The sequence below is a fragment of the Papio anubis genome, chromosome 3 (genome assembly GCF_008728515.1).
Source record: "Papio anubis isolate 15944 chromosome 3, Panubis1.0, whole genome shotgun sequence".
Lineage (NCBI taxonomy): Eukaryota > Metazoa > Chordata > Mammalia > Primates > Cercopithecidae > Papio > Papio anubis.
The window spans coordinates 91,672,930-91,817,108 of NC_044978.1; the positions used below are offsets into that span (position 1 = coordinate 91,672,930).

At 35.6% G+C, this 144,179-nt stretch overlaps 1 long non-coding RNA gene and 1 pseudogene across 1 annotated transcript; both read right to left on the minus strand.

The window, feature by feature from the left end:
* Positions 1 to 44,263: 44,263 nt before the first annotated feature.
* LOC101023146 lies at positions 44,264 to 48,054 on the minus strand (annotated as a pseudogene).
* An 11,415-nt stretch (positions 48,055 to 59,469) lies between these two features.
* Positions 59,470 to 101,794, minus strand: LOC110743297. The gene is made up of 4 exons (XR_002522124.2): positions 101,177 to 101,794; positions 64,259 to 64,322; positions 61,260 to 61,362; positions 59,470 to 60,729 (listed from the first exon to the last, which is right to left on the minus strand). It is a non-coding gene; the product is annotated as an uncharacterized LOC110743297 (long non-coding RNA).
* Between the last annotated feature and the right edge of the window lie 42,385 nt (positions 101,795 to 144,179).

Below are 144,179 nucleotides of genomic sequence, written 5' to 3' on the forward strand. Positions count from 1 at the left end.
TCTTTATTCAGAAAAAAAGTAGGTGAGAATAACAAAAATTAGTAAGTTTGTCTCGACTTTCTGAATGTTAAGCTAAAAAAAATAATTCTCAACTCTACTGATTTGTCAAATTGAGCAAGGCTATGCCACTTAAACAAGAAAAGTAAGAATTTTGAAGTTATTACTAAAACATAAATACTCAAATTCTTTATTATTATTATTATTGCAAATAATTGGTTATGGTGGGTATATAGAACTATGAGTGATTTATAAAGTTATAAGAAAGGTTAAACCTTGGAGATAAAATCAGCATGAATCAGATATACTCATATGTGTTAAAACGTGGTGCTTTAGAGAAAGACTAGTTCTGTATGGGTAGGTCTGGAAAGTTTACCTGAATGAGACATCCTTTGAGCAAAAATGTGAAAATATGTATGGATTTTCCTAGTAGCTATATATTAGCCATCTTTTAGTAACCTCATACAGATTAATGGAAATTTATGTTTAAAAATATACAGTAAAACATCTGAACATAGATTAGAATACAAAGATTTCAAAAACAGAAAACTATGTTTTTTAGTTCCAGTGCTCCTAGCTATGCCTGGTGGAATAATCAAATATTTTTTCAAGCCTTCATTGTTTTTCCTTTTGTAAAATAAAGAGGCAAATAATGCCATCCTGACTTACATTGCTTGTGCTATACAGACATTACCTTGTACTATGGTGTTGCTGTAAGACACAAAGTGCAAGACATCCAAATGATAATTGTTTAGAACAACACAAACATTTTCACAGCTTTTAAATAAAAAATAAATAGAGTAAGGCAATCAGAGTCAAAAATATTAATATAAAATCTGGATATCTTCAGGCTTTATGAATAACCACAAAAAATGTTCTAATTCATATGTGAATAAGTTATATTACATTACAAATGGGAATTGAAATTGCAGATGCAATTAAAGTTTCTAATCGGCTGACCTTAAAATAGGAAAATTATTGTGTACCATATGGGTGGCCCCAATGAAATCACAAACATACTTTTTTTTTTTTTTTTTTTTTTTTTAGATAGAGTTTCACGGTGTCATACAGGCTGGAGCACAGTAATGCAATCATAGCTCACTGCAGCTTTGAACTCCTGGGATTATAGGAGCATGCTACCCAGCTAGGGTCCTTAAACGTAAATTGGGGAGGTCAAGGAGGAGTCAGTGTCAGAGTGATTGGATGTGAGAAAGACTCAACTAGCCATCCCAGACTTTCAAGATTAAAGAGGGGCATGAACCAAAGAAAGTGGGTGGCCTCTAGAAAGCAGAAAGGGCAAAAAAAAGTGATTGCCCCTTACAGCCTTCAGAAATGAACATAATCTTACCCTCTGCTGACACCTTGACTTTAACCCAGTAAGACCTATTTCAGACTTCTGACCTTCAGAATTGTAAAACAATAAATCTGTGTTGTTTTCAATCACTAATTTATGGAAATTGTTATAATGACTATAATGACCATGAAGACAAATCTAATAAAAATATTATGTCCATCTTTTCTACCATTGCATTCCCAGTGTCTAGCAAATGATAAGTTCCATTAACACCAAGAACGCTTAGCGAACCATCCCAACATCAAATTCACATTATTTCCAAACTCATTCCTTGCCTTGCCAAATAATGCCTTAGACGTTATAATTTATGGGTCTAACAGGTAATCCCACAGCTACCACCAATCATTTTCACCACGAATCTTTAAATGTCAAAGCAGACACCGGTGACAGATCACTTTCAGCTCAAAACTTTAATAATGATTTAAACAGTGAAGGTAGGCACCAGTGTCACAGTATCCTTAGGGTGTCACTTTTCAGCCAGAAGCCTCTATGGCCAGTGGCACCTTTGCCCAAGGTTTGCTTGGGCCCACTGGGCTCGTTCCACCCACTCAGCCTGGCAGGCTGCACGTGGCTCGTGCTACCGGCCGAGATCCCATGCCTGCTGAGGGCAAGCAAGGCACGGAGTGGTGAAGGTTGTGTGAGCAAGCGAGTGTGGGGTCTGGCCATTGTGCACACCCAGGTACACTGGCTGCTGTGGTGGGGCAGGAAGTTCCATGCACTGGCACAGGTGCTGGCTCCATGCAAGCCTGTGGCTGGATCAGATGTAACGTAAGTAGCTCCTGCTGTGGGCACCTATGTCTGGACGAGGGGAACGCAGTGGCACCCAGAAGCTTGGAGATGGAGATGTCAGAAACCACAGAGCCCCACAGAAGATGTCACAGCCCTGGGTCAGGGAGCTCCTAGGTCTGGGATCCTGGAAAGACCACAACTCTTCTCTCCTCACCACCCGCAACATGGAGAGCAAGGGATAGGGGACATGTTTCAGCTCTGTTTGTATCACAGTTCTTCCAGCTTTGTCATTCTGCAAGTCCCAAGCTCTTGTCCTATGTCCAGGAAGAATGAGGTGACACAGACAACTGGAGGGTGAGTAAGGTGAAAAGATGCTTTACTGAGTGACAGTACAGTTCTCAGGGGACCTGAAGTGGGTGACTCCTTTCCACAGGCAGTTCATCCCAAGGAATGCAGCACTCAGCAGAGAGGAGACCTGGAGTGGGTAGCGTCTATCCAGAGGCAAGTCTTCCCGATATCTGTACAGCCCTCAGCAGAGAGGAGACACAGAGTGGGCAGCTCCTATCTGCAGGCAGGTTGTCCCATTGAGTCTGCAGCCTTCAGCAGAGAGAAGACCTGGAATGAGTAGCTCCTAACCACAGGAAGGTCATCCCAACATCTCTGTGAGTCTGAGTCTGGGGTTTTTCTGGGGTTTAGAAGAGAGGAAGTACCTGCTGATTCGTCCATGGACAGCCATGGCAGGGCCAGGATAAAGCATAAGTTCTCATTCTAGGCCAGAAGACTCCACCTGGAACTGACATCCTGGCCCTTATGCTTCAGCCCATCCCTGGCTTGAAGGTGGGGCATCACCAGGAACTAACCTTTTTCCACCCAGGAGTCTATCTGCCCCCTGCTACCATCTACATATAATCTATGGCCTCCAGGCTGTTCGTGCTGAGGGGCTCCTGCAGGCCCATAACCAGCTGCCCTCAGCAGCCCCCATCAGCTTCCCTCCCATGCTCATTGACACCCAAAGTCCGGGGGGGTGCTGAGGCAGCACGGGGCTGATGTGTCAGTGCTGCCCCAAGTGCATGTACACCCAGCCAGGTCACAACAGTGCCCAGGTGCGGTTTCAACTTTGCTCTGAAGTTAGAGCAGGTGCCAGGGGCCAGGAGAGGCCAGGTAGCAAGAGCAGGCATTCCCAAGCCTGCAGGGGCAAGGGGACTTCTTGGGCCCCTGTAAGCACAGGGATGCCCAAGTCCACAGCTGAGCCAACTCAGAAGAGGGTAGGGTTCCTGCCTTTTCCCAGCTCCTGCTAGTTCCATGGAGCATGCAGCCCCAGCCATGCCTCCTCTGCTGCAGCCACTGTCTTCACAGCAGCTGCTCCAGATTTACCATCACCAGAAACAAACTAAACAATCCATTCCTGAAGAAACTTCAAACTCTCAGATGTACCTTCCAAGATTCTCTTTTCTTCTTCCTCATTAGTCAATGTTTTGGTTTCAGGTTAAAGGACAAGTTTCAAGCAGTACGTGTAGAAATACTATTCATAAGCAAAGCCATTTTTGTTGTGTAGCTCTTTTATAAGTTGCTAATTACATAGGTAGGAAAATGGTTATGTGACACTCCCCCACCCATTTTCCAGCCAGCCATGTTCCATAAATGCATACATTCCTCTTTGAAATGCACTAAGAAATCTAGAAAGACTATATACATCTGGCTAAAAATATTTTATAGTTAGAGATTTCCTGGTAAACTTCTAATTAACACTATTAACTTTACAGGGAGGTCTGGTCATAAGTACCTACTTACAAAGTGATGTCCTTTAGAGATTCCTTCCTCTGGGTACCTGGTATGATCAGAGTAAGTTATTGTCCCGCTGTTAATTTTTGTTAGCTCAACAGGGCACATCCTGGTTGGCCATCATAGCAGAGAGATGTAATGGACAAGACAATTTGCCAATCAAAATGATTAAATTATTTTTCAGGATTCACCCATACCTGTTTCTAGAACATCAGTTTTTTTAAAGTATAACTGAAAGATAATCAGTTATTCTCTATAGGGAGTATTTAATGGAGATATGACTTACAAAACTGACAGAAATCAACATTATGTAATCAAGAAAACAATATTTTAGGCCTGTTTCTTTTTGGAACATACAAATCAGAATTTTAGGTGAAATGGTTTGCATATTTGAAAAAAATGCTACAAAAATGTAAGACATTTAGAAATATTCCTTAGTCATTTTTGATGTGTTAATTAGTGTCGATAGCCAAGTATTCTGAATATTAAGAATAAATGCTTTAAAAATCGGTTGCTCAAACTCATTTGAGTATTTATTAAGTATTTATTTATTAAGGTCTAAGTAAATAGTGAAAATCCTTATGCTTGTGCATGGCTCTCTAATCTCCAGAGAGTCAGATGATACAAACTGATCTCATACATTTTTATTTAAGATAATTGAACATCCCAATCTAACATCTAAAAAATACATCATCTAAAAATACATTGTTTATGATGCTTTTAGAAAATTATTGAAATCTGATTACTCAATATATTATTTTATCTATTTATTAAATAATAGTTAAGACATCCAAGAGACATTAAAAATAACTTCTGATACTAATCTCTAAAAGGAAAATAAAGTACATTTCAAATGTTGATCATTCCAAGAAGATTTTCCATTTCAATTATTTCATTAGCATATGCATCTTTTTGTTTGTTTTGCCATTAGTCAAAAAAAATTAGAACTTTTCGATAAATTACTGTTATTACGCTGAGCAATTAAGACAGCCCTTAAAGGATAAATTGGAAAATAATGAAAACTCCCCAAATATAATGCTTTATCTTCATTAATATTATAAACATTTAACTTTCATAACTTTTTATAACAAGACTTTATAAATTAAAGTATACTTCAGAATAGGTCAATGAATCTAAAATGTGTTTTAGAGCATACTTATATATATTCTTTAGTAGTAAGAGCAGGGTAGATCAATAACAAAGACACAAGCACACACATCTATACACACAAATGCCTCTATTTCTCTCTCATATGTGTGGTTTCTGCCTCAATATCACTTGTTCTCTCTTGCTCTCTATCACACACACAATGAAGTAGACTTTATACACACTCTGAATAATACTAGCATAGTGAGTAGATTAAATTATTTCCAATAATGCTAGTTGGTTGAATAATTGTGATACTTGGGAGAAAATTGAGTTGAAAACTGCATATTAGATGGGGAAGCAGCAAAATATATTGATGTATACTATGTAGAAAGTTCATTTAATTTAGAATTTTTCTTTTTGCATTTTGCATGCCACAGAATGGATAAAACATTTTGTTTCCTTCAACCGCTTTCTACTTCATTTTATCTTAAATTTCTATTTTAAATTCAGGGATACATGTCTCAGGGGTTTGTTGTACAGATTATTTTGTCACTTAGGTATTAAGCTTAGTATATATTAGTTATTTTTCTTGATCCCTCCTTCCCTCTTCCCACACTGTACCCTCCGGTAGGCCTCAGTGTCTCTTACTTTCCTCTATGTGTGGGAGTTCTCATGTTTTAACTCCCAGGTATAAGTGAGAACATGTGATATTTGGTTTTCTGTACCTGCATTACTTTGCTAAAGATAATGACCTCCAGCTTCATCCATATTTCTACAAAGGGCATGATCTTCTTTTTTATTGCTGCTTAGTATTTCATGATATGTTTCTACCACATTTTCTTTATCCAGTCTACCAATGGTGGGCACCTATGTTGATTCCATTTCTTTGCTATAGTAAACAGTGCTGCAATGAACATACATGTGCACATGTCTTTATGATAAAATGATTTCTATTCCTTTGCATATATATACCCAGTAATGAAACTGCTGGGTCAAATGGTAGTTCTGTTTTTAGGTCTTTGAGGTATCACCACGCTGTTTTCCACAAAGACTGAACTAATTTACACTCCCACCAACAGTGGATGTGTTCCTTTTTCTCCACAACCTTGCCAACATCTGTTAGTTTTTTAATCATAGTCATTCTGACTGGTGTGACATAGTATCTCATCATGGTTTTGACTTTCATTTCCCTAACAATTAGTGATATTGTGCTTTTTTTTCATATACTTGTTGGCTGCATGTGTGTCTTCTTTTGGAAAGTGTCTATTTATGCCATTTGCCCACTTTCTAAAGGGTGTTTTTTTTTTTTTTTTTCTCATGAACTTAAAAGTTCCTTATAGATGTTGGATATTAGACCTTTATCAGATGCATAGTTTGCAAAACATTTCTCCCATTATGTAGGTTGTCTGTTTACTTGGCTGATACTTTCTTTTTGTGTGTGTGCAGAAGCTCTTTAGTTTAATTAGACCCCATTTGTCAACTTTTGCTTTTGTTGCAATTGCTTTTGGCGACTTTGTCATTGTGATGATTAATACTGACTGTCGTCTACTTGATTGGATTGAAGGATACAAAGTATTGATCCTGAGTGTGTCTGTGAGGGTGTTGCCAACAGAGATTAACATTTGAGTCATTGGTCTAGGGAAGGCAGATCTACCCTTAATCTGGCAGGCACAATCTAATCAGCTGCCATTGGGTATAAAGCAGGCAGAAAATCATGAAAAGGAGAGACTAGCCTAGCCTCTCAGCCTAAAACTTTGTCCCGTGCTGGATGCTTCCTGTCCTTGAACATCGGACTCCAAGTTCTTCAGTTTTGGGACTGTGATTGGCTCCCCTTGCTCCTCAGCTTGCAGACAGCCTACCATGGGACCATGTGATCATGTAAGTTAATACTTAACAAACTCCCCTATATATATATAGGGGAGTTTATATATTAGGAGACACACACACACATATATATATCTCCTATTAGTTCTTAAATATACAGTCATGAAATCTTTGCCTGTGCCTGTGTTCTGAATGGTATTGTCAAGTTGTCTTTCAGGGTTTGTATAGTTTGGGGTTTTAGATTTAAGCCTTTCATCCATCATTAGTTTATTTTTGTATGTAGTATAAGGAATGGGCCCAGTTTCAATCTTATGCATGTGGCCAGCCAATTCCCAGCACCATTTATTAAATAGGTAGTCCTTTGCCCATTGCTCGTTTTTGTCAGCTTTGTTGAAGATCAGATAGTTTTAGGTATGTGACCTTATTTCTGGCCTCTCTATGGAGTATAGTTTGAAGTCAGGTAGCACAATGCCTCCAGCTATGTTCTTGCTTAGAATTGGCTTGGTTTTGGGGGGCTCTTTTTTTGGTTCTATATGAATTTTTCAATTATTTTTCTAGTTTTGTGAAGAATGTCATTGTTAGTTTGATAGGAATATCATTGAATCTATAAATTGCTTTAGGTATTATGGTCATTTTAATGATACTGATTCTTCTTATCCATGAGCATGAAATATTTTTCCAGTTTTTTATGTCATCTCTGATTTCTTTGAGCAGTGTTTTATAGTTCTCCTTATAGAGATTTTTGTACCTATATTCCTAGGTATATTCCTATGTATTTTATATTCCTATATTCCTAGGTATTTTATTCTTTGTGTGGCAATTGTGAATAGGATTAAGTTCCTGATTTGGCTCTTGGGTTGGCTGTTGTCAGTGCATTGGAATGCTAGTGACTTTTCCACATTGAATTTGTATTATGAAACTTTACTGAAGTTGTTTATCAGTGAAAGGAGCTTTGGGGCTGAGACTGGGGTTTTCTAGGTATAGGATCATGTCATCTTCACACAGGGATAGTTTGATTTCCTGTCTTCCCATTTAGATGACCTTTATTTGTTTGCTCTGGCCAGTTGTTCCAATACTATGTCGAACAGTAGTCATAAAAAAGGGCATCCTTGTCTTGTGCTGGTTTTTTAGGTGACTGCTTCCAGCATTTGTTCATTCAGTATGATGTTGGCTGTGGTTTTGTCATAGATGGCTCTTAATATTTTGAGGTATTTTCCTTCAATATCTAGATTATTGAGAGTTTTTAACATAAAATGGTGTTGAATTTATTGAAAACCTTTTTTGCATCTATTGAGATAATCGTGTGGTCTTTGTCTCTAGTTCTGTTTACGTGATGTCTCACATTTATTGATTTCTGTATACTGAACCAACCTTGCATCCCAGGGATAAAGGATACCTGGTTGTAAACCTTTTGGTGTGCTGTTGAATTCAATTTGGCAGTATTTTGTGTGAGGATATTTGCACCTATGTTCATAAAGAATATTTTCCTGAAATTTCCTTTTTTTTCTTATTGTGTCTCTGCTAGGTTTTATTGTCAGGATAATGATGGCCTCATAGGTAGAATAAGGGAGGAGTCCCTTCTCAATATTTTGGAATAGTTTTAGTAGAAAACTAGAAACAGTTTTATTGTCAGGATAATGATGGCCTCATAGGAGTCCCTTCTCAATATTTTGGAATAGTTTTAGTAGAAATGGTACCAGCTCTTCCTGGCAGAATTCAGCTGTGGATCTGTCTGGTCCTGGGCTTTTTCTGGTTGGTAGGCTATCTATTACTGGCTCAATTTCAGATCTCCCTATTGATCTGTTTAATATTTCAATGTTTTTCTGGCACAATCTTGGGAGGGTTTATGTGTCCAGGAATTTCTATGCTTCTTCTAGATTTTCTAGTTTATCTACATAGTGATGTTCATTATATTCTCTGATGGTTATTTGCATTTCTATGGGGTCAGTGGTAATATCTCCTTTATCATTCCTAAAATGTGTTTACTTAGAAATTCTCTCTTTTCTTCTGTATTAGTCTAGCTAGTAGTCTATTTTATTTTATTTTTTTTCAAAAGAAACTCCTGAATTTATTGATCTTTCACTTGTTATTTTTGTATCTCATTCTCCTTCAGTTCAGCTCTAATTTTGGTTATTTCTTGTCTTCTGCTAGCTTTGGGATTTGTTTGTTATTGGTTCTCTAGATATTTTAGTTGTGATATTAGGTTATTAACTTGAGATCTTGCTAACTTTTTCATGTGGGCACTTAGTGCTATAAATTTACCTCTTAACACTGCCTTCACTGTGTTCCAGAGATTCTGGTGTGTCGTATTTTTTTTTTTTTTTTTTTTTTTGTCTCTCATTAGTTTCAAAGAACTTCTTGATTTCTGCTTTAATTTTACTGTTTACTTGAAAGTCATTCAGAAGCAGGTTATTCAATTTTTATGTAATTTATGGTTTTGAGCAAATTTCTTAGTCTTGATTTCTAATTCGGTTGCACTGTTTTCCAAGAGGGTGGTCGTTATGATTTCATTTATTATGCATTTGTTAAGGAGTGTTTGATTTCTGATTGTATGGTCAATTTTAGAATATGTGCTATTTGGCAATAAGAATATATATTCTGTTGCTTTTGAGTAGAGAGTTTTGTAGATATCTATCAGTTACATTTGATCCTGTGCTCAGGTCAGGTCCTGAATATCTTTGTTAATTTTCTGCCTCCATGATCTGTCTAATACTGTTAGTGGGATGTTGAAGTCTCCTACTACTAATGTGTGGGAGTCTAAGTCTTTTTGAAAGTCTCTTAGAACTTTCTTTATGAATCTGGGTGCTCCTGTATTAGGTGCATATATATTAAGGATAGGTAGGTCTTTGTGTTGAATTGAACCCTTTTTTCATCTGTTAGTATTTAGTTTGTTGTGTCTGAAATTAGGATTGCAACACCTCCTTTTTTCTGTTTTTTTGTTTTTGTTTTTGTTTTTGTTTTTTAAATTGTGATTATTGTTGTTTGTTTGGTAGATTTTTCTCTGTCCTTTCATTTTGAGTCTATTGTGTCATGTATGTGAAATGAGTCTCTTGAAGACAGCATACCAATGGGTTTTGAGTCTTTATCTAGCTTTCCACTCTGTACCTTTTAATTGGGGCATTTAACCCATACTAACATTCAATGTTAGTATGGATATGTGTGCATTTGATGTTAGCTGGCTATTACGCAAAATTATTCGTGTGGGTGCTTTATAATGTAATGGTTCTGTGTACTTCAGTGTGTTTTTGTAGTGGCTGGTAATGGTCTTTCTTTTCCATATTTAGTGCTACCTTCAGAAGCTCTTGTAAGACAGGTATGGTGATAATGAATTCTTTCAGCATTTGCTTATGTGAAAAAGATCTTATTTCTCCTTTGCTTAGGAAGTTTAGTTTGGTCAGATATGCAATTCTGGGTTGAAATTTATTTTTCTTAAGAATGTTAAGTAGTGGCCTCCAAATCTCTTCTGGCTTGTTGGGTTTCAGCTGAGAGGTCTGCTGCTAGTCTAATGGGCTTCCCTTTGTAGATAACCTGACCTTTCTCTCTAGCTGCTTTTAACACTTTTTTTTTTTTTTTTTTTTTGCATTTTGACATTGAATAATCTGATTACTATGTCTTGGGAATGATCTTCTTGATCTATCATACTGGGATTCTCTGAATTTCCTGAATTTAAATGTTGGTCTCTCTAGCTAGGTTAGGGAAGTTCTCATGGATGATAGCCTAAAATATGCTTTCCAAGTTGCTTACCCTCTCCCCATCTTTCAAGAACACCAGTGAGTCACAGTTCCGATCTCTTTATACAAATCTGCATTTCTTGGAGGTTTTGTTCATTCCTTTTCATTCTTTTTTTCTCTATTCTTATGTGACTGTCTTGTTCAGAAAGTCAATCTTCAAGCTCTGAGATTATTTTTTCAGCTTGGTCTACTCTATTAATACTTATGATTGCATTGTGAAATTCTTGTAGTGTGCTTTCAGCTCTATCTGGTAAGTTCCATTCTTTTCTACACTATTGTCTGTGAGCTCCCATATTGTTTTGTGTGATTCTTAGCTTTCTTAAATTGAGTTTCAAGGTACTGCATCTCAATGATCTTCATTCTTATCGTATTCTGAATTCATTTCTGTCATTTCAGCCATTTCAGCCTGGTTTAGGACCCTTGCTGGAGAGGTGGTGTGATTGAGTGGAGGAAATAAGGCACTCTAGCTTTTTTAAGTTACCAGAGTTCTAGTGTTGGTTCTTTTTCATCTTTGTGGACTGATGTTTCTTCAATCTTTGAAGCTGCTGACCTTTCGATTTTTTTTTTCTTTCACCCTATTTTATGACCTTGAGTGTTTGATTGTGGTATAAGATGAATTCAACCAACTGGCTTCATTTCTGGAAGATTTTGGTGGGCCAATGCTTGACTCTCAACTCCTGGACTTCATGCTGTAACTCTCAGGGACTTGAATGGTGCCCTGACTTTGTTCCGTGGCTCCTCCTGGTTGCGAATCCACTGTGCTGCGGCAGCAAAGGTGCTCCTGGACTACTAGTCACTACACTTCAATGGGTGGTGTCAGTCAACGTGATTCATAGTGCTGTGGCAACAGGATCCATCCTCCTCACATGTGCCAGCAGCAGCAGGGGCACTGCAGCAAGGTGCATATTCATCAGCTTCTAATGGGTGCAAGGTGCCTGCCTCTGTGCAGGCATTCACCGCAGTGGTAGAGGTAGTGTGGCTAGGTGTAGGGGTGAAGGGCCTCTGTTGGTGACTGTGCATGTGGTCATATAGGTGATGGTGTTAGCACAGGGGCAGGATTCTTGCAGGCATGGGTCTGTGTGCGCTGTGAGCTAGAGGTAGAGTTGGTTGCTCTGGGTGGGGGAGGGTCCACTGTTCTCTGTGCCTAGTTTCACTCCTATGGGCAGTGTTGGTGCAAGATCAAGTCATGGCGAGAGTGGGCCTGGCTTGCTCTGTTCCCACCAAGGCTCTGACTCCAATGGCTGTCTGGTGGGGAGAGGGAAAGGTGGAGTGCACTTCGTAGCAGTGGCAGAGGAGGGTGAATGCATACATGTACTCTGGTGGGTCAAGGAAAACAAAACCTTCCCATGCACACATGCACCAGCAAAGCGATGTGGGGGTTACCATGGGCCTAGGGGAAACTGCAGTGTGGGGAGGAAGTGGGTGGGTAGGTAGGCTGGTGGGTGACTATGGGGGCCACTCCGCTGAAGCTCTCCCCTGGTCAGGGATGGTCCGCTAACACAAGAGCTATGATGCTGGCATTCAGGGCACCCAAGGCTGCCCTGCAGGCAGGTGTGACCAGGCTGGGGTCCCAGAAAGTATAGCAGAACAAGGAGTGCTCAGGTAAGCCCAGTCCCACCTGATGGCTGAGAACAGTCTGCAGAGTTCAGATCCAACAGTTTCTCTAGGGCTAAAGACTCCTATGGGAGCAAGTCAAGCCTAGGCATATGGGCTTCCCTGGCTGTGTTCCACTACAAATGCTCTTGTACCAAACCCTCTGGACTCCATCTCATCTGGCATGCTTCCCCTACCATTTCTTTAGGCAGCTCCCTGCCAACTCTAGTGTTCATGGTGGTTGAAGGGTCTCCTAATGCTGGTTTTCTGGAAGCCCATGGCAAGAGCAGGTTACTCCGTGCTAGTTCAACTCACCCATTCCACCAGCATTGTTGGGGGCCAGGAACGAGTCCTGGTGTGCATAGCCCTGTGTAGTGTTCCCAGCATCCTCCCCCTTTACCCTAGTTTCTGCTACTTCCTGCATCCACTTTCTGTGCCTTCCCTCTGAAGATCTGCTAGGAGTGTGCTAGTCCTCTAGGTTCCTCAGTGGCAGCTGTTCCACATGGCTGCATCTAATCTGCTATCTCCAGGTGTCCTACTTTCAATAATCATCAGCAATAATAACTGCTAACTTTTATGGAGAAGTGTTATATGTTAGACACTATACTAAGCCCTTGGTAAACATAATTTTATTATTTATTATGGCAACTCAATGGCATTAATATTGGTCCCCTCATTCATGTTTTTCAGATGAGGAAGTTTAATCCAAAAGTGATGGAAGAAGACAGCTCTGTGCCAAGGAGAGAAGGCCCCAAGTGGTTGCCCACTATCAGGCTGGGGTCCGGGATTTTTATGGACTGGGAAGGTAAGGAATGTACTGACTGGTCTTGGACAAAGTGCTATTCAGCTTGGCCTGGCACCTTGGCCTGGGACCAATCAGGAGCTGAAGTGATGATTCACAGTGGCTCAACTCACAGTCCAAAGCCTGTCCAGAAAAGGAAAGTGTTCACTGGAACCCACCAGAGCCCACCCTGTGCATGACTACAAAAGGAGAAGAGACTATTTACTGGAAGCCCACTGGTTATATATATATGATTGGGTCTTCTTCCCTTATCACTGTAGTTGTGAGCATGTCATTAGGCACAAAGAACAAAGCTGTTTCTATGTTGGGCCGTTTCTTTATTCGAGTGAGTCAGAGGTTTGTGCAAGTTTCCTTATCTGAGTCTGCAGCCTGATTTTTCAGCTGTTTCTCTGTTAAAAGTAATTTTACCAAGGACCCACCCTAACTAGCTAACTTTTCTCTCTCACTAGGATGTGAATACAATACTTAAACCCATATATTATATTGCCTTTTATATAGAAAGAAGGTGCTAATCTGTAAAATAGTTTTCAAAAAAGTCTTATTTTAGCTAATGAATTAAACATTCAAAATTCAATGTTACAGTGAACCCATCAACACATAAGTACATGTGTAATACACATATGATTTTTATCACAAAACATAAAATTTTAAGCTCCACCACAGATATTTTTATATAATCTTCCTCCATTCACTTGAAATGCACATGTTTTGTAATTAATGTCTACTCTAGTGAAACCATAGAGCCAATTGATGAGTACCTTATTCACCATCCCATTGCAAATACTATCTTCAGGGTAGCATGCATTAGGATGTCCTAAATTCAGTGAATACTACTTATACTTTACTGTGAGAGCTTTTCATACGGCAGATGAGGCTAATAATCACTGTGATTATTAAAATAATATTTTCTTCTGTTTTCCATAGGTTTTCTTTAAGTCCGTATTGGTATTTCTTTAATACTGTATTGGTTTCCCTCCATTCTTTGTCTTCTTTAGTCTTCCTTTATAATTCCTGCTTCTGATTCAGAGAAAGATTAATGTTTCTCCTAGGCATTTACTGAGGCCTGTTGATATAATGCAGGGGCTGGCAAACTTTTTCGATACTCAGCCAAATGTTAAATATTTTAGCGTTTGCTAGTCATAAATGGTCTCTGTTATGACTACAATACTCTGCCATTGTAGTGTGAAAGAGGTCACAGATGATACATAAATAAATGGGTGTGGTTGTGTTCCAGTAAATTCTATTTACAAAACCACGTGGGGAGCTAGATTAGGCCAACAGGTTGTAGTTTGCCAACTCCTTTTCTAGCTCTAAATTTTGCAGAGTAATTTCAAACACTGTCATAGCTTCAGTTGCAATCTGCTGTCTGTGTGTTAGTGTTCAGTAACTCTATGCTAAATTACAGTTTGCGTTTAACTATTTATACTTAAATTCTTCCTTCCTTTGTGTTTTATGTTAATATTTTTATTTGTTTTCTATAATTTATTGAGCACTGTGATAGGTCCAAATATTTATAGGTGAGCTAAAATCAGCACGTGCCTGATTTCAAGGACATTATAATTTAATGAGAGGGCAGAGGATCAACCATTAATCAAGAAACTGAACCAATAATTACGTTATTATAAATTGTGACATTCAGGTCACAATTAAGCTGATGCATGCTTTGTTATTATTATTTCATTGATCAGTATGTTAAGGGCAACGAAGCTATGTGGATGAACAATATGGCTTTGAAGGGAGTATAAGTTAAAAATATAAGGGTACATATAACTAATATTTAAAGATTGATTAGAAAAGGACAAACAAGCTAGAGATTATACAAAGAAACAAGTAAGAAGAAAATGAGAAGAATGAGGTATTAATGGATACCAGGGAAAAGAAGCTTTCAGTATGGAGAGAGAGAAGTCAACTGGGCCAAAGTGGTCTTGAGAAACAAATGTTTCAACATGACATTCTCTGCTAAAAGCCTTTAGTGTTTCAAAAAACACTATTGGCTGCCTCCTGACCTCTCTGACCTCACTTCAGGCACTCTATTGGGAGTAGGGGGTTCTGCATTCTAATCTTACTGTTCTTGACTGAGTCTTCTGAATTGTCTGCCTATTCATTTGCTAGTACTATATTATTTAAATTGATATAAGTTGCTTTTATATTTGTATTGAAAGCAGCCCAGTATTATTTTTGCACACAATCTCTCAGATATTTTCAACAGTTGTAAATCTAGATGAACTATGAAATAACTCTAAAATTTCAAAAGTTACATAATACTATTATTTAAATTTTCATTAAATCTAAACATACTTTCAGAGCTACTTGTTATCTTCAATTTATTCTCTTCAAGAACATGTTGTTTTCTATTCATTCGTATCTAGTTTGTTTCTTGGTAAACACATATATTTTTGTGTATGTAAAAATTTATAGTGTTTTAAAAATGTATGTGTATAATATATTTATTCTACTGTGAACCAATATTCTTAAATTTTAATCTTATTTTAAACTGTATGAATGGTATGCAGTAAATCTCTTAATATTTTTGAAATACTTATTTTTCATTTACATATCCTAAGTAAACCAACAAAAATTTGAATCAACATTTCTAGTTGATTTTCTTTATTGCATAAGTTGGGTATTTCTATATGTATGTGATTGTGAGATATATAATATCTTCTGAAATTAATGATTATTTTGTCTTCTTTTACATCATAGTTAGACCACCACTGCTTTACATCTTATTTTAATGATTTGACATCCTAATATGAGACTGAAAATTTTATAGTTGGCATTTTATGTCATTTTAATTCTGATCTATATTATTCCACAAATCTTAACTTGCTATCATGTCACCTCCCTAAAATATATACAAAGTACTATCTCCTTTTGCCTTATATTTTAATGCTTGAAAACTACATTCTATTATAATTGTTTCTTGTTTCCCTGAAAAATACTATTAACAATGCAAAATGATTTACATATACTGAATATTTTAATATTACTTTATTTTTTCATTGCTTTCTTATTCTAGCTTAACAGTTTAATCAAATTACAAGAAATGCAACTATTCATGGAAAAATCAGTTTAATTACAAGTAGCAATACTGTAATACTTTTAATAGTTTTTTAATAGACCAAAGCCAAATTTAGTAAAATCTATTTTAATTCTCAGAGTTCATTAATACATTCATTGCTCTAGATCATTTATCTTACAGTCTCTATTCCATTTTGTAACAACTATAGTACTATTTTTATGTAAGTATTGAGAGACTTTCTAATAATATTACCTTTGAAATTATTCAACTATAATGATGTGATTTAATTTACCATTTATTATGACTTCTCAGCAATCATCATGTGAAAATGGGAACGATTACAAAGGGAAAAAATATTCAACAAATTTCTTCACATAAATTAAATTTAATTATATGAAAATCAGCAACATAAAGTTGAGGAAATTTCTCATTCTTATTTTCTAGGACTTTTTGTCACAAATTTTTGATGAATTTTATCAGATGCTTTTTCAATGCTAGAATTGATTGACAAATGTGGTTTTTCTTCTTTTGCCTATTAATATGTTAGATTACACAGACTGATTTTCAAATACAGTTATGCACTCTATAATGGTGTTTTGATCAAGGATGGACTATGTAGAAGATGGTGGTTCTGTAAGATTATAATGGAGCTAAAAAGTTCCTATCCCATAAATAATTATCACTGTGTTAATATTTCCTTATACTATTCAATAAACTAACACGCTGTACAGGTTTGTAGTCTAAGAGCAATATGCTATACCACTTAGCCTAGGTATGCAGGAGGCTGTACCAGCTAGGTTTGCACAAAGATGAAACTGCCTAACAATGCATTTCCCAGAACATGTAACCATTGTTAAGAGATGAGTGACTGTATTAAACTAACTTTGCAAATTTTACTTGGTCAAGCCATATAACCAGCCTTTCTGTTTTCTAGAAAGTATTGTATAGAATTGGTGATAATTCTTTCTTAAAATTTTGCTCATTCAGTGGAATGATCTAGGATTAAAGATTTCTGCTTTAGGAATTTTTAATTTATAAACTCAATGTGTTTAGTAATTATAAATTTATTTAAATGACCTTTTTTATATTGGGTAAGTTGTGATGTTTTATATTATTCAAAGAGTTGGTTCATTTCATCTAAATTGACCAATTTATTTGTATAGATTTATATACAGTAACCCTTTATTATTTTACTGTGTGCATGATCTTTAGCAATATTCCATGCTTCTTTGCTGATACAGGAAATTTGTGTTTTCTCTTCCTTCTTTATCAGTCTGGTTAGAGGTCTGTCAATTTTATAGATGTTAGTTAATACATTTCCTATACTATTTTTCTGGATTAGGTTTTTTTCTGCTCATCCTTCTGCTTGTTTTGTGTTTATTTTTCTCTTATATTACCAGATTCTTGAGGTGATACTTTTGATATTTGAAATGTTTTCTCTTGAATGTATACTCTGCTTTTGTTGAGTGTTCTATAAGATCCTGTTGGTTAATGGTATTGTTTAGTTCTTTCAGATAAGCGTGAATTCTCTCTCTAGCTCTTCTACCAAATATTAAATGAGGGATGTTGATGTCCCAATTATAATTGTGAGTTTGTCTATTTATCATTTCAATTCTTTAAGTTTTGACTTCACATATATTATACCTCTGTTCTATTGTGCATGCATATTTAGGATTGCTGTGTTTTCTGGGTAGATTGCACCCTTTATTATATAAAGTATATATTTTCATATGATAATTCTCTTTGTTCTGAAATTCATTTTATGTGACATTACTATAGCAATTTGATTTATTTTGATTAACATTTTACAATATGTCTTTTTATTTTCAACCTGCCCATATCATTATATTCGAAATGAGTTTTTGTAGATAGCAGATAGTTGAATTAGTCTCTTAATTCACTCTACACATCTCTGGTTTTAAAAATTAGTATAGTTTGTTCATTTACACTTAATGTAATTGTTGATATATCAGGGTTTACATCTGGCATTTGAGTATTTGTTTTCTGTTTGATTTTTCTGTTTTAATTTCTCTCTTTTTCTTTTACTGCTTTCCTCTTGGTTACATGAATATTTGTGAGTATTAGTATGGATTTATCAACATTATTTTTAGTTTATGTAATTCTATGATTTTTTTCGTGGTTTCTAAATATTATATTATATATACACCTTATCACAGTCTACTGAAATTGTCATTTTAACCACGCAAGTAAGGTGTAAAAATCTTACTATTGCATCTCTTCTAGCCTCCTTTATTTATCATATAATTGCCTTATATATTTCCTTTAAATTCATTTAGAACCACATCACAGAATGTAATAATTATCACTTCTACATTCAAACAATTTTTTAAAACTTAAGAGTAAAAGGAAAGTCTGTATGTAACATTTACCCATAAGTTTTGCTTACTTTGTCTTTTCTTACTTCCTGATGTTCCAAGTTCCCTTCCTTAATGTTTTCTGTTTAGAAAACTTATTTTTTACATTGTTTTAGGGTAGATCTACTAAAAAAAGATTATCTGGGTTTTCCTTTGTATGAGAAAAATTTTATTTTACCTTTATAACTGAAGGTGATTTTCACTGGATATAGAAATCCGGATTGAAAGAATTACTTGAATTCTTTCAAGAATTGTTGAAAATTGTTTTGTCACTTTGTTCAACCTTCATAGTTTCCAATGAGAAATCTGCTGTAGTTCAAATTGTTTAATATCTATACATAAGGTTTGCTTTCTCTAAGACTACTTTCAAGATTTTTTTTTTTTTTTTTTCAGTTTTCAGAAGATTGACTATGATGAGTCTTTGCATGTATTTATTTGGACTTTCAAAAAGGTTTATTCACTTTCTTGAAGCTAGGGCTTTATGTATTTTGCCTAATGCATGAAAGTTTCAGCCATTGCATTTTCTTCCATTAATGTTTTGGCCCCACCCTCTTTCTTCATTCCTGTAGGACTTTAGTGACATTAGTGCCAAATAATTGGGTATAGACCCACGTGTCTATGAAGCCTTGTTGATTCTTATGTGTGTGATATGGTATGGATCTCTGTCCCTGCCTGAATCTTATGTTCAATTGTAGTCCCCAGTGTTGGAAATGGGGCCTGGTAGAAGGTGATTGGATCATGGGGATGAATCCTTCAGGAGTGATTTAGCACGGGATTGTGCTAAACCATTCATAAAGGATCCACCCTCGTGGTTTCCCTGGGCCATATTGGAAGAAGAAAAATTGCCTTTGGCTATACATAAAATATACTAACACTAATGATAGCTGATGAGCTAAAAAAAAAAAAAAAAAATTCATAATGTTGTTTTTTTTTTGTTTTTTTTTTTTTTTTTTTTTTTGAGACGGAGTCTTACTCTGTCGCCCAGGCTGCAGTGCAGTGGCCGGATCTCAGCTCACTGCAAGCTCCGCCTCCCAGGTTTACGCCATTCTCCTGCCTCAGCCTCCCGAGTAGCTGGGACTACAGGCGCCCACCACCTCGCCCGGCTAGTTTTTTGTATTTTTTAGTAGAGACGGGGTTTCACTGTGTTAGCCAGGATGGTCTTGATCTCCTGACCTCGTGATCCGCCCGTCTCGGCCTCCCAAAGTGCTGGGATTACAGGCTTGAGCCACCGCGCCCGGCCCATAATGTTTTAAGAAAGTTTATAGATTGTGTTGAGCCCTTTTCAAAGCTGTCCTGGGCTGTACACAGTCCACGGGCTGCAGGTTGGACAAGCTTGGTTTAGCACCATCCTCTTGGTGCTGTTCTTGTGAAAGAGTTCTCGTAATACCTGATTATTTTTTTTTTTATTTTTTTTTTTATTTTTTTATTTTTTTATTTTTTTTATTTTTTTTTTTTTATTATTATTATACTGTAAGTTGTAGGGTACATGTGCATAACGTGCAGGTTTGTTACATATGTATACTTGTGCCTTGTTGGTGTGCTGCACCCATCAACTCGTCATTTACATCAGGTATAACTCCCAGTGCAATCCCTCCCCCCCCCCCCCTCCCCCTCATAGGCCCCCGTGTGTGATGTTCCCCTTCCCGAGTCCAAGTGATCTCATTGTTCAGTTCCCACCTATGAGTGAAAACCAAACACCGCATGTAATACCTGATTATTAAAAGTGTGTAGCACCTCCCCTGCCTCCCTGTTGCTCCTACTCCAGCCATGTGATGTGTGTGCTTCCCCTTGGTCTTCCACTATAATCGGAAGCTTTCTGAGACCTCCACAGAGGCCAAGCAGATGCCAGCATCATGCTTCCTGTACATCCTGTGGAACTGTGAGCCAATTAAACCTCTTTACTTTATAAATTACCTAGTCTCAGGTATCTTTTTCATAGCAATTTGAGAATGGCTTACTACAATGTGTGCGTGTGTGTGCGCGCGCGTGTGTGTGTGTAAAATTTCTTTATTTTTCATATTGGGTAATTTCTTTTTAATCTTAAAATTCAATGATACTTTCCACTTTCTTTTCAATTCTGTTGTTGAGGCCACCCATTCAGTATTTTATTTGTTGTTGTATTTTTAGTTTTATGTGGCTCTTCTTTTGGATCTTGTATTTCTTTGCTAAATTTTCAAAAATGTTACTTAAAAGGTGTTCATGACTGTTCACTGAAGGATTTTTATGATGGCTACTTTAAAATTAATGTTAGGTAATGCTGTCATCTGTATTATCTAAGTGCTGGCATCTGTTGATTGTCTCTTCTCTGAGATTTTGATATTTTTCTTGTTCTTGCCGTGAGAAATATTCTATTTGAAACTATAATAATAAGATTTTCAGATTAAAAAAAGAGAAAGAAATAAATGGGGAGAGATTTGTTCAAACAAATGAACAATACATGAAATCAAGAATACTAAAGTGTAATAACATCAGATTGAAACTTGTATCTAAGGAAAGAAATGAAAAACAATAAATATGAAAATTTTGTGTTTAATATAAACATATTATTTATCCTTTCTTAAATTATTTTAAAGTTAGTTGTTCATCAAATAAAAAGTAATATAATATATCCTGAGTTGCATGACATTAGTAGAATTAAAACATGTGAAAACAATATAGCAAAGGCTAGGTGGAATATAAATTGACTCAAATTATTGCAGAGGTCTTTTATATGAAGATGTACATTATATTAAAAATGGTGTACTGATTATAGATATATCTATTTTATTAAAGTCTGTCATCTTTTACTGTGTACATTTTGATGCTCTTGGTTACATTCCAATTTAGAATTATCTATCTATCAATCATCTATCTATATCAACTTCATTTTAAATGGATTCTATTATAATTAGACAATATCTCTGTTTAGCTCAAAAAATATTTTATGACTTAAATTTTATTTTTGTTAATATTAATATAGCCTCATCAACTTTGTCCTTATTAGTATTTCTAATATATACACATATATTCTTTTTTAAGAATTTTAAATTATTAGTATCTTTATTATCATGGTGATTTTATCATACAGTCATTTTGAAAAGAAGCAAGCCAGAGGCATCACATTACCTGACTTTGACTATACTACATGGCTACAGTGACGAAAACAGTAGAGTACTGGTATAAAATAGAAACATAGACCAATGGAACAGGATAGAGAACCCAGAAATAAAACTTCACACCTATTGCCAACAGATCTTTGACAAAGTTGACAAAAATAAGCAATGGGGAAAGAACTCCCCATTCATTACGTAGTGCTTAGAAAACTGCCAAACCATACACGGAAGATTGAAACTGGACTCTTACCTAGCACCACATGCAAAACACTAACTGAAGATGAGTTACAGATTTAAATGTAAGACTTCAAACTATAAAAATCTTAGAAGAACACCTAGGAAATTCCCTCTGTACCTCAGCATCGGCAAATAATTTATAACAAAGTCCTCAAAAGCAATTGCAGCAAAAATGAAAATTGACAAGCGCAACCTAATTAAACTAAAGAGCTTTTGCCAGGCAAACAAAACTATCAACACAGTAAACAGACAACGTACAGAATGGAAGAAAATATTCACAAATTCTCCACCTGATAAAGGTCTAATATCCGGAATCAATAAGGAACTTAAACAGTTGAACAAGTAAAAAGTAAATAACCCTGTTAAAAAGTGGGCAAAGGATGTGAACAGATACTTCTCAAAATAAGACATCCAAGTGACCAACAAACATATGAAAAATGCTCAATATCACTAATCACCAGAGATATGAAAATCAAAACCACAATGAAAAATATTGATGCTGAATATAAATCCTTTAAATTGGATTATTTGCTCTATTTACATTTACCGGTAAACTTAGGTTGTTTATTCTTGTTTGCATGATGATGAGTTACCATTTATCAATTCTGGTGATTTTAGATAATACAGTATAGGGCCTTGAACTTGTATTTTAGTAAGCCTCTTCTAATACTACTCAAGTCAGGAGATTGGAAGGTGCCTTGTTACATGTGGGTAAGGGTCAAAGTCCAGAATTGCCATGTGGCTCCACAGTCTCCCATAAGGAAGAATAACTTTTTATTGCCCATTGAGTATATAAATCTTTGGTCTCCATTGGGCCTTCTCTGATGCCACCCCAGGGAGGGTACCTCATCATAGTCTGGAAAAACTGGAGGTCTAGCCTCTCCAATTAGTGTTTTCTGGGAGAGAGAGAGTGTGGTGAGTTTTATTCTGTGAATTGTGGCTGGAGCAAAGCAGTTATTATCTAAGTGTTTTCTGCTTTGTTTACATGTCCTGTCCCTGATCTTTTGGTTAGAAGGAGTAGGTTTTCCTTGGAGCCTTTGCTGTTTGCACCAATTGGCTTTATATTTTTGTCACCAGCTTCTCCAGTATCTAATCTTGGCTATATGAGACAAAAATAATACCAAGGTAATTAACATTCCTTTCATTCCTCAATTTCTGAGGTCCCTATATCTGTTCTTTATATTTCAAATATTTTTTATGCTTGTTTTTAATATCCAGGATTTGAATTGTAGTTTTAGTACGATTTTAGAGTAATTAATATTTTATATCTGTTCCACCCGTATTTAATAAGGAACATTCATCTTGGGCATACAAGAACCTGAAAATTAAAACATGATCTTTGCCTTTTAAGTACATAAAGTTCATAGAAATTAAACATGTGCATATTAAACTGAAATAACAGTACGGTCTAGTTTATTCCAAGGAGAATATATGCATGCCGCATTACTCTTCACTTTACATCTCATATCATTAATCATTTATGACTCCATCCTACCCTAAATGGATTATGACTCATCACAATGCCCTAAATATCCACTATCAATTTGACAGAGAAGGCCATGAGTTAAAACCCATTTTTCATTTAATATTAGTAGTAAATAACATAGGATACTGAAGAAAGCATTCACTTTGGGCTATATAATTAGATAAGAGCTCATAAAGTGTCACATTTAAACTGTATTTTATTGCATATCCTTCATTTACTGGCTCTGTGACCTGAAGCAAGTTTTATAAAGTATGTGATTATGTCTTCTTATTTATAAAAACAAGATGATAAAAGTTTTTTTCCAGGTTTATTTCTTCTTGTGTCAGTTTGGGGAAGATGTGTTTCAATAATTTATCTATTTTGTTTTAATTATCAAGTGTATTTGGATTAAGTGTTTCTTGGTAATTTTTAATTATCTTTTTTAAATTCCTGAAACGTAAGTGATTGTTGTTCTCACTTTTTTGAAGAGTTAATAAATGAATAGGGTAATTGTACAGAGCAGTTGCATAACCTTTTGCTCCAGAGCTATTTTGCAAAAGACATACTTCGATTCATTGTTATTTTTTTTTTTTTCAATGACAACCCGGAGTGCATATAAGAAGGATGGTTAAGTTTACTCTCTGGGTGAATGTCTAAAGCAATACTGGGGCTTGTCGCGATAGCTAAGATAGCTGAGAGAGAAAAATGCACTGACCCCAGGACTCTCCGTAGAAAGCTAAAGTGATGGTGGATGATGAACACTGACTTTCAGCAGAAGCAGAAAATATTCCTCAGTGGAGGAAAGCTCAATTTCACAAAGATACAGTTCTCAAGATTAGTATGGATGAAATGAAAACCCCGAACAACTTTTTAATAGAATTTACCAAGCTTTTTCTAAAATAGATGTGAAAGAACAAAGGGCCAAAAATAGTCAACATACTTCTGAAGATGTAGAATAAGGGGTGTGTCCTATATGGGCAGGAGAGGAATTTTTACTAAAAAGTATATATCCTCATTAAGAAACACTTAAAATACATGGACCAGTGGAGGAAAAACATTAGTCCAGAAGCATGTCAATCAATGCAAAAAGGAGGGACAATCCATAAAATAGAGGTGAAGGCCTGGCTCGGTGGCTCACGCCTGTAATCCCAGCACTTTGGGAGGCCGAGGCGGGCGGATCAAGAGGTCAGGAAGTGGAGACCATCCTGGCTAACACTGAAACCCCGTCTCTACTAAAAATACAAAAAAAATTAGCCGGGCGTGGTGGTGGGCACCTGTAGTCCCAGCTACTCGGGAGGCTGAGGCAGGAGAATGGCGTGAACCTGGGAGGCGGAGCTTGCAGTGAGCTGAGATCGCGCCACTGCATGCCAGCTTGGGAGACAGCGAGACTCCGTCTCAAAAAAAAAAAAAAAAAAAAAAAAAAAAAAAGATAGAGGTGAAAAAAACGTATACCCCACATGGAAAACAATAAAAATTAATCACTGTATATCAATTACAAAATTTGATTCCAAAAGTAAGTATTTAAATGTGAAAATTAAACTTTGAAGCATTTTAAATTAAATGTAAGAGTATTTTATTAACGCTGGTGATTGAAATGATAATTCAATTATACCAGAATTAAGCTCCCACTCTAAATACATGTTTTTACTCAATTCTCTTTGAATAATTTTTTTGAGCAAGGAGCTTAACCAATAGCAATAGTTAAATTTCCTATTTAATTAATATAACATCAATTAAATTATGAAATCAAGATGCAAGAAATTAAGAGGCTAATCAATTAAGTCAGTTGTTAAATAATAAAGAATAATTTAGAAAAATGACAGGACATATCTTGATATTTGCCTTATTTGGAGACTATATATGAGGGAAAGAGATGTACAACTAACTTTATTGTATTATGTCTGAATTCATAAGTGTCACATTTATTCAACATTTAACAAGTAGTTATTGATAATTTCAAAAGTAAAATTTTGTGTTTGATGTATATTGTAAGGAGAAGAGAAAATTTAAGAATTTCTCAAAAATGTTTGTCTTGAGCTCAAAATAAAAATAGAAGTTGGCATGTTTTGATATGAGTAAGACTGGAAGATGAGCAGGTTCAAAGAAACTAACCATTAGGAGCACATTTTTGGATATGTCATGTTTGAAACATCTGTAGTATTCATGGATATATAGATATTTGAAATCACTGCTCAAAATAGGAATGCCAGAATTGTCAAGTGATTGTTGCAACAATGTTTTTTTTGAAATGTAACATAGATATAATAAAATTTACAGATTTCAAGTGTCAGACTCATTGTATCCAAGCAGCAGACACCAGGATGAAACAAATATCAAAATTTCAAAGCTTTTTGTAATATCATATTAGGGTTCATTTAATCTAAAAATAAAAATACAATAACTATATGAAGGCGTGGAACAACAAAAGCAGGCATAAATTAAATGGTAACCTCACACACATTTGGCTTTGAAATAAAAGAAAAAAGAAAAATGTGAACACATCTTTTAGGGGCCACCATTTAACAAGTAAAATTTCAGAACTATCAAAAGTAATTATAACAAACTGAAATGCTAGATTTGGAAACTACAATATTGGTAATAAAACTTTAACTGCATGAGGTTAATAGCAGATTACACACTGTTCCCCTGACAACCCCGCAAAATGAAAAGCATCCATGAACTTGAAGATAGATCCACTATCTATTTAAGTATTTTTCCCTTCTGTGAAGTACACAGAGATACCTCCTCAAAGGTACGCAGAAGAGAAAAATACTTAAAAATAGAACAGTGCAACAATGGCCTATGACAGGATGTTTAAAAGCCACATAAGCATTTCACATTCATCTAAACCTAGAAGACAACGGAAGCTCAGAAAACGCCTACCAGGGAAATTACAGAAAACCATGTTCAGAAACATCATAATCTAACCACTGAACATCAAAAATAAAAACAGTCTTAAAAGAAGCTGAAGGTAAATGAAACAAAACAAAACAGAAAAAAAAAAAAAGACACCCACATACTGCATTCAGGGGAACAATGATAATATTGACTACCAATTTGTTATTAGAAAAAAATAGAGGCTAGGAAATCATGGAACAAGAAAACAAATGGAAAACCAAACAAAACAACAAAAACAAAAACCCACTCTCTCAACTTAGAAATGTATACCCAGCAAAGATATGTTTTTAATATACAGCTGTAACAAACACACTTTTAGAATTAAAAACCAAACAAAAAATGTGAAGAACATTTGTTCACAATAGACAAAAACATAGAAAATCCTAAAGAGATATGATACTAGATTTAACTTGGAGCTAAGGAAAGAACACTAGATATGAAAAATGTTTTAAATATAAAAATGTAATTTTCTTCATCTTTTCTTAAACTTTCTGAAAGTGATCATCAAATAAAAAATGTAATACATACTGGTATATCTAATATTTGTAGTAGTAACTCGCTGTTATTTTAATGTGCAATTCATTCCCTAATGATAAATGATGTTGAACATCTTTTCACATACATTATGTGCCATCTGTATTTCTTCTTTGGTGAAGTGTCTGTTTAGATCCTTTGCCTGTTTTCTAATTAGGTTATTTCTTTTCTTAATGTTGAATCTTAACGGATCTTCAAATATTTTGAATAAAAGTCATTATTGGATATATATTTTGCAATTATTTTTCCCAGTGTGTAATTCAATTTTTGTTGTTGTTGTTGTTGTTTTCTTAAGGTTTCCCTTGCAGAATGAGGTTTTTAATGCTAATGAAGTTCAACTTCATTTTTTTTGTCTCACAGACTATGCTACTGTTATATCTAAAAGGTCATCATCAATTCCAAGGTCATATAAATTTTATGTATTTTATGTTTTCTTTTAGAAGTTTTACAGTTTCACATTTTATATTTAGATCTATGTTTCATTTTAAGTTAAATTTTATGAAGGATATATGGCGTGTGCTCAGGTTCCCCCCGTTCTTTTTTTCTTTACACATGGATGTCCTATCTTTTCAGCACTATTTGTTGAAAAGACTATTATTTCTTCATATAAGTCCTTTCGTGTCTTTGCTAAAGGTCATTTGAGTACGTGTGGGTCTATTAGGGGCCTCTCTATTTTATTCCATCGATTTACGTGTCTAATTTTTCCCCAATACCACACTTGTATACTACAGCCTTAGAGAAAGTTTTGAAATCAAGTTATATGAGTCCTTCAACTTTTTTTTTTCTTCTTCTTCTTAAGTATTGTGTTGGCCATTCCAGGTCCTTGACTTTTTGCATAAACTTTAGAATGAGTATTTCAATAGCTTGCTGGGTTATTGTTTGGGATTGAACTGAATATATAAATCAAGTTGGGAAGAAGTAACATCATAACAATATAGAGTTTTCCAATACATAAACATGGAACATATCTTTTTTGAATTCCTTCATCAGAGATCTGTTCTTTTCTACATATACATTGTGTAAACATTATTTTACAATTTTACCTAACAATTTCCCTTATTGGTGGTATAGTAAATTATATTGTTTTTAAATTTCAGATTCTAATTTTGTCCTTGATGAGGACAATATAGATTCTTCTTAAAAGACTTTAAAGTAGCCTTTTCATTCTCTGATAGAATCTTCTCGTTAACTCTTAAACCTCACAATGCTAAAACTCTCTAGTAGTTTAATCTCAGGTTAAATGTCATCTCCCCGGAGAGTTCTTCTCTGATCACCCGATCCAAAGTAGCACTTGTCCCCTCTTCATTTGCATTGCAGTCATATTTGTTTATTGTAATTCTCCAAAAGGCACATTTCACTATTGGTTTTGTTGTTGTTGTTTTGGCCTATTTGCTAAAGTTATGTATATGTTTATTGCTTATGTTTCCATGAGAATATAAACCCTGAAAGTTTAGGGACTTTATAAGTTTTGTTCTCCATTCTACTACCCCCAGCAGTTTGAATAATTCCTCATTAAATGTTTGTTGGCTGAATAATTAATAACTTAATTATTCAATAATATTTGTTTCAAGTTAGTTTCTCTCATAAGCAGATGCTCAGACTAGAGTTTAAGTTAAATCCTAAAAAACACATTTAGGAAATGGGGGATTCAGAAAAGGAAAGGAAAATAACAGTATAGGTCATGGTTAGGTAAATAATAATCCTCTAAAGTGCCCATACACTAATCCCTGAAACCTGTGAATATGCTACCTTACAAGAAAAGAGGGAATTTGCAGACATGATTAAGTTACGGATATTGAAATGGAATGATCCTGGACCATCTCAGCAGATTCGATGTATCAAAAGAGTTCTTATAAGAGAGTGGCAGGAATATTAGAGTAAGGTAGATATTTGAGGATGCTATTCTGCTGGCTTTGAAGATTGAGGAAGAAAACACATGTCAAGAAATAAAGGTGGCCTCTAGAAGCAGGCAACGGCAAGGAAATGGATTCTGTCCTAGAGCCTTGAGAAGGAATGCAGCCCACACCTCTGCTGATACCTTGACTTTCGGCCATTGAGGAATATTTTGAGCTTCCAACCTCCACAACAAGAGCATAGTAAATGTGTATTGTTTTAAGCCACTGTTGGTTTGTAACTGCTCACGGCAACAATAGGAAATGAAAGTAGACGCATTAAATAACGTATTATCCCTGTTGGCTAATGAATCTGAATCATGTAGAGGACTGGAAATAGTATAGAATTTGCTTCAGAATCATACCACTTGAGGGATGAGAAAAATAGTACATTTGTCCAACTCCAGTTAGTCTTTGGTTGTTCTCCTGGCATTGACAGTCTGAAGCCCCACTTACCTGTCTTGCACACGGACTGAACATATTATCAAGAATAAAAAGGTAAGCAAGGTGGCTGACTAGAAGTCTCAGCACTCATCCCCCCCAACAAAGGCAGCCAGAACAATGAAAAAACCACTCTATTTTGATTTTAAAAAATAACTACAGCAGAGTGCTAAAGTATATCATAGAAGTAACAGAAACCCTATAGAGCACAGAAACTCAATACGGCCGCATAGAGCATGTAAGAAAATACCTTGCCTCTGCCAATTCACCCCTTAGTTAGGATCAGTTTGGAACCAAATGGGCCTTTCCTTGCTGAAAAAGGTAAGCGGTTAGGGTTGGTGGCTCACACCTGTAAGCCCGGCACTTTGGGAGGCCGAGGCGGGTGGATCACGAGGTCGGGAGATGGATACCATCCTGTCTAACGTGGTGAAACCCCGTCTCTAAAAATACAAAATATTAACCGGGCGTGGTGGCGGGCGCCTGTAATCTCTGCTACTCAGGAGTCTGACACAGGAGAATGGCATGAACCTGGTAGGCGTAGCTTGCAGTGAGTCGAGATCGTGCCACTGCACTCCAGTCTGGGCGACACAGCGAGACCCCATCTCAAAAAATGAAATAAAATAAAATAAGGTAAGCAACAGGACCTCAGTAGTTTCCACCAACCTGTTTTTTTTCTCAGTACTGGTACCTCCTGCAATTCTCACAGGCACTAAGCTCAGCTGAGAGAGCTGCCTGAATTCCACTCTGCTGCTCTCCTGGGAGAAGGAGACAACACTGTGCTCCTCCTTCTGTAGCCCTAAGGCTGCTACATGACACCATCTTGGAATGGGATCAACTGTTGGAGTAGCCATGGTAACCTTCTATCTGTGAGACCTTGTTGCACCTGAACCACCCTTACCCAGTGGCCTGCCACCCTGGAGCTACGATGTTACTACACCCTCCCTGTGAGGCCAAGCTGTTGTTGAGGTGTTCCATCTACTCTTTCCAGTCACTGCTGTACTCTGTACCTCAGGGACTGAGTTGAAGCAGAGCTTCGCCTCCCAGGAAAATGTTGCCATGGCCATCAGAGCAGCCACAACCCCAGGGCCTAAGTTGAAGCAGCGCATTACCTACTAGGCCTAGCTGAGCAGTTGTGCATCCCAGAGCTGACCTGACATAATAACTCATGTCCTAGGGAAACAGAGCATTCGCTGAGTTAAGACAATAATGCTCCTTTCTATAGGCTGCATAACTGTGGTACCATCTTTCATTGAAACTGGACTAGCCCCCTAGAGTCTGAGCTGCTGAGATACTTCCTGTCCCAAGGGAAAGAGTTATTTTTCTGCTTCTCTTTGCAAGTCAGAACCTAAGCAACAGCTGTTCTCTGCCATTTTCAGTTCCTTACTGCTACTGCACCTAACCTTACAGTCTGGTATGCTGCCATATCCCACTATCCAAGGGTCCAGAGTCAACACTGTGCAGTACCTTATCTCCTAAGGTCCTAGTTGCAACTGTGTCCTATGATCAATTTAAACAGATAACATTCTCCAGTCAAAATGCATGAAGTGTCAAAATGAATTAATAAAACAAGATCCAACTATATTCTGTCTACAGACACACTTTGGCCTTAAGAATATGTAGACTGAAAGTGAAGGGATAGAAGAAGGTATTTCAAGCAAATGTTAACCAAAAGAAGGCAAAGAAAGCAGAGATGGCTGTACTTATATCAGAGGAAATATGCCCCAAGTAGAAAACTGTCAGAAGAGACAAAATAGATAATTATTTAATGATAAAGAGCTTGATTTATCAAGAAGACGTAACAAGTATTAATATATATGTACCCAATATTGGAACTCAGATGAAGCTGAGAATCAAATCAAGAATTCAATCTCTTTAAAATAGTTGCAGAAAAAGTAAAATATCTGGGCCAGGCACAGTGGCTCATGCCTGTAATCTTATGACTTTGTGAGACTGAGGCAGGTAGATAACTTGATGCCAGGAGTTCAAGACCAGCCTGGCCAACATGACAAAACCCCATCTCTACTAAAAATACAAAAACAAGCCAGTCATATGATGGTGTGTGCCTATAATCCCAGTTACTTGGGAGTCTGAGGCAGGAGAATTGCTTGAACCTGGGAGGTAGAGGTTTCTGTGAGCCAAGATCGTGCCACTCCACTCCAGTCTGGGTAACAGAGAAAGACTCTGTCCAGAAAAATAAATAAATAAATAAATAATTCTGGGAATACACCTAACCAAGGATGTGAAAGATCTCTACGAGGAAAACTACAAAACACTGCCTAAAGAAATTATAGTTGACACAAACAAATGGAAAAACATCCCATGCTTATGGAAGGTTGGAACCAATATAGTTAGAAAATGACCACACTGAGAAAAGCAATCTACAAATTCAATGCAAGTCCCATCAAAATACTATCATCAATCTTCACAGACTAGAAGAAAAAAAATCCTAAAATTAATATGGAACCAAAAAGGAGTCTGCATTGTTAAAGCAAGACTAAGCAAGAAGAACAATTCTGGAGGCATCCTATTACCTAACTTCAAACTATGCTACAAGGCCATCATTACCAGAACAGTATGGTATTGGTTAAAAAACAACAACAACAAAAAAACAGGCATGTAGACCAATGTAATAGATTAGAGAATCCAGAAATAAAGCCAGATACAGCCAACTGATCTTTGACAAAGCAAACAAAAACATTTTAATGGGGAAAGGACACTCTATTCAACCAATGGTCCTGGGATAATTGGCCAGTCACATATAGAAGAATGAAACTGGATCCTCATCTCTCACCTTATAAAAAAAATTAACCCAAGATGAGTCAAATACTAAAATTGAAGACCTGATACCATAACAGTTCTAGAAGATAATATTGGAAAAACTCTTTTATCCCTCAGCATAGGAACAGATCTTAAGCCAATAACAGTAAAAGAGGATGAAAAATGGCATTAAATAACAATAAAGGGTACAATTCAACAAGATGTCTTAACTATCCTAAATATATATGCACCCAACTGTGGTGCACTGAGAGTAATAAAACAAGTACTTCTAGACCTAAGAAAAGTCTTACACAGCCACAGTATCACAGTGGCTCATGCCTGTAATCCTAGAACATCGGGGCTGAAGTGGGAGAATTGCCAGAGGCCATAAGTTTGAGACTTGCTTGAGCAACACAGTGAAACCCCGTCTCTACAAAAACTGAAAAAAGTTAGCCAGGTATGATGATGTGCATCTGTATTCCCAGATACTCTGGAGGCTGAGGCGGGAGAATTGCTTGAGCTTAAGAGCTCATTGCTACAGTGAGCTGTGATCATTCCAGTGTACTCCAGTCTTTCAAAGAGTGAGACCCCATCTCAAAAACAAAACAAAAATGGACAAAGAACTTAAATAGGCATTTCTCTGAATATAACATAAAAATGGGCAACAGGTATGTGAAAATGTGTTCAACATCACTAATAGTCAGAAAAATGCAAATCAAAACTACTATCAGATACTGCCTCACACCTGTCAAGGTACTTACTATCAAAAAGACAAGAGACAACTAATGTTAATGATAACTCTCTATATAAGACTATGGAGAAAACAGAACCCTTGTGTGCCATTGGTGGGAATGTAGGTTGATGCGACCATTGTAGATAACAGTATGGAGGTTCCTAAAGAAATTAAAAGTAGAACTACCATATGACCCAGCATTCTCTCTTCTTGGTATATACCCAAAGGAAATGAAATCACTACCTCATAAAAATATCTGCACACTTAAGTTCATTGCAGCATTAGTCACAATAGCCGATACATAGAAACAACCTACGTGTTCATTGATGAATGAATGGATAAAGAAAAGGTTTTATATATGTAGGACTACTATTTAGCCTTAAAAAGGAGGCAAATTTGCCATGTCCACAGATGGACCTAGAGAGGACATTTTACTAAGTGAAATAAGCCAGACACAGAAAGAAAAAAGTAATGAATAGACTCACTTTTATGTGGAACTTATAAAGTAAGTGGTTAGGGGGAGGCTCAAATATATGGAAACAGAATAAAACAAGGTCTGGGTTGGGGGAAGGAAATGAGAAAATATAGATCAAAGGATAAAAAGCAGCAGATATGAGGGCTGCACAAGCCTAGAGCTCTAATGTACAACACTAAGACCATGGTTAATAGTAGTGTATTGTATTAAGGATTTTTGTCAAATGAATAATTTATAGTTGTTCTTACCAAGGGGCAGTTGGAGATGGATAACTACGAGAGATGATGAACTTGTTATTTGTTCCATTATAGTGACTATATATATATATGTGTATATATATATATATATAAACATATAATATGTATTATACCTTAAATATGCATAATAAAATATTCAAAAAATACCCATAAAATTATCACACACAGAAAAGAAGAAACAGAGAAGCCTTGAGCTCAGTTGTAGGTACAGTACATGCATCACAAGGGTTATTGCAGAGAAAATACCAACAGTATTTGCTAAAATTATCTTGACCACTTTCTATGCACTTTTTTCCTGAATTTCCTGAATATTCATTATAATAACTTAGATTTAATTACTGGCTCTTTTTGTACAGGAACTATACTAGGTTAAGACAATGTAAAGCCTTAATCTCACTCATCGTGAAATTTCCTCTTAGTAAGAATCAAAAACAATTTCTGGACTCCAATATGCATGTTAAAAAAGATTTAGATACAAGATGACTTCATAGCACATTGGAGAGTTATTGGGTCCAGTTAATGTTGTAAGAAAGAGGCCATGACTAGATATCAAGATTCCAAAAGTGAATATAGAAACAAAGTAGAAGTGGTAGAAGATGTATTCTAAGCATAAGGTATTGTATTTCTGAATGTATGCCTCAATAAAGAGCTTTGTAAGTTTGGTTTAGCTACAGAAAGAAAATTTTGGTGAGGAGTTAGCTTAGAACTTCAATGATGTTGGTAAGTTGAATGAGGTACTATTTTACTCCCCAATATATCCTCTGAAATTCAAGTTTGGATATTACTAGCTAATGACCTATCTTCCACTTATATCTGACATGCCCATTTGGCAAAGGGTTACTTTACATGAAACAAACATGTACTTCAGCTACCGAACTCTGAGTTTCCAAAATAAATTCGTCAATGGCCAATATTGGCTAAAGTGAGACAAATTTCTGGGAAAATGGTGGTTTTTCTCCTGATATTTATGGGTAATATTTGAAGGACTTATCTTCAACTCTTCTCATTTCTAACATTTCTACATCTAATCCATCATCAACAGTGTTGACTCTAATTTCAAAATATTTAGGCATCTAAATACTTTCAACACATCCAATGCTAGCACTGCACCATTAACCAGGCAGCCATTTTCTCTCTCTTTGTGTATTCTAATTGCCTTCTAAGCTGTACTCTTATTTTCCTGATTGTGTCTCCTGACTATTATCAACTAAGTAGACAGAGTGATCTTTGAAAAATGTTAAGTCAGGTCGCAACATCCCTCTGTTTAAGATATTTTGAGTGAACGTCATCTCAGTCAAAGTCAAACTTTAAAAAATTTTCTGCAAGGCCCTCATTCATCTACACTCCTTTTACTTATCTGTCCTTCTTTCCGACTAATCGCACTCATTCATTCTGCTGTGGCATCACTTTTCCATTTTGGGGATTTTGCATTTACTATTTTCTCTACCTGGAATGCTTTCCCCCAACATATGTATGTGACTTCCTTATTTAAATTTTAATTTTAAGTTATTTGACAAAGCTAATAAATGACAAAGTCAAAATTTGGACGTAAGTAATCTGGCTCCAGAATCGACATTTAAACAGGGACACGACCTTTATGTGTAAATTTGATTAAATCTCCTAGTTCCATGATGTCCTAATGTTCAAAACCTTCCCCATAATTTCCTCAAACATTTGAAGATTTCTATGTTATACTCTTCCCTTTTCTCTGCATCTTGAGCCATTACATATTAACCTTCTCTCTCTTAAATGTTTTGGTTGTTGTTTGTTTGTTTGTTTGTTTGTTTTTGAGACGGAGTTTCGCTCTTTTTGGCCAGGCTGGAGTGCAATGGCCCGATCTCGGCTCACCGCAACCTCCGCCTCCCGGGTTCAAGTGATTCTCCTGCCTCAGCATCCCGAGTAGCTGGGATTACAGGCATGCGCCACCACCCTGGCTAATTTTGTATTTTTAGTAGAGATGGGGTTTCTCCATGCTGGTCAGGCTGATCTTGAACTCCTGACCTCAGGTGATCCACCCGCCTCAGCCTCCTAAAGTGCTGGGATTACAGGCGTGAGCCACTGCACACGGCCTCATTAAATGTTTTATGACCTGATTGGTTTATTGGATATGAGATTAAGGGAAACTTTCATGTCTTATAACGTTCCCTCTTCTATTTATCCTCTACCCTACTACCCACTCACTAAAATGTTTCTTTTCCTTAAGACAAATTTCTCTTCCTGTGTCGGGCATGGGATAGTAGAATGGCCATTGCATTTTGAAGCCTGAGCATGCGCTTGAGGTCTTTTCCACCGTCGTTAGTAGTTAGTGTAGCTTTAGTAGCTAATGAAAGTGTTTCTTCTTTATTAAAAAGTGTAGCCCCTGACAGAAATTCTGGTGAAGACATTTTTCTACACCTAGTTATATGTCTGTCCTCTGAACTCAAGTATGAAGATTCTCATTTGTAGTGTGGGCTCTGCCAAAACACATATATTTATAAAAAGATTTCTGGTAACACTCTGATCATATATTTTGAGACTTATTGAGTTTGAGACCATTATCAAGAGTCTTTAGGAAAAGATAATGACATAAAAGCAAACTGCTCTGCTCTCTCATCTAGCCTTTCCAAAATTGAATAAATTGTCAAAGATAATAAACTAAAACAGGAAAATGAAGTTATCACCATTGAGCCTAGAAATAGTGAAAAATGTATGCTAAAACGATTGAAAAAAAATTACTAAATTCATTACAAAGGTGGGCAAATAGAACTTCATTAAGTGGAATTGGAGCTGCCCTCCTAATGAATAAACTCTGTGGTACAGGAAGAAGAAAAGCATAGGGACGTCCTGCTAACATTAATTTAAGCAGAAAAGCAACCGCTCAGAGGCCAGCAAAGGGAAAAACACAGGTAATAGCTTGTTTTGAAAACTTTTTGTCATTTTGGAAAACAAAAACATAAGAATATGAAAACCAGTATTTGTGACTATGTGCTTTGTAAGGGAATTATTCTGATACAAGTTATTTTTTTTTTTTTTTTCTGAAATACAGAGGAATTCATTATCTGGAAGTATGATGGACAGAGTGAGCATATATGGAAATAACACACTGAAGCTTCTTTGGACACTGGGAACTAACTGCTGTCAGAGGTTGAACATGCTCTTGAAATAAAACTACCCCAGGCAACACAAACAAGTTTTAAAGAATATCTGTTGAACACTAACAGAAACATAAGTTATGTGAAATAAAAAATGAGCTATGATATGATAAGAGAGAATCTGAATGTAAGAAGGAAATACACTGGCACATTTTAAAACAATAACAGAAGAAGAAAACAGCACAACAATTCTGTTTGAATAAATTAAAAAATTAGATGAGAGAATATATGCTGGAAAGGGTGTCTTTTGAACAAAGAGAAAAAAAAGAAATTATTAAAAGCATTAAGAAGAGAGATAATAGACACAAAGGCTAAAGAGAAAATATATATAATATGGTTAATTGATATACTGAAGGGAAAAATCAGTTAAAGGTATAATATTTAAAAGTACTGAATTTTAAAAAGTAAAACAGGTTCTGCAGTTTCAAATGATACCCGATAACAGTGGAAAGCAATGAGCCATTCAAGTAGAATATAAGACAAAAATATTAATCATTAACATTTATTGAGCACTGTCTTAGCTCGAGCTATAATACAAATCACCATGGACTAAGTGGCTTAAATGACAAACAATTACTTCTAGTATTTCTGGAGGACGGGGAGTTCAAGATTAAGGTATTTGTAGATTCAGTATCTGGTGAAGGCCCTCTTCTTGGTTTGCAGATGGCTACGTTCTTACTGTATTTTAACCTGGTGGAGACAGAAGTCGAGTGTCTTCTTTGTCTTACAAGGAAATGAGTCTCATCATCGGGGCTCCAGTCTCATGACCTCATCTAAATCTAATGACCTCCAAAAGTTCTACCTTCAAATAGCACCACAATGGAGGTCAGAATTTTAGCATCTGAAAATTGGGAGAACTCTAACATTCAGTCCATAACAAGCACTCATGCCATGACTGAACTAAGTTCTTTACCAGTATCACTGATTGAATATGCTTAGTAGCCCTTTAAAGTCAGCACTATTATAATTATTCTCTTTTTATTTAGAAGAAAGGGCATACAGAAAAACTTGACAAAGTAAAATATCTAGAATGTTGGAACTGGGGTTTACATCCAGGCATTCTAGCTGGGAATAGAGATAAAATAGAGATAAAATTTGAAACATTAATAAAAGAGAATAGAAATAGTTGACTTTGAAGATTTGGTTTATTTTTTAAATGAAACAGATTTACAAATCACTAGTTGTTTTAGGTGACTTTATTTGTAAGGAGAAAATACAAATACAGATAATTAAGAAATAAGGCTAATATAGCTGTTAATATAGAAGAAATCCACAGTTTAGAAAAGTATAGCTTATTGAAAGGACTCTTGTTTTTTCTTCCTCCTTCCATCCCTCTCTCTCTCTCTCTCTCTCTCTCCCTGTCTTATTTTTACCTACCTAAGGAAGGAATTATAATCACCTAAGTTGGATAATAGTTCCCTAATATGAACATGAGGGTCCAATGTCAAATTAAAAAATGACACACACACAAAAAAGGCATTTATGTAAACTTTCCCAATTTTTGAATATTAGCTTAAAAAATTCAAAACAATGTGTAATTTAAAACAAACAAAATATGTGTTGGTGAAACTCAACCCACATTCTGAGCTTTCGTCCTGTGATAAAAGGCAAGATCACAACCTATATTTAGATGTCATTTTAGAAACATTGAGGTTTATACCTGAATTTTTGTAATTGTTGGGCATTAGTGAAATCCTACCTTTTGGCAAGATGTAGGGTACAAATGTTCAATGTTTTATTTAAATAAAAAATAATGTTCTTTAAAAATAAGCTGAGTTAGACGTAGGCTTTATATATATATATTAAAAAAACCTTCTGAAATTTGAAAGATCCAATAATTACATACCCCTAAAAAAAATGTATTTTTCCCACATAAAAGTGAGCTGAAACCATATTGATAAGCAGTCTAAAGCTTTTGTTTGTTTGTTTGTTTGTATGTTTGTTTTTAAAAATACCCACAGAGAAGTAGGTGGTAGGTTCTTCACTCACTCAGCAAATATGTGTTCATTACCTACTTTGTGTGCCAAGAGTTGAATGCAAACTGTTATGTAAAACATGTTCAGTACCTTCATGGATAATTTGGTCATTTCTAATCTCTAATAGTGAAATAAAGAAATAAAGAGAGATGGAGAGAGAGAGGAAAGATGGGAGGGTGGAAGGGTGGAAGGGTGATGGGGCTGGAGAGTAAGAGTGTAAAGGGGGAATGTCCACAAAATTTGAACTACGTGGTATCTTGTCAAAACTTCCAAGATGAAACAGTTATAAAATATATTCCTAGATTCATTAATTAGTAGGTTTGTTTTGTTGTTAAATTAGGTAAAAACTGAATGAAATCTACCCAAAATGATAATATTTTTGGTGGTACTGGTGGAAAGAATTACTAGTCTAAGCCATTCTGTCTGGCCATGATTATAGATCTGTGCCAGTTGTTCATCAAAATCTCTTTAGTTTATTGCAATAAAAGTAAGTAAACTGTATCATCTACATAATATCTATAGTTTTTATTTTTTCTAATTTCTATACAATTTTATATAATGCATGGTTCATGATAAAGGACTATCTAGTTATACTTTTATCTTACTATACTTTGAATAACTGGAAGTTGGACTGAATTCTCACTCCACAACTTTAACAATAAAAAGCCATAGACTTAAAGAATATTAATACTAGAAGGAATTTAACGGATTATCATTTGTCCACATTTCATAGGTGTAAAGACTGAGATCTAATGAAATATTTTGTCAAGAGTTTATAGGAACATATAGAGGTGGCCTACATAGAAAGTGGTTGAGTACTTTGAATGAAAATACCAAAATGTCTGTTTATGAGATATGTTTAAAATTCATCTGTATTTTTAAGATGAAGCACATGCTGTGCAATCAGTTTAGTTCATAGGTAAAGAGTATTATTTCTAATCTTGATTGCAGCAATTTCCTGCAAGTTTTGGCTGGTACTATTTTTGACTTTTGAGGCTCTGAGCTCTGCTGTGCTTGGCTCACTGTTGGAATTTCATCAGTAGTGTTTATGAGTCATGTGAGCTGATAGCCATAAAGCTTAGCCTGAGTAAGCTATAAAGTTCTGCCAATGGTGGTAGGGGTCAGAATGTGAGAGAGGAGTAGGGATTTGAAATCAGCTGCTAGAATTGGTGTTATTGCTGGGGAACATGATGATACTAGCAGAACCAAGTAGCTCAACATAAAGCAAAGAACAGGGATTAAAATTGTTCATTAACCAACACAGATAATCATTCTTCTGGTCTTTTTCCTAAGGGTCTTAGGAGTGTTTTGCTTCTAATATTTTCAAGTGACGTTACAGAACAAATGACTTTAAGTGATTTGTTTGGGATTTGTTCCTTGTGAATTGTATGCTTTCTATAATCTCTAAACTGGGTGATTTTGATCTTTAATAAAGAAAGCATAATTGACTAATATGACAGGTATTATAAATATTAGTTGGTTATTTCATGTTGATGGATGATTCTTATTTTAGTAGAAATACGCCATGGTGCCAGCAGATAAACAACAGTAAAGCAAAACATTGTCTGGGACTGTTAAGAAATTGATTTTCCATAAGATCTTATTTAAAGTTTTATTTTGGGGACAGGAGAGCAACATTTTACAAAGCAAATACTGCCATACTCTGAGAAATAAATCTTGCAGAGAATAAAAAGACACAAAAGAAACATTTGATGCAAAGCTATGTTTTGCTATTGTGTTTCAGGTCAGTAGTTTTATATAGTACTTGAAAAAACTCATCATCCCTTGTTGTCCAGTGCAATTACATGGTGTTGGTATGTACAAAGAAAGACTTTTGTAAATTTTCTGTAAAGCTAGTTTGTTCAAAGCCTACAGGGAAATCACTTTTTAAATGTTTTATTTGTGTGTGAGATTTAACAAGAAAATTAAATTCTGTAAAAAAAGGTTTTATAAATTTTTGTGATCTTTTTCAATTGTTACTTCCAAAGGACAAGAAATTCTATGATATGCATGTTTCTCCCACATCTCTTTGTAATCTCTCAATTGCATTTACTACAAAATTATTTATAAAACCACAAGGCATTAGAATAGGAAAGAGGAAAGGGAGTTGACTCCTTTTTTAGATTACAGATATTAAATACTATTATTCTGGAGCCAAAGATAGCTAATTGGTAAATATCAATGGAAAATGAATATGCATTATCACAAAGAGAATTTTATTATGTCCAATTGAAAAGATATTTCTTTAAGGCTATCATGGAAGCTTTAGACAGGCTTAGGAGTTGAAATCTTCAAAAATATTGTTTTAAAATAATCTAATGTTTTCTACTTATAAATAAAAATATGTTTATTATTATGAATTTATATAGATAAAACTACTTATAACTTTTCAAGCACCATTTGTTTTACAATTTAGTCATCATAATTATGTGATAATATAAAATTCAGATTAACCTCCATAACTGAATATTTAATTTTTTCTAATTATTTTCACTTTTATTATATCAGTAGTTCTGATATACTACTGATGCAGAATACTCATTTTTAGTTCATAAAAGAGGAGATTTTATGGCTGGGCTGAGATTGTTCCTATCCCAGACCAATGATTATTTTAATGTCATTGTGGGCCATGACCAAACATTTCCTTTTCATCCTGAAGTACCAGTTCTGCTTACAAATAGTATTAATGTGTATTTGCATTCCGGCAAATGGCCAGATATATCTGCATTACCATTTCCAAATAGAGTCAAAGTAAAGGAAATACATTTTGGGGAATAATTGAGTGCAATAGAATATCCATCCGCCTTTAGTCCTTCCACTAAGGATTTTATTAACTATTTAGCAAGCATAGTCATGATTAATGCTGTTAATAATCCAGCTTTTCTCTCAGTTACAAGATTATATTATACCTCCCAACACCTCAGAGCTAGATATGGCTATGTGAGATTTTTCTTAAGAACAAATAAGCAGAAATGACATGTATACCATTCTGGCTGAAGCATTAAATAATGGTTCATTTTTTTTTTCTGCCTGTTTTTTTGAATCTCTTCCTTCACATGGGAACTGGAAATGTTTAGAGATGGTGACTACTCTTTCTAAAAGTACTGACTGAGGAATATGACAAGCAGAGCATCTTAATGTCCTCATGTATGTGAAACATACATTTTTTATTAGCATACAGTAAAATTATCTGATTTTCAGTGTGTGTTTTTGTGGATTTGTCTAGATTTATTGATTGGGTTTAATAATACCAACATGGTCAGTATAAGGAATAGTTCCCTCATCTCCAAAAATTCTTTCTTGCTGTAATTTGGTAGTCAATGACTCTCTTCTGAGTTAATCTTTGGCAACTATCAATATTTTCTCTGTTCTTATAGTTTCTTATTTATTTATTTATTTATTATTATACTTTAAGTTCTAGGGTACATGTGCATAACGTGCAGGTTTGTTATATATGTATACTTGTGCCATGTTGGTGTGCTGCACCCATCAACTCGTCAGCACCCATCAACTCGTCAGCACCCATCAACTCGCCATTTACATCAGGTATAACTCCCAATGCAATCCCTCCCCCCTCACCCCCCATTGGCAACTATCAATATTTTCTCAGTTCTTATAGTTTCTTTCTTTCTTTTTTTTAATTTATTTAGTTTCATCTTCTTCAGAATGTTATTTGAAATGGAACTACACAGAACATAACATTTTAATATTGGCTTTAGTCACTCAGCATAATGCCTTTCAGATTCATTCATGTGTTATGTGCTATCCAAAACTTTTCATTTTTGAGCATCCATTGCTTTTCATTTTTGAGTAGTCTTCCAGTATATGAATGAACCAGTTTATGTATCCTTTCACCTTTAAAGGGCATTTTGATGGTTTCCAGTTTTACGATGAGTACGAATAAAGGTGGTAGAAACCTTGTTTACAGGCTGTTTTTGGAACATGTATTCGGATTCTCTGGAGGAACAGAACTAATAGGATATATGTATGTATGAAAGGGAGTTTATTAAGGAGATTTGACCCATAGGATCCAAGGGGAATTCACACAATAAGCCATCTACAAGTTGAAGAGCAAGGAAGCAAGTAGTGACTCAGTCTGAGTCCCAAAACCTCAAAAGCAGGGAAGCCTACAGTACAGCCTTCAGTCTGTGACAGAAAGCCTCAGAGCCACTGATGTGAGTCCAAGAGTCCAAAAGCCAAAGAACTTGGAGTGAGATGTTCGAGGGCAGAAAGCATCCAGCACAGGAGAAAGACAAAGGTCTCCCCTCTTCTTCTGCTTGCTTTATTCTAGTGGTGCTGGCAGTTGATTGTATGGTGCCCACCCACGCTGAGGGTGGGTCTGCCTCTCCCAGTCCACTGACTCAAATGTTAATCTCTTTTGACAACACCCTCACGGACACACCCATGAACAATACTTTGCATCCTTCAATGCAATCAAGTTGACACTTAATATTAACCAACACAACTTCTATATTTAGAAGTAGAATTGCTAGGCCATATGGTAAATGTATGCGTAATTTTGCAAGAAATCCTCAAACTTTCAGTGCAGCTATGCAATTTTGCACTCCCATCAGCAATGTATGAGAGTTGTGGTTGCTCTGCATCCTCTACAGCACTTGATATTGTAAGCTTTCATAAATTTATTTTAACAATTGTGTAATAAGATTTTATTATAGTGTTAATTTGCATTTTTCAAATGGATGATGTTAAACATATTTTCATGTACTTATTTTCCATCTGCATCTTTCCTGTGCTTATCATTTACATCTTTTTGGTCAAGTCTCTGCTAAAATCTTGTCCATTCTTTTAACTGAATTGTTTATGTTCTTCATATTGAGTTTTGGGAATGTTTTGTATATTCTGGATATAAGATATGCAATTGCAAATATTTTCTCCCAGTCTGTAGCTTGTCTATTTATTCTCTTGCTAGTGTCTTTCACTGAGCAAAAATTTTCATTGTGATAAAGTCCAGTTATCAATATTTTCCTTTTATATATTTATTTTTTGTTGCCGTGTCTAAGACTTTTTTTTGCCTAATCTAAGATTGTAAAGATTTTCTCCTAGGTTTTCTTCTAAAATTTTATAGCTTCACTTTTATATCTGTGACTTATTTATGCAAATTCTATTTCTCATTTTTTCTTAGTCTTGATTTTTTAAATTATGTAATTGAGGTATGATTGACATAATTAAAACTATGTATTTAAAGTATGCAACTTGACGAGTTTGGTTCATTTAGGTCGTTTTTTGAGGGAATTCGATTTTTTTTTTAATTTGGATGTACACTTGTTCTGATACTATTTGACAAAAAAAAAATGCATTCTCTATTGAATTGCCTTTGCACCACTTACAAACCTCAGTTGACTAAAGCTAGGTGCGATGATACATGCCTATAGTCCCAGCTCCTCAGGAGACTGAGGCAGGAGACTTGTTGAGCCCAGGAGTTTGAAGCTAGTCTGGGAAACATTCCAAGACTCCCTGTCTATAATATAAAGTCAGAGATTTATGTATTTGAGATTTTTTAGGAGAAAATTATTTTGATTACTGTACCTTTATACTTATTCCTAAAGTTGGTTAATGTATATCCTCCAACTTTTGTCTTTTTTTTCAGAATTGTTTTTGTTACTCTAGTTTATTTGACTTTCAATATAAATTTTAGGATCAGCTTGTTGATACCTCCAATAAGGCTTTCTGAAACTTGGTTAGAATTGCAGTGAAGATATAAGTTTTATAAATTAGGAAAATTGATTGTAGCTATGCTTTTGCAATATGCAAACATGATATATCTCCACTTATTTTGTTTTTCCTTGGTATTTTTCATTAACATTTTACGGTTTTAAAGATATTGTGAATAAGGACATTTTATTCCTTCTTTTACAGTTGGCTAGACTTTTTTTTACTTTTGTTAATGGGATTGCTGACAGTAGACTTCCTTGCCTTGTTCCCAGTCTTAGGTAGAAAGCATTCAATCTTTCACCATCAAATACAATGTTTGCTTTAGGGTTTGTTCATTTTTATAGAGACCTTTTATCAGTTTTGTTAAACATTTTTTGACAAAATTTACATTTTATTTAGATTAAAATAAATAGTACAAAATTTATTTATTTATTTATTTATTTACCAAAAATAACAAGTATTTTCTGTGTTTATTTCCAGATAAAACATAAAACACCTAGTTTTGTAGGTTTTCCAGGTTTGGCTTATAAATCAAGATGAAGCAGTAGATATAGTTATGACAAAAAATGAAAGAAAACGGACATGTCAGATGTCTGTATCCATCGCCTCTGATTCTGCCTTGACCTTGAAACCTATATTTTCAATATATACTGACTAAAAAGTTTATGATATGGGCTTGACAAAAGATGTAAATAGCAACAACAAGTTTATAACTGAAGTTTGAATGGAAGCGCCTGCCATTGTTTTCCCACATCTTCTTGTTGTTGTTTACATTCCTTGTTGAGTCTGCATCTCCATAAGCTGTTTTAGCCCGTACATGTTGAAAACTTAGCAATGGTGGAGTCTTCCATTCAAACCTTAATTGTAAACTTGTTCCCTTAAGTTCATTTGATAAAGACAAAAACCACACTGAAATCCTGGTTTGGTGAGCTTTGTAAGTGTCTTTCTCTGGTAATTTCTTTAACTGTTTATTATAGATTATGAACAATATATTTAAAACTTCTACTAGTCAAAAGTCAATTGTGGGTTTCACTATAATATTTTATGAGATGTATTTTGTCTTGCCACAACTCCTCAAAATTTGTTTCTTCAAAGAATTGATAATTCAATACTCACTGACTAGATCCATAGTGGAAATAAATGTTATGTCTAAAATGGATTAACTTAAACAATTCCAGAATGACACTAGCAGGGATCACACAGAAGTGAAATGCAGCACTTTCCATACTATATTCTGGAAGAACAAATGGGCCTTGAAACATGAGAGTTAAAATATGAGCCTTTTAAATACTTAGATCATTAATGGGTAACGAATTTAATGGAAGGCCTACAGGCAAAGATATGCCTTACAGCTTTTCTTCCAAATATCAAATATAAAAGAAGATATATTTTAAAAGTCTTTTAGACAATTTCACTGGTTTTGGAATTATTCACAGGAAGCTCTTTGTTGTATAGAGTTTGATATATGTACTCCCCATTAAATCTGTTGTGTTTTACATCAAAAGTTTTGTTAAGAAAAGCTGAGTTACTTAACCTTTCTTCCACCAAAGTGTTTAAGTATGCTTTGAGACACTTTCATAGATTTTCATAGCACTTATTCTCAATCTTCATCACAGGAAGAATACACAGGTTCTTTAACAATGCATACACATTAGGAAAAAATGATGTCAGGCAGGTGGAATGCTTCATACATGGGGGACAGAAGTCCTATATCTTTAACTCTATGTTTCCATTTGACTCTTCAACAAGGAAGCTCAGCTGAGAGCATGTCTGTTCTGGGTAAGTGATTTCTGTACTTGTCAGCATGGTGTTTCTCAGATGTATTGAATTTAAGCTGTCTTATGACTGAAGGCACCAGAAATAAGCATATCATAGATTTGAGATACTTCTCTGAGAACATATCTTTGAGGAACTGTTCTGAGAATATATCTTTCAGTTTCTGAAAAATGTGCTCCACTGTTGGAACACTTAGGGTTTCTTTATAAAAACTCTCAGAGGTCAGTTGAGATGCCATGTTACCTTGGTAAGCTCTATGGAATTTCCCAGGGAGTTTTATTTGACTATCAATTTTGATTGCCAAATCTGTGGCTTCCTCAAGCTAAAAATAATGATAGACTTCAATATCTTCCATCACTTCATTGAATGAATGTAGTACTGTAGTCAAACTACTGCCTACAAAGATAATATCAGAGGTGTGACCCTGGAGATTTCTTCAAGGGGTTCTTTTAAAGGACATTTTTAATAACAACAATGGTAACAACAAAATCAAAATCTGTTGCTGCACTACAGAGGACAAATTCTTGGCTGGGTACTCAGTTGTCCCATCTAATATTGCATCATCTTTTATATCATTTAAACCCAAATAAGTGCTAGGATGAGGTCCACTAAAATTTCAAAAGAATCATGCCTGCCTGTTCAATGAAAAAATCAAATATCCTTTAGTCATTTACTCTTTTCTCCACTGTTTTGAAAAACAGCAGAAATGACACTGTCACTCCTAACAGCAGTTGTGATTGATGGAAAAAATAAAGAAACTTCTGCAGTTGTTCCTAATGCAACAGATACACTCATAATAGGCACTGATTTTGCCAATCACAGACTAAGGCACAGGAAAGGCAGGGTGGGTAGATACCTTGGGGATATTTTTTTAAAAGTCTAGGAGAAACAACTTTCATTTTGGAAGAGAATCCATTGCACACAATGTAAACTTGGCCATGACAATAATACTCCATATTTAGTCCCCATTTCTCAGTTATGGTAGTGTGAAATTTCACAGCCAAAATTTCTGCTTCAGCTTCAAAAGGCAGGAAGCCCACAGATTCCTCTCTCAGGTTATGAGATTCCTCACCAACACAAGTGGGTGCTCTTCCCCTGATATGTCCACTACATTGTCAGTGATGGCTGTGGTTTAGATATTTGACCCTCCAAATGTCATGTTAAAATTTGATGTTAAAGGTGGGGATGAACAGGGGATGTTTGGGTCATGGGGTAAATCCTCATGAAGCACGTAGTGCCATCCTTGTAGTAATGTGTGAGTTCTTGCTGTCTTAGTTTCTACAACAGCTGCTTGTTGAAAGGAACCTGGCATCTCCCTCCCCTCTCTTTTTCCAGTCATGTTATCTATGCATGCACCAGCTCCCCTTTACCTTCCACCCTGAGTGGAAGCAGCCTGAATCCCTCACCAGATGCAGATGGTGATGCCATGCTTCTTGTACAGCCTACAGAACCATAGGCCAAATAACCCTGTTTTCTTTATAAGTTACCCAGCCTCAGGTATTCCTTTATAGCAACACAAACTGACAAAGAGTGATAATGACAAGGAAGTGTGAGATTCTCACTTTCCTTAGAGTTTCTTCCCTAATACAGCTCTCACAGATATCTAGCATATGATTCTACTGTGTTTCCAAACAGAACAGTGTGTTGTGTTAGCCACTGTTGTCTCAGAGTGCTTTCTTAGGACCTCTTCACCAGAATTTATCCGGCACTCCAGCAGTGCTTGACAGTTATCAGTAGTAAAATTTCAAATAAAGACTTTATGTTTAGCTTTCTCATGAGAATCAAAACTTCAAATAGAGACTTTGTGTATTTTTTTGTTTTCCTTCTTGTCAAAGATTAGCAGTAAAATGTTCTAATCCTGTTCTTCATCCCCTTCTCTGCACTGGGGTTCTGAGCATTGCTGTTATTGGTTTCTGTGTGTGTGTGTGTGTGTGTGTGTATGTGTGTATGTGTGTATGTGTGTGTGTGCATGTGTGTATGTGTGTATTTGTGTGTGTGCATTTTCCTCTTCAGTGTTGTAAATATTTTCTGCTTTGTGTGTTCTGATTTCATCGTCACTCAATTCTTCTATTCATTTTCCCTATCATGTAGATTGTTTAAATGGCTGCTAAGATCAACTATTATTGGTATTACATCATCTTAAATAACTATCCTATAAACACTAGTTCTACAGATCATAAGATCTGTAGTCAAGTAGTTGGCACATACTTGACAATGTTTTTTCAGTTGATCAGATATTTTCTCTTCTATCCACTCTCTTACAGTTCATCTGCTTCTGGCATCTGGCTGGATCTCGTGGGAAACTGAAAAAAGCCAGGTCAGACTATATGCTCTTCTGCAGTACAATTGGTGGCAGTGCAGACCTCACTTACCCTCTGTTGTGCTCAGCCTTCTCTTCCTTGCCTTCGCAGGGCGGCATGCTGGACATAGGGGCCCAGGAAGGGAGAATGTGTTGTTGTATTTTTACAGATATATATGTGTGTGTGTGTGTGTGTATTTTACAGATACATATATATATATATATATAATTTTTTTTTTTTTTTTGATGAAGTCCTGCTCTCTTGCCCAGGTTGTTGTGTAGTGCCACAATCTTGGCTCACTGCAGCCTCCACATCCCGGGTTCAAGTGATTCTCCCACCTCAGCCTCTTGAGTAGCTAGGACTATATCTGGGTCCACCACCCCTGGATAATTTTTGTAGTTTTAGTAGACAAGGTTTCACCACGTTGGGCAGGCTGGTCTCTAACTCCTGGCCTCAAGTCACCCTCCTGTGTCAGCCTCCCAAAGTGCTGGGATTATGGGAATGAGCCACCACGCCCAGCTGTATATCTTCTTTATTTTGTTAATATGATGAGCTATAGGTTGAATGTTGAATGTTGACCCAACTTTGTATTTCTGGAGTAAATACCACTAGTTTATGTTTGACATAGTATTCTTTTAATATGTTGATATATTTAATTTGAAAATAATTCATTGTAGATTTTTGCATCTATGTTCAAATAAATATTGGTCTTTTCTTTTACTGGTTGTCTCACATTTTAGTATCAAGTAAATATTCCCTTCTTTCTCTAGTCTGGATTCTCTAAAGAAACAGAACTGAGAGGATATATGTGATACATGTATGTGTGTATATTTTATAGAAATTGGATCACATGAGATGGAGACTGAGAAGTCCCACGATCTGCCATCTGCAAGCCAGAGAACTGTGAAAGATGGTGGCATAATTCAGTCCAAGTCCTAAAGCCTGTGGGGTGGGTGTTGGGAGGTGAGGGTGCAATTCCTGATCTGAGTCTGAAGGCCAGAGAACCAGGAGCATTGATGTCTAAGGGCAGAAGAAGAAGATGGATGTCTCAGCTTAAGAAGAGAGAGCAAATTTGCTCATTCTTTTCCTTTTGGTTCTACTTGGGCCCACAATGGGTTGGATAATGTCCACCCACATTGGTGAGAATGATTTTCTTTACAGAGCTACTGATTTAAATGCTAGTCTCTGCTGGATGTACCCTCACAGACACACCAGAAATAATGTTCTAGCTGCTATCTTGGGCATTCCTTAGCCCAGTCAAGTGGACACATAAAATTAACCATGACACTCCTTTTCTATTTTCTGGAACGGATGTATATAATTGATGTTATTTCTTCTTTCAATGTTCAGTAGAATTTGCCAGTGAAAATATGTGGGTCTTAAGTTTTCTCTTTTGAAGGGTTTCAAATATGGATTCCATTTAAAAAATATTTGTGGGAATATTTAGGTTTTCTATTTCTTCTCAGCTGAATTTTGTTATACAGGAGCACCCTGCCTTCAAGAAAATTACATTTTTTATGGGGAATAGATGATGTAGGTCCTTACATAACAGTGTGTTATAGGCTAAGGGAGGCATAGCCTGGTGAGCAGTAACACTATGATTCATTATGTATTCCATAATATTGCAAGAACCAGAAAAAATTAATTTTAGAATATTAAGAAGATTTTATTCTGTAGGAGGAAGAATCCAGAAGAAACTGAAGTAACATATGATTTATGGTTCAGAAAATACTTTTGGTCTTTGTAAGAACTGAGTGTTCAATGAGGGGTTTGATAGAGAAAGCACACTTAAAGATTGAATCAACATGGGAGGGGAGAGAAAATGGGAGCTGGGCACAGATTTTCTGTCCACAAGTTGCTGTAGGAACACTGAAGAATGAACCATTAAAAAGAAAAAAAATCCAGATTGCCCAAGAGGTTTGACTTATTATATTCAAAATGTGCTTCTTCTTCCAGTACAGTTTTTTAAAAAACCAGAGTGGCATTGAGATTGCTGGTAAAATACTTCAGAATTATAACTTGGGAGGGTAAGAGAGAAATTTATGATGTCATACTATCAGGGACGAAAAAACCCACTATTTTTATAATTAACTTTAAAAATTTATAAACATATGAGGGGGGCGGAGCAAGATGGCCGAATAGGAGCAGCTCCAGTCTTCAACTCCCAGTGCCAGCTTGGCAGAAGACCGGGTGATTTCGCATTTTCAACTGAGGTACTGGGTTCATCTCACTGGGGAGCCGGAAGATCGGCACTGGTCAGCTGCTGCAGCCCAACCAGCGAGTTGAAGCAGGGCCAGGCATTGCCTCACCTGAGAAGCAAGGGGAAGGGAATCCCTTCCCAGCCAGGGAACTGAGACACACAACACCTGGAGAATCGGGTAACCCCACCCCAATACTGCTTTGGAGCTGGAACAGGCACACCAGGAGATCATATCCCACACCTAAGCCGGGAGGGTCCCACACCCACGAGCCTCCCTCAGCTGCTATCACAGCAGTCTGTGATCTACCGCAAGCAGCAGCTAGGCTGGGGAGGGGCTCGCCATTGCTGAGGCTAAGCAGGTAAAACAAAGCCGCTGGGAAGTTCGAACCGGGTGGAGCTCACAGCAGCCTCAAGGAAACCTGCCTGTCTCTGTAGACCACCTCAGGGCAGGGCACAGAAACAATAACAAAGCAGCAGACACCTCTGCAGACGAACCACTCACAGCTTTGAAGAGAGCAGTGGATCTCCCAACACGGAGGTTGAGATCTGAGAAGGGACAGACTCCCTGCTCAAGTGGGTCCCTGACCCCTGAGTAGCCTAACTGGGAAAGACATCCCCACTAGGGGTGCCTGACACCCCACACCTCATAGGGTGGAGTACACCCCTTGGAGAGGAAGCTTCCAAAGCAAGAATCAGACAGGTACACCTCGCTGTTCAGAAATATTTCATCTCTGCAGCCTCTCTGCTGCTGATACCCAGGCAAACAGGGTCTGAGTGGACCTCAAGCACCCTCCAACAGACCTACAGCTGAGGGTCCTGGACTGCTGGAAGGAAAACCATCAAACAGGAAGGACACTCACACCAAAACCCATCAGTACATCACCATCATCAAAAAGACCAGAGGCAGATAAACCACAAAGATGGGGAAAAGCAGGGCAGAAAAAGTTGAAATTCAAAAAACAAGAGCAACATCTCCCGGCAAAGCGAGCCAGCAGCTCATCACCAGCAACGCGGATCAAAGCTGGACGGAGAATGACTTCGACGCAGATGAGAGAAGAAGGCTTCCAGTCCATCAAATTTCAGAGCTAAAGGAGGAATTACGCACTCCAGCGAAAAGAAACTAAAAATCTTGAAAAAAGGAAGAAATTGATGGCCAGAGTACTAATGCAGAGAAGATCCAACCAACAAAGTAGATGAAAACCATGACACAGAAATACGTGACAAAATGCACAAGCTTCAGTAACCTAATTTATCAACTGGAACAGATGGATCAAAGAAGACTAACGATATCTGATTAACAACGAAAGAACACTGATGATGACCACCAACATTCAACCAGGAAATACAGAGAACGCCACAAAGATACCTCGAGAAGAGCAACCCAAGACACATAATTGCCAGATTCACCAAAGTTGAAATGAAGGAAAAAATCTTAAGGGCAGCTTGTAGAGAGAAAGGTCGGGTTACCCACAAAGGGAAGCCCATCAGACTCACAGCAGATCACTCTCGCAGAAACTTCCAAGCCAGAAGAGAGTGGGGCCAATATTCAACACTTTAAAGAAAAGAATTTTTAAACCCAGAATTTCATATCCAGCCAAACCAAAGTCTCATAAGGAAGGAGAAATAAAATCCTTTTACAGATAAGCAAATGCTTAGGAGATTTTGTCACCACTAGGCCTGCCTTTACAAGAGACCCTGAAGGAAGCACTAAACATGGAAAGGAACAACCGTACCAGCTTATCCTCAAAAAATGATGCCAAAATGTAAAGACCATCGAGGCTAGGGAAGAAACTGCAGGCATCAACTAATGAGCAAAATAACCAGTTAATATCATAATGGCAGGATTCACACATGTAACAATCTTTTAACCTTAAAATGTGTAAATGGATTCAAATGCTCCAATTAAGAGACACAGACTGGCAAACTGATAAAGAGTCAAGACCCATCAGTCTGCTGTATTCAGGAGACCCATCTCACACGCAGAGACATACATAGGCTCAAAATAAAGGATGGAGGAAGATCCTACTGCCAAATGGAGAACAAAAAGCTGGGGTTGCAATACTAGTCTCTGATAAAACAGACTTTAAACCATCAAAGATCAAAAGAGACAAAGAAGGCCATTACATAATGGTCAAGGGATCAATTCAACAGAAGAGCTAACTATCTCAAATATATATGCAATCTAAATACAGGAGCACCTAGATTCATAAAGCAAAGTCCTTAGAGACTACAAAGAGACTTAGGACTCCCATACACAATAATGGGAGACTTCAACACTCCACTGTCAACATTAGACAGATCAACGACAGAAAGTTAACAAGGATATCCAGAATTGAACTCATCTCTGCAGCAAGCAGACCTAATAGACATCTATAGAACTCTCCACCCCTTAAATCAACAGAATATACATTCTTCAGCACCACATCGCATCTCTATTCAAAATTGACCACGTAATTGGAAGTAAAGCACCTCAGCAAATGTACAAGAACAGAAATTATAACAAACTGCCCTCAGACCACAGTGCAATCAAACTAGAACTCAGGACTAAGAAACTCAATCAAACCGCTCACCACATGGAAACGGAACAACCTGCCCTGAATGACTACTGGGTACAATCTAAATGAAGGCAGAAATAAAAGATGTTCTTTGAAACCAATGAGAACAAAGCAAAGATACAACATACCAGAATCTCTGGGACACATTTAGCAGTGTGTAGAGGGAAATTTATAGCACCAAAATGCCCACAAGAGAAAGCAGGAAAGATCTAAATTGACACTCTAACATCGCGAATTAAAAGAACTAGAGAAGAGCAAACATTATTCGAAAAGCTAGCAGAAGGCTAGAAATAACTAAGATCAGAGCAGAACTGGAAGGAGATAGAGACAATAAAGAACCTCCAAAAATCAATGAATCCAGGAGTTGGTTTCTTTTGAAAAGATTCAACAAAATTGACAGACCACTAGCAAGAGACTAATAAAGAAGAAAAGAGAGAAGAATCAAATCGACGAATTAAAAATGAGGATAAAGGGGATATCACCACCGACCCCACAGAAATACAAACTACCATCAGGAGAATACTATAAACACCTCACGAAATAAACTGGAAAATCTAGAAGAAATGGATACTCTGACACTTACACTCTTCCAAGACTAAACCAGGAAGAAGTTGAACCTGAATAGACCAATAGCAGGCTCTGGAAATTGAGGCAACAATTAATAGCCTACCAACCAAAAAAAAAGTCCAGACCAGATGGATTCACAGCTGAATTCTACCAGAGGTACAAGGAGGAGTTGGTACCATTCCTTCTGAAACTATTCCAATCAATAGAAAAGAGGGAATCCTCCCTAACTCATTTTATGAGGCCAACATCATCCCGATACCAAAGCCTGGCAGAGATACAACAAAAAAGAGAATTTTTAGACCAAGATCCTGATGAACATCGATGCAAAAATCCTCAATAAAATACTTCCGTCAAACCGGATTCAGCAACACATCAAAAAGCTTATCCAGCATGATCAAGTGGGCTTCATCCCTGGATGCAAGGCCAGTTCAACATTCGAAATCAATAAAACATAATCCAGCATATAAACAGAACCAAAGCATAAACCACATGATTATTTCAATAGATGCAGAAAAGGCTTTTGACAAAATTCAACAGCCCTTCATGCTAAAAAACGCCAATAAATTCGGGTATTGATGGAACGACTCAAAAATAATCAGAGCTATTTATGACAAACCCACAACATACTGAATGGGCAAAACTGGAAAAATTCCCTTGAAAATAATAAGACAGGATGCCCTCTCTCTCACCACTCATTCAACATAGTGTTGGAAGTTCTGGCTAGCAATCGTGTGGGCAGAAAAAGAAATCAAGGGTATTCAGTTAGGAAAAAGAAGAAGTCAAATTGTCCCTCTTGCAGATGACATGATTGTATATTTAGAAAACCCCATTGTCTCAAGCTCAAAATCTCTTAAACTGATAAGCAACTTCAGCAAAGTCTCAGATACAAAATTAATGTGCAAAAATCACAAGCATTCTATACACTAGTAACAGACAAACAGAGAGCCAAATCATGAATGAACTTCCATTCACAATTGCTTCCAAAGAGAATCAAATACCTAGGAATCCAACTTACAAGGGATGTGCTGACCTCTCAAGGAGAACTACAAACCACTGCTCACTGAAATAAAAAAGAGGACACAAACAATGGAAGAACATACCATGCTCATGGATAGGAAGAATCAATATCGTGAAAACGGCCATACCGCCTTAAGGTAATTTATAGATTCAATGTCATCCCCATCAAGCTACCAATGAGTTTCTTCACAGAATTGGAAAAACTGCATTAAAGTTCATATGGAACCAAAAAAGAGCCCGCATCTCCAAGACAATCCTCTAAGTCAAAGAACAAAGCTGGAGGCATCACTGTGCCACCTGACTTCAAACTATACTACAAGGCTACAGTAACCAAAAACAGCATGGTACTGCTACCAAAACAGAGATATAGACCAATGGAACAGAACAGAGTCCTCTGGTGAAATAATACCACACATCTACAGCCATCTGATCTTTTGACAAACCTGAGAGAAACAAGAAATGGGGAAAGGATTCCTATTTAATAAATGGTGCTGGGAAAATTGGCTAGCCATAAGTAGAAAGCTGAAACTGATCCTTTCCTTACTCCTTATAATGAAAATTAATTCAAGATGGATTAGAGACTTAAATGTTAGACCTAATACCATAAAAATCCTAGAGGAAAACCTAGGTAGTACCATTCAGACATAGGCATGGGCAAAGACTTCATGTCTAAAAACACCAAAAGCAACGCAGCAAAAGCCAAAATTGACAAATGGGATCTCATTAAACTAAAGAGCTTCTGCAATAAAAGCAAAAAGAAACTACCATCAGAGTGAACAGGCAACCTACAGAATGGGAGGTACCTGCAATCTACCTATCTGACAAAGGGCTAATATCCAGAACCTAAGCAAAGAACTCAAACAAATTTACAAGAAAAAAACCAAACAACCCCATCAAAAGTGCAAAGGATATGAATAGACATTTTCAAAAAGAAGACATTCATACAGCCAACAAACACATGAAAAAAATGCTCATCATCACTGGCCATCAGAGAAATGCAAATCAAAACCACAATGAGATACCATCTCACACCAAAGTTAGAATGCCATCATTAAAAAGTCAGGAAACAACAGGTGCTGGAGAGGATGTGGAGAAATAGGAACACTTTTTACACTGTTGGTGGATTGTAAACTAGTCCAACCATTATGGAAAACAGTACGATGATTCCTCAAGGATCTAGAACTAGATGTACCACATGACCAGCCATCCCATTACTGGGTATATACCCAAAGGATTATAAATTATGCTGCTATAAAGACACATGCACGCATGTTTATTGGGCAGCACTATTCACAATAGCAAAGTCTTGAATCAACCCAAATGTCCATCAGTGACAGACTGGATTAAGAAAAATGTGGCACTATATACACCATGGAATACTATGCAGCCATAAAAAGGATGAGTTTGTGTCCTTTGTAGGGACATGATGCAGCTGAATCCATCATTCTTAGCAAACTATCACAAGGACAGAAAACCAAACACCGTGACTAAGCATTCCCAATTCCTATAGGTGGGAACTGGAAACAATGAGATCACTTGGACTCCAGGAAGAAGGAACATCACACACCGGGCCTATCATGGGGAGGGGGAGGGCGGAGGGATTGCATTGGGAGTTATACCTGATGTAAATGACGAGCTGATGGCAGCACACCCAACAAGGCACAAGTATACATATGTAACAAACCTGCACGCATAGGGCACATGTACCCTACAACTTACAGTATAATAATAATAAATAAATTAAAAAAAAAAAAAAAAGAAAAACAGCAAATAAAATGCATGTTTTTTTAAATGAAAAAAAAATTTATAAACATATTATATTGAACAATTAAACAGAAGATTTCTACAAAGTAAATAAAACAAAAAATAATCAATTGATATTCAAAGATTTAAAAATATTACCATAATTAATAACACTTTTAATTTAAGTGAAATAAAATATCATATGACTCTAACAGTTTGGTCGAGATACTCTTCTGAGACACATGAGAGGCCTTGGGACTAAAATAAGACAGACTTTGTGAGGTATCTTCCTACTGAGAACACATGACATAAATACATTTCCATATGACATTGGGGTACAAAATCTAGCACCTTAGAAAAGTCCAAGGTAGAAACTAAAGTATAGAGTCATCAAAGAGATAACAAAGAGTAAACACTGCAAAGTGAATTTCAGGGATACAACTAGAGATAGCAAAATAAATAGATGAAGGAATGAGTTTGGAAACTCTGATGGATGTTTTACCTGGAGAGATTTGTTCAGGTTGGGAGATAGAAGTAGTGCATCGTATAGTGGTTTGGGTATAGAACTTTTATCGACACCACACTCTTTGGATAATTTTGGTCAATTGTAATGCTATGAAACAATCAAAGCAGTAGGACATCAAGAGCCCTCAAATCTTTGATAAATGGTGGTGCTGACAAAGACTTTCTCCTTGACCAAATTTAGACAGGCTAGTCTGATCCCTGTTTTCAACTAGGCTTTGTCATTATACATTGTCTGTGGGCCCACTAGCCCAATTTTAGCAAGAATCTCTGGTAAGCCAGTTTGGAAAGAATTCCCCATCCTTTATATCTGATTATACTCAATATCTCATTAAATTCCTCATCCCCTACTCTTGGTATTTGATCATCTTTGATCTGCATTCAGTCAGGGGTTTGATAGAGAAACCACACTTAAAGATTGAATCAACATGGGATGGGAGAGAAAATGTGAACTGGGCACAGATTTTCAATCTATGAGTTGCTGTAGGAACATTGAAGAAGGCTGTTAATATCAAGCATCCTGTTAAGTCTGTTTAGCAAGAATTCCCCTACCTTGATATCTTCTCTTAGTAATTTCCCATTCAGTGACTCCCCACTTCTGCTCATTTGCTATAAATCCTTAGCTATCTTTGCTTTATTTATTCATGTTGAACTGACCTTTCTCCCCTATTTCAACAGTCTTGACACTTATTGCAGTAATCCTGAATAAAGTCTCCCTGATAATTGTAACATGTGTCAGATTAATTATTCTTCAACAGTGGTCAAAGTAATACCCAGGGTGGTTTCCTTCCAATAACATGATAAAAAGCTTAAGAAAAAGTTTTAACACTGCATTAGGGGTACTCTAAAAATGTCCTAAAAGAAGAAAAAAGTGCATATAACTCTTCATGCTCTGCTACCTAAGCATTGTGCAAGATGCTAGGTTAAGGCCTACTACAGGTTAGATTGAATTACATATTTTTAAAATCTGACTTAATAAAAACAAGCACAATATCTAGGAACTTATGGTTACTCATAAAAATTGTTTTAAAATATTTAATGATAATTTGTGAATATGACAGATACATTTGGGTAAAAGATCTCTTTTACTGATCATTAAGTCTTAAGTTTGACTTTAATCTTTTTTTCTTTACTCCCTCACCCTAGAGTATTTCCCATTTTTTTCATTGCTTTTGGGTTCTGTATCCACAGCATTCATTTCAGGTACTATTTGCACAATGGTGGACCAAATAGTCATGTTTTCTGCCCTCTTGCAGCAATTTAAAAGAGGCTTTTGAATTTGACTTACCTAACATCAGCTTACAGAAAATTGTGATACTTGCATGTTTGTTAACAAACCCAGCACAGTTTATTATTTGTTTTGGTAATGAAGAATGAAGGGTAATCCTAGATTCTTTTTCCTGAGAAACCAGAAGATTGGAGTGGCATTTCTAAGATGGTTAAAGTGGATAAGGATTGCAAGTTTTAATGAAGACATCGTGAACTCCCCTTTATTCATGTTGGCTTTCAAATTTTTATTAACTATCAAGAGGCATATTTGAGTCGGATAAGCAAGAGACTAGATTCAGAAAAGATATCTAGCTAAGATATTAAATTTGGAATTATCACCAGGTATTTGTATTTAAAAGCATAGAACTGAATGATATCTTCAAGAGAGTATATTCAAAGCAAAAGGATCAAGGTTATACAACATAAAAAGGTTGAAAAGAAAGAATAAAAATCAAAGGGACTAGGAAAGACCCATGGATAGCGTAGGAAGAAAACCATGGTATTCTGAAAGCCAAGTTAAGAAAGTATATTAAAGAGAAGGGAGAGGTGGAAACACTTAAAATCTACTCTCTCAGCAATTTTCAAGTATATAACACCTTACTAATTATAGTCACCATATTGTATTTGTACAATAGATCTCTTGGACCAATTTGTCCTGCCTAACTGAAACTTTGCATTCTTTAATCAACATCTTCCCAATCAACACAACCTTCCTTATCCCCTCGTAACCACCTTTCTACTCTCTGCTTCCAATGATACGGTATGTGAGTTAATAAATGTGTTAGCCTGATTTAGTCATCCCGTAACATATACATATATCAAAACATGATGTTGACAACATAAATGTATATAATTTTTATTATAATTTTTGTCAAGGAAACATAAATATAAAAAAGAGGAGAGGTTGATCAATAGTTTTAAACATGGCTGGTAGATTTCTTAGCATGAGGACTAAGAGCTATCCTTTTGATTTTGCAATGTGAGATCATCAGAGCCATTGATAAGACCAATTTTAGTAGAGTAGGGTTTAGTAGAAAGCCTAACTGGAGTACACTTATGAGAAATAAAAGAGAAGCATTGGAAATATGAATATAGACTATTCATTTGAAGAATTTTGCTGCAGAGGTGAATGCAGAAATGGAGGAGTAGTTGGTTGGCAAAAGTGAAGAATGGAGTGACAAGAACGTTTATTAATTAGGAACATGTTTATTTCAAGGGGGTGTAAATACCAGCAAATGATGGAACTGATACAGTCAAGTATGAAAGCGTATCATATAGGATAAATCAGAGAGTTGCTGTAGTAATGATACCGAGACAACATAGAATTTCCTGCATAAATGGAAGGATATATAACAGCATGCATATGTCACCTAAAGTAAGTGGAGGAAGAGCAGAGAAACTGGGTGAACACTTATTTATTTATTTATTTATTTATTTATTTTGAGATGGAGGCTTGCTCTTTCGCCCAGGCTGGAATGCAGTGGCGTGATCTCAGCTCACTGCAGCCTCCACCTCTGCGGTTCAACTGATTCTCCTGCCTCAACCTCCTGAGTAGCTGGGATTACAGGCATGCACCACCACATCCAACTAACTTTTGCATTTTTACTAGAGACGGGGTTTCGCCATGTTGGCCAGGCTGGTCTTGACCTCCTGACCTCAAGTGATCCACCCGCATCCCTCTCCCTCAGTGCTGGAATTACAGGCGTGAGCCACCGCGCCCAGGCTGGTTGAACATTTAGAGAGAGAAGTGGTTAATGGAAAATCTAAGGGTATTCTCAGCCAGTAGCCAAAAGCAAGAGCTAAATTAGGAGAAATTACGGTGATTCTGTGATTACATATAAAAGCTAGGTGATTTAGTCTGGGTTGTCTAGCGGAACAGAACTCATAGGATATGTGTATATATGAAAGGGAGTTTATTAAAAATAACTGACTCACGTGGTCACAAGGTAAAGTCCCACAATAGGCCGTCTTCAAGTTGAGGAGCAAGGAAGCCAGTAGAGGATCAGTCCCTGCCCCAAAATCTCAAAAGTAGAGAAATTGACAGTGCAGCCTTCAGTCTGTAGCTGAAGGACCAATAGCCCTAGGCAAGCCACTGGTGTAAGTCCACAAGTCCAAAGGCCAAAGATCTGGGGTCTGATGTTGGAGGGCAGGAAGCATTCAGCACAGAGAAAGATGGAGGCCGCAAGACTCAGCGAGTCATCTCATTCCACCCTCTTCTGCCTGCTTTTGCTGTGCTGCAGCTGAGGCGATGGTGCCCACCCAGATTAAGGCTGTGTTTGCCTCTCACAGTCCCCTGACTCAAATGTAAATCTCCTTTGGCAACACCCTCACATACACACCCAGAAACAATACTTTGCATCCTTCAACCCAATCAAGTTGACACTTAATATTAACCATAATACTAGGTTGAAAGTCACAGGTTCTCCAAGAACTAAAATGGGCTTACTTTCTCTCTCCTCATTCCTTCCAACACCCTCAAATCAGACAATGTAAAATCCAACCAAATAGAAAGGTTGTATTCCCTCTCTTTCTCCCTTCCTGTGTCTCTGCTTTCCTTTCTTTCTCATGTGTTCCTAGTCACAGTGAAGAGGATTCAGGATTTTTAATCGATTGACCCCGTCCAAAAACACAGCAGTATTTTTTCCTCATTGGTGGAGTGGAGAAAGAAGAAGTGCCAAAGAGTCCGGGATGACAATTCCCGTAAATGGAAAAGAGAGAAGCCTGGAAGAAAAACAAACCGATCTATGGTAAACAATTAGTTGAAACATCACTGGTTTCAGAAGAGTTGTCTAAACCATTTATTTTTACTGTGCCTCTTTAGATACCAGCATATTTGTTTACTGATACCACTCCTAGACTATGAAATCATATCGTCTTCTACTTTTGAATTTGGACAAAATCTAGAAGAGTCTTCCTTTTCTCTGTGGGGGAAAAAAAAAAAAATTGTTGTAGTGTGTTATCGCTCCAAATCCTTTTTTGCTAATTCGTCCAATATTATGGCAAATAAATAAGTGAATTTATAAAGTCTGTATAAATGGAATCCCTGGGAAGGGAGGTAATATGTAATTTGCACATCCAAACGTGGCAGACCAAAGTTGTGGCATACACTCCTTATGAAACAGATAAGAGGGGCTGCGGGAATATATCACACACAGCACTTCTGAAAGGATCTGTAGAGGGTAATAATTGTCAGTGCCTTTTCCAATCCCGACAGAGAATTCAGTACCTTTTAAAATTAAGGAATACTTATTACTTTTTAAAATTAAATCTTTCAATATAAAGAAGTAACTTCTATTTTACCAGATTTTGAAGGAAAGATTTTTCCTCAGACAGACATTAATTTAATAAAATGTTAACTTCTACAGATAAAGTTCATTTATATTCATAACCACACTCATGAGATAGAGGATCATTTTGAAAATAAACAAGTAGGAATTGACGGCTACTATACCTGAAAGCTTATGGAAAAACAGATGTTTGTTAAAATACAGTAGACTCTATTAGCCAGTTTCATGAGTGAAAAGAAGTCTTCTATTCCTCCTTGAGCCTCTTCTCTGGTGGTCAGGAACATTTTCAAATCAAGATGAACATTACTATTTTTGCAAACAACGAGCCATCATTCCAATTCTTCAGTATTGTCTCCTGTGGAAGGCAGAATATTCCTTCCCTCAAAGAGGTCTACACCCTAATCCTTGGAAGCTGTAAATATATTACCTTAGGTGGGAAAAAGGACTTGAAGATCTGATTAAGTTTACTGACCTTGAGAAAAGGATCACAGCCTGGATTATCTATGTGGGCCACCTTTAATCACATGGATTATTAAAAGCAGAGAACCTTTCCAAACTGTAGTCAGAGGGAAGTATGAGATGGGAAAAAGGTCAGAGGGAGGCAACATTGCTAGCTTTCAAGATAGAGTAAAGGGACACTGGCCGGTGAATGTAGCCCCATCTAGAATCTAAAAATCAAGGAAATGGAGTCTCACTTGATAACTTTAGAAAGGAATGCCAGCCTCTGACTCTGACTTTAGCCCAGTGAGAACCCTGTGAGACTTCTGACCTACAGAACTGTAAGAAGCAAGTTGGTGTTAAACCTCTAAGCTAGTGATAATATACCCCCTACAGGTAAAACATTTCTACAGTATGTTGCCCCCTTTCCTGGCACTTTTTACAATAAAAAACAAGTATGCCTTTTATTTTTTTAAAAAATGACATATGAATGTTATGTTGATAAATTAAGAAATTTTTATTTACATTTCTAAATATGCTTTTCCTCAGGACACATTTAAATAAAGAGTTCCCCTGATATTTTCAAATATAATGTTATTTAGAATGCAATGTAGTTATGTGGTAGTTTTTGGGGTTTTTTTTTTTTTTTGAACCTCACTGGTTTTATAGATTAAATAAATGCCAGTAATGTTTGTTTATATGATAATCTGCCTGCCCTTGTATGTAATTCTCATGCACACATATCTGTTGACTGAATGAAAGATTGAATAATAAATGGATTAATGGACAGAGAAATAAAAGGAATGAAAGAATGAATAAATTAATCTTTAGTTATGCATTATAGCCACAAAAGAAAAATATCTCTTCACCTTCTGACTCATTTCAGAAAGACCCAAGAGATTGTACTTAACCAACAAATCTCCCTTTTAGAATATTGTATCAAACACAGGAATAGTCAATGAATAAGATTTGCATCAGTCATATTACCTTTATGTTTCTTTTGATCAAAATTGAATTATGATTTTACTCAATTATATTGTTTTCTGTACTTATATAATTTAAGTGTAATTAAATATATTTTGAAGTTATGTAACATAAAAGTTTGTGGATATGAGGACACATATTAGTTCATTCATATCTGGGTAAATGTTTACTATTGTTGAAATTTAATGTGTAAGACATTATTATGAATATTAAAAAAATCACAAAGGGGGTTAAACATTTAATGAAAAGCTGATATGTTAACTATAATTCTGGGGTTTAGCTTTTATTATTATTATTATTTTGAGACAGAGTCTCACTCTGTCACCCAGGATGGAGTGCAATGGTGCAATCTCTGCTCACTGCAACCTCCACCTCCCGGGTTCAAGCATTTCTCCTGCCTCAGCCTCCCGAGTAGCTGGGATTCCAGGCTCCCGTCACTACGCTGGCTAATTGGTTTAGCTTTATTTTGTTTATTAAGTTCCTTTTCATTCCTGTTCATATATACCACAGAGATCTTTATATAGTTGCAGCTATATTTGAATATTAACGTTTTATTATTCAGTTTATGCTTTAGGGTAATAGGTATTTCTCATTATTCCACACATATAATTTATCTCATACTTACAATTTTTGATAACTTCATACTAGCCTGTGTTATTGATGTAACTTAATTTATTAAGTTACAAGTTGACTATCTATAATCTGAAAAGTTTAGTACAAGATTGATTGGGATTTTGGATTGTTTTCATATTTTGGAATATTTTAATATATATAAAGTTATATTTCTTGGGGATGCCACACATGTCTAAATGCAAAAATACTCACAATCTGAAGGAAATTTTATACAATATTTTAATAATTTTATGCACGAAACCAAGTTTTGACTGGACTTTGACTACAGCCCATCACAAGAGGTCAAGTGTGAAACTTTCCATTTGAGGTATCATGCCTATGCTCAAAATATTTCAGATTTCAGAACAATTCAGACTGGACTTTCACATTAAGCATGTTCAATGTACTTTCTGCTGGGAGTTTAGGTTGGGCAGGTACAGAAGCCAGTATAGGATTTGACTTTTTTAAATGTATAATTTAAAAAATATTGTTGATGTGATTAATATTTTTGCACCTGACATACAAACAGGGTATGCGGTGATATTAGTGGTAAAAGGGAATGCTCTGTATTCTGCCCTAAAAATCAATATAGAAAATACCATAAACATATTAACAACTGACTTCACCGGTCTCTCAAGAGACTTCTTGTCTACTAATGGTGATTTATGTATTTTCAGTGAATATCAAATAATCTGAATGTTTCCTGAACTATATACAATTAAGAAATGTTTCGCTAGGGCTGAAACAAAATCATACACACTAAAGCTAAATATAAGAAAGTTTGCATTTCTTCAATTTGCTGCTTCTATGTCAATCCTACCATTCACTGGTCTGGATAATAAAAAATTCAATATGTTTAGAAATTCAGAATGGAAATAAAATGATAATAAATATACAGTGATGCGGCATTGCATTTAGAACTAAGGTCTACCCAAATCAAATCTATTACATGTCTATCTAGTCCCCTCACTCTCTTAATGAGAACATAAAATCAACATACAACTTAAAGCTATCTTGTACTAATATGCATCAAAACCTCCTCCAATTTGTCTAGCCTGTCACCAGGACAGCAATTCCCATTCCCATTGTGCAATATTTATTCTATTCATGTCAGTCCCTCTCAGGTCACCTGCTTATCTGCTGATGTTCTTCTGCCATTGAAGCTTTTGTTGATTTCAGTAGATGCCAGAAGACTGCAAAAAGAAGAAAGGCAATGCTGAAGGATACTTCTTCTGTACATTATTGAGCTTCTTTGAAAATAGACATAAAAGTGATGTTTCTAGGTTCTTCTATTCAAAAATAGAGATGGTGTGGTTTTCATCTTATAACTTACATATGTATGTACATATTTCCCAGTTAGATAGAGTTTTGTGGAAAATATATAGATTTAACTCTAGGTTTGATCTTTGACAAAATGAATCAGATTTTATTCCTCTTTGAGTTTTGCATTGTTTATAAGAGGGTTTGGTACACCACACATTTAGTATAGTAGTATTGTTTCAATATTCTCACTCACATTTATATAGCAGTTCTTTTTTTCCATATATCTGTTCTTTTACTTTCTAAATAAATTTGATCGTATTATTTCCACTATTTTTTTTTCTCTTTCTTTAGTGGAAATCCTTGAATCTCTATATTTACAAAGTAAATTACTAAAAGTAAATGGTAATGGTTCAGTTTCTGGACTATTCTTTAATGTATTCCAGATGAAAACTTTTCACTTACAAAACAAAATGTTACTATGTACTTTCACTAAATCTGTAAAAATATCCCAAGCAGCAAAGCACATTTTGATTTTCTACCAAAGTTGGGTTTCACTTTATTAATAAAAGCATACAGAGACTGATTGCACTTTCATAGTTTTCTCCACTAATTGTCTTGAAATATTTGTGATAATATTTTTATGGTAGACCAATAGAATATGGTTAAGAGAAGTCTTGTCCTGCACCCGAAATGATCATAAGCTAATAATTTCTAAGTAAAAGAAAACTCCAGGAGGTTTTAACAAGGAATCCAGTCAAGTCTGTATGACTTAGATTTTGAATTTCTCAAGGTTCTGCATGCCAGAAAATCAGGCATGGAGATATGTGAGCAAAATTATTTCTCCTTATTTGACTACATCACAGAAGATATATTGTCACATCTGGGAATATAGCCACTCTTCAGAGTGCTAATTCTGATATTTACTTTGAATGTTCATGAATCATTTATTTGAATGTAATGGTTCATAATATTCTAAAGATGATTGTATAGTAAATCCACAATGTAAAAAAGTCATAATATTTGTTATGATTAGTTCTATCTCTGTAAAGGTACAAGCATAATATGTAGCTAAAAGTGATCAGAATATCCTAAACCATTAGTAACAAATAAATATTTTGTACTGATTTTTTCTCACTTGTTTTATGTTCCTATTTTATCTCTCCTTTGATAGGGTTTGAACGTGTAATTCTCCAACTTATTACTCTTATTGCTTGAGTATTTATTTTATTACATAATTTCCCATATAAATGACACATAGCTCCATTTGGGAATAATTTTATTTGGCAGCTAATGGACCATTACATTCACTACATGCTACTAGCAAAGCAGAGTATTGGGCACTGGTATGCCTTTGTTTTCATTCTATTTCTTAACACCGCATAGCCCTTGATCCATGGAGACTGTCTCTACTCTCCATGTTCTCTCATTTCAACCAGCAAGAGCCAGAGGAAGGAGAGTAGGATTTGGCAGAAGATTAACAGCACCTGCTTTGACTTTTTCAAGGTTGGAGATAGGGCAGGAAGCAGCCAATGTTTTACAAGGCATGGATTCTTCGTGAAGCATTCATTTTGTGCACCCATTGTTCAAAATCTATTTCTCTCCTTGCTGAGCTCATGAATCTCTGTAAGCACTACTGATTATAGTAATCACACACCTTATGGGTTAAGAGTTCAGAAAGCAACTCAAGCTATATTTTGCACCAAAATTCAAAAAAAGCAAGATATTTCTTTGTTTTGTTATCATGCTTCTATTAGTTTTATTTTCCAGTAATTTGTTCCATCACATTACTTTGTAAGAATTTGAAATTCTTGCACCATGATTTATTATGAAACCATAAAAATACTAATAAATGCATCAACCAGAAGTCTATTATTACCTAAGCGGCATTTTCAGCAAAGTACAATTTAGCTTTTTATGAAATATGTAGCCATTCATGTTTTAATCTTTATAGATTACCTCATTTGATTTTTATTCTGTGTTACCATAAAGATGAATATTGTTCATGATAACTGATTTTTTCATGGTAGATATATAAATGGACACTATTGTATGTGTGCTATGGCATCATGTCATGAAGACCATTCATAATACATGTGATGTAGATGAAAGTGGACATTATTTTTCAAAGTAAAAATCACTATACTAGTTTTAATTTACATTACTATTCTCTTCATAATAGAAAACATGTTCATTATTCATGGCTGCTCACTATACACCCTTCTATGTCTTATAATAGCTGTCCACCTTTTAAGAACTACATACTATTAGGTATTCATCCAAATGATTTGACCATTAATCCTTTACATTTATGTCCATCTCTTAATTTTTTTTTTTTTTTTTTTTTTGATAAGTAGTCTCTGTTCCCTAGGCTGGAGTGCAGTGGCGTGATCTCGGCTCACTGCAAGCTCCGCCTCCCGGGTTCGCGCCATTCTCCTGTCTCAGCCTTCCGAGTAGCTGGGACTACAGGCGCCCGCCACCGCTCTGGGTTAATTTTTTGTAATTTTTAGTAGAGACTGGGTTTCACCGTGTTGGCCAGGATGGTCTCGATTTCCTGACCTCGTAATCCACCCGCCTAGGCCTCCCAAACTGCTGAGATTACAGGCGTGAGCCACCGCCCCCGGCCTGTTAATAGTAAAATAAAATTTAGTTAAGCTTATTTTAGCTATATATTTAAACAGTATTTCTAACAAGATCCATTTCTAGAACAGCAATCTTTAGATGAAATTGAATATGTATATATGTGAAATCTGTTGACAATTATTACTGAATTTAAATTTTCACCAATAATTGCAAGGAATTCAATTTCACTATTTTTACCTACCTGCTTGCGTTTGTTCCCATTAAATCTTTGCTAATAAGGTAAATGCTCTGTTACTGTTTCAACTGTACATTTGATTCATATTGAGATTTATCTTTATTGAACATTTTGTGCTTTTCATTTTGTGAAGTTCTTGTTTTTATATTGGTATTAAACTAATTATGCATCCTAAGTATTAATTATTTAGGTTATATTTTGAATTTTTCAAATCATTGTCATTCAAATTTTAATTATTTAAATGTATTTATTAACTTGTAGTAGTATTTAAATTTTTCTCTTTAAAATATATCAGTTTCTTATTTGTTTTCTACTTCTTGAATCATTCTCTTCTCTAAGACTGCATATATTTCAACTACATGTTTATTCTATTAGTAGTTATGTAGTTTATTTTTTAAATCCATATTTTCAGTCAATCAGGCATAGTTTTGTACTACCTAAAATGATGCAGGGCTATACTTTTGATACTTGTTAACAATATAAGTGTTATATATTATAAAAATGCCTAACTTATCATATTTCTACAAATACTTAGTCTTGCTTCTAGACTTCTTTTTTTAAACTATAGAATTTTATATAATATATAATATATGTAGGATGTATATATGTTATATATACTTATATGTCTTGAATATAATACAGTATTACTAACTGTAGATTATATCTCTAGACTTGTTCATTATATATTATATTTTATATTTATATTATATTACATATGTGTGTCTGTGTGTATGTATATAAAATCATATATCACATGATACCTATGTGCTGTGGCTTTTTTCAAGGCAGTGTCAAAGAGATGATGATGGAAGACAATTGTGGAGTTAGGCTATTAAACATGCTGGATTTGACTGTTATTAGGAATACCAAAATTTCTAATTCTTTAGTAATTGATCGTTCTGCTGAGGCATTAATTTGGCTTATAAATGCCAGTAGTTGGAGTAGCAGTTGCTACTTAGTAGGTTAGTATGTAGTAATGACATTTTTGAAATGCAATATTTATTGTGCATAAGGGGTTGGTCCTTAGTGGCATCAGATATTAGTATAGTCAGGTCACTGCTTTCACTTCTGTCTCCTGTGAAAACCAACATAAACATACAGACACATACACACAGAAACCAAAAAGTACAGTTTGTTATTGAGGTTCTCAGCAAAACTACATTCGTCTTGAATCACAAAATACCCTTTTCTTACATATTCTCAGTACCATCTTCAATGATAGTTGTCAATAAGAAGGTAGAGATACTTATTCATGCTGTGATAATTATTATATGCCTAATTTTAGTTACTAATTCTACTTGTGTATTTGGCATTATTTCCTGTAGCATAGCATGCTGTGAAGTATATTCACGCCAAGTGAATTCCCTTCATTTATATTAACGTTGAAGTAAAGCACATGAACACATAATTTCGTATAAGAGCTATTAAAGCCAGATGCTAAAGAAAAATACTTTCACTAGTATGGCTCACTTAAGTATTAAATGATTTCCTATGATTGAATCAAGTACACCAAACATTACCTCAAAGAAACAGAATTCAATCATCCTTTATTTGACATAATTGTTTTCCTCTCATTGACTTTGCCCATGGAATCCTTCCAGCTATAAATGTAAAATATTTGAATACATATATTCAAGGATTAAAAATGCTACAAATATACCAATGTACATAGGAATTACTCAGCAAACCTGAGCAATATATGGTATGAAATAATATTAAAATTAAATCACCTAATATTCAGACTTGTAAAAACTAATAGGCATATTTTGCATGATCTTTTAGTAATTATGTATTTCTAACCACTAATATAAACCTTCAAATCCAAGAGATAAATATTTATTTATAGTAAACTTTTTTGCTTTTCTTTTCTCTCGCCATCACCCCAGCAGGACAGACCAACCCATTACATAATTTATTATGTATTAAACTCTCATTGCTTTATTTTTGTTGCCTCACTTATGGGAAGGCTGGTCAAATATGCAGCAAAATAGGGTAGTATCCTTTTAAAACAAAGAACACACTAGAAAATATTAGGTTTAATTACAGGCAATAATTTTAAAGCAATATTTCTCTTATAAACATCTGTGGCATTATAATATAAAATTGACTTGATATTTAGATTTTTGTTAATTTTGAAAAGTACATCCTAGACCAAAATGCAACTTCTATGCAACTAAATGAGGTTTCTCTTTAAGAAAAATGCATCAGATAGAAATAATTTCCATTTACATATTTAGAATACTCATGAAGAACAATTTATTTTCTTATTTGTTTACTCTGGAGGTCATCAGAAGAAAAGCCATAATAGGTTGTTATGAAAAATTTGATGCTGACCAGAATGAAAAATTGTCTTTAAAATGTATTTTCATGGAATCATAAATCCTCTTCAATTTTAGCTGCAAACTCTAAAATAATATAAAGTGAGTACATCAAATTTGTCAAGGAATCTTGTTAATAAATAGCACTGTGATAGAGTAATATGAGTTAGCACTGAAGAGGGAAAGAATTCAGGGTGTATAAAAGCTCAATATTCAGGATAATTATTTTAACTCAATAGTACTAAAAATCAATTTTAATGCAAAATAATTCCATGATGATAAAAATATCAAATTTTAAATGAAGGATCTGATCCTGCACTTGCATAAATCAGTTGCACTCCAACTCTTGTCTTGTTAGTTAAAATACACATTTGCTTAATTTTTTAAGTAAACATTCAAATGAAATTGGGCATTTTTATTTATTTGTGTTTTTATTTATTATTTTTAAAAACAGGGTCTTGCACTGTTATACAGACCAGAGTGCAGTGGTGTGATACTGCAGCTGCAAACTAAGGGGCTCAAGGGATCATTCTGCTTCAGCCTACCTAGTAGTAGAACTACAGGTTTGTGCCACCATACCTGGCAAGTTAAAAAAAAAAAAAAAAAAAAAAAAGTACAGATGGGGTCTTACTATATTGTCCAGGCTGGTCTGGAACACTGCTGGCCTCAGCCCTCCTCCCACCTTGGTCCCCCAAAGCACTGTTATTACAAGTGTGAGCCACGATGCCGGGTCTGCAATTGGACATTTTGATTCCTAAACATTGAGTTAAAAAGTCATGATATTAAAAATTATGATTATTTATGGTAACAAAAATAAAATGGAGATAGAGGGAGATTGCTGATAATTTCAAATCTGTTATTTCTGAGATTAGTAAAACAAAGATTCCAGGAAGGAATTAATGTTTTACATTTTATTGCATATATTAAGGGAATGCAACTTGTTTTGATATAGGTAGCAAAGTGGTTACAATAGTCAAGCAAAATTATATACTATCATCTCATACAGTTACACTTGCGTGTGTGTGTGTGTGTGTGTGTGGCAAAGCATGTGAAATACACTCTTTTAGCAAAAATCTTGAATACAATTCAATATTATTAACTGCAGATTAAATCTCTAGACTTTTTTATTCTACATATCTGCTACTTTGTATCTTTTGACTGACATCCTCCCGTTTTTCTCCTCCTTTCACCCTCCACTCCTGGTAACCATTGTTTAATTTTCTTTTGAGCGGTTGATTTTCTCTTTTCTTTCTTTCTTTCTTTTTTTTTTAGATTCCATATATAATGAATATAATGAGATCATGCAGTATTTTTATTTCTTTGGTTATTTCACTTGGTATAATGACGTTAGGTTCATTCATGTTGTGGCAAATGGCAAGATCTCTTTTTTAAAGGCTGAATAATATTTCATTATATATTAGATTACATATATACATATATAATATATCACAATTTCTTTATCTATTTGTCTGTCAATGGACACTTCAGTTATTTCCGTATCTTGGCTATTGTGAATAGTGTCTCAGTGAGCATGAGCGTTCAAATATCTTTCGTAGGTAATTTCATTTTTGCAGGGTGTGGAGAAAAGGGAACTTTTGTACGCTCTTGGTAGAACTATAAGTAGGCAAAGCCATTGTTCAAAACAGTATGGAGGCTCCTATAGAAATTTAAAATATAATTACCATATGATCCAGCAATTCCTCTTCTGAGGATATACCCAAGATAAATTAAGAACCTGTAATGACTAAATTTAATAATCTCATTGATTGCTATATTTTCCTTTCTTTTCATCAATGATTTGAGTAAAAAGCAGTTCATATGCATGATTTGCCTATATTTTAAAATATATAGATTATTAATATTATTATATATTCATATTAGATACAATTTAATATTCACCACAAATTTTTACTTGGCTAACACTTGTGTTTCCCAAAAAGAATAAGAAATTTTCAAACTGATATCTGAAAACTTCAGTCACTAACCAACAAGTAAGTAACCAAGAAATCTAGTTACATCACTTAATAGGCAGTTGGTATTTGACGCTAAAATAGGGTAGGAACTAATGGAATTGCTTAAGGAAAGCAAATAAAAAGCACATTTTGAACAACTTTATTTCCAGTAAAACATTGACTTTATATTAATTTTTCAATCCATTTATCAACTATATTTGTACTATTGTACAGTTTATTTGGCCTTTTACTGGAATTTTGTTTTTAATTATTTAATTATTTTATTTTTCTGAAGACAAAAAGAGATCCAGAAAAATTTTCTGTTTGTTTAAAATTTTCTCGAGTTATTAAATAAAATTGTATTTAAAATTGCTTAAAAGCAGAAAGCAAAAAATTTAGAAATAAGAGGACTCAGACTAGGAAGATACTAAATACAGAGGTTTAATTTAGGAATTACTAACATGGAGTTTCTAATGTAAATTAGAAATAGTAGAAATAACTTAACCAAAAGCAGTTGGTTGCCATAGAAACAAGGTACATTCACTCCGGTGCTGATTGAGAGGCACATATCTTGGAAATAACACAGGCCACAGAGGATGGATATCTTTTGGAATCTTTCTTTTTCTCTAGCTTTTCTGTCCTCATAAAAGATGGCAAGATTGAAGGCCAGGTGGGCATGCAGATATTACAACTGAGAAAATTCTTCTTGACCTTAGCTATTATTAGCAGAAGGTGACTCAGAATATATGTAGTTCAAGTGACAGGACAAATATTTACTCAAAAATGTTAAAGTTGAAATAAGATGGCAAACAGATTTCAAATTGAGTGCTGTCTTTAATTGATTTGATTGTGACTGTCTGAAGTGGTAGTGCAGCTGGCTTCCTTGGACTCAACATGAAGGAATACAGTAGTTAAAAAAGTAAAAAGCTACTAGTTTGGGGGACAAAATTGCAAGTATTAGTGCTGTCTGCTTTCTAACATGAGCAGGGAGAGCACACAGGAATCAAAAGGCTAAAGTATGCAAAAATCTAAAATTCCAACCAATTAGTAGTATCTATAACTAGTGTTTCTAGCCTGGAACTTTCCTTACCCCAAATTTCAATATACAAACCAACAAACATATACATTTCTGATTCTATAATCAAAAAGGAGGCATTAAAATTAGCTCTCTTGGACTACCTGTAGAGTTTTAGTCACAAAACCAATTCCTTCTGTAGCTTCAAATTACCTTCTGTAATTTGAAAATTATATGTTCGTATCGTCTATTAAGAATACATTTAGTAAATCAATAACACTTATATTACTTTTAATTGTGCAATTTGATGGAGAAGTTGACTAGTATTTGGGTCTTTTCAACTTGCTTATCAGAGAAAAGACAACAAGCCTAGCACTAGCAAAAGAGTAAACCAAAATAATTTCGAGAGTAATGTTAGATTGTGGTGGCAAGGCACATGTTTTACGCATTTGTCTATTGGGATATTATGTAGTAAGCATGATTATATTAAATTTGCAATAAAGAGAATCTTTGTTAGGAAAAATAACACAATGATGGTTTCCCAACATTTTCACATATTTTCTTCAATACAAATCATGTATAAAGAAGATAAAAATGAAACTGTCCTAGTTGAATCAGAAAGGTAAGACCGACTGCCTCAAATGCTCAAATACTTTTCCCACCATGCCATCCCACTAGAAATAGCCTCTGAATGTATTCTGCAGTATTTCTCGTGAGATGAGAATCAAATCACCAGAAACTAGTTTAAGAACAAGTTTTGACCATTTTTCTGCAAATATCAGAGTTGTTTTTTAAAAATGGAGATATTAAAATACAATAAAAGTTCCTTTTACCTTCAAAACAAATGCAAAACAAAAAACAAAAGCAGGTCACTATATGGAGAACATGTGGGTCAGACACAAACTTAGAGTATGGAGAGGAATCAAAAGTCTGAATTATTAATCTAGGGAAGAAAAGAATGTGATAAAAATCATGACTGTAGCAAGCCTGGGTGAAGTGGGAGAAAGAAAGGAGAGTAGACAGCTTATGGGTGGGTGGTAGGATTCAGAGGGTTGGGGAATTGCAGTAGTTTACTAGTGTTGAGAAAGTTAAGGAGGAGAGACAAGTCGAGGATGAATACTTTCTCTGATTTTGTATGTAAGTGCTCAAAATATTGTGGCTCCACAGAAGATGAGGAGTGAAGTCAAGGAAAACAAAAAACAAACAAACAAAAAACCCCTACCACTCCTAGCATGGCGTGAGAGGAGCTGGGGAAAGAGCATGTTCTCTCCTCACTGTCTCCCCATGATCTAATATACTCTAGACCCAATGGGAAGTGGGCAAGGGAAATTTAATTATTCAATCGAGGGAGGTTTGCCTTCCTAGGACACAGAGTAGGGAAAACGAGGCTAAGAAATGGATCTGGAAGAACAAATAAAAAATACTCAACACAGCTGCTAATTTCAAGAATGTGATAACTCTGAATATTTTATGCATTTATCATGTCATTTCATATAATCCTCCAGTAACCACCTCTTACATTCTTTGAAAGTAAACTAGTTTTAGAAGCTTTTTAAATGCTTTATGCTTTAATTTACATAATATAATGAGTTCACTGATTGTACTCTTCTTGGCACTTTGAATTGCCATAACAACCTTTCATTTTCAAACATCTCTTGTGTGTTTCTTTTAAATTTTGGCTGCATAATTTCCACTTAACCTCTGTACCCATGTGTCTTCCTGCTCTTTCAATTTCCATAACTAACTTTCTGATCTCTCTCTTTAATAATGTTCTGTTTATAATCCTGACTAGTTGTATTGACTTTTATTTATAAATTATATTCTGTCCTGTATTTTTCCCTTTTGTCACATAACAACTGTGAATCCAAGACAAAACACATATTTCAAGAGATTATATTTCCAAAATTCACTTATTTTAGATAACTGGATTGAGATATATTGATAGGAAATGTGCTTTAAAAAATAAACCATTTAAATGAGGCTTTCATCACGTCGTAGTTAGTTGTATTTCTTTAATGTCCCCAAGGATATAGCTAATGTCAGCCGATCGATACACATATTTTCTTTCTGTAGAAACTTAATGTGTATCTGTGCATTACACCTTCTCAAAATATGTGTTATCTTATCTCAATATTTTACAGAGGAAGAAAGTGAGACTTTGAAATGATAAGTATATTGCCCAACACATCAGCTAAAAAATGACAAAATAGCAATCCCAGCCAGATTTACAGGCTCCATAATTTGTGTACAGTTGACTTGTACAAATATTTAAGGTGCATGTAAACAGATTCTTACAATCTCACATTTAGAGGTAAGCATAATGGCAATTATTTCATACTGGTAGGATAAGAAAGTTCCAAGTTTCTAAGTATTTGTAAAAAGGAACAAATACTCATGGAAAGAAAAATAGCAGGTACATATTTACCTTATCGGTCCCTTACAAGAAAATAATTGGGCAGCAAAGAGAGAGATAATAAGTCACCTCAAAACAACAACAACAACAACAACAATAACAACAACAACAACAACAACAAAAAAAAACAGAACAGCATTTACAGGAGACCATGGCATGATAAGAACAGTGATATTATAGGCTTACAACTACTGTCATCCATCACACTGGGAATACAAATAAGAATGAGATTTGAAAAAGGATATATGCAGGCAAAGCTGGATTTAAATTATAATAGCTTGCTAAACCTTTTCAAAGCTTTTTCTCAAGAAGCATTTATTTTCTCTCATCAAAAGCAATTAAACAAATAACTCAGCATCACAGGTAAGGCAAATGCAGATGACTCCAGACCTGCAACAGAGAGCAGGCATTGCTTCTATAATCAAATGGAAATCTCATGAGCATTACGAAAGTAACCAGAGCAGCTGCCTTTGAATTCTGCCAAAGAGACAGATGCTCTTGGAACATCCCCTTCCACTGCTGCTGTGTGAGTCCCAGTAGGGCACTATTGTCATGCATTTCCACTTGTATTTTATTATTTTACGGATAGCCACATTTTACTCAGCCTATTAAAACTTTGATAGAAATTAAATGCCATGTGTTCACATTAGACTTTCACTAGCTGCTCTATTCTCTGTGAAATATGTCAGTCTGAGAAGAACCCAGATTTCACTGAAAACATTCCTTCGTTAGCCATTCAAATATATATATATATATTTTTTAATTTAGCACTAACATCTTAAAGGACAAAGGTCTCGGTTTTACACAGTTAAAAGAAAATTACTTAAATCTATGATCACTACCATAACAAATGTGAGCATCAAATAACATTAAAAATATGTTATACATACCAAGTAGAACATTGTATTTATCTAGGATAAATATTGAATAATTTTTTCCCATGTACATTCACAATGACTGCTTTACATTGGGGTTAATTGTTCCCTAATACTTGGAGGAAAAAAACCTCAAATCATATCGTTTAATCAGAGGCCCAGAAAGATTAAAACACAAAACAATTTAACCCAGTTTTCTAAATTGTGTTTGTAAAGTGCATTTTTATTTTTTATTGTTGATATTTTAAGGTTTTATGAATTTTAACAAAAGGCATATAAACATAAAAAGTAAGGTATTTTAAGCCTATATTCAGAAAATTGAAATTCTGAGTTGCCGGATTATAACCAGAGCACATAATACAATATAGTAAAAAAATAAAAATACCATTCAGGACATAGTCATGGACAAAGACTTCACATGAAAATGCCAAAAAGCAATTGCAATTGCAAAACAGGCCAAAATTAACAAATGGGATTTAATTAAACTAAAGGGCTTCTGCACAGCAAAAGAAACTATCATCAGAGTGAAGAGGCAACTTACAGAATGGGAGAAAAATTTTGCAATCTACCCATTTGACAAAGGTCTAGTATCCAAAATTTACAAAGAACTTAAACAAATTTACAAGCAAAACTAAACAACCCTATCAAAAAGTGGGCAAAGGATATGGACAAACTGCTTCTCAAAAGAAGACATTTATGCTGCCAACAAACATGAGAAAAAGTTCAACATCACTGATCACTGGAGAAATGCAAATCAAAACCACAGTGAGATACCATCTCATGCCAGTTGGAACGGTGATTATTAAAAAGTCAAGAAATAATAGATGCTGGTGAGGCTGTGGAGAAATAGAAACACATTTATACTCTTGGTGGAAATGTAAATTAGTTTGACCATTGTGGAAGACAGGATTCCTCAAGGATCTAGATTTCCTCAAGGATCTAGAATCAGAAATACCATTTTATCCAGCAATCCCATTACAGGACATATACCCAAAAGAGTATAAATCATTCTACTATAAAGATACGTGCCCATGTATGTTTATTGCAGCATTATTTACAATAGCAAAGTCATGGAACCGACCCAAATGCCCGTCAATGATGGAATGGATAAATGAAATGTGATACATATATAACATGTAATAATATGCAGCCATAAAAATGAATAAGAACATGTCCTTTGCAGGGACATGAATGAAGCTGGAAGCCATGATTCTCAGCAAACTAACACAATAACAGAAAACCAAACATGGTATGTTCTCACTTAAAAGTGCGAGTTGAACAATGAGGACATGTGAACACAGGGAGGGGAACAACACACACCAGAGCCTGTTGCAGGGTTGAGGGCAAAGGGAAGGAACTTAGAAGATGGGTCAATAGGTGCAGCAAACCACCATGGCACACTTATGCCTATGTAACAAACCTGCATGTTCTGCACATGTATCCTGAAACTTAAAGTGAAATTTAAAAATAAGAATAATAATAAAGAAATCCTTAGTGTATTTGATCCTTAAGTTTATTCAAAATATCAAATGAGTTGCATTGAAATTAGTAGCCTTAAGAATGAGGAATATAGTACAGTCGTCAAGGTCATGATTATTGAGCCGGACCGCCCGGCTCAAAGTCTGTCTGGACAAACTTTCACAAATTATTCAAATTATCTGTATCTGTCTTCATCTACCAACTGTGCATCATGTTTGTATATATGTCACAGGGATATTACGAGAAGCAAATGAGTTAATTTTGTAAAGTACTTACAACAGTGTCTGGCATATAGTAAGTGTACCATTTTTTTTCCAATAAGTTTTCCAATAAATATTTGTCGAATACTTTTTTAAAAGTTACTTCCAAGCTACATGAGTATATATCTTTTTATGTATGTATGTTAAGTAATGCTTGACAAATATTGTTTTCTCAGTCCCTTTTGCTCTTCTACCAAAAATATGATAGGGTTCTCAACGACTGAGACTTGCTGGGACAGATAGTAAAAGGTTAGTTAAAAGCCATGCACAGAATTGGAAGCATATAAGCCATGACCCTTTAGACTTAAAATCCTTATTTGTAAAACTGAAGAGGGATGTGCTAATAAGTAGATGATACATCCCTTCTAAATCTAAAAATGTGAATTTTACTATTACTGGTTAAATTCATAAGAAAAAGTGTCTCTTCTAAAATATAAAGACATTACAAATGTAAGAGAGCTGCATACATGATAATTATTATCTTATATTGGTATTCCGTTGAAATTTTTACAATTTACTACTGTTATTTTCACATAATAATATATGCTATCTTAATTAATTATTTAAACACATCAAATTAGGGAACAAGACCACCATTAAACATTTGAACATAGATGACAGCCATTTGAACTCTCGAATTAAGTTTAGTATCAGTTGTTAAATGTGCTGACTTGGCCCTTTAAATGTCATGCATAAACATTATGTTTCAGAAGAAAATCACCACCTAATAGAAGAAACAACTTTGTCCTCCTTTATTTCAAGTTTAAGTAATCTTATTTTAGTAACAATAATATTTTTAGTGAGTATCAGTGCTATTGATCATGAACTATGTGCCATAGTAAGAATGCAAATGAATTAGTGTAAGATAACGCTATGAAACATCACAGTCATTTGTCTTGAATTGATGTAGTAACTGCAGATATGGAAATACTATTTCTGTTGGGGTTTATACTAGTTATCTATTGCTGTGTAGCAAACAACACAAAAACGTACTGGCCTGAAACAACAAATATTTGTTATAATTTTCCTGGGGGAAGGAATCTGAGCACAGCTTAGCTCTGTCTCCAAGTCTCTTAAAAATTGGGGCTGGGGCTGAGATTTTGTCTTGAATTTCACTTCCAAGCAGAATTGTTAGCAGAACTAAGGTCTTCACTGGGTACCAGCAGAGAATATCAATTCCTTGCCACATTTGCCTCTCCACAAAGAAGTTCCCAAGTCAACTGGCTTCCATGCAAGTGAGAAAGTAAAAGTAAAAGAGCAAGACTACCAGAGTTCTTTGTAACCTAATCGCAGATGTAACATCCCATCGCTTTCTATATTCATTAGAAGTGAATGAAATGAACCTGTAATAGAGTCACTCAGAAATATACAAGAGCATGCAAACCAAGAAGTTACAAATTATTCTGGACAAATTTATAATTTTTCTGCCACAGAATTGAAGAAAAATGTTGGGTACTGGGTATTTAGTTTTCTTCATGAACGTTTTTATATTAAAATATGGTAAAATTTTAATGAAATTATTTGATTGACGTTAAAGATTTTAGAGTTGGGACTCTAGCCAGTTTTATACTTTGACACAAATTCAAGTATATGAAATGTTGTCATCTTAATGCTTTTCATCTCAGTTAGAATCATAGTCATTGTGCTCTGATGATTTCCCATAACTGCCTGTTACCTAACAGAAACAGAGTCAGAAACACAAGTTGTGAATACTGCAGCAATTACATTTATAGCTACTTTATAGATTCCCATCTGTTTGGTCTTGTCAACATTGTTAATTTATTGACTGTGCTTATGACTTTAAAGTAAAAATTATGCTATAATAATTAGATTCTACTAGCTTGTTAAGTTACAGTGGTTTTCCTGAGTTCATATAGTATAAAGTTTTCAGATAGATTTTCTTGGTTTTAGGATATCTAATATCTCATTTACACATGAAAGACAAAATTCCATTTATAGATATCTGACAGTAGGCTGAATATTGCCGTATTTGGAGCAAATATAATTATCATGGCATTACCAAAAGAAAAACCCCTAGTATCATCTTGGCCCAAATTATTATTCTTTAAAGAAGACTATATGTGGGCACAATAATTTTCAAAAGCATAAATACTTGAATATTTCCATTATATGATTTTGTTTAGGTAAAATTTTCTGCTTTGTATTGTAAAAGAGAAAAGAGTGGCTTTAAAAAAAATCAAGAAATCTTCATTTTAAAAGATTAATACTTTTGTGAAGCTTTTTGAAATATAGTAAACCTAACTTGTTAAACTATATTTTTATATATTCAAATACTTAGGTCATAATTATTTTGTCATTAAAGATCTATAACAGTTTGGATGACCAAATTATATTCTTTTTTCATGTCCTTAGCACCTGGATGAAGCCTGGAGAAATTTCTTGAGACGATAAAGTCTATAGGTAGAAAAAGCTGCACAGAAGGATTGGAAAAGGAGCTTGACTTAGGTGGTGTTGAACATAAGAAGTTTATTACTTAATCAAGTGGAAATATTTAATAGGCAAGTGAGTATGAGTCTGAATTTAAAGCAAATGATACTGGCAGTTATTGCCACACAAATTCTATGGCTAGCATGAGACCTGATAACATTCATTTAAGTATTAATATATGTAGAGAAGATGGGAAGAAACAAGTAAACTGTCTAAGATAGAATGACAGTATTGTCAGAAGACTGAGAATGACATTCAAGAAACCAAGTTAAAGATGTGCTTCAAAAATCTGCAACTGCATCATTTACACACACATACACACACGCACACACACAAACACACACACACAATCTGTCTACTTATCTATCTATCTATCTATCTATCTATCTATCTATCTATGTAGATATATAAGATGAAGACTGAAACTTAATCTTGAATACAGTAATATGGATGTCATTGTTGACATTGACAAATTATATTTCATTAAACTAAGTGGAGCCAACTTCTTACTGGAGTGGGTTCAACACAAAGTGGAAGACACAATGGAGACAAAAATATAGACAATGGGCATTTGTTAACTTGAGAAGATTTTTTTTAGTTATATATTAGTGATGAATGGCTAAATGTCATTAATTCTTTTGAAATAGTAAGCGTGAAAGAGAGATAACAAGTTTAGAAAATTCTTGAGGATTCTTGTATGAGTAAATAAATGAACTATAAAATAAAATAGAAGGTAGCAAAATATAAAAGCTAAGTCTGGTTCTTTGAAATGCTTGACACGATTTATACATCTTTGGAAACATTAATAAAGGAAAAAGAAAGAAAATACGAATGTACAATGGCAAGGGGTGAGGAATGAGAAATTATGCAATGTGTATAGTGTACACTATATGGGCATTAGTTACACTAAAAATTCAAATTTCACCACTATACAATATATCAATCTAATGAAACTACACTTGTACCTCCTAAATCTATTTTTAAAATTCAGAATAAAAATGTAAAATAGCTTCTAACACATTGAAGATTTATAAAATACAATGTAATAATATTAAAATAAATTGTATCCTTATAAATTTGTAAATGTATTTGAAAAGAATAAATTTATGTAAAACTATAAATATAAAAAATGACAGGAAAATCAACAGAAGTCTTGAATAAGTTCCTTTTTAATAAGTAGAAATTAATTAAAGCCTCATAATCTAATTACTCTAAAATTCCTAGACCTATGTGCTAATTTTCTTCTTGGTGAATTTCACCTAATACTTAAGGGCTTTATCATCTCTTTCTAAGACTTATAGGTTCTTTTCACTTATGAACAAATATCCAAATATCTTTAAAAATGTTTGGTTAACTGAATCCCGTAGTATATTAAATGCATTATAAATGTAGGTTGAGCACATGGACAAAAAGAACAAGCCAGCATGTGAAGAAAGATGGGAAGACTTTCATCCAGAAAGAAGAACACATGAAAGTACTGAATTAGGAAAGACCTTGGAACATTCAAGAAAACTAGAAAGGAAACACGGAGATTTCCATCTGTCAGACATTGCTTGAACTAACAAGCTGGAAGCAATTGGCAGTTTTGACATCAGATCACGCACATTGCATGTTTCTGATATCTCAATATTTTTGTGAAGCTGCTTCTTGGGTGCTTGCTGTGATAAAAATGAATTAGCTTGTAAAAATCAATATGGAACAGAAAATAAGAGTGTTAGTGTCCAATTTGAATCCAATAGTTAAGAAGATGTGCAATATCCAACAAGCACACACATCCAAAGGAGAAAATGCAGAAAAAGGCATTTAGTTTTGTATGTTGCAAACATAGTGAAGAAGTAGAGATGAATAAAGCATCAGAAGGATGGCAAGATTATTCCTCCTTCCAACATCTCCGAATGAGCACTTTTAACTCCTTGCCATGGGCTGAAAAATAAAAGTCATTAGATGTAAAAAGATTCAAACACAGCTAAAGCTGATCGAATATTTCTACTCTTTCCATGTCGTTGAGTATCTACTAAAAAAAACTCTGGATAAGGAAAGTTATGGTAGTTAACCCAGCAGATAAAACCAACTGAAACTAATAACAGAATTTATTAACTCTTATTTAAGAGCTCAAACATAAACTATCAGTGACTTTAAAAATCAAAGTACTTCATTATCATACATATAAAACTAAATATTGGGTGTGAGTTGGAGAGAACACTGATTCAAAAGATTTTCGTTTAAAAATTTAATAGGGTCTGATACATACGTTTACAATATTCAGGTTAAAATTTAAAAGAATGTATTAGAACACATTTAAAATAATATCCCATTTCCTTTTGCTTTGCAATGTGCTATAAGCTTATAAATATGCCTACACATATCTAATGGAAAGGAAAACATAGGTTGTATCATATCTGAAAGATATTGATTTTGAAAATTAAAGATCCAGATCTGATATTTTACCAGAGATAGTAAAACCAGAATGCTTGAAATCCATATTCAAGAGCACTCTCAAATTTCTCAACTCTCCTTAGTATTTGGTTCCATTCGTCTACATGAGATTTTATATGTCTTCCAGCAGAAAGAAGGATGTGGGAAATGGGACAGTGCAGTAAAACAGGAAAGTTTCTAGTCCAAATAAGTTTACTAGTTCAAAATGATGACCATACAGTCAAATATAGAACTTTAAAATGTTTCTACTTCTCACTGGTACAAATCTTCAATTGTGCTGTCCATTATATTATTAACAACATATGGATGTACCACTGTTGCAGAAAGTTCTATTGGACAGTGCTGCTATAGGATGAATACAATATGAAAGGGCATCGATTTATTTCCTTACTAAATATATACTGTGTGATAGTAGCAACTTTTTTTCTAAATAACATTTTCTACAGTATGCTTTGAAAACATATCATAGACAAATGGAATGTAATATTTTTTTAAATGTGTGTATGTGGTGAAATAGATATTGATAAATGAGTCTTCACAATGCAATGGTAAAATGATAAACAGACAGTATTAAAAAATCTACACAATATATGAAAAAAAAACTGGACCCCTACAAAGGTAGATTTCAGATGAATTAGAGATTTAAGTATAAAATATACACCTAAAAATCTATGCAAAACAATAAAGAACATCTGGAAAAGGAGATGGAATTCTTAATCTTTAAAGCACAAAATAATAAGATAAAAATGTTTCATTATATCAAAATAAGATAATTTTTCAGTGAAAGGTATCTTAGACATAATTAATGTTTTATATGACCTGTTAAAAGAAAACAGGTCTCAACAATTGTTAAATACCAAGTGTGCATATAAAATGCCTCCAAACAAGTAAATGCCTGAAAAATCAATTAGAAAATTATATGAAAAGATAAATTCTAAAATAACATGAAAAGAGAGTAATTATATGAAGAAATAGTTAAACTCTATTAATCAGGGTAATGCATATGAAAACATGCCATGGTAGTTTATTCCAAGTAAATAGACAAGCATGTGGAATTTGAAAAACACCAAGCATTGAAGAGAATAGGAATAATATGAACCCTTATACAAAACAAAAATGTAAAAAGTAAAATAAAACTCTCAATGAAAGTAAGTGTGAATCTAAGATTTATATCCAACCAAATTGATCTTTAATGACTAAATCATTTTTGATGAGTTGCCTAAATGATAAGATCTATTTTTCCAATAGGTGATTAGGAAAACTTCAGCAAAAGGTCCGATTGCAATCATATTTACATAAATAAATATAGATCTAAGAAGAAAAAGTAAGCCTGAGGGAAGAAAACTAAAGTAGAAATGTTATATGTTGTGACAAAGTAGAAATAATTCAGCAATTAAATTGGAAGATAAGAAAAACTTGAAATAAAGAAAAATAGAATAAACTTATAGTAAATATAGGTAATAAATGGAAGTTAAAATGCTGATTAAAAAACAGACATGTCAAGTAGTAAGAAGGTTAAATGAGAAAACAATCACTTAAATGTATTTTAATAGTACAATGATATGCATTAAAACAAAAAAATTCTGAATACTTTTAAAATTAGAAATAAAGTAGTAATTATTAATCAAAGGAATCAAAAACCTATAATTAAAGTATATACAAAATAAGATACATCATTGTACAATAATATGATGTAGTTGGTACCAAACATATCAGTCACCTCAATAAATAAGAGTGGGTTCAACTCATCTGTTAAAAGAAAACTATTTTAAATTTACCTTTCAAATCAAGACCCAAATCTACGCTATGTATAAGACACACAAAAAACAATGTGATTCTTAAAAGCTATGCATAAAGACATGGCAAATAGAAATAACAAAGCAAGAGTAGGAATTCATATATCAAACAAATTAAGATTCAAATCAGAAAACCATGAAAATTAGGGGCTATTTTTAATGCAAAATGCCAAAATCCATGAGGAAATCGCAACATGTATAAATATCTATGCAACAAATAACCGAGCAACAATTTTTGAAACACGAACTAGGGAAGATAAAAGGTGACATTAGTAGACAAAATATTAACATATCAATTTGTTGAATATTTTAGGAACACTTGGAAAAAAGGTACATTATTGATTATCAGGGTAAAAAGTTGCTATATACCTATAGCATCTTATTATATTCTTTAGGTATTTATCCCCTTACTAATATTTTGTCACTTCATCTGTCTCATAGTTAGTGATTTATGTGAAAGCCTCTTCTTAGTATTTTGCCTACCAATGTCTCCTTTGTATCTTCCCTAGTTTTTGTTTCAAAAATTGTTGCTCGGCTATTTGTTGCACAGGTATTTATACGTATTATGATTTCCTCATGAAGACACACAAAAATATCAATATTAAGTAAATTATAAATAAATGAACAATATTTTTGGTCATAATGTAATAAAAGAAGAAATTAACAAAAATCATATTTCTTATTGAAATTACAAAATTCTCCATTAATTAGCTCTTGGATTACAATGAAATTACAAAATTAAACTAAAGAATTTCTAATACATAATGGTGAAACACAGCAAATCACAATCTGGAATTTTAAAGCAGTGATAAGAGGAAAATTAATAATACTTAAGACTTACCAGTGTAGATGAAATTCTAGTATAGAATTGAATGTCCAGCTCAATGACTGGAATAAAAAAGTAAACCAAAGAAAGAATAAGTAAGAAGATAGTGATGATAAAAGTAGAAATTATTTGAGTATGGAATTGAAAAGTCAATTATGCAGTCATTTTTACTGCTATTCATTCTTGTATTCAAGGTATTTGCCAATAAACAAGGTAGAGAAGTTAGTGTAATAAGAATTGGTAAAAAGAAATATAATTATCTTGATTTGCAGGTGCTATGACATTTTATTTCTGTAAAATCCTAAAGAATCTATGATAAAAGAAATACAATAAAAACAATTCATTAAGTTAGCAGTGGATAAAATTAACTTACAGAAATCTATAGCTGTAATATATACAATTATCAGTTAGAAACATTATGGTAAAGAAAAATTCATCTACATAACAACAAGCAATATTAATTTGTAAAACTTAGAAATTAGCTTTCTATTGTTGCTGTAAAAAATGCTACATATTTAGTGGCTTAACACAACACAAATTTTTAGACTTTGATAAATCAGAAATCCGATAATCTCATCGGACTAAAATCAAAGTGTTCACAGCCTATCTTCTTTTCTGAGGCTCTATTAGGGAATATTTTTACTGCTTATTCAAATTGACATAATTTTGTTTCTTGTGGTTGTAGAACCAAAGTCCACATTTTCTTGCTGGATCTAATTTGAAAGTCGTTTTTAGCCTGTGGAGGCCACTAAATTTCTTGGCCTTTGGATCCCTTCCTCCATCTTCAAATTAAACAACCACATGGTTAAATACTTTTCATGTCATAGCTCTCTGATCCACTCTTTGATTTCCACTTTTATGGACTGTTGTGATTAGGTTTGGTCCACCCAATAATCCAGGATAATCTACTCTGTCTCAAGGTCTTTAATCTTAATCACAATTGTAAAGTCCTGTCTTACATGTATATTAACATGTTCATAGGTCATCAGGGTTAAGACATGATCTGTGTGTAGGGGTGGGTGGGTATAATGGAAAGAGATAAGCATTATTTCTGTTTATTATAGAAATAAGTATCTACGAAACTTATTTGAGGAAATTTTTAAAGAATTCTTGAATAACACAAAAGTAAACCTAGCAAGCAGAAAGATTTTACTTGCTTTTAATAGGAGGAGTCAATTTCATAAAGATGTAGTTTCCTTAAAATGTTACACAATTTCAATAAATATATCAATAAATACTTTATTGACATTAGCTTAACTAACATTAAAGATCCTATAGAAAAACAAATATTCAATAATAGGTAGAAAATACGAAAAAAGAAAAATGAAACCAGATGTGGTTTGGATTTGTGTTCCTGTTCAAATCGCATGTTGAATTATAACCTCCAATATTGGAGGAGGGGCCTAGTGGAACATGATTGGATCATGGGGGCGGACTTCCCCTTGCTGTCTCATGATAGTGAGTTCTCATGAGATCTAGTTGTTTAAAAATGTGTAGCACCTCTCCCCCTTTGCTCTCTTTCTCATGCTCCAACTATGTAGGACGTGCCTTCTTCTCCTTCCCTTTCTGCCATGACTGTAAGTTTCCTGATTCCTCCCCAGCCACGCTTCCTGTGCAGCCTGTGGAACTGAGCCAATTAAACCTCTTTTCTTTTTAAATTACCCAGCCTCAGGTAGTTCTTTATAGCATGTGATAATGAACTATTACATAAAATTGGTGAAGGAAAGTGGGGTATTGCTATAAAAAAATACCCGAAAATGTGGAAGCAGCTTTGGAAATGGGTAATAGGCAGAAGTTTGAAAAGTGTAGAGGGCTCAAAAGAAGACAGGAAGATGAGGGAAAGTCTGGAACTTCCTAGAGACTTGTTAAATCACTGTAACCAAAATGCTGACAATGATATGGACAGTGAAGTCTAGGCTGAGGTGGTGCCAGATGAAAATAAGGGACTTATTGGGAACTGGAGCAAAGGTCACTTTTGTTATGCATTTGCGAAGAGGTTGGAAGCATTGGGCCCCTGCCCTACAGATCTGTGGAACACTGAACTTAAGATAGATGATTTAGGGTATCTGGTAGAATAAATTTCTAAGCAGCAAAGCATTCAAGATGTGACCTGGTTTCTTCTAAACTCACATGTTTATATTCATGAGCAAAGAGATGATGTGAAACTGGAACTTATATTTAAAAGGGAAGCAGAGTGTAACAGTTTAGAAAATTTTCAGCCTGACCATGTGGTGAAAAAGAAAAACTCATTTTCTGGGAAGGAATTCCAGCCAGCAATAGAAATTTTCATAAGTAAAGAGAAACCCAGTGTTAACAGCCAAGACAATGGGGACAATACCTTCAAGGCATTTCAGAGACCTTCATGGTAGCCCTTCTCATCATAGGTCCTGAGGCCTAGGAGGGAAAAATGGTTTGTGGGCTAGACCCAGGAATCCACTACCCTGTACAACCTCGGGTTATTGCTCTCTGCATCTCAGCTCCAGCTGTGGCTAAAAGGGCCCCAGATACATGCCAGGCTGCTGCTCCAGAGGCTGCAAACCATAAGTCTTGGTGGCTTCCATGTGATGTTAAGCTTGCAGGTGCACAGAGGGCAAGAATTGAGGCTTGGGAGCTGATATGGTTTGGCTGTGTATCCACAGCCAAATTTCATCTCAAATTGTAATCTCCATAATCCCTATGTGTCATGACCAGGACCTGGTGAGAAGTGATTAGATCACTGGTGCAGTTTCCCCCATGCTGTTCTGGTGGTAGTGAATGAGTTCTCATGAGATCTGATGATTTTATAAGGGGCTCTTTCTGCTGCATTCCTGGGCTCTCTCTTGCCTGCCACCATGTAAGATGTGCCTCTTCCCCTTCTACCATGATTGTAAGTTCCTTGAGACCTCCCCAGACCTGTGGAACTGTAAGTCAATTAAATATTTTTCTTTATAAATAACCCAGTCTCAGGTATGTATTTATAGGAATGTGAAAACTTGTGAATACCATAAATTGGTATCTGTAGAGTGGGGTACTAGTATAAAGATACTTGAAAATGTGGAAGCAACTTTGGAACTGGGTACGAGGCAGAGGTTGGAACAGTTTGGAGAGTTCAGAAGAAGACAGGAAGATGTGGGAAAGTTTGGAATTTCCTAGACACTTGTTTAATGGTTTTAACCAAAATGCTGATAGTAATATCAACAATGAAGTTCAGGCTGAGGTTGTCTCAGATTGAGATGAAGAGCTTCTTGGGAACTAGAGCACGGATAACTCCTGCTATACTTCAGCAAAGAGACCGGCAGCATTTTCCCCTTGCCCTAGAGGGATCTTTGTAATTTTGAACTTGAGGGATATTATTTAGGGTATCTGGTGGAAAAAAAATTTCTAATCAGCAACGTGCTCAAGATGTAACGTGGGTGCTCTTAAAAACATTCAGTTCTATACATTCACAATGAGATGGTTTGAAATTGCAACTTATTTTTAAAAGAGAAGCAGAGCAAAAAAGTTTGCAAAATTTGCAACCTGATGCAATAGAAAATAAAAACTCGTTTTCTTTAGAGAAACTCAAGCCAGCTGCAGAAATTTGCATAAGTAATGAGGAGTCTAAGGTTACTCTCCAATACAATGGGGAAAATGCCTACATGGCATTTCAGAGAACTTCATGGCAAGCCCAGAAGCCTAGGAGGACAAATGTTTCCTAGGCCAAACCCAGGTCCCCTGCTGCTCTGTGCAGCCTTGGGACAGGGCACCCTGCATCCTAGCCAATTCAGCTCCAGTCATGGCTAAAAAGCGGCCAAGGTACAGCTCAGGTTTTTGCTTCAGAGGGTGCAAATCCCAAGTCTTGGCAGCTTCCACGTGGGGTTGGGCCTGTGGGTACACAAAAGTCAAGAATTGAGGTTTAGGAACCTCTGATTTCAGAATATGTATGGAAATGCCTGGATGTCCCCACTGAAGTCTGCTGCAGGGGTGGAGCCATCATAAAAAACCTCTCCCTAGGGCAGTGTAGAAAGGAAATGTCAGGTAAGTGGCCCCATTTGCACTGGGGTACTGCCAAGTAGAGCTGTGAGAAGAGGACCATTCTCCTACAGACCCCAGAATGGGAGATCTACCAACAGCTTGCACTGTGCGCCTGGAAAAGCCACAGACACTCAACACTAGCCCATGAGAGCAGCTGGAAAGGAGGTTGTATCCTGCATATCAACAGGCTGAAGCTGTCCAAGACTGTGGGAGGCCACTTTGTGTATCAATGTGACCTGGTTGTGAGACATGGAGTAAAAAAAAAAAAAAAAAAAAACCATTTAGGAGCTTTAAGAAACCATCATTCTCAGCAAACTATCGCAAGAACAGAAAACCAAACATCACATGTTCTCACTCATAGGTGGGAATTGAACAATGAGATTACTTGGACTCTGGAAGGGGAACATCATACACCGGGGCCTATTATGGGGAGGGGGAGTGGGGAGGGATGGCATTCGGAGTTATACCTGATGTAAATGAGGAGTTGATGGGTGCTGACAAGTTGATGGGTGTCACCCACAAGTATACATATGTAACAAACCTGCACGTTGTGCACATGTACCCTAGAACTTAAAGTATAATAAAAGAAGAAAAAGAAAAAGATTTAATGAATGCCCTGCCTGGTTTTGGACTTGCATGTGGCCCCTTTGTTTTGGCAAATTTCTCTAATTTGGAATAGGAACATTTGCCCAATGCCTGTACCCACATTGTGTCTTGGAAGTAACTAACTTGTTTGCAATTTTACAGGCTCATAGCCAGATGAAAATTTCCTTATCTCAGATGAGACTGCGAACTGTGGACTTTTGAGTTCATGGTGAAATGAATTAAGACTTTGGGGGACTGTTTGGAAGGCATGATTGGTTCTGAAATGTGAAAAGACATGAGATTTGGGAGAGGCCACTGGATGAATGATATGGTTTGACTCTGGGTCCCCACCCAAATCTCATCTCAAATTGTAATCCCCATAATCCCCACATGTCATGGGCTGGACTGTTTTCATGATAGTGAGTGAGTTCTCTTGTGATCTGATGATTTTATAAGGGGTTCTTTCTCCTTTGCTCATTTGCTCTCTTTCACCTGCCATCATGTAAGATGTCCCTCTTCCCCTTCCTTCATGACTGTAAGTTTCCTGAGACCTCCCCAGCCTTGTGTAATTGTGAGTCAATTAAACCATTTTTTCTTTATAAATTACCCAGTCTTGGGAATGTCTTTATAGAAGTATGAAAATGAACTAATACAGAAGTCTCAAACTAGATTTTAAAGGATGTATGGAAATGCCCGGATGTCCACTCAGAAGTCTGCTGCAGAAGAGCCCTCATGGAGTACCTCTACTAGAGCAGTGCAGAGGGGAAATGGAGTGTTGAAGTCCACACACAGAATCTCCATTGGGGCACTGCCTAGTGGACATGTGAGAAAAGGGCCACTGTCCTTCAGACCCCGGAATGGTAGATCCACTTACAGCTTGCATTTTGCACCTGGAAAAGCCAAAGGCACTCAATGTCAGCCTGTGAAAGCAGCTGTGGAAGATGTACCCTGCAGAACCACCAGAGAAGGGGTACCCAAGGACTTGAGAGACCACTTCTTGTATGAGTGTGGCCTGGATGTCAGAAATTGAGTTTAAGGAGATTTTTTCGGGGGGGGGGGGAGTTAAGATTTATTGACTGCCCTGCTGGGTTCAAACTTGCATAGGGCCTGTACCCTCTTTGTTTTGCTTGATTTCTTCCTTTTGGAATGGATGTATTTACCTAATGCCTGTCCACCACTGTATCTTGGAAGTAACTAACTTGTTTTCAATTTTACAGACTCATAGATGGAAAACACTTGCCTTGTTTCAGATGAGACTTTGGACTGTGGACTTTTGAGTTAATGCTGAAACAAGTTAAGACTTTGGGAACTGTTGATAAGGGATGATTGTATTTTGTAAGAATAACATGACACTTGGGAGAGGCTGAGTCAGAATATTATGTTTTGGATTTTTGTCCTCACCCAAATCTCATGTCAAATTTTAATCTTCGATTTTGGAGGAGTAGCCTGGTGGGATGTGATTGCATCATCGGGGTGGACTTCCCCCTTGCTGTTGTCAGTGAGTTCTCACTAGATCTGGTTGTTTAAAAGTGTGTAGCACCTCTACCTCTTTGCTCTTTTTCTCATGCTCCATCCATGTAGGACATGACTTCTTCCCTATCACCGTCTGCCATAATTGTAATTTTTTTGAGGCCTCCAAAGCAAGGCTTCCTGCACAGCCTGCAGAACCATGAGTCAATTAAACCTATTTTCTTTATGTATTACTCAGTCTCAGGTATTTATTTATAGCAATGTGAGAATGAACTAAAAACCCTACAAAACAAAAATGTACTCTAAAATCTGTAAACTAAAACAGAGTGGTACCTAGTACGTGTTAAGGATAGCAGCTCAAAACATTGAGACGAAGGTAGAGTTTTGATTGAATGGGACTGGGACAAATGAGTTATTATTTGCAAAAAGATAATATTGAATAAATAATTCATAGTATATACAATAAACTACTAAACACAAAAATTTCAAGGATAAAGTGATTTCATGGTTAATAAGATATTGGTGTAGTCCTTTCTATTCTTTATGCAAAAAAACCTATGGCTTAAAATCCATTTGCAGTAAAATATAACATTAAAAAATCCAATAGGATAAAATAAAATTTTGCCATGCAAAAATACTATGAACAAAGTTCAAAGATAAGACACTTTAAAAAACTGCAAGAAAAATATTTGTAGAATATTATATGGAAAGAAAGAATATCATGCCTAATACACATATAATATCCAAAATCTGATATCAAAATAGAAAAGAAGATATGAACAGAGAATTAGCTAGATAGATAGTAGGCAGTAGTAAATTGTCCTCAAACATACGGGAGAGTGTTGAAACTCACTTAAATATGAACCTTGCACATCTGGATGAGACATTTAAATCTAAGCACCTCCAAATTGGGAGAAAAGCTTGTAATTAAAAGCACAATGTCCTAAGTTAAGGAAGAGTAAATAGAATGACAGAAAAAAGGAATTAGCACAATGCTCCCTTCTGTCAACGTATTGCCTCTATGGCTTATAATGGAATGTATAAAGTGTTATAAAATGGTCATTGGAACTGGAAGAGATTTTTTTTTTTGAAATGTTGCAATCAGAGATGTGCTGGTGTGTGTGTGTGTGTGTGTTACATATATTTTTTTCTTTCCCCATGAAAATGTACTCCTGGCATCTAGTTTGGCTAATTTCCCAGTATCTCCCTCTGTTTGTACAGAATAATATTCATAGTTAGATAAAGCTAAAAAGTGTAGTGATACATTTTGCTTGTGAGATTGGGGAACAACTATGCTTACATACATCACACGCATTAACACTGGTTCCTATTGCAATACGTTCAGTTCTCGGTGGAAACAGATGCTGTGATGGAGTTTGCTATCAAGATCTATGGAAAGTGGGAAGGGAAAGCAGAATTGGACCAAGGGACACAAATAACTGTGATGTAATACCAATAAAATTTCAGCGAGCTCACCAGGAGCTAACGTGGACAGGTCTTTGGACTCCTGGTTTGGTTGGTTGTTCAATATGGGTTCCTCTTGGCAAGAATCATTGCAACTGAATCATATTCTAAAGATCTTAATAGCTGGAATCTATCTCCTGACAGCTGGGGTCACAAGTTTTTATTTGACATGGAAGTTGAGACATTCTGTGTTTATTACAGCACTTTAAAAGTGATAGGAATGAGAAAGGGATCAGGGAAGGAAAATAATAAAAGAGAGGCCCCATGATAGTAATATACCATGGACTGAGGATTATTCTGAAGTCATTTTTACACACCTGAGGCTAATTATATGATATAGGTGTAAGTCTTAGGTAAGTCTTTTGCCCTTTGGGAATTCACATCATTTCCCTGACCCTCTGTGAACTTAACTGATCTGTAAAATAGCAGTATGAATGTCTTTCTCATACAGACATCTGAAGTGCATGGTAATTCCATTTCCTTTGAGGCTTGAAATATTGTTTTAACTATGTTTGTGCAATAAAATACCAAACCATATATTATACATGAACAGTCACTGGATATATTTGTTGGCAGTTAAATTTAGCAAACATATTAGAGGTATGATTATTCTAGTAAAAGAAAGACAATACCAAACCTCAATCGAAAAAGAGCTCAGAGAGCAAAGCTCAGTCAAAAAAGAATTTAAGTGGTAAAAAGAAGAGGGCTGGAAAGCTCAGGAGAAAATATTATCAGGCTGATTAAATGCAGAGTTTAGAGAATCAAATGAAGTAGATAGAAAGATTCATGACGTAAGAAAACAAAGTCCAGAAAAACAAAGGAAAAAAAGTATTATTTATTATGCACCATCTACATGCTAGGCACAGAACTGGGCATTAAAAAATATTTCTCTCACTTGCATGCATCTTAACTTTGTGAAATATGAATTACTATCCCAAATATACAGAAAAGGTAACAGACATGGAGAACAGTAGCAAATTAGATGGTTCAAGTCCAAGCACACAGTATGCAACAAATTTTGTATTTAAATTCCAGTCACTCTGAACACAAATTTCTTTTCTTTTTTTTTTTTTTTTTTTAACAATTTCACTGTTGAACCCTAATTCTAGGTCCCAAACTGTGTTTTGTTCGGTTTATCACACAAACAGTGAACAAACACATCCTTGATTCTTGGCTGTGTAGCCACATTATTTTCTTTTAAATGTGGCATGGTACTTAACTGATAACCATATTGGTTCCATCAGTGACCAGATGGGAAGTGGTCATTTATTCTTTCCTCCTAGGTGGGTATTGCTTGGGTTATTGAGTAGGTGATAAGGATTGTAGGAGACTGAACTGAGTGTGAAGGTAGTTGTGAACTGACTTTGGAACAGCCTGGTGTAGATTCAAAAAATAAATGAGAAGGACTACTGTCTTAGTCTTTTATTTGATGCTATAACAAAATACCTGTGACTCAGTAATTTATAAAGACCAGAAATTGTATTTCTCATGGTTCTGGAAACTAGGAGGTCCAAGATCAAGGTGCTGGCAGTTTGGTTGTCTGGAAACTGCTCTCTACTTCCAAAATTGCAGCTTGTTGCTGCATCCTCTGAGGGGAGGATACTGTGCCCTCCCATTGCAAAAGACAGAAGGGCAAGCCAGCTGAATGCTGCATGAAACCTCTTTTATAAGGATCTTAACACCGTTTATGAGGTAGGGATCCTTATGACATGATCACCTTTTAAAGGCCCCATTTCTTAATACAATCATGCTGGCCATAGAATTTCAGTATCTGACAAACCTGCACGTTATGCACATGTACCCTAGAACTTAAAGTATAATAATAATAATAATAAATTAAAAAATAAAAAAATAAAAAAAAAGAATTTCAGTATCTGAATTTTGGTGGAGACATATTTAAACCATGGCAACTATATTTCACGGCAAAACAGAAAAGGAGCCAAGTAGAAAGTAAAAACATCAGCACAGCAACATGGCACAAGTATACATATGTAACAAACCTGCACGTTATGCACATGTACCCTACAACTTAAAGTATAATAATAATAAATAAATTAAAAAAAAAAAGAAAGTAAAAACATCAAACCAAATCCTCTGATGTTAAGGTGGAAACCAAGTGGTAGATTTGGAAAGTAGACATCAAAACTATTAAATACATTTTGTATAAGATGCTTTCTGTGATGCCAATGTAGATATAGGGAGATTCTCTGGAATCTCTAAGATTTACCTTTAAGTAGAATGAGAGCTATTAAAGGATCCACACCAGTTTTTCAACTGACTGTCATAAAGTGTCTTAAAAATTATCTCATGCAACATTGTTGATGTGAGGGGTAAGGAAGTTGAGATCCAGAGAGGATAAAGTAATTTATACCAACAAACATAGCTATTTTACAGCAGAATCTTTACTATACAAAATTTTGATATCACATGTGAAAAATATCATTATAAAATGACTGATTTATTGATTATGAAAATCAGTTGTAGAATGTGAATGTATGCTAAATAAGAAAAATTCACCCTTCACAGCTTAGTGAAGGGATTTCATTTAAAAAATTAAATGACAATTTAAATTATGTGTTAGAAGTTCAAAATCAAAATGTTGTGTCCACAAATCCAGTATTCTTTCTGTTTCTGTATATTTAATTTCCCATAAGAATGATATTTCTTTAATTATAGAAGTCTGAGGTCAAATGTGTTTGGAAAATAAAATATTTTATATAAATTGTATGGTTTGGATGTGTATCCCTTCCAAATTTCATGTAGAAGTGTGATCCTTGGTGTTGGAGCTGAGGGCTGCGGGAGGTGCGTGGGTCATGGGGGCAGATTCTTCATGAATGGCTTGGTGCCATCCTGGTGGCAATGAGTGAGTTTGCTTTCTGAATTTTTACAAGTTCTACTTGTTAAAAGAGTACTGCATCTCTTCTCTTTCTCTTATTTATTCTCTTACCCTGTGATATGCTGGTTCCCTTCACCTTCTACCGTGATTATAAGCTTCCTGAGACCCTCATCAGAAGCTGAACTCATGCTTGTACATCCTGCAAAACCATGAGCCAAATTAAACTTCTTTTCTCTATAAATTCTTTTATAGATATTTCTGCATAGCCTCAGGTATTCCTTTATAGCAATATAAATATTGATTAATATAACAACAATCTTGGAGATTCACAATATTTATCAAGGTAGTAAAGCATTCGGGTAATCCAGCAGTGAAAATGTGTGTTTTACTTTGCATAGCCCAGTATTTCCCAAATATACTTGAACATGAAGCATATTTTTCATAACACAGTTTATATCATTCCACTAAAGGATCATTGTCAGTGTCAGTTTCCACCTGAATAACACAGGTCTAAAATCTGGACAACTTAATTTTTCCAATTGTTTAAACTTGTCTTAAGACATTTGGCAGTCAGTTTTAAACCATGATTTTTTAAAAAGCTATGTATGATTTCTATGTTATATATTTTTTTACCAGTTTTTATTTCCCTCATGTTATATAGTTCCCTGCCAAGCACACATTAGTGCATAGTATTAATTGAATAAATAAATTGTATGTGTTTTCTTAGGTTGTTTTATTTTTCCTTTTTCCTTAAAATTTTTAACATCTTTTTAATATTTTTCACTACTATACACATTATTCTTTTACTACTTTTTTAACCCATAATTTTCTACTTATATTTTTTTCCCTTCATTAAAAGTGTAAAGGCTAAAGCAACTGAATACATAAGATCATATGGGAGGATGTTTTTTTCTGGGGAAACAAAAAGAATTCATTTTGACCTCCACATTAAAGTTGTTCTTGAAAACTACAATCATTATTTTTCTTCATTAATTAATTGAAGAAGTAGTAACCTGAAACATACATTCTAATGATTTTTTGCTTTAGTATACCTATAAAAATGAATGTCACTCTCTGTAAATCATATTTGAGTTATCCCAACTTAAAAAAAATGTTATATTTAAAAGGTCTTGTTTGAGTAGAAGTGCAATTCGTGACTTTAATTACAGGCATGCACTTCATAGAAAATCTCTTTCTCTTGATAATTTTATTTTCTGTAGTCTTTTGAAATATAAATATTTTAAATCAAAACAAATAAGATATTGTGATAGTGAGGATAAAAATAACACACAAAAACTAAAATGTGTTCACTATTTGAGCAACTTTTACAAAAGAAACATTTTATTGTTGGAAAATAATATTGCATATCTACAGTCATCATTTAGCCACATAGCTAATGAAGAGATACTTAATTTTCTAAAAATCAACCATCACTAAATAGTATACTTTGTTATATAAACAATTTCCCAACTCAACAGTAGCTTAGAAGCAGAAGATCACGTTCATTAAGTGCTCAGTGTCTGGGACCAAACACTGGGGCCAAATCCTGGCTCTGGCCCTCACAAAAAATTGTTTAGTTACTTTAGGCTATATTATATGTACTATAGTCTAGTCATTTAGTATTTATAAAGTAGAAATACAAATTTGCCTACCTCATAGACTTTTGAGAGTTAAGCCGGTTGACAATTATAGCAGACTTTGAATAGTGCCTGGCACATAGCTATCTCATAATGCACCTTAACTGCAGGAGTACCACGCAGCGAGTGGAGGAAATATTCAGAAAATAAAAAGGCTCCATTTAGAACCTTGGTCTTTCTTCATCTCTCCTTTTTGCCTTTTCCTTAATATTTTACTGGGTTTTGTGTTCCTTGATTTTTCTTTCTTGCTATCTTGAAGCTATCACATAAAAAAATAAATCACTAGTAAAGTAAATAATTGTTTACAGTAAATGGTAAGAAAGGAAAACTTTCATGATTTGAAAATAAATATGCTATACAATCTAAAAATTAATCAGGCTGGGAAGCAATGCTAAATAAGTCAAAAAGGATGGTAATGAAGACAGTATTCACAGCCCATTGTGAATAGTGACACAGACAATGACTCAGACATCAGGTAATGGAAATAACAATTATATTTGATAGCTTACAGCAGCTAGGCATAAGCTGCAGTGCACTTGAACAGAGAAAAGCAACATTATTAAAAATCTGTGTACTTAAAAAATGTATAATATATGAAAAAGGAAAGTAGGAAAGGATGATATTTATACTAGAAACATTTGTGAAAAATATAGTTATTCAAATCAAAAGACAACTCAAATATGGTTTACTGGCAAACTTGGAAACAACTACAGTAGTCTCCTCTTATTAAAGCAGGATATGTTCTACGGCATTATGAGGAAGCCTGAAGGCTCAGATGGTACCAAACTCTATACACATTACATTTTTTCCTACACATACATACCCTTGATAAATTTCAATTTATATACTAGAAACAGTAAGAGATTAACAATAATAACTAATAACACAATAAAATAATTATAACAATACATCATAATAAAAGTGATTTATAAATTATGAATTGTTTATTTCTTATATTTTCCATTTAATATTTTTAAATTGAGATTGGCCACAAGTTACTGAAACCTTAAAAAGCAAAACTGTGTTTTAGAGGGCACTACTATACACAGTGGAATAACATTTCATTTTAATAAGACTTGATACTGTAATAATGTTTACAATACAGATGCAGGATAAATTAGTGTGAAGTACGTATTAGAAAAGAGTAACTTGGAAACTAAAATATGATGGCATAATTGCAAAATAATACACACTGGAGTTTAAAGTATAAAAATGTAAAACAACAGTTCTTTTTTGATTGTTAGATTGAAAATATGTGTGATATATTGGGTTCAATGAAATATTACTAAATTTAATATTATTTGTATTTTTTTACTTTGTAAAGATGGGGGCAACATAAAATGTGAATCACATAGGTGGCCCTCATTATATTTCTGATGGGCAGAGCTAATGGAGATGGTGGTTTTAAAGCAATGATATGTTCCTTCATACTTTTGAAAAAAGTAAAAATGAATTTCTTGTTATGGCAGAATTCAGACCTTTACTATAACAATCAAGAAACTAACCAAGGCTTCCACATATTATTAAGAGCTAAATAAGTTAATTACTGTTTCATTTTATTTCATCATTATTTATGTATATTATAATACCTCTGAACAACTTATATTTGAATTTTATCTCTATCACTTCCTAGTTCTCTGAGATCTTTAAACTTTTACTTTAAGCCAATGGTTTTAATCATTTAATGAAAAAAAAAAAAAGCCTCTGTGATATTATATGATTGTAGGTTGAGAGTTTTAAATAATAATGCATATTTAGTTCAAGGTAGGAAATATTGTTAGCTGTTATTGTTGCAGTTGAAATTGATAGAAACTTTGGGATTTTCTTTGCTCATATGAATACGTGGAATGGCTGGCAGGGTGTATTTATGCCCTTCTGCTGTCTCCACCTACAATGTTATAAAGGGCATAGCAGGGAAATCACCAGCTAGAGCATGAAGGTAAAGCTATTTTACATTCATCTTCCCTTCAGAAAGAAATATTGAAATGTCAGTTGTTGCACTGCCTGACACACTGTGAAATCATTTACTGTCCGTTGGGATTATGAGACCTGGTGATGTGTTGCCTTTTCTGAACATGACTTTGCTGAGAGAGCTGCTGTAACCTGGCCATCTGTTTGGGTATTGCAGCTGAGATGTATTTCAAAGTATATCTTCCTTTTTCTCTATTTTTCAACACAGACATTTTAAATCCATAAACCAATGTTTTAAAATGTTTTTTCTCAGAGTATCCAAATCAAGAAAGCAATGGATTTAGAGTCAGGAGACCTAGTTTCTATCCCAGGCTTGGCCACTAATGAGTTCTGTGACTTTGGGAAAGCTGTCTAATTCCTCCTACCCTCAATTTTTTCATTTATACCTCAAAGAGTTTGAATGGAATATTTTTAAACATCTGTTTCAAATATAATTTTCTAAAATGTTTTATCATTCTTGAAATGAAACTATTGTGTTATGATTTTTGTGCTATTTTCCTGCTGTTACGTACTTATTTTATGTCACTGTAACTTAATGATTCATTCAACAGTTATTTGAGATTCTACTTTTAATATGGCTCTAGGTGTTAGAAAAACAATAATTAAAAATACAGGCTTCTGGGTCTTGCAGTCTGATGGAAGAAAGAAACATTAATCAAATATGTACACCCACATATTCATGCAAACACATGATTATGATAGTGACAAGTATCACAAAGACATAAAATTCAGTGATATTAGAGTGAAATACAAGTATGTGGCTTTCTTGGGAAAGTTAAATAGTATATATATATCTGTATAATCAAATATTATGTATTTTTCTTTTAGGATATCATATATAGTTAATATACTATGTAATAAATTAAACAAAATAGTAAATAACTATAATTTTTTCAAGGACATGTCTTATTATGTACCAGGCATTACTTTTACACAATTTTACAGTGATAAATAAATACTTTCTGAAGCTTACAGTGTAGTTAAAAACACAATAGTAAATAATCAATAGAGTTCTGTTTCCCAGCAAGATGTAGAAAGCAAGAGAATGTGAATGTGACCCCTACCCTAAAGGTGAAAAAAAGTACAATTTTCTTGAAACTTTGAAAGAGCTATTGTTTCAGCACAATCAAGGGGACTGAATTTCAGAGTGGCAAACTCCTCCCAGGAGAAAAGGGAAAATGAACTGTTTCATTTTTGTCAGAGCACAGAAAGTATATGCGGTTTCAATAGAATCATGTGAAAAGAAGTTGCTTAAAGGTTGATGAATTACTAAAGACGAAGTTGGGCTATCAGTTTAGATACCTGGGAGCCACAGGCACACTGGAGTTCTTCACAGGCCACCTGAAGATGCTCAGTAGAGAGATTGGGCAGGGCTGAACATGGGATTAAGCTCCGTTGGTGGTACAGGCATGTATATGGTATGATTTCTGGTCATGCTGCCTGCTCTTTTTACCCTTCTCTCAAAGTCACTCAAATCCTTGAGCCACTGAGGTGGCCTTCATAGGAGTAAGAGGGGCAAACTCTGTCGGTATCCGGGGGAAGGATTGGGAATTCTCATTGCAGATGCCCTAAATCAGGAAAATATCTACAGCTTCAAGAAGGGCAAAAGCCCTTTCACCTAGAAAAGGTCTAGGAAAACTTCTGGACCTTGGGTCTTGCACAGTAAAAACTAGAGTTTTACCTGTGCACCTGTAGTCCCAGCTACCCTGGAGGCTGAGGCTGAAGGATCGCTTGAGCCCATGGGTAGAAGGCTACAGTGTGCTATGATTGCACCTGTGAATAGCCACTGCACTTCAAACTGGGCAAAATAGCAAGACCCCTTCTCTAAAAATAAATAAGTAAGTAGATGGATAAATGGGTAGATAGATAGTTAAACTTCTAAAACATGTAATCTTCTAAATATATTAAAATTTTAAAACACCAACAATACCAACATCAGAGGTCTGATACTTTTAGAGAGGGACAGGGAACTTTCTTCCACCTAAAACCCACCACAGATGGAAAATCAGTTTGCTGACACAAAAAGAAATGCCAGAAATACTAACAACGTGCTATCTATCTGCAAGATCCAGGTGCACAGACCTTTACTAAGACTGAAGATGGACCTAATGAACTGTCATCATTGTAAGCCAAGCATGCAGTAAGATGTTAGAGCCCTCTACTGCTGCAGAGCACAGCACAAATAAAGACCCTACCTCTGTGAAAGATATGTGCAGAGACATATGAAAGCTGAAGGTAAAACAGGAACACAGGCAAATCCCTTCAGTCACCGCAGATCTAACGCTAAGCACAGGTAACCATAACCTGCTTTTGAAGAATTTGACCCAATAGTATTTTCAATAGACTGAAGGTGACCCCTCCAACCTCCCCCCAATATACCCCGTCCCAGGTTAATTTCCTGGAATTCTAATCCTGAGTGTGATGGAATTGGATGGAGGTGGGACCTTAGGGAGGTGATTAGGTCATGAGGGTAGAGCCCTCATGAATGGGATTTGTGATCTCATAAAAGGGAACTCAGAGAACTCCTTCACCTTTCTGCCCTGCAAAGACACTGAAAGATTTATGAAAGAGGAAGCAGGCCCTCACTAGACATTAAATCTGCCATTGCCTTGATTTGGGATTTCATACCGTCCTGAACTACATAAATATTTTTTTGTTTGGTTTGTAAGCCACCCAGTCTATGCTAACTAGTTATAGCAGCCCAAATGAACTAAGGCAGTATATGACCAGAAGGGATGGTGCCACTTCTTTTTTGTTTATTATTATTACACTTTTAGTTCTAGGGCACATGTGCACAACATGCAGGTTTGTTACATATGTATACATGTGCCATGTTGGTGTGCTGCACCCATTAACTCGTCATTTACATTAGTCATATCTCCTCATGCTATCCCTCCCCGCTCCCCCACCCCATGACATGCCCTGGTGTGTTGTGTTCCCCACACTGTGTTCAAGTGTTCTCATTGTTCAATTCCCACCTATGGGTGAGAACATGCAGTGTTTGGTTTTCTGTCCTTGCGATAGTTTGCTGAGAATGATGGTTTCCAGCTGCATACACGACCCTACAAAGGACATGAACTCATCCTTTTTTATGGCTGCATAGTATTCCATGGTGTATAAGTGCCACATTTTCTTAATCCATTGTGTCATTGATGGACAATTGGTTGGTTCCAAGTCTTTGCTATTGTGAGTAGTGATGCAGTAAACATACATGTGCATGTGTCTTTATAGCAGCATGATTTATAATCCTTTGGGTATATACTCAGTAATGGGATGGCTGGGTCAAATGGTATTTCTAGTTCTAGATCCTTGAGGAATCGTCACACTGTCTTCCACAATGGTTGAACTAGTTTACAGTCCCACCAACAGTGTAAAAGTGTTCCTATTTCTCCATATCCTCTCCAGCACTTGTTGTTTCCTGACTTTTTAATGATTGCCATTCTAACTGGTGTGAGATGATATCTCATTGTGGTTTTGATTTGCATTTCTCTGATGGCAAGTGATGATGAGCATTTTTTCATGTGTCTGTTGGCTGAACAAATGTCTTTTTTTGAAATGTGTCTTTTCATATCCTTCGCCCGCTTTTTGGTGGGGTTGTTTGGTTTTTTCTTGTAAATCTGTCTGAGTTATTTGTAGGTTCTGCGTATTAGCCCTTTGTCAGAGAGTAGATTGCAAAAATTTTTTTCTCTCATTCTGTAGGTTGCTTGTTTAGTCTGCTGGTAGTTTCTTTTGCTGTGCAGAAGCTCTTTAGTTTAATTAGATCCCATTTGTCAATTTTTGCTTTTGTTGACATTGCTTTGGTGTTTTAGTCATGAAGTCCCTGCCCATGCCTATGTCCTGAATGGTACTGTGTAGGTTTCCTTCTAGAGATTTTATGTTTTTAAGTCTACCATTAAGTCTTTAATCCATCTTGAATTAATTTTTGTATAAGGTGAAAGGAAGAGATCCAATTTTAGTTTTCTTTATATGACTAGCCAGTTTTCCCAGCACCATTTATTAAATAGGGAATCCTTTCCCCATTTCTTGTTTTTGTCAGGTTTGTCAAAGATCAGATGGTTGTATATGTGTGGTATTATTTCTGAGGGCTCTGTTCTGTTCCATTGGTGTATATCTCTGTTTTGGTTACTGTAGCCTTGTAGTATACTTTGAAGTCAGGTAGAATGATACCTCCTGCTTTGTTATTTTGGCTTAGGATTGTCTTGGCAAAACGGGATCTTTTTTGGTTCCATATGAACTTTAAAGTAGTTTGTTTGTTTGTTTTTTTCCAATTCTGTGAAGAAAGTCATTGGTAGTTTGATGGGATGGCATTGAATCTTTACATTACCTTGTGCAGCATGGCCACTTTCACGATATTGATTATTCCTATCTTTGAGCATGGAATGTTCTTCCATTTGTTTGTATCCTCTTTTATTTCGTTGAGCAGTGATTTGTAGTTCTCTTTTAAGAGGTCCTTCACATCCCTTGTAAGTTGGATTCCTAGGTATTTTATTCTCTTTGAAGCAGTTGTGAATGGGAGTTCACTCATGATTTGGCTCTCTGTTTGTCTGTTATTCATGTATAGGAATGCTTGTGATTTTGCACATTGATTTGTATCCTGAGACTTTGCTGAAGCTCCTTATCAGCTTTAGGAGATTTTGGGCTGAGACGATGGGGTTTTCTAAATATACAATCATGTCTTCTGCAAACAGGGACAATTTGACTTCCTCTTAATTGAATACCCTTTATTCTTTCTCCTGCCTGACTGCTCTGGCCAGAACTTCCAACACTATGTTGAATAGGAGTGAGAGAGGGGATCACTGTCTTGTGCCAATTTTCAAAGGGAATGCTACCAGTTTTTGCCCATTCAGTATGATATTGGCTGTGGGTTTGTCATAAATCACTCTCATTATTTTGAGATACGTACCATCAATACCTAGTTTATTGAGAGATTTTAGCATGAAGGGCTGTTGAATTTTGTCAAAGGCCTTTTCTGCATCTATTGAGATAACTATGTGGTTCTTGTCTTTGGTTCTGTTTATATGATGGATTGCATTTATTGATTTGCCTATGTTGAACCAGCCTTGCGTCCCAGTGATGAAGCTAACTTTATCGCGGTGGATAAGCTTTTTGATGTGCTGCTGGATTCAGTTTGCGAGTATTTTACTGAGAATTTTTTTGCATTGATGTTCTTCAGGGATATTGGGCTAAAATTCTCTTTTTTTGTGTGTGTCTTTGCGAGGCTTTGGTATCAGGATGATGCTGGACTCATAAAATGAGTTAGGGAGAATTCCCCCTTTTTCTATTGATTGGAATAGTTTCAGAAGGAATGGTACCAGCTTCTCCTTGTACCTCTGGTAGAATTTGGCCATGAATCTCTCTGGTCTTGGACTCTTTTTTTTGGTTGGTAGGCTATTAATTATTGTCTCAATTTCAGAGCCTGTTATTGGTTTATTCAGGGATTCAATTTCTTCCTGGTTTAGTCTTGGGAGAGTGTAAGTGTCCAGGAATTTATTCATTTCTTCTAGATTTTCTAGTTTATTTGCGTGGAGGAATTTATAGTATTCTCTAATGGTACTTTGTATGTCTGTGGGATCAGTGGTGATACCCCCTTTATCATTTTTTGTTGCATCTATTAGATTCTTTTCTCTTTTCTTCTTTATTTGTCTTGCTAGCAGTCTATCAATTTTGTTGACCTTTTCAAAAAACCAGCTACTGGATTCATTGATGTTTTGAAAGGTTTTTCGTGTCTCTATCTCCTTCAGTTCTGTTCTGATCTTAGTTATTTCTTGCCTTCTGTTAGCTTTTGAATGTGTTTGCTCTTGCTTCTCTAGTTCCTTTAATTGTGATCTTATGGTGTCAATTTTAGATCCTTCCTGCTTTCTCTTGTGGGCATTTAGTGCTATAAATTTCTCTCTACACACCACTTTAAATGTGTCCCAGAGCCTCTGGTATGTTGTGTCTTCATTCTCATTGGTTTCAAAGAACGTCTTTATTTCTACCTTCATTTCATTAGGTACGCAGTAGTCACTCAGGAGCAAGTTGTTCAGTTTCCATGTAGTTGAGCGTTTTTGAGTGAGATTCTTAATCCTGAATTCTAGTTTGATTGCACTGTGGTCTGAGAGACAGTTTGTTACAATTTCTGTTCTTTTACATTTGCTGAGGATTGCTTTACTTCCAACTATGTCGTCAATTTTAGAATGAGTGTGATGTGGTACTGAGAATGTATATTCTGTTGATTTGGGGCGAAGAGTTCTGTAGATGTCTATTAGGTCTGCTTGGTGCATAGCTGAGTTCAATTCCTGTATATCCTTGTTAACTTTCTGTCTCGTTGATCTGTCTAATGTTGACAGTGAGGTGTTAACATCTCCTATTATTATTGTGTGGGTCTCTAAGGATTTGCTTTATGAATCTGGGTCTCTAAGGATTTGCTTTATGAATCTGGGTGCTCCTGTATTGGGTGCATATATATTTAGAATAGTTAGCTCTTCTTGTTGAATTGATCCCTTTACCATTATGTAAGGGCTTTCTTTGTCCCTTTGATCTTTGTTGGTTTAAAGTCTGCTTTTTTTTTCTTTTTTTGAGTCTCGCTCTGCCTGTCATCCAGGCTGGAGTGCAGTGGCGCAATCTTGGCTCACTGCAAGCTCCGCCTCTGGGGTTCACACCATTCTCCTGCTTCAGTCTCCTGAGGAGATGGGACTATAAGCCATGCCACCATGCCCAGCTGATTTTTTGTATTTTTAGTAGAGACGAGGTTTCACCATGTTGGCCAGGATGGTCTCGATCTCCTGACCTAGTGATTCACCCGCCTCAGCCTCCCAAAGTGTTGGGATTACAGGCTTGAGCTACCACACCCAGCCAACCCCTGCTTTTTTTTTTTTTTTTTTTTTTTTCCATTTGCTTGGTAGATCTTCCTCCATCCCTTTATTTTCATCCTATGTGTGTCTCTGCACATGAGACGGGTTTCCTGAATAGAGCACACTGATGGGTCTTGACTCTTTGTCCAATTTGTCAGTCTGTGTCTTTTAATTGGAGCATTTAGCCCATTTACATTTAAGGTTAATATTGTTATGTGTGAATTTGATGCTGTCATTAGGATGTTAGCTGCTTATATTGCTCGTTGATTGATGCAGTTTCTTCCTAGCATTGATGGTCTTTACAATTTGGCTGGTTTTTGCAGTGACTGGTACTCGTTCTTCCTTTCCATGTTTAGTGCTTCCTTCAGGAGCACTTATAAGGCAGACCTGGTGGTGACAAAATCTCTTAGCATTTGTTTGTTTGTAAAGGATTTTATTTCTCCTTCACTTATGAAGCTTAGTTTGACTGGATATGAAATTCTGGGTTGAAAATTCTTTTTTTTAAGAATGTTCAATATTGGCCCCCACTCTCTTCTGGCTTGTAGAGTTTCTGCCGAGAGATCTGCTGTTAGTCTGATGGGCTTCCCTTTGTGGGTAACCTGACCTTTCTCTCTGGCTGTCCTTAACATCTTTTCCTTCATTTCCACTTTGGTGAATCTAACAATTATGTATCTTGGAGTTGCTCTTTTCGAGGAGTTTCTTTGTGGTGTTCTCTGTATTTCCTGAATTTGAATGTTGGCCTTCCTTCCTAGGTTGGGGAAGTTCTCCTGGATAATACCCTGAAGAGTATTTTCCAACTTGGTTCCATTCTCCCTGTCACTTACAGGTACACCAATCAGATGTAGATTTGGTATTTTCACATAGTCCCATATTTCCTGGAGGCTCTGTTGGTTTCTTTTTATTCTTTTATCTGTAAGCTTCTCTTCTCACTTCATTTCATTCATTTGATCTTCAATCACTGATAGCCTTTCTTCCACTTGATAGAATTAGCTACTGAAACTTGTGCATGAGTCATGTAGTTCTCATGCCATGGTTTTCAGTTCCATCAGATCATTTAAGGTCTTCTCTACCTTGTTTATTCTAGTTAGCTATTTGTTTAATCTTTATCCAAGGTGTTTAGCTTCTTTGCAATGTGTTTGAACATCCTCCTTTAGCTCAGAGAAATTTGTTATTACCAATCATCTGAAGCCTTCTTCTCTCAACTCATCAAAAGCATTCTCTGTCTGGCTTTGTTCTGCTGCTGGCGAGGAGCTGTGCTCCTTTGGAGGAGAAGAGGTGCTCTGATTTTTAGAATTTTCAGCTCTTCTGCTCTGGTTTCTCCCCATCTTTGTGATTTTATCTACCTTTGGTCTTTGATAATGGTGACATACAGGTAGGTTTTTGGTGTGGATGTCCTTTCTGTTTGTCAGTTTTCCTTCTAACAGTCAGCACCCTCAGCTGCAGGTCTGTTAGAGTTTGCTGGAGGCCCACTCCAGACCCTGTTTGCCTGGGTATCAACTGTGGAGGCTGCTGAACAGCAAATATTGCAGAACGACAAATGTTGCTGCCTGATCCTTCCTCTGGAAGATTCATCTCAGAGGGGCACCCAGCTGTATGAGGTGTCAGTCGGCCCCTACTGGGAGGTGTCTCTCAGTTTGGCTACTCAGGGATCAGGGACCCACTTGAGGAGGCAGTCTGTCCATTCTCAGATATCAAACTCCTTGCTAGGAGAACCACCACTCTCTTCAAAGCTGTCAGACAGGGACGTTTAATTCTGCAACCATTTCTGCTGCCATTTGTTCAGCTATGCCCTTTCCCCAGAGGTGCAGTCTACAGAGGCAGGCAGGTCTCCTTGAGCTGCGGTGGACTCCACCCAGTTCTAGCTTCCTGGCTGCTTTGTATACCTACTCAACCCTCAGCAATGGCAGACGGCCCTCCCCCAGCCTGGTTGCCACCTTGCAGTTGGATCTCAGACTGCTGTGCTAGCAGTGAGTGAGGCTCTGTGGGCGTGGGACCCTCCAAGCCTGGTGCAGGATATAATCTCCTGGTGTGCCATTTGCTAAGACCATTGGAAAATCACAATATTAGGGTGGGAGTGTCCCAGTTTTCCAGGTGCCTGGCTGTCATGGCTTCCCTTGGCTAGGAAAGGGAATTCCCTGACCCCTTGTACTTCCCAGGTGAGGTGATGCCCCACCCTGCTTCAGCTCACACTCTGTGGGCTACACCCACTGTCCGACAAACCCTAGTAAGATGAACCTGGTACCTCAGTTGGAAATGCAGAAATCACCTGTCTTCTGCATCACTCACGCTGGGAGCTGTAGACAGGAGCTCTTCTTATTTGGCCATCTTGGAACCTCCTACCAGGATGGTTTCACTTCTAATACTGGACCACAAAAATTTCTCATTAATGTTTCTCCAAGCTCTTTCTCATTCTACAGTCTTGAGGCAAATGTGCACAGTGACATGCTAAAAAACATGGAAGGAGCTTGGTGTGTGGTCATTTCTTAGTAAAGAAGAACCAAAAAAATTGAAGGCACCAACTGAACTTCATATAAGCTACAGATGAATTCCTGTTATGATTGAATCATTAGACATTTTGTTGTTGTTATTGGATGGTAACATTTCCTTAATTAATGTAGAAATGATACTTTGGATCCATGTAATTCTATGATATACTCATAGGCTATATGGGATTGGATCAGCAATTAGTAATTTCTAAGAAATTAACATTAGCATTTAGAAAGATGTAGTCTTTGTGTGTACTGGCAATACATTTATTAAAGCTGTTGCCCTTGATGACTTAGATTGGCTACATGCTTCCTAACTCTATCGTTCTAAGCAATGTGACAACTAAAGTGACAGTATGTATTGGCTTGTATTTTCTGCTTCCAGCAAGATCTTTCATTAAAAAGATAAATGCAGTAAAGAATTGGGGAGCTAAAAGGCAATATAAAAGCAAAAAGTCTTCTGATATTTGGAGACTTTCAAAAATTTGAAAAAATCTGGATGAATCTGGACTGAAAAACACTTAGATCTGAGCAACAGATTGTTTCAGGAAAATAAAGTAATTGTCCTTGTGCAAATGTCAGATTAAGTTATTCTAAACTAAGTAAGTCTATTATTTTAGATGACCTGAAGGCATCAAACATGTTCATCATGGGAGAAAGAGAGAGAGAGAGAGGGAGACTAACCTAAAAAATAAATAAATAAAGCAGATTTTAAGATTACAATTAGGAAATAATTTTGCTTGTGGTTAGTTGTTTCCTGGTTCATGGATGGACAGGAAGCAAATAGATTAGAAACTCAACAAATTTTTGAACAGTTGTCTGTTAAGAAATTAAAGTAGAATTTTTAAAATAACTTTGTTTATTTGAAGCTTAAGTCAAACCTCAACCTCCAAACTTGAACCGGTAAAATGTGAACTATAGCAACTGGCTCACCTGAAGAATGCATACACTCCAACCACCACTTCAAATATGTGTGCAGAAAATAATGAAAATGAAAGAGTCTCAGAGGATGGAGTTAGGGGTCTTTAATGTATAGTGTATGGTGTGTTAAACGGAAAATTATCACCAATTATCCTAGGATTGAAAATGTTTCCATTTTAAGTTTTATATAAATGTATTATTTCTATTGTTCAATGACTGTTTCTTTTCTTTGCTTATTTTTTATTTTAAAAATTTATATTATTATAATTGACAAGTTATAATAGTATTATATTCATGAATTTCAATGTAATGTTTTGATATATGTATAGAATGTAGAATAATTAAATTGAACTAATTAATCTAATTTTCTATGGTTCTGAATTCTATCAGGCATATGAGCACAATGTTAGCTTCTACCTTGTATTATTTACCATCATGTTATTTTAATTTTTTGGAATTATCATATTTTATATATGTCTCTTTTCTGCATAGAGTTGGGTTTTTGATATGGTGACCAATCTACAAATATTTTCCTTTTTGTGGGTTAATTAAGCTAATGAGCTATCTTATTAAGCTATGTTATAGTTTATAAAATGTGGATGAATTGTGGTTGGAAGGTTTTCTTACCTTTATTTATTTTAAGCATTACTCTTTTAGTTTTAGAAATTAACTATCATAATTTTTGTAATGCTGTCTCTTTTATTGTATTAACCTCTACTATTTGGATTATTAGGGAAAATTTTACATGATTTATTTGATTCCCCACTATTAGGTAGAATATGCAATTTCTTCTTTCCCTTTAAGTTTATCCAAATTTTGCAATAGTATTTTTATTTTGTCAGAATAAATAGTATTTACATACTATTACTAAAGTTGTTCCTGCTTTTATAAATGTATTAATACATTCAATGCTGTTTCTATCTGTCTCATCATAGATTAATAGTATATATCTTGCTTTTACTAGATTCTTGAGAAAAGACCTTTAGAATAGTATTTTTAGAATAGTATTTTACGAGTTTTTGTTTATGTATTTACTTAGTTTACTACAACTTAGTTATAGATACAGCTTACATTAATTGCCAAATCCAATATAAAAAGGTTCGTCCTATGTTTTCTTCTAATTGTATAGTTTAGCTCTTACATTTAGGCCTTTAATCTATTTTGAGTTAATTAATCACATATGATGTGAGGTTAGGGCACAACTTTACTCTTTTGCATGTGGATATACAGTTTTCTTAACATCATTGGTTAAAAATATTTGTCCTTTCACCATTAAATAGTATTGGCACTCTTGTCTAAAATCATTTGGACACATATTTGAGGGGATATTTCTGGGTTTGATATTCTATTCCTTTGGTCTGTATTTACACTGTACCGCACCATTTTGATTATTATAATTTTGTATTACATTTTGAAATCAGGAAGAATAAGACCTCCTACTTTGCTTCTATTTTTCAACTTTGTTTTGCTCCATAGGCCCCTTGTGATACCATATTAATTTCATTTTTTTCCTTCTTCAGAAATATATATTTGGGATTTTAATAGGGATTATGTTGACTCTGTAAGTCACTTTCATTGGTATCAGCATGCTAATATTTAGTCTTTCAAGCTATGAATACATAATATATTTCCACTTAATGCCTTTAACTTTTTCAACAACAGGTTGTAATTTTATCGTACAAGGCTTTTGTCTCCTTGGTTAAATGTATTCCTCAGTATTTTATCCTTTCTGATGCTATCGTAAATGGGATTAATCATTGTTAGTATATAACAATGAAACTGATTTTTCAGTGTTAATTTTGTATTCTGTAACACTGCTGAATTTGTTCATAAGTTCTAACAGTTGTTTATTCTTTTGTTTATTTTGTGGTGGAGTATTTTGGGGTTTCTATATATTAAATCATGTCGTCTGTCAAATAGAGATAATTTTACTTATTTTTTACAATTTTTATGCCCTTCATTTATGTTTCTTATCTAATTACTCTATCTAGGACTTCTAGTATTATATTGAATAGAAGTGTTGACAGTGGGCATCCTTGTCTATTTGAAATCTTTGAGGAAATGCCTCAGTCTGCCATCACAGAGTATGATGTTAATTTTGGGTGTTTCATGTATGACCTTTATTTTGTTGAAGTAGTTTATTTTTTTCTTTCCCTAGTTCATGGAGTGAATTTTTTTTTTTTCTTTTTTCCCTGAAAGGTTGTTGAATTTTGTCAAGTGATTTTTCTGTATCAATTTAGATGATAATGTATAATTTTTTCTTTATTCTCTTATTGTGACTTATTATAATGATTTACTTTCTGATGTTTAACCATTCTGACATCTAAGCCATGCTTCTTTTGGTTATCTGAACTCTCAAATTAGGCAACATAGAAATCAATCCCTCAACAGTCACAGCCATTTTAACCCTGAAGATTAAATCTGCTCTGTTCTCTCTCAGGATTGAGGATGTTAACTGAGGACCTGACCTCTGCTTCCTTAAACCACAACGTTCTAGGGAGTGGGTGGGATGAGAGAAAGCAAAAATACCACACAATTTTCTACTATTTTAAATATAGTCTTTTGTTTGATTGGACATTTGCTTAATTGTTTTAGATCTTTGATTTACGGAGCTCTTGTAAAGTTATTTCGGCCATATTAGTTGGTTTAAAAAAAATAAAAAATTTCTGTGGTGGAAACAAGGGCTTGGAGCCTCCTAATCACTGTCTTGTTGACTGAGTGTCTCCAAAGCTTAGATTGCTGAAAAGTAGTTTTACTGAAATCCGTGGACATCCTTAACTTCTCCTGAATTTCTTGACAATATTGCTTCACTACCACTTTGTTTACATGTTGCTATGTACATCCTCCTTATATTTTTTCTTTGTGACTTTGTCTTTTTACTAGGAAGATCAATGTTTTCTGTTATCTATAGTTTCAAGTCTAATAGAAAAAATGCCTAAAAATTAATAAATCTAATTCAATTTTATAAGAAATGAGTGCACACTTTCAAAATATTGATTCAGGTCATCCTTCTAGAGGCTTTTCTATCATTATAATTTCAAATGCTATTTCAGTTTTATTGTGGTGATTTTCTTCTTCACAGATTCAAATTATACAATGGGTCTTTACTGCCTACATTCTAAATCTCTTGCTTTTGTTCTTTCATTTTTATCTTTTATGTTGTTGGTGTGTTCTTCTTTGTTTTTACTCCTTCCCTCAAATTCGCTTTTCATTCTGAGATTCAGATTCAGTATTTGTTTATAGATATTTTCATCTTTTCTCTTAATTTCATGCCTCAGGTCAGGCAACTTGATTTCAAATTTGTGTGTGTGTGTGTGTGTGTGTGTGTGTGTGTGTCTGTTTTATGGTTTTATTGAGAAATAATCTATGTACTACATAATTCAACAATTTAAAGAGTATGATTGCATGATTTTTAAGATATTCACAGAATTCTGCAACCATCACCATAATCTAAATCTAAAACATTTTTTATCACCCCGAATGAAACCTGTGCGCATTAGCACACACTTCCCATGCACCCCTTTAGCCCCTGGCAACCACTAATCTACATTCTGTCTCTATAGATTTGCCTATTCTGGGCATTTAAAAGAAATGGAAACATGAAATATGTTGTCTTTTGTGACTGGCTTATTTTACTTGACATGTTATTTTTTAGATTAATTCACATTTCTTGCTTTGGGGCTTATTTCTGGTCCATTTAAATTCTAAGATGTTGACTTTCTGATTCATAACGTTCTTTCATTTTTCCCACTGCTTATTTAATGTTATTTAATTTATGTTTGAGAGCTGTATTATAATTTTCCTCTGCTTCATAATTGTTGTTGGTATGTATTTTCATCTGCTAAAAATTTTGACACTTTCTGCTTTCTTGTAGTAAATTTAAAGTAGATGCTATGTGAATTTTTGTGCGCTTTTTTAAGTACCTTTTATTTTCTGAAACAGTAATTATAGTTAATTACATGCAGATGAGGCTGAGTGGTTTGAATGGCTTACTAAGATTGTTATTCAAGCTTACTATATTCTGTTGGTACAATTAAGTGAAGTTTCTTTACAAATTGTTGTCTTTCTCCTGTGTGTGTTTTGAGTATTGGAAAGGTACAGTTGCTTCTGATGTGATATTTTTGTTTGTTTTGAAGGTTCCATAGTTTTCATTGTTTTTATTTTCTCTCCCTTTGTCCCCCAGCTCCTAAATAATGCCTCCTCTTCACGTGGACTCCATCATCCATTGCAAAGTCATACTTTTTCACTTCTTTACACCTGACCCTACATATGCTCTTGCCTTTTCTTTTTAATTCCCTAAGAGACTTTTTTTTTTTTTTTTTTTTTTTTTTTGGATGCACAGATACTTGACATGTTCTAATTTTTCTGTTAGAGTGAAACTTTCTCCTTAAAGGATGCTGTTTTGTTTGTTCTCCTACTGATAAGACGGTGGCCAAGTCCTCTATGTCATGGATATTTTTTCTGTTTCTCTACTTAGAAAAGGCAACAAAATAGGCTATATTTGTGAGTACGGATGTCTATGCTCTGTCACCCAGGCTGGAGTGGAATGATCTCCACCTCTCAGGTCCAAGCAATTCTCCTGTCTCAGCCTCCCGAGTAGCTGGGTCTACAGGTGTCTGCAACCATGCCTGGCTAATTTTTCTATTTTTAGTGGAGGCAGGGTTTCACCTTGTTGGTGAGGCTGGTCTCAAACTCCTGACTTCAGATGATCCACACGCCTTGGCCTCCCAAAGTGCTGGGATTATAGGAGTGAGCCACTGTGCCCAGCCAGTTTCTAGAAATTTTTATCTATTTATTATACTCTAGAAATGGGTTACAGTTAACTTTATGTAGTTGGAGTCTGTGTGGGAAAATTTCATATCTAGGAGTCAGTCATTAACCTATCTTAAAAATAGGATAATTTTTTAAGAAATAGAATATTGTATTTCTTTCCTCTCCCCCAAAACTGTTAGATTCATTGTGATAAATAGACTAAATAGTTATATGAATTTTTTTTTTATTATACTTTAAGTTCTAGGGTACATGTGCACAACGTGCAGATTTGTTACATATGTATATATGTGCCATGTTGGTGTGCTGCACCCATTAACTCGTCATTTACTTTGGGTATATCTCCTAATGCTATTCCTCTCCTCCCCGCCACAATAGGACCCAGTGTGTGATGTTCCCCTTCCTGTGTCCAAGTGATCTCATTGTTCAATTCTCACCTGTGAGTGAGAACCTGTGGTATTTGGTTTTCTCTTCTTGTGATAGTTTGCTGAGAATGATGGTTTCCAGCTGCATCCATGTCCCTGCAAAGGACATGAACTCGTCCTTTTTTGGCTGCATAGTATTCCATGGTGTATATGTGCCACATTTTCTTAACCTAGTCTGTCACTGATGGACATTTGTGTTGATTCCAAGTCTTTGCTATTGTGAATAGTGCCACAATAAACATATGTGTGCATGTGTCTTTATAGCAGCATGATTTATAATCCTTTGGGTATATACCCAGTAATGGGATGGCTGGATCAAATGGTATTTCCAGCTCTAGATCCTTGAGGAATTACCACACTGTTTTCCACAATGGTTGAACTAATTTACAGCCTCACCAACAGTGTGAAAGTGTTCCTATTTCTCCACATCCTCTCCAGCACCTGTTGTTTCCTGACTTTTTTAATGATTGCCATTCTAACTGGTGTGAGATGGTATCTCATTGTGGTTTTGATTTGCATTTCTCTGATGGCGAATGATGATGAGCATTTTTTCATGTGCCTGTTGGCTGTATGCATGTCTTCTTTTGAGAAATGTCTGTTCATTTCCTTTGCCCACTTTTTGATGGGGTTGTTTGTTTTTTTCTTGTAAATTTGATTGAGTTCTTTATAGGTTCTGGATATTAGCTCTTTGTCAGATGAGTAGATTGCAAAAATTTTCTCCCATTCTGTGGGTTGCCTGTTCACTCTGATGGTAGTTTATTTTGCTGTGCAGAAGCTCTTTAGTTTAATTAGATTCCATTTGTCAATTTTTGCTTTTGTTGCCATTGCTTTTGGTGTTTTAGACATGAAGTCCTTGCCCATGCCCATGTCCTGAATGGTATTACCTAGGTTTTCTTCTAGGGTTGGCATTTGATTTTAATATGTTAAACAAGAACATTGTAACTTTGGAATAAGCTTTGAAGATACCCATTTGTAGTATTCACCAATATCTCTGTTATTGCCTTCCTTGTAGAAAAGAAACTAAAATTCTCAGATTTCTTTTAATTAGGTGGGACCATGTGCATATTTCTGGTCATTAAAATGTGTGTGGAAGAAATGTATCATTTTTAGGCTAACACAGAACATAAGTCATCAGGTAGTTTATAGTCTCTCACTTCCCCTGCTAGAAGAATAATAGAGGTGGCTTTAACTTGTAAGAGGGAAGCTGTAAGATAGCAGGGGCTAATACTACTGCATTGGTTTACCCAATCCTGACAAATGTGGTTTAGATACAGTTTGGAACAATCTCCTCAGGATAAGAACAGGTATCTAGGCTCCTATGTTTCACATACAAAAAATTAACTTTACATAACTCAAATAGCCATTAAATCATTAACAAGTTTAAGCTAAGTTCCTTAGAGGAAAAAGAAGAAATTCTTCATACATAATGTAATTAGGAAAATGAAAATTTCTTGTATCCCTCTGGAAGTCACATTTATCTACATATAAACTATAAAATAAAATGGTACGCTATTTAATGTAGGAAACTACAACTTTATTAACTTAAAAAATAGGCAACCATCAATATTTATGTATCAAGTTTGCTTAAAGGAGATATTGTTGCAGGAAGTCAGGGACCCTAAACAGAGGGACCAGCTGAAGCCATAGCAAAAGAACATAAATTGTGAAGATTTCATTGACATTTATTAGTTCCTCAAATTAACACTTTTATAATTTCTTAAACCAATCTTTGCTGAAATCTCTGAACATAAATTATGAAGATTACATGGACATTTATCACTTCCCCAATCAATACTCTTGTGATTTCCTATGCCTGTCTTTACTTTAATCTCTTAATTCCATCAGCCTCATAAACTGAGGATGTATGTTGCCTCAGAACCCTGTGATGATTGGGCTACCTGCACAAATTGTTCATAAGCATGTGTGTTTAAACAATATAAAATCTGGCACCTTGAAAAAAGAACAGGATAACAGCAATGTTCAGGGAACAAGGGAGATAACCATTAGGTCTGACTGCCTGAGAGCTGCGCAGAACAGAGCCATATTTCTCTTCTTTCAAAAGCAAATAGGAGAAATATCACCGAATTCCTTTTCTCAGCAAGGAACAGCCCTGAGAAAGAGAATGCATTCCTAGGGGGAGGTCTCTGAAATTACTGCTCTGGGAATGTCTGCCTTTTATGGTTGTAGATAAGGGATGAAATAAGCCCCTGTCTCCCATAGCACTCCCAGGCTTATTAGGATAAGGAAATTCCTGCCTAATAAATTTTGGTCAGACCGGTTGTCTGCTCTCAAACCTTGTCTCCTGATAAGATGTTATCAATGACAATGTGTGCCTGAAACTTCATCAGCAATTTTAATTTTGCCCTGGTCTTGTGGTATCACTCTGCCTCCATTTGCCTTGTAATATTTTATTAGCTTGTGAAGCATGTGATCTCTGTGACCCACACCCTATTCGTAAACTCCCTCCCCTTTAAAAATCACTAATAAAAACTTGCTGGTTTTTTGGCTTGGAGGGCATCACAGAACATGCCAGCATAACTGGGTCTCTCCCGGATACCCAGCTTTAAAATTTCTCTCTTTGGTATTCTTTCCCTTTATTTCTCAGACTGGCCAACACTTAGGGAAATAGAAAAGAACCTACATCAAATAACATTTAATTATTGGAGGTGGGTTCCCCCAATAGATATATATTGAAAATCAGATGTTTGTGAGCAATACTTCACAAGACCTTTACAGATTTCCAAATTTGTAAAATTATACAAAATATAGAAAATAGACATATAAAATGTATAAAATATATAAAGCACTCTCATAATAATTATACCTTTTGGTGAATAATTTAATTAATTCTCAAAAGTATAATATCCAAAATATCACTGTTAATTTAAGTTTAATTAATTTATTTTGATATTAAATTAATTTTTCCTACTGAAATTAAGTATATCCTATAATTTATATATCATTATAGTAATATTAATTATGAACAAGTTAAACTGACAAAGCTAAAACAGTAACAGTAAATGATTGTGATTGATGCTGTGTTGTATGTGTGTGCTACAAACAGCATGAATGTATATTTAGAAACACATGTTTTCCCATTACAGAATGTTTTAATTGTAACTGAAATGCATTCTGTCTATGGCTCATCTCTGTGTTTTCTGCCTTGGTAGGAAATACTTTCTCAGTTATGCATTCAACTGTTACCTCCTTTCCTATTAACTTCACATTATGCAAATGAAAATTCTTCTTAAAATTCTTGAACCAATCCTTGCTCATAAAATTGGTTGCTTCAAATGCTGTGCTGCTAACTTCAGCACCTGTGGTTATAAGGAAACATTTTTTTTTTTTTTTTACAGGCTTCTGGCATCTTCTTAAATTACATTTCCACCAATAATCACGTTTCCTATGCACATCTTCATACCACACATTAATTATTTTTCAGCTGTCATAAATTGTTCTCTTTTAAACTATTAACAACATTTTTACTGGCTGGAAAACTGTATGAAATAATTTTTATCTTTATTTCTATATGGACAGTGTAGAGTTGGCAGAGTCACAGTCAAATTCACCAACATTTTCTATATTCTAGTTAAGATTTTCTCATATAGCTTCATTTTCAGGTCTTACAAGAAGCATTATCTTGATTTTCTAGATGATTCTCAGTAAGACACAGTGTTATTTATTATTTTTATTTTAGACTTAGAGTACTAGATATGGGATAATGAGTTGACATGAGCTAAGCTGTACTGAAACACAAGTGTTCATATTTAATAATTAATTAACAAAACAATCTGACAATACAGCCTCATGTGTTCCATAAAAAACTACAAACAGAAATATCACGTTATAAACACATGAACACATGAAAATACACATATATCATAGAATTCATCAGTCTTTACTGAATACGAAAACAGTCTTTTTTTTTTCCCCTGAATGCCACAATAACAAAGAGATGGAATCAACTTAAATGTCCATCAACAGAGAATTGGATAAAGAAAATGTGGTATATCTATTATGGGATACTCCTCAGTCATAAAAAAGAATGAAATCGTGTCTTTTATAACAACATGCATGGAACTGGAGGCCATGATCCTAACTGAAATAACTCACAACAGAAAATCAAATACCACATGTTATCATTTGCAAAGTGGGAACTAAGCAATGGGAACACATGGACATCTAGACTTCTACAGGGGAATAATAGACATTGGAGATTACAAAATGATAGACATTGGAGACTACAAAATATAGGAGGGTAGGGTAAGGTGAGGGTTGAAAAATTACATATTAGATACAGTGTTCACTGTTTGGGTGATGGGTACACTAAAAGGCCAGTATGCAATATATGCATGTAAGAAAGCTGCTCTTGCACCTCCTAAATAAAATAAATAAATAATAAAAATTTCCCTGAATACCTAGAATGTAGAATACATGCATTTAACATAGTCTTTTAATATAAGTTTGATAAATTTCAAAGTATTCTCCAGCCCTCTAGCAGACAGGAGTAAACTGGTAGGAACTTGTTTCTATTTTCTATCTCCAAGCCACATGAAAAAAATCTAGTGCCTTTTACCTAATTATGTATTTGTTTTACATGAAGAAAATGATACACAATAATCACTTAAGAATGAAATACATTTTACTATAATGGCAAAAGTACTGCCAATTGATAATGCATTTTGGGTTACATATTCCTACAATATTGATTTAAAAAGTAGAGTGTCTTATCCAAGCTGATTAATCACCAATGAGGTAGTTATATAATTCACGATTTATTTTAAAAAATGCACTTTTTCATTTATTTCTATTTTTTAATACTTCAAAATAAGAGTAGCAATATATTTAAATTTCTTAGAATGGAAATTGCATCTGTTAAAGTTTTTGACCATACATTTTATTTCAGGCTCTTTCTGATGATAAAGAGCTGACAAAGAGTAGGTTTGAAACTTACATTTTGCATTCAAATGTTTTCAAGCACATTTAATTAAGCCATTTTAAATGTCTGGTATCAGAAAATATACTTCAAGGAATCAAATCAGACCCTCCTGATGAGGCGTCTAAATTTTTCCTCTTGGGGAGGATAGTCAATGAGCACCTATAGCACCCTGTAGGGATCTGCAATTCCTCTTCTGAATTTAATATGCTAACAACTCCATTAACCATGAACTATACCAAGAACATTTCTAAATATACACGAGTGTATGAATTAATGGATTCCTGAATAATTTTTGTCATTCACATGAAAATTAGTCCCTGAGGTTAAGGTATCAATTTTTCGACAATTCTGAGAGATACGGGTTACAGATTTGGCTTTTGGCAAAGTCATTCTGTAATCTAGACCAGTAGTTCTCAAGCATAACTTGCTTCAGAATTATGTGAATAGCTTTATAAATATTCATGTTAGCCTGATCTCTTGTGGTTGTTACTCAGCAGTTTGGGAGCTGCATCACAGTATTTTATAAGCTTCTCCAAATGATTAGCTTGAATGCCAGCATTTGAGAAACTTTGCTCCAAACTAACTTCTCACCATTTGAGCACCATACCTAGAATCAAAATAAGAATCAGCATATTTAAGCAGTATAAGTTTTCTTTTCATTAAAAAAAATCATAAATATATATGTGTGTATACACATATATGTGAACATTGTATACATAGAGTGTACAAATATACATATGTAAGTGTATATATAATATATAATATATATGTACTATATGGTATACATATGTAATATATAATATATGTGTATATATATTATAGATGGGTACACACACATCAGATTTCTTTTCCTTTTGTCCATGAACCACCTGCTTTAGAGTTTTAGAATTTAACAGTGTGAACAACAAGCAGTTTCCAACTATTTGCTTTTTCCGTACTAAATCAAGAGGTTTGGGTGGGGCCAAGAATCTTCATATATAACACATTTCCAAGATCAATACTTACAACTTGAGTCTTCTAATAATGGGTAGGATAATGAAAAATACTATTTCTTTATTGAGTGACTACTTTCACTATCTATGATTTCTAAGTGTTCCCTTGATGTCTTAAGGCAGAAGATTTTAATTATCCTATATGACACCTTCATACTCTGTATGGTTTGGCATTGTATCCCCCCCCCAAATCTCATCTTGAATTGTAATCCCCATAATTCCTACCTGTCAAGGGAGAGACCAGTTAGGATAATCGAATCATAGGGATTCTCTCATAATAGTGAGTGAGTTCTCATGAGATCTGATGCTTTTGTAAGAGAAAACCTTCAATCTGCACTACTCCTCCCTGCCGCCTTGTGAAGAAGGTACCTTGCTTCCCCTTCACCTTCTGTCATGATTGTAAGTTTCTTGATGCCTCCCCTGATGCTGTGCTGAACTGTGAGTCAATTAATCTTCTTTCCTTTACTAATTATCCCGTCTTGGGCAGTTCTTCATGGCAGTCTGAAAACGGACTAAGACTCAACTATGATTTCTCAATAATGAGGTGGAAGGTATGCCACAAATATTATTCCAAAAACTGTGTTAAGGCCCACATAATTTAACAGAGTACATCTTTTCTGTTAGGACTATTTTGCCAAGTGAAAAAAAAAAAAAAGAAGGGAAATAAGCATACACTTTCACATACCGTAACCTTCTTCACATATTTAATCTTCCCCATAATTCAGTTTTAATTAAGCATGGTTTTTATTTGAGTAACTTGACCAAGTTGATGGAGTCAATGAACGGTGGAAACTGGATACGAATTTAGGTCTAGAATAATGTCAAATTTCATGAGTATATATTACAGTTCTGCCAAAACTGTGGTGGAAAACAGTGGAAGAGAATGGAAACTTCTTAGTTAAGAGACTAGATAATGCTAGGCTGAATTCATTCTTTGGTCATTCTCTTGGTAAGACTAGTGCTGCAAATATCTGGAATTCTGATTATTGACAACATTAAAATCTGCAGCTGCTATGTTTTTTAAAGTATATCCCTAATCAATATGCAATATTGTAAGGATTATTTTATTGTTGTACTATGTTCCAAATTTCTTAGAATATTGAAATAAAAATTAAATATTATTATTATTTTTTTCAAGACAGGGATCCATTAGGACTCAATATATCAGTCACTTTATTTTTATGTTTATTTCCTCCAACTTTTATTTTAGGTTCAGGGGTACATGCGTAGGTTCGTTACATGGGATAATTGTGTGTCACCAGGGTTTGGTGTACAAAAGATTTTGTTACCCAGGTAGTGAGCTTAGTACCTAATAGGTAGTTAAATTTTATCCTCATATTCCACCTACCCTCCATCCTCAAGTAAATTTTGGTGTCTACTCTTCCTCTTTGTGTCCATGTATATTCAATGTTTGGTTCCCACTTATAAGTGAGACTATGTGGTATTTGGTTTTCTATTCCTGTGTTACTTCATTTAGGATAATCACCTTCAGCTTCCTCCATGTTGCTGCAAAGGATAGGACTTTCTTCTTTTTTATAACTCAGTAGTATTCCATGATGTATATATGCCACATTTTCTTTATCCAGTCCAACATTAATGGGATTTTAGGTTGATTTTGTGTATTTGCTATTGCAAAAAAAAAATGCTGCAATGAACACACATATGTGTATGTCTTCGTGGTACTATAATTTATATTCCTTTGGTTATATACCGAGTAATAGGATTGCTGGGTCAAATGGTCATTCTTTTTAAAATTCTTTTAGAAATATCCAAACTACTTTATACAGTGGCTGAATTAATTTACATTCCCACCAGCAATGTATAAGCTTTCCCTTTTCTCCACAAGCTCAACAACATCTGTTGTTTCTTGACTTTCTAATAATAGCTATTCTGACTGATTTGAAATGGTATCTCATTGTGGTTTTGATTTGCATTTCTCTAACAGTGATGTTGAACACTTTTTCATGTGTTTCTTGGTCTGTGTATGCTTTTTTTTTTTTTTTTGAGAAGTTTCTGTTCATTTTCCTTTGCCCATTTTTTAAATGGAGTGGTTTTTTTTATTTTTTTCTGTTTATTTGTTTAAGTTTCTTATAGATTCTGAATATGAGACCATTGTTGGCTGTTTAATCAACCTACACAATGGGAGAAAGTATTTGCAAACTATGCTACTCTATTGATAGTCCATTTTATTGTGTAGAATTAGGTTCCACTTGCTGTTTTTCATTTTTGTTGCAATTGCTTTTAACGTCTTCATCATGAAATCTTTGCCAAGGTCAATGTTCGGAATGGTATTTCCTAGATTTTCTAACAAAAATTTTATAATTTCGGTTTCATATTTAAGTCTTTAATCTATCCTGAGTTGTGTGTTTTGTACATAGTGAAAGAAGAGGTCCAGTTTCAATCTTCTGCATATGGCTAGCCAGTTATCACAACATCATTTATTAGATAGGGAGTCCTTTCCCTATTGCGTGTGATTCTCAACTTTGTCAAAGATATGATAGTTGTAGATGTGCAACTTTATTTCTTGGTTCCCTAACTTGTTCCACTGGTCTATGATCTGCTTTTCTACCATTACCATGCAATTTTGGTTTAGTAACTGTAAGCTTGTAGTATAGTTTGAATTTGGGAAGTGTGATGCCTCCAGCTTTGTTTTTTTTTTTGTTTGTTTGTTTGTTTTTGTTTTTGTTGTTAGGATTGCCTTGGCTTTTTGAACTCTTTTTTGATTTCATATGAATTTTAGAATCATCCTTTTTTCTTATTCTGTGAAAACTGACATTAGTAGTTTGATTGGAATAGCACTAAATTGCTAAATTGCTTAGGATAGTATGGTGATTTTCACAATATTGATTCTTTCTCTCCATAAGCATGGAATATTTTTCTATTTGTGTCATCTCATTTTTTTCAGCACTGTTTTGTAATTTTCATTGTAGAGATCTTTTACCTTCTTGGTTTGCTGTATTGCTAGGTATCTCATCCTTTTTGTGGCTATTATGAATGAAATTGTGTATTGATTTGGGTCTCAGTTAGAATGTTGTTGGTGAATAGAAGTATTACTGATTTTTTGGACGTTGACTTTGTATCCTGAAACTTTACTAAAGTAATTGGTGAATTCTAGGAGTTTTTGGGCAGAGACTATGAGGATTTTTAGGTATGGAATAATATCATGTGCAAAGAGATATAAGTCAACTTCCTCTCTTCCTATTTGGGCACCTTTTATTTCTTTCTTTTGTCTGATTGCTCTGGCTTGGACTTCCGGGACCGTGTTGAATAGGGGTGATGAGAGGGGGCATCTTTGTCTTCTTGTAGCTGTTAATGGCAATGCTTCCAACTTTTGCCTGTTCAGGATGATGCTGGCTGTGGGCTTGTCATAGATGGCTTTTAATATTTTGAGGTATGTTTCCTCAATGCTTAGTTTGTTAAAAGTTTCTAACAAGAAGGGATGTTGATTTTTTTCTGGAGTGTGTTATACATCTATTGAGATAATCATGTGGTTTTGCCTTTAATTTTGTTTATGTGATGAATCAAATTTATTAATTTGCATATGTTGAAGCACTCTTACTTCCCAGGAATAAAGTCTACATGATTATGGTGAATTAACTTTTTGATGTGCTGCTGGATTTGACTAGATAGTATTTTGTTGAGAATTTTTGTGTCTATGTTTATCAGGGATATTAGCGTGACATTTTCTTTTCTTTTCTTCTTCTTTTTTTTTTTTCATTGTGTATCTGATAGATTTTGAAATCAGAATGATGCTGGTCCCTCCCCTCTGATATACTTTTAAATATTTCCATTAGGATTGGTACCATCTCTTCTTAATATGTCTGGGAGATCTCAGCTGTGCATCCGTCTGGTCGAGGGCTTTTTCTGGGTGATAGGATTTTTTGTTACTAACTTAATTTCTGAACTTGCTATTGGTTTGTTCAGGTATTCAATTTCTTCCTGGTTCAATATTAGGAAGCTGTAAGTTTCCAGAAATTTGTTCGTTTCTTCTAGGCTTTCTAATTTATATGCTTAGAAGTGTTTGTAATTTTCACTAAGGGTTCTTTGTATTTCTGTGAGGTTGATGGGAATGCCTCTGTTGTCATTTCTGATTGTGTTTATTTAAAACTTAGTTTTATTAGTCTAGCTAGTGATTTATCAATCTTATTTATTCTTCCAAAAAAAAAAAAAAACAAACTTTGTTTTTAAAATCTTTTGTATGTATTTTTGGGTCTCAATTCCATTCAGTTCCACTCTGATTTTGGTTATTTCTTTTCTTCTGGCAGCTTCCAGGTTGGTTGATCTTGATTAACTAGTTTCTGTAAGTGTGCTGTTAGCTTGTTTAATTAAGTTGTTCCTGATGTTTTGATGTCAACATTTAGTGGGCTATAAACTTTCCTCTAAGTACTGTTTTAGCTGTATCCCAGAGATTCCAAGTATTGCTTTAACTGTATGTCAGAGATCCTGGTATGTTATATCTTTGTTTTCATTACTTTCAAAGAATTTCTTGATTTCTGACTTAATTTCACTCTTTATTCAAAAGTCATTCAGGCTTAGATTGCTTAATTTCTATGTAATTGTATGGTTTTATGAGATATTTTTGTATTGAGTTCTTCTATTTTATAGTGCTGTGGTCCAAGAGTGTGGTTGGTATAATTTTGGTTATTTTTGAATTTGTTGAGAAATATTTTATGATTGAACATGTGTTCAATCTTAGACTATGTGTCATGTGTAGATGAGAAAAATGTATACTCTGCTATTGTTGGGCGGAGTGTTTTGTGGATGTCAGCTAGGTCCATTCAGTCATTTGTTGACTTTAGCTCCCAAATGTCTTTGTTAGTTTTGTGCCCTGTTGATCTGTGTAACACTGTCAGTTGAGTGTTGAAGTTACCCACAATTATTTTGTGGTTGTCTAAGTCTTTTTGTAAGTCTCTAAGAACATGTTTTATGGTTCTGAGTGCAACAGTTTTGGAAGTATACATATTTAGGATAGTTAAGTCTTCTTGTTGAATTGAACACTCTATCATTATGTAATGCCTTTCTTTGTTCTTTTTCATCACTTTTGGTTTGAAGTCTGCTTTGTCTGAAATAAGACTAGCAACCACTGCTCTATTTTGTTTTCCATTTGCTTGACAGATTTTTCTTTATCCCTTTACTTTGATCCTATGTATGCCATTGCATGTGAGATGGATCTCTCAAAGACAACATACAGATGGGTCTTGCTTCTTTATTCAACTTGTCACTTCATGACTTATAGATGAGGTTCTTAGCCCATTTACATTCAAGGTCAATATTAATGTGTCAGGATTTGATCCTGCCATCATGTTATTAGCTTTTATTTTTATGTAGACTTGATTGTATAGTTGCTTTATATTATCACTTGTGTATATACTTAAGTGTGTTTCTGTGGTGGTAGGTAAAAGTCTTTCATTTCCATGTTTAGCACTCCCTTAAGGACCTATTGTAAGGCATGTCTGAGGGTAATGAATTCCCTTAGCATTTTCTTGTCTGAATAGGATTTTATTTCTCTTTCACCTATGAAACTTATTTTGGCTGAATACAAAATTATTGATTGGGGTCATGCACAGTGGCTCAATTTGTAATTTCCACATTTTGGTAGGCCATGGCAGGAAAATCACCTGAACTCAGGAGTTCGAGGCCAACCTGAGTAACATAATGAGTTTCTGTCTCTACCAAAAATTTTAAAACATTATATGGACATGGTAGTATTAGCGTGTGGTCTCAGCTATTCAAGAGGTTGAGGTGGGAGGATTACTTAAGCTCAGAGTCCATGGCTGCTGTGAGACATAATAGCACCACTACACTCCAACCAGGGTGACAGAGCAAGACCCTGTCTCAAAAAAACAAAACAAACAAACAAAAAAGATTGGAATTTTTTTTCTTTAAAAATGCTGAATAGAGTCAGCTAGTCACCTGAGGCTTGTAAGGTTTCTGCTGAAAGCCTAATGGGGTTCCCTTTGCATGCGATGTGCCCCTTTTCTCTAGCTGCCTGTAATATTTTTTATTTCAGATTGACCTTGGAGAATCTGATGACTATGTGTCTTGGGGAAGGTCATCTTACATAGTATGTTACTGGGGTTCTCTGAATTTCCTGAATTTGCATGTTGACGTCTCCAGCAAGGGTGGGAAAATTTTAATGAACAATGTCTTCAAATATGTATTCCAGGTTGCTTGCTCTCTCTCACTCCTGCTGGGATGCTGATAAATCACAGGTGTAGACTCTTTACATAATCCCATATTTCTCAGAAGTTTCATTTATTATTGTTTTTTATTTTCTTTATTGTTGTCTGATTGGGTTGATTAGAAGAACTTGTCTTTGAGCTCTGAGATCCTTTCATCATGTTGGTCTATGTCGCTGTTAATACTTCCAATTATATTATACAATTTTTGTAGTGACTTTTTCAGCTCTAGAAGGTTAACTTGGTTCTTTCTTAAAATGGCTATTTCATCTTTCATTTTGCTTTTTTATTTTATTGGATTCCTTTGATTCCTTGGATTGTGTTTCTTCTTTCACCTGAACTTCAATGATCTTTGTTGCCATCCGGATTCTGAATTTTATATCCATCATTTCATCCATTTCTGTTTGGTTTTACGAGTCATTGCTGGGCAGCTAGTGTAATCATTTGGTGGGAAGAAGACCCTCTGGCTTTTGGTGCTACCAGAGTTCTTGTGTTGTTTTTTCCTCATCTGTATGGGCTGCATTCTTCTAATCTTTGAATCTGCTGTCCTTTGGATGGAGATTTTTATTTATATAATATTTGATTCCCTTGAGGATCTAACTGTGATATAAGTTGGTTCTAGTTAATTGACTTTGTTTCTGAATTTCGGAGGAGCATGGCTCAGTTCAGCACTCCTGTGCCTGGTGCTCTAACTGTAGGGTCTGGAGCCAGGCCCATGAGTTTTTGCTTTGGCCCCTAAAGGTTAAGAACCTGGTGCCCTAGAGGGATCAAGGTATTCTCAGTCTATTGGCAACAACTCTTTAATGAGAGGTGCTGGCAAAAACATTTAGTGGGTAGGGATTGGTGGTGGGAGTCCTGCATGCATGCCAGCAGTAAGTTCCATGTGTGTGCGTTGGAAAAGCACTGAGGGGAGACTGTGGGTGAGTGCATGATGGTGAAGCACCAGAGAGGCTGTGGGCAAGTGAGTGCCAGTAGGGGAAGATTACAAGTGGGTATTGCCGGCAGGAATTCACCCACAGAAGCTCTCTGACTGTTAGGCAGTGTCAGGTAGTGAAAGAGTTATGACAATTGCTGCTGGCAAGTGCCTTGACTTGGCTGCTGAGACCACACCTCAAGCAAGTGCAGGTAGGCATGGGCCCTGGAATAAGGTGGCAAATTGGAGAGTGCTCAGATCAGACTAGCCTAGTCCCATGGGCAAGATAGCTCTGCTTGATCTAGGTCCAGCAGCTGACAAAGACTAAAGCTACCTAGAGGAGCATGGCAAGCCTTTGGGCATGAGCAGTTATGGCCATTCTCCACTGCAGTTGTTCCTATGACAAACCCTCTGGGCTGCATGCAGGCTGAATTTCTGTCTCTGCCAACTCTCTGTGCAGTTCCCCCTAACAGGTCAAATGTCCATGGGAGTTATGAGGTCCCCCATAACTAGGATTCCAGAGGTCCACTGAGAGAGTGGGCCACTCCACATCTGTTTCACTGACCCCTTTCCCAGAGCCACCTGGGGCTAGGAACAAGTCCTGGTGCTTGGCAACCCTGTGCAGGGTTCTCAGGTTTCTCCTCTTTCAGCCAGGGATCTGAGTCCCTTCTTTCCAAATATTTGTTCAGCATGCTGATCTATACGATGGTCTGGTCTCTCTTGGTGGGACAAGCTTTTCCTGGCTGCATGTAGTAAGCCTTCTTGGCTCCCTCCTCTGAAGTAAGAGTATTTATATTTGAGAAAAATATAAGTTTAGTAGTATTTCAGGAAATTTTTCAGATATGTATTTAAGGGAAAGAATGAGACAAAGTCTGTAAAGGATCTTCCCAGAGCATGTGTGAATTAAGATAAAACTAAAACACTTATAGTTTTATTACAAGTACATAAGATCCCTCTTGTGTCTATCCTGTCTTTATTAGATAAGCATACTGAATATAACATAATACAACTTTATTGAATTATAACATATTGACATAAACACTATGATGCCTTGATGAATTATCTCATATTGCCAAACTTAGTATTAATATCAAAGTTCATCTAGAACCTAGTGTTCAATGTTGTTCTTTAAGTAGTCTTTCAAGGCACATTTTAAAGGGCTTTAGTATTTTAAAAAATTTTTGTATTATTAAGGCTATGCTTCTGCATCAGGAATATTGACATTGTGTGAGTCTACTAATACTAACACCTTCCACTTATTTGTAATCTATATTTCACTAATGTAGCCTATATTGTCTTCTGGCAACAATCATACTTTGAAGCCCATAAATGATTTGCTTCATTTATCCTGCCTCAATCATCCGAACATTTCCCATTCTCATTTCTTTTCCTTTCTCACCTTCTCTCCTTTTCTCATTTTGCCTTTCATTTGTCTGCCTATTTTCCCAAAGAACTATGCTTAAGCAGAAGGTTATGCTTCATAGGCAACATATAGGAATTTCTATCAGCAGACACAAATTGTACATTAGCCTTGTCAGTTCTAATCACATTGACACTTACTATCAACTGCAGTGCAGTTACCACAGTTTAGCTGGGTCAGTTCAAGTACAAATCCTGACAATAGTGTGAATATTGGTTTATGAAATAAGTCGTGAAGTACATACCTCTTAATATATGATGGGTAAAATCTTTGAAAGTTAATGATAGCCTCAAGGGAAAATTTTCTCTAGATATGTTACTTAACTAAACAAATTTAGATATGAGTAAATGTAAGTATTTAGATTTTCATTTTAAGTTAAGTGGTCTGGACTCATTATGATTATTGTCTTATCTATCAATGCCTGGTTTCCAAACTAGCTTTATTATGTCTAACTATTATAATCATCTTCATAATAGAGTCTATCACAACACTCAAGTACTATGTTTAGTTAGCAAGCAAAAGAATCATGTAGCATGTTGAGAAACTAATGGCTTTATTTTGTTATTAATAAATTATTTTAAAATATTATTTTGTATTAATGTTTACAATTTTATGTACATTTTAAAGTAATATATTCATATAGGTTAAAAATTGAATGTAGATACAATTCACTTCAACAAAGAATAATGTGTGGAAATATAATTTATATTTTTGTTGAAATAAGGGATACTTCATTACTTTCAGAGAAATAAAGTATCCTATGTTTTATTACAGATTATATTACTGTCTCGCTAAGGTTTTGAGTAAGCCACCAGAGCTTATTTTCTTCCAATTTCTATAGCAATAATATGAAGTAGAGCAGAGGATCTTTAAAATGTTTTTTTTTTTTTAAGTAAAGGTTTATTACTTTAATTGTAAGCAATTTTAAAAAAGCAACAACACTTGTACCACAGAGATAAGTCACCCCACATATTTAATTCTGTTCAGCTGTTTTTTCTTTTGCTCTTTAATTTTAATCTTTTTTTCATATAGTCAAGCACTGTTTCCACTTCTTTTTCATCTAAAATATGTCTATTACTGGCTTATGTTTGGAATAAATTGAATGTGTGTGAAAACGTGAGAAAAAGAAAATGCCCATAAGAGTAAAAATCTGCTATGCTGATTTTTTACTCTAGTATCTAAAATATGAGCATTGGCTTTTCTGTGAATTAAAGTAGGCAAAACATTTAAAACTATAATAAATTTATCACCTAACTTCCGATTAGTATCTCTACAATTACTGATGTGTAATATACCACGTTCTTTTTGCTTTTGCTTATAAGTCTAATTAAGGCAATGGTCCTTTCTGGAGGCTCTAAGGATGAATATGATCCCAAGCTTATTCAGTTGGTGGGATTCAGTTTCTTTCATTTATGGTAATGAAGAACCCATTTACCTTCCATCTGTCAACAAAGGGTTGGTCTTTGCTTCTTAATGATGCCCATATTCTTTGTCTTCTTTTCTATGTGTCCTTCTTTTCTTTAACAATGATGGGGAATCTCTCTCATGCTTCAAATTTCTCCCTTTCTGTTAGATCATTGTGACTGACTGTTATGCCTTCTTTTATGGTTTTATGAGCCCCTGCGGCTAGCTTGGGCTACCTGGGCATGCTAGGATAATTTTTCTAACTTAAGGTTAATAATTAGTTACCTTAAATACATCTTCAAGTCACTTCACAGCAGATGTAATGTTTGAGTAAACAGTGTAGAGGAATCTAGGGTAAACATCATCAGAATTAAACAGTCAATAATGAATAAATTAGTAGATAACATACAGATTAGCTAAATTATAGGATAATATTGATCGAAAGCTTTTCATTATTGGAAAATCTTTATTTGACATGTGAAAATCACAATAACATTTTTAGAAAAGGGAGAATACACAATTGTGTAATTGGTGTGAACATATCAATTTATCTATATGTTAGAGAGCTAATGATAGCTCTATCTACTTGCTCATTTTTGCTTCTTGGCTTTTCCAAATTTCCTAAAATGTCCACAATGTGCATTTATTAATTTTACAACAAAAATATGTATACAACTTTCACTTTGACCATGATCAAATAATTGGAATTATACTTAACTTCTCATGATAAGCAATTGTAAAACTGTAACAACATATTAAGAAACACTTACTAGACACTGGACAACATATAGTATAGATCTAGATACCTAATTTAAGGTAAATATTTTATGTCAGTCTTTTTTTATTTATTTATTTATTTATTTATTTATTTATTTATTTATTTATTATTATTATACTTTAAGTTGTAGGGTACATGTGCATAACATGCAGGTTTGTTACATATGTATACTTGTGCCATGTTAGTCTGCTGCACACGTCAACTCGTCATTTACATCAGGTATAACTCCCAGTGCAATCCCTCCCCCCTCCCCCCTCCCCATGATAGGCCCCGGTGTGTGATGTTCCCCTTCCTGAGTCCAAGTGATCTCGTTGTTCAGTTCCCACCTATGAGTGAGAACATGCGGTGTTTGGTTTTCTGTTCTTGTGATAGTTTGCTAAGAATGATGGTTTCCAGCTGCATCCATGTCCCTACAAAGGACGCAAACTCATCCTTTTTTATGGCTGCATAGTATTCCATGGTGTATATGTGCCACATTTTCTTAATCCAATCTGTCACTGATGGACATTTGGGTTGATTCCAAGTCTTTGCTATTGTGAATAGTGCTGCAATAAACATACGTGTGCATGTGTCTTTATAGCAGCATAATTTATAATCCTTTGGGTATATCCCCAGTAATGGGATGGCTGGGTCATATGGTACATCTAGTTCTAGATCCTTGAGGAATCGCCATACTGTTTTCCATAATGGTTGAACTAGTTTACAATCCCACCAACAGTGTAAAAGTGTTCCTATTTCTCCACATCCTCTCCAGCACCTGTTGTTTCCTGACTTTTTAATGATCGCCATTCTAACTGGTGTGAGATGGTATCTCATTGTGGTTTTGATTTGCATTTCTCTGATGGCCAGTGATGATGAGCATTTTTTCATATGTCTGTTGGCTGTATGAATGTCCTCTTTTGAGAAATGTCTGTTCATATCCTTTGCCCACTTTTTGATGGGGTTGTTTGTTTTTTTCTTGTAAATTTGTTGGAGTTCTTTGTAGGTTCTGGATATTAGCCCTTTGTCAGATGAGTAGATTGCAAAAATTTTCTCCCATTCTGTAGGTTGCCTGTTCACTCTGATGGTAGTTTCTTTTGCTGTGCAGAAGCTCTTTAGTTTAATTAGATCCCATTTGTCAATTTTAGCTTTTGCTGCCGTTGCTTTTGGTGTTTTAGACATGAAGTCTTTGCCCATGCCTATGTCCTGAATGGTACTACCTAGGTTTTCCTCTAGGATTTTTATGGTATTAGGTCTAACATTTAAGTCTCTAATCCATCTTGAATTAATTTTCGTATAAGGAGTAAGGAAAGGATCCAGTTTCAGCTTTCTACTTATGGCTAGCCAATTTTCCCAGCACCATTTATTAAATAGGGAATCCTTTCCCCATTTCTTGTTTCTCTCAGGTTTGTCAAAGATCAGATGGCTGTAGATGTGTGGTATTATTTCTGAGGACTCTGTTCTGTTCCATTGGTCTATATCTCTGTTTTGGTACCAGTACCATGCTGTTTTGGTTACTGTAGCCTTGTAGTATAGTTTGAAGTCAGGTAGCGTGATGCCTCCAGCTTTGTTCTTTTGACTTAGGATTGTCTTGGAGATGCGGGCTCTTTTTTGGTTCCATATGAACTTTAAAGCAGTTTTTTCCAATTCTGTGAAGAAACTCATTGGTAGCTTGATGGGGATGGCATTGAATCTATAAATTACCTTGGGCAGTATGGCCATTTTCACGATATTGATTCTTCCTATCCATGAGCATGGTATGTTCTTCCATTTGTTTGTGTCCTCTTTTATTTCAGTGAGCAGTGGTTTGTAGTTCTCCTTGAAGAGGTCCTTTACATCCCTTGTAAGTTGGATTCCTAGGTATTTGATTCTCTTTGAAGCAGTTGTGAATGGAAGTTCATTCATGATTTGGCTCTGTGTTTGTCTGTTATTGGTGTATAAGAATGCTTGTGATTTTTGCACATTAATTTTGTATCCTGAGACTTTGCTGAAGTTGCTTATCAGCTTAAGGAGATTTTGGGCTGAGACAATGGGGTTTTCTAAATATACAATCATGTCATCTGCAAACAGGGACAATTTGACTTCTTCTTTTCCTAACTGAATACCCTTGATTTCTTTCTCTTGCCTGATTGCCCTAGCCAGAACTTCCAACACTATGTTGAATAGGAGTGGTGAGAGAGGGCATCCCTGTCTTGTGCCAGTTTTCAAAGGGAATTTTTCCAGTTTTTGCCCATTCAGTATGATATTGGCTGTGGGTTTGTCATAAATAGCTCTTATTATTTTGAGGTACGTTCCATCAATACCGAATTTATTGAGCGTTTTTAGCATGAAGGGCTGTTGAATTTTGTCAAAAGCCTTTTCTGCATCTATTGAAATAATCATGTGGTTCTTGTCTTTGGTTCTGTTTATATGCTGGATTATGTTTATTGATTTGCGAATGTTGAACCAGCCTTGCATCCCAGGGATGAAGCCCACTTGATCATCGTGGATAAGCTTTTTGATGTGTTGTTGAATCCGGTTTGCCAGTATTTTATTGAGGATTTTTGCATCGATGTTCATCAGGGATATTGGTCTAAAATTCTCTTTTTTTGTTGTGTCTCTGCCAGGCTTTGGTATCAGGATGATGTTGGCCTCATAAAATGAGTTAGGGAGGATTCCCTCTTTTTCTATTGATTGGAATAGTTTCAGAAGGAATGGTACCAACTCCTCCTTATACCTCTGGTAGAATTCAGCTGTGAATCCATCTGGTCCTGGACTTTTTTTGGTTGGTAGGCTATTAATTATTGCCTCAATTTCAGAGCCTACTATTGGTCTATTCAGGGATTCAACTTGTTCCTGGTTTAGTCTTGGAAGAGTGTAAGTGTCCAGGAAATTATCCATTTCTTCTAGGTTTTCCAGTTTATTTGCGTAGAGGTGTTTATAGTATTCTCTGATGGTAGTTTGTATTTCTGTGGGGTCGGTGGTGATATCCCCTTTATCATTTTTAATTGCGTCGATTTGATTCTTCTCTCTTTTCTTCTTTATTAGTCTTGCTAGTGGTCTGTCAATTTTGTTGATCTTTTCAAAAAACCAACTCCTGGATTCATTGATTTTTTGGAGGGTTTTTTGTGTCTCTATCTCCTTCAGTTCTGCTCTGATCTTAGTTATTTCTTGCCTTCTGCTAGCTTTCGAATGTGTTTGCTCTTGCTTCTCTAGTTCTTTTAATTGCGATGTTAGAGTGTCAATTTTTGATCTTTCCTGCTTTCTCTTGTGGGCATTTAGTGCTATAAATTTCCCTCTGCACACTGCTTTAAATGTGTCCCAGAGATTCTGGTATGTTGTATCTTTGTTCTCATTGGTTTCAAAGAACATCTTTATTTCTGCCTTCATTTCGTTATGTACCCAGTAGTCATTCAGGAGCAGGTTGTTCAGTTTCCATGTAGTTGAGCGGTTTTGACTGAGTTTCTTAGTCCTGAGTTCTAGTTTGATTGCACTGTGGTCTGAGAGACAGTTTGTTGTAATTTCTGTTCTTGTACATTTGCTGAGGAGTGCTTTACTTCCAATTATATGGTCAATTTTGGAGTAAGTACGATGTGGTGCTGAGAAGAATGTATATTCTGTTGATTTGGGGTGGAGAGTTCTATAGATGTCTATTAGGTCTGCTTGCTGCAGAGATGAGTTCAATTCCTGGATATCCTTGTTAACTTTCTGTCTTGTTGATCTGTCTAATGTTGACAGTGGAGTGTTGAAGTCTCCCATTATTATTGTATGGGAGTCTAAGTCTCTTTGTAAGTCTCTAAGGACTTGCTTAATGAATCTGGGTGCTCCTGTATTGGGTGCATATATATTTAGGATAGTTAGCTCTTCCTGTTGAATTGATCCCTTTACCATTATGTAATGGCCTTCTTTGTCTCTTTTGATCTTTGATGGTTTAAAGTCTGTTTTATCAGAGACTAGGATTGCAACCCCTGCTTTTTTTTGTTCTCCATTTGCTTGGTAAATCTTCCTCCATCCCTTTATTTTGAGCCTATGTATGTCTCTGCGTGTGAGATGGGTCTCCTGAATACAGCAGACTGATGGGTCTTGACTCTTTATCCAGTTTGCCAGTCTGTGTCTTTTCATTGGAGCATTTAGTCCATTTACATTTAAGGTTAAGATTGTTATGTGTGAACTTGATCCTGCCATTATGATATTAACTGGTTATTTTGCTCGTTAGTTGATGCAGTTTCTTCCTAGCCTCGATGGTCTTTACATTTTGGCATGTTTTTGCAATGGCTGGTACCGGTTGTTCCTTTCCATGTTGAGTGCTTCCTTCAGGGTCTCTTGTAAGGCAGGCCTGGTGGTGACAAAATCTCTAAGCATTTGCTTATCTGTAAAGGATTTTATTTCTCCTTCACTTATGAAACTTAGTTTGGCTGGATATGAAATTCTGGGTTTAAAATTCTTTTCTTTAAGAATGTTGAATATTGGCCCCCACTCTCTTCTGGCTTGGAGAGTTTCTGCCGAGAGATCTGCTGTGAGTCTGATGGGCTTCCCTTTGTGGGTAACCCGACCTTTCTCTCTGGCTGCCCTTAAGATTTTTTCCTTCATTTCAACTTTGGTGAATCTGGCAATTATGTGTCTTGGAGTTGCTCTTCTCGAGGAGTATCTTTGTGGCGTTCTCTGTATTTCCTGGATTTGAATGTTGGCCTGCCCTACTAGGTTGGGGAAGTTCTCCTGGATGATATCCTGAAGAGTGTTTTCCAACTTGGTTCCATTTTCCCCCTCACTTTCAGGCACCCCAATCAGACGTAGATTTGGTCTTTTTACATAATCCCATACTTCTTGCAGGCTTTGTTCATTTCTTTTTCTTCTTTTTTCTTTTGGTTTCTCTTCTCGCTTCATTTCATTCATTTGATCCTCAATCGCTGATACTCTTTCTTCCAGTTGATCGAGTCGGTTACTGAAGCTTGTGCATTTGTCACGTATTTCTCGTGTCATGCTTTTCATCTCTTTCATTTCGTTTATGACCTTCTCTGCATTAATTAGTCTAGCCGTCAATTCTTCCACTTTTTTTTCAAGATTTTTAGTTTCTTTGCGCTGGGTACGTAATTCCTCCTTTAGCTCTAAGAAATTTGATGGACTGAAGCCTTCTTCTCTCATCTCGTCAAAGTCATTTTCCGTCCAGCTTTGATCCGTTGCTGGCGATGAGCTGCGCTCCTTTGCCGGGGGAGATGTGCTCTTATTTTTTGAATTTCCAGCTTTTCTGCCCTGCTTTTTCCCCATCTTTGTGGTTTTATCTGCCTCTGGTCTTTGATGATGGTGATGTACTGATGGGGTTTTGGTGTAGGTGTCCTTCCTGTTTGATAGTTTTCCTTCTAACAGTCAGGACCCTCAGCTGTAGGTCTGTTGGAGATTGCTTGAGGTCCACTCCAGACCCTGTTTGCCTGGGTATCAGCAGCAGAGGCTGCAGAAGATAGAATATTTCTGAACAGCGAGTGTACCTGTCTGATTCTTGCTTTGGAAGCTTCCTCTCAGGGGTGTACTCCACCCTGTGAGGTGTGGGGTGTCAGACTGCCCCTAGTGGGGGATGTCTCCCAGTTAGGCTACTCAGGGGTCAGGGACCCACTTGAGCAGGCAGTCTGTCCGTTCTCAAATCTCAGCCTCCGTGTTGGGAGATCCACTGCTCTCTTCAAAGCTGTCAGACAGAGTCGTTTGCGTCTGCAGAGTTTTCTGCTGCTTTGTTGTTGTTGTTGTTGTGTAGCTGTGCCCTGTCCCCAGAGGTGGAGTCTACAGAGACAGGCAGGTTTCCTTGAGCTGCTGTGAGCTCCACCCAGTTGGAGCTTCCCAGCAGCTTTGTTTACCTACTTAAGCCTCAGCAATGGCGGGCGCCCCTCCCCCAGCCTCGCTGCTGCCTTGCTGGTAGATCACAGACTGCTGTGCTAGCAATGAGGGAGGCTCCGTGTGCGTGGGACCCTCCCGGCTAGGTGTGGGATATGATCTCCTGGTGTGCCTGTTTGCTTAAAGCGCAATATTGGGGTGGGAGTTACCCGATTTTTCAGGTGTAGTGTGTCTCAGTTCCCCTGGCTAGGAAAAGGGATTCCCGTCCCCCTTGCGCTTCCCAGGTGAGGGGATGCCTCGCCCTGCTTCAGCTCTCGCTGGTCGGGCTGCAGCAGCTGACCAGCACCGATCGTCCGGCACTCCCCAGTGAGATGAACCCAGTACCTCAGTTGAAAATGCAGAAATCACCGGTCTTCTGTGTCGCTGGCGCTGGGAGTTGGAGACTGGAGCTGTTCCTATTCGGCCATCTTGCTCCGCCCCCTTATGTCAGTCTTATAATCAACCTGATTCATGTCTGGAGACACATTAACGATAGTAGAGCTAAAAAAGGGAACACAAGCAGAGCAACCAAGTTTGTGGTAACCAAAACCAGATTTTTCAGAGTAAGGAAATTGGAATTTGCAGGGTGGGATGTCAAACAAGAGAGCCATGCAGAAAAACTGGAAAATCAGCACTGATTCCCTTTGAGACTCTTATGGAACACTGAGCAACACATTCATAGAATAAAACTAACTAAATTTAAGCAAAGAATGGTGAGAGAGATGTAGGCTCAATAAATTCAAGAGCTCATGCAAGGCTGGAAGAGGACTGAGTTCCAACCAGCAATTGTGGACACCTAGAGCATTTACTTGTGACCTCACAGGATCAGAGATTACTAGAAAGCTAAAGTATTATCCTTAGAGCAGAGGCTACTCTAACTGATTGGTGTTATTAATAGTTTGCTAGGTTGGTCATAAAGAAACAGCACAAACTAGGTGGCTTAAAAAACAGAACATCTGTTTTCTCACAGTGGTTAAGATTGGAAGTTCAAAATCAAGGTGTCAGTAGATTTGGTTACTTCTGAGGCCTCTCTCCATGGCTTACAGATGGTTACTTTAGTGCTATGACTGCAGATGATATTTTATCAATTCATGAGCAACCTCAGTTTCTCTCGGTGTCCAAATTTCCTCTTATTACAAGGACACCAGTCAGATTGGACTAGGGCTTACCTAGATGGTCTGTTTTAATTTAATTATGTCTTTAAAAGCTCCTCCCTAAAAAAAAAAAAAAAAAAAACTTACATCCTGAGGAACTGGATGGTTAGGGCTTCAGCATACAAATATGAAGGAGACAAAATTGAGCTCATAACATCCTCCTACAAACAACCCTTGAGACCATAAAATTAATCTTGCAAAAACTAAAATGGCTGATGGAAGGAAGTCTATTACTGTTTAAAGAGAACAGTAAGCTTCAGCAACAGACAATGTAACACTCCCAGTGTTTAACATCCAATTAGAAAATACCAGCTATGCACAAAAGTAGGAAATGTGACTTAAGGAGATAAATCACTTCCGAGGGACAGACAGAGCAACAGCCATGGTAATGGAGTGATTAGACAAGTACTTTAAAGCAACTCTAAAATATGACTGAGGGCTTAGAGAACAAAATAAATATGAGGCAAGAAACATGAGATAAGACAAAGAACCAAATAAAACTTTTAGGGATTAAAACATGCAGTATATGAAGTGAAAAGTTCACTGAAAGTGAATAATAGCAAATTAGGCACTGACAAAGGAGAAATTGGAAATTAAAGGCATAGTAACATAAACTATTTAAAATGAAACACTGAGGGAATAAAAGACTAAAATAAGAACAGTGTTCTAGTGTAACAACTGTTGAGTAATATAAAATAATCTATCATACACTGGAATCCCAGGTTATGAGATACTTGGAATAATATCCACTTGTCACACAAACACACTTGATTCTCAGATTGAGAGTGGAGAAATAGAAAAAAAAATTGAAGAGTAGAGGCTCCAAATTTTCCAAATTTTATGAAAACTAAACCTACACAGTCAAAACGTCAATAAAAGCAAAAAAAAAAAAAAAAAGTGAAACCACACAAGGATATATAATCAAATCTATGAAAAGCAATGATAAAGAATCCTAAGACCAGTGTATTAGTCCATCTTCATTCTGCTGATAAAGACATACCCAAGACTGGGCAATTTACAAAAGAAAGATTTTATGAGACTTACAGTTCCACATGACTGGGGAAGCCTCACAGTCATAGCAGAAGGCAAGGAGAAGCAAGTCACATCTTACATGGATGGCAGCAGGCAAGAAAAAAAAAAAAAAGAAAAGAAAAGCTTATGCAGGAAAACTCCCCCTTATAATAACCATTAGCCATTAGCTCTTGTGAGACTTACTCACTATCATGAGAACAGCAGGGGAAAGATATGCCCCCATGATTCAATTATCTCCAACCCCGAAGTCTTAGCAACTTTCAGCATTAACTCAAAAATCCACAGTCTAAAGTTTCACCTGAGACAAGGTAAGTCCCTTCTGCCTATGAACCTGTAAAATCAAAAGCAAATTATTTACTTCCCAGATACAGTGGGGGTATAAGAATTTCATAAATACAGCCATTGTAAATTGGAGACATTGGCCAAAACAAAGGATCTACCAGTCCCATGTAACTGAAATCCAGTGGTGCAGTCAAATCTTAAAATTCCAAAATAATCTCCTTTGACTCCATGTTTCACATCCAGGTGACACTGATACAAGAAGTGGATACCCATGGTCTTGGGCAACTTCACGCCTGTGGCTTTGCAAGGTACAGCTCACCTCCTGGCTGCTTTCGCAGCCTGGCATTGAGTGTTTGTGGCTTTTCCAGGCACACGGTGCAAGCTGTCAGTGGATCTACCATTCTGGGGTCTGGAGGATGGTGGCCCTCTTCTCACAGCTCCACCAGGTGGTGTCCCAGTAGGGACTCTGTGTGGAGTCTCTGACCCCATATTTCCTTTCCACACTGACCTAGCAGACGTTCTCCATGGGGGCTCTGCCCCTGCAGCAAACTTTGGTCTGGGCATCCAGGCATTTCCACACATTTTCTGAAATCTAGGCGATGGTTCCCAAACCTCAGTTCTTGACTTATGTTTACTTGCAGGCTCAACACCACGTGGAAGCTGCCAGGGCTTGGGGCTTCTATCCTCTGAAGCAAGAGTCCGAGCTGCAAAATTTTCTGAAACATTTAAAACTTTTAAGAGAATACAGCACATGAGGGAGACTATTATTATGACTATCAGGAGGATAATACCAAGAGTTTGGAGTATGTTCCTTAGCCAGGGTCCCATTGAAACAAACAAACTAAAATAAAATACATCAAAGAATGAGTTAAAGAGTCTACTCTCTGTAACAAAACAGTCTGTTTGTTAATTCTCTACAACTTAATCTCTATAATAACTGATGTATTTCTTCAAGGGCAACAAGAAGTGCCAGCAGCTGCACATATACGTCTCTGTTTAGGCAGTAACTAGAGTAATTCTATTATTTAGCATACCTTTCACAAGAGAATTTAAAGTCTGCTATGTGACCATAGCCTTTACAGGAGAATCCAGTATAAAGCCTATCATGAGGGATAAATTTCTAATCATTGCTTCATTTACTCCAAACCATGGAAAAATAGACCAAAAAAAAAATGATGCCCATATAGAAGAGTGAAGACTTCTTGGCAATGCTCTCTTTAATGCATGATGTAGGCTAAGAGGAGTGGACCCCAATGTTCTATTTCTGACCAATTATGAGGCAACAAAGTTATCAGTAAAATTTCTCACCTATTTTAGGCCTTCATTTAACATCTCTCAAGGCATAAGTTTGTTCATGTATAAGGCTACCTACAAAATCTTTCACAAACTAAAGTACCCCATGAGTGCACACAACAGATCCACCTTTTACTTCTATTGTTCATAGAGGCGTAGACAAGGAAACAAAAACTGAAAGATTTTTTTTTTTTTTTTTTTTTTTATTTTAGTAGAGACGGGGTTTCACCGTGTTAGCCAGGATGGTCTCGATCTCCTGACCTCGTGATCCGCCCGTCTCGGCCTCCCAAAGTGCTGGGATTACAGGCTTGAGCCACCGCGCCCGGCCAAAAAAACTGAAAGATTAAGAGCCTCATGACAACAGAGAAATCTCGATCCACAACCTTGGGAGAAAGCTGTCCACATCACGGACGTCATCTTCTTCTGGGTAGAATCTTCCATGGTTAGCTTTACTTTAAGATTTCCATTGGGTGTGCATTCCAAGAGTATGGAGGAACCCTTCTGAACTGTGAGATTATGAACTCAAAATTCAAGGTCCTGAAGTTTTGCTTAAGTTTAGATGTCAAGTGAAGTCTGTCTCTGATGTTTTCAGGAAATCAAATTTCAGGTTTATGATTGTGAAGGAGTTGATTGTCCTCAGCAGTGGAGCATGAAAAGCTTTCTTTACCTGGTGAAAATACATTTTGGCATAATGACCGACTGTTATGACGTCAGCCTTCTTGCACAGGAAAGCTTTTATACACTCACAAAACATGCATTGAAAATTATAATTGAATGAAATCTCTATAAATGTTTAAATGGCCCATCAGGTAGCAAAGATGTACCTGACGTTTTGATCATCTTCCCAGGAATATGGGTTTGACAAACCAAACAGTGGCCATAAAAACTATTTTAGCAATTTAGAACAGTCACAACACCAGTATCTATCTATCTATCTATCTATCTATCTATCTATCTATCTATCTATCTATCTTCAATTTGGATCCTTTTCTCTCTTCCATGATGAATCATGGAATTCAGAACTTTTAATAATAAAAGCTTTAAGGACTCAGAAAAAACAAGCAACCATCTAAGTTCTCCATGAATCCACGTTTAACATTGGACTTATATCCTATTAAATGCCAGTTGTTTCTCCAATTTAGGTGCATAGTACTGATTACTAAATGGTTATTATAGATTATTTGATTGGAACCATGGAGTTTATTCAAATTGCCTATCTAAGCAATTTTAGTACTGGCTGATTTACCACAAAAATCTGGCAAGTGTTTTCTTGGTGTTTAAATAATTTTTGTTCTGGCTGGATTAGCAATTTTATAAACCAGTATCTTACTTCAAGTTCTGAAAATTCTTACCCTGTCCAAATGATAAGGTATTAAATTACCAGAAACTTGTATTAAAGCGTGCTTACCAGGGTGCTTTCTATCCTTTCATGAACCTCCTTAAAAACATCATAGTCTAGGACTTTGTGTGCTTTAGAACTTATCAGAAACTGCACCAAAATTATGCAATTAACTGTGAAAATGACTTTAAATGGTAATAAAGACACAATTGACAAGGAAATTTTATCATTTCTCTGTGGCCTACAATAACAATATTAAAACTATAATTATGACTGATAGCATATACCCAGATGTATTAGAAATTTAGAAATTCCATACAATTTTGGAACATACATTAATAAAATATTTATTAAAATATAACTTGAAGAAGGTTAAACATCATGTCTTATTTGAAAATGCTTCCCATATAATTTGACATGTCAAATAATTCTATTTGTCTCTCTTTTGGATGCTTCCGGGGCCCTGTGTAGCATCCCAAAGTTAGAGGTCAAGAAAGACTTAATTTTGAAGCTGAAATTTGACTTTGGGAAGCCTGTCAAATATGTCAAAAGTTTAAAACATTTGATCAAAATAGGATCTCAGGTTGCCATAAAATAATAGTCATTTATTTAGCTAAAGTGATCATTAAAATATTGTTAAAAAACAAAACAAACAAACAAAAAAACCTGTATTCTTTGGAGCCTCAGTCTTCCAAACAGTCAAAAGAGCCAAGGCAGAATGATACAGTAATCCGTCCGTCCTTCCTTCCTGTCTTTTTTTCCCCCTCTTGCAGTTTACTCACAAGGTGAATGAAAATGTTTTACTGTATCTTATTAATGCTAAACAAAACTTTTTTCAAAAGAAAATCAAATTTTACTTTTGCATTAATGTGTTATTTTACTAAAGCTAATTTTAATAAAACCTCATAAATAAATTTATCAAATCTGGCATAGTTTAACCACACAAGATTTCCATAAACCTTTCATTTACATTTTCCCCTGGCTTTCTGTATTCATCTTGTTATGTCTGTTTTTTATTCCTTCAGTTTGAAAACTTTAAGTAACTATAAATCAGACAAAATGTTTTTAACATGTATTTTTATGCCTTTGTAACTTTCCTCATCAAAATGATATCTTGCTTTTGTTTATACACTCTGTATACAGAATTATTTTATATTTCGTAGCTTTAATCATATATGTCAACTACGTTTTTACCTCTTAGTTATCCTAATTTCTAGTGAAAACCCCTAGAAATTTATATTGAACTATTTTATGTCAGTATTTGTAGATAAAAAACTATTTTATCAGGTTTTACAAAGATGGTTCTTCAAACTATTTTTAACAGATATAAATATATTTAGCTTTTCCATCCCATATGAAAGTAACATGTTAAGGTATATAGACTTTAACACACTTAACAGTTAATTTTTCAGTGTTCTAACTTACAAATGACTAAGACATTTTATTATTATCCATTATTTAATTTAGCATAACAAATAACATAACATAAAGTAACATAACATAACATAGTTTCAAGATTTTAAATTACTGAAAAGATTTTTTACATAGGTACCCTTCCTGGGTGTGCCCAGCCATCATGGGTCCTAAGTAGCCATATGGCACACAAGAAGACTAAGAAGATGAGGGTCTGCCTGAGTTCTGAATTTACATATCAGTTCTAGAGGTTAGAAGACTGTGGAAACTCTACCTGGAGTATCCAACCCCTCCCAAAATAGCCAGTAGACAAGCAGGGAAAGCAAGGAAGAAGGGGGCATATTGGGCTTGATTCTGGCTTGTAGTTGCTGTTCTATGCACTAAGAATATGTCTCCAGACCTCAACATGGCCACCTATCCAGATCCCTGAATCCAGAGGCTGTAAACCAAAAACAGCTCACACTCAAATCAAGCAAATTTCTAATTATATATAACTGATAATTTTGAAATCATTCCTATTTTACCAACAATTGTCAAGCTAGCTTTATTTACCAAATATTACCATATACACATAACGTAAGCAGACATACAAAGCTAAAAGGAGATCTTATAGCTTTCAGAAAGGATTTTCATTTTTCCCACATCTAAATAGTTTTTCTTTTCCCCATTTGGTCTATTAGTCTTCCAACGCCTGTTTCTTTGCTCTAAGCAATTGTTAACTAGGCAACAATTTGCATTTCTAAGGGGACAATTCTTAGGTGAAACAAAAACATATCTATTTCATAAGCACAGAGCCAAGAATTTTAGG